Raw genomic sequence first — 144179 nt, 5'->3', positions numbered from 1 at the left:
TAGGCGTGTTTGTAGGAGCTTGAGTCTCTGGCAAACAGCTCACTGCAGCTCTAGTTTAATCAGCTCATTCTTTGGCATTTACTTGCTGCTTTCTTGCCTGAAGGGCAAACACTATCTTAATGAAGCACACAAGGACAAATGACTTTTCCAGGCTGTGATTAATTTTCACAAGCTGACTTTAATCACTGGTTAATTAATAGAAGATTTGTTGATTTACAAAAAAAGCACAGTCATTATAAACAGTATTATATCGATTTGTTTTTCATGAATTTAATGCAGTAACAAGCTTTTATTTAGAAACTAACTTAATGTGTTGAGGTTCCATAGTAGAATGAATGATAGTGTACTAGAAAAGAGTACAGAACCTATATTGCATATTGTGTTTGCCTGCTTGACTGGATCTTTTTAAAAGCAGAAACAGGTATCAATACAAATCTAGCTCAACTCTACCTGTTACCCTCTCCCCCAGCTTGACAACCAGGATTACGACTTTTTGCACTATTCACACCAATATTTTAAAAATAAATGGGTATTAGTAGTGTACAACTCATATAACAGATACAGCAAAGATCACACAGAGTTCAACATATAAATCAAACAATTCTTCCTACCATGGTGTATTTTCTACATGATGTTTTTAAATCATTATGCCAGCAGCTGGACATTGTTTAAAACCAAATTTCACTGAAAGTGTTTAACAACGTAAGTTAAACTATTTATTTCTGCATGGTACTCTGACAAAAATCATGTCAATTCTATAAAATACATGCTAACGGGTTTAGATCCGCTTGATGAGGCACCCCATCGTGACGTAGCAGGGGAAGCCATAGGAAGAATCTGTGACTAGAGACTAAAGGCAAACAAATTTAGATTAACAGCAAAATGCAAACTTTTAAGAGTTATGAGGCAATCAGTCTAGGAGATTGGATGATCTATCATTTGGGGTTTTTTTTAATAGAAAAATAATTGGCAGTCTGGAAGATTTACAAATACAACTTTGGGAACTCAATATGAGAATAATATGTGGAACATACTGGCAACATGGTCTGCCAACAGATTAGAATAAAGAAATTTCTGGTTTTCTCTGGATGTGAAATATATTAATCTTGAGGTCCACTGAAGTTGCCTGACAGGTGACAGCAGACTTTTTTGGCACACTCCAGTACCTACCATAATCAAATGAGCAATGTTTATTATACAGATGTATTTTATGATAGTTTAAATTATACTAGACTAATAATCTTCTCTTTCTTGATTCATCATATTATGTTCATCCCTTCTTTTCTGCAAAAAAAAGGAAAAAGTCCAACCGACATTGATAGAAGTCATACAGTACATATAGCACTGTGACATTTGTTCTCAAAACATAATTTTTCTTTTGCCTTTTACAAATGAATATTGCCCTTCCACTTATCCAGTGTGGGGAAATAGTATAATTATAAGATTTTTACTTACACAGTTGCTTGTGTTTTGTTTGGGATTTTTTCTCCTGTTTTTTAGTAAGTTTCAGAGAAAGATGTACAATCACTAAAATTTGGTGTATACAAGGTCTCGTTCATTTTATAACACCCTTGAAAGTGTCACATCGTATAAATTGACTACCACATATTAATGAAAAACAATTATCTAGATTCAGTGTTTGCATGCTGAAATCTGGGATTATTTGGAACAAGTCTGACTTTAGTTTTTGACTCTTCAGAGGGGATAATGCTCAGTGCCATTATACCTGTGATTTTTCTCCACAATAACACTTTTCTACCAATGGCAGCAGCAGGATGCTGAAAATGCAGTTTAACACATACTATGTGATAGCTAATTTGAATAGCCTTTGTAGAGAGGGAGCATTACACTTTAACTGTGCACTATGCACAACACCATTACATAATTAAGCATCAATTAAAATGCTATTAAAATAAAATGTTATCCTGTTGCCTTTTCAATGATGTTATCTTAGCATTTCATCTGCCTAATGTCATCAGTTAGCATACTAGACCCAGTGCCATTAAGGTTAATGTGCAACATGTTTGTACTGTAGATTAGCGTGTCATAACATATGTCAAACATGAAACCTGATCATAATGATGATGACGGATTCACAAAGGAATATACAAAGAATAAGGAAAATATGTGAACTGACTCCTACCTGAAAGATTGTTTTGGCTTTCAGTTAGGTGCTTGATGATTTCAAACATCCACAAAGAAAAAAGTAAATAAAAGTAAAAGTGGAATGAAGCTTGCGTAAGTCTGTGTAGAGATATGACCTCAGACAAATGTATTCAGGGCCTAACTTTGTCCTAGAGTCCTCAAGCACACCTCTAAAAGCCAACTGCAAATATTCTGTTACAGTCCTCCATGATAATTTACTGGAGACAGTTTTTCATCACAATGGATAGCAAAAGTGCCATCCATGTGTATTTCAGAATGTGCAATACACAGTCTAGATAACAGTAAATGCTGGGCAGGGTATATTTTTTTCCATGATCTCAAAAGTATTCTGGGCTTACTGAGCCAACAGGTTGATTCAAGTACTGTTGGAATAATAATTTAAGACCATCAGAGACAGAATTCACTTTTTTCTTTTTTTCAAGACTACTTACAACAGAGATAAAGAACTGTACTAAAAAGGTACACACAAATTTAAAGTCACTGTCACTTCTTCTATTTATGTACATGACATATTGAAAAATAACATGCTGTCTTAAAGCAAGTCAAATATATATTTTTATACATTTCTCCAACAGCTATCATCAATCAAAACATAGATTTGTAGTCAAAAGATTAACTTCTTGATACATTTGAATTTTCTCTGTTGTATTAAAATCTTTCAGTATGAAATGGATACCTCAGCATACCCTTTAGTGAAAAAAAAAGGCAAAAAACATTGTGAAAAACATCATACAGACTGCTAGCTAAAGTAATGCTTAAATACCTTAGATGCAGTAGCAATGTTTACCTAGTTAAGAGCTAAATTTATGTATTTATTTATTTTTAAATTCCTTGTGCCAGAAAAAGAGATTCTTTGCGGAAAGGAAGTTTGTGGGGGAAAACAATATTCAGTAGATAGTTACCAGAAAACAGGAGTGTCAAGTTTATTTGCCATATAGCACCATCTAAGCAAATCTGCCAAGGTTGGTTTGGGGTTTTTGGTTTGGTTTTTTTTGTTGGTTTTTTAATGAGTGACTGGAAACAATCTATTAGGGAATGATGACTAAGAAGTGTGGAGGAGATAAATTTAGATCTCACTATGACTTTCCATTTAAATGAATCTTAAAAACAAAGCTTAAAAAAACGAACAAAAATGGTCAATGTTGTATTGTCAGATCCTGCTGCCAAAGTGACAGTGGCAAAATTCCCACTAATTTTACCTGGAAATCAAAGGAAAACTTAAATGCAATGTCTGAATTCTAGTGAACTCAGTATTCTCATTGAACTGCCTGGTAGTGTTTGATGGGTTTGGGAGACATTCAGTTCCATTGCTATCCAAAGCAGCCTTTGTTTTTAATCTGTTCTTTTTGCAGGACCTAGGTTGCTGTGTCAAAACATCATGATATTGCTTATTGTGAGTCTCTAGAACCAGTGTTCCTTATAGAAGGAAATCGAACAGATGTGCAGCTTTTAGGTCACGCCGTCTTTAAAACCAGAGATAATGAATTGCTAAACAAATTTCAGGCAAGGTATTGTTAAGAGCAACATTCATTTTACCTTCCCAAACATTGAAGTAAGGAGCTTGATAGGTAATAAAAAAAGCAAAAATCCTGGCTCTACCAGTCACTAGTAAAAGTTTAAGGGGGGGTTATTCCTTTTCAAAGGTTTTACACGCAGGGATACGACTCCTCTATAGTCAATTTAGAAATTGGGAATCCAATCTAACTGTACGATCAATGAATATACGGGTTGATTTATCTCTACACTGAGACATATGAATTATGTTGTTGAAGTTTCCCTGTATTACCACCTAGGGAAACAAGACCTATGGCCAAGATGAACTTGATGTCCACATTTCATATAGCAAAGTTAGACGAATCCTACTCTTCATGTTCTGAAGAAGGTGAACTTTCACCTAAGAAACAGATTATTTTAGAATCTGAAATCTTCCACATCCTTGTTAAAATGAATGTCTTATGAGCTATTAAGAGATTTTGAATATTTTTTACCAAACAGAAATAAACTTGAATAGGAATATATTTGTAATTTTCATAACTAAAATAGCCACTGGACATTAATAAAAGGTAATGAGGTTTTGTTTCCATAAAACCATCCTGCAATTACTTTTCAGAACAGAAAATTTGTGTTTGTTGAACAGTACTACTCAGACTTTAGATCTGTTAACATGAATGAGGATACGCTGCTCAGGCTTCATTGTAGTTCAGTCAATGACTATTTGCTTTCTTCAGGAAAATGTTATGATGCAATATGGACAGCTGAGAGAACACTATCTGCTTCTAAGTTTTAACCTGCATAAAGAGATCTCTCCAGTACATAAACACCATTGCAGATATAACACAGGAAGTACAGATTTTAGGATATTGAATACTATGAAACAATACTTTAAATTAGAGTAGATGAAGAAAACCCTTGAGAAACAAATGTAAAATATAATGTAAAAATGTAAAATGTAAAAGAGAATTCTCGACCTGGCACATCACAGTTACAGTGATCAGGAACTGCCTTCAGTCCTCTGGCAAGTGGAGGAGAAAGAAAACCTCCCAAATGCTTAGGTAATTATTATTATCTTTTTTAATACATAATCATCTGGAGTGTGTGCCAGAAACGATTCATCACCCATCTGCGGCCATGCACAGAAGTCATCACAGCCTAAAAGCTGGCATAATACACTACTGGCTGTGTGACAGCTGGTTAGAAGAGAGACTGCAGAAAAATCTGTGACTAGAGGAGGGAACCTGGGCGTTTGACCTACAAACCTTTCCCAGTCTCTTATGTAAGTAGCCATGGTAGATCAATTAATTTACTTGTAAGGAACTGACTTTCCATCATAAGCGCAGCATTTTGCTAAACAGCGTAACCTCTAGGAATGTAAAGTCAAGCCTCTTGGCAAATTGATGAAATACAAGTCTAAGCATAACTTTGTTTATTTAAAGTACCATATGATTACAATTGTCATATTGATCCTATATGCTTAAAATGCATCTTTATGTAAACTATAACATACCCTACCAATTTCATTTTTACCAAAAGAGAAATTAGAACTGTGACGAATTCTGAATCCTTGCTTTGCATAAATACATCAGCAATTTCAAAGAGACATTTAGACATAGCAAGAAAATAGTCTGATCTTTTGGTGAGCCTGTTCCACATAAATGAGAGAACTTCTGTGAGAAAAAGGGAACATTCCAGACATGTCATCTTCATAGATTTTGTGATTTCAATTCAAAAAACATTGGTTACTATGTTTGATATTCATCATCACTAACTTTAGCCTAAACTAATCTCTTCCTGGACTTCTTTCATTCAGTAGAAAGACCTCCAAGACAAGACAAAGTAGCAACCGAGCTTTAGGCAATCTGAATTACGTGGGTGGTGGAACATTTTTCCTGTTGGCTGCAGAGAAAGCCAAGGGAGCTGATCGATATCTGCAAATGCTTCTTCTCCACTCTCCCTTCTCTATGTAGGTGGGTCTGAGTAGGCGCTGGTGGAGTCATGGCAGCCAGAATGAACTCACAAACTTCACTACCTGAAGCCCACCTCAGGGCGATGTCCACAGTCATAAACTGTGCTTTTGATGCCAGTTCAGATGCAGGGGTTAACACTCCCTGCAGACATAGAAACTGTAGTTCATCTGCAGGAAGGAAGTTCAAAGCAGATGGAACCAGATGGAGCAACAAAATCAAGTGAACCACACTGAAGTGAAAGGATCAAAGTGAAACAGGAGGGCAGCACAAGCTCCAGCCTCCTCCACCATTTTTCTGAAATGCTTTTCCTCATGACTTCTCACTCAGTGAGTCATGACAACAGATGCGGGGTCTCAGAGCTGTGGTGTGATCTCACCAGTGTTCACACAACACTTCTATCACAGTTTGATATTTTGAAATTCTGGTTTAAGTTGTCTAACTGGAGTTATTAAACTTAGTTAAATGGTGAGCATAGAATGTATTTCTTTGCACCACCTCAATATCCATGAGACATTTACCAACAATAAAAACATGAAAATATGTTACATTTCCCTCAAGCAGAAACAATACTTTGGGCCAACACTCCACGGAATTACTATGCAAGGCAGATGTTCCATTTGAAGTTAGGAGGATGTAAGTCAGCTCAAGATTTTTCAACTTGTCTGCACCACACCTACGAACAATGACCACTTCCATAAGGTTTTCAACTTCAGAGAACCAAAGCTCAGACAAGACTTGAAAACTGTGAACTGACACCACTGATACCACAAAGAAACCAACCTCTTTGCTAACTACCACCAGAACAATTTCCACAGAATTAGCCAAAAAGTTTCACTACTCTGATCCGAAAACAATGTGTCTTGACAATCCCTCCAGTACAGTTATTTCTCCTTCAGTTTCTTCAGTTTTTTAATCTATCACTTCTAAAGAGCTTTAGGTAAATCAGTTGTGTAATGTCTTTATTTGAAAAATGGAAACAAAAAATTCCCAAACCTATTTCTCTTTTGTTTTATGACAATTTATATCTTATGATCTCCTCTATTTTCAGAAAAATGAGGGTTTATTTATTTGAACGGATGTTCATTTTGCTGTGTATTTATAATGCTCTGTGTGTGTGTGTGTATATATATATATATATATGTATATATATAAAAAAAATTTTACTATCTAATGACCTCAACCGTCTAAGCTTATACTCCTTCTTCATAGATTTCAGACATGATCATCACAGGTAAGGGTATCTTTCTGTGTTAATTTGGAAAGGATTTTGTTTTCAGCAACATGACAATTGCCATGTCTTAACAGAAAACCAATGTTCTCTCCAAACACCAATACTGGGACTTTTTTGAACTGCAGCTGCAAAACCAGAAAGTTAGTTTGTTGTCTTATGTCTGTCAAGACATGTCTGCAGGGAGACATGTCAAGAGACAGGCAATTCACATTTCCAGCATATTGTAATATCTTTAACCTTATTACTAGTCAGAGGAAAAATTCTTTTGTTTTTTTTTTTTCCCTTTCCTTCAAAACATCTTGTATAATGATATCTTTCCATAATATATTTTCCTCCTTTTCTCATGAATGAGGGTATATAAGGATGCCTAAAAGTCTCATTTTGAACCTTCATTCTATTCTTAGCAACATTGATTAACCACTTATTTGTCTTTGAAAATTTCTATGTTTCTTCTAATGCTGTCTCCTACTTTGAGGATTGCATTCAGTTTTGGTAACCTCCTCTCAGCAAAGTGATGCTGCACCATCATTTTATAAAATCTTATGTTGTAATAAACTGAACACTTTTCCAGTATGGAAATATTTTATTTGCATTTTTTATTTTCTAATTACATATTTTTAACCCTAATTTACACCGAGATGTTATTATTTAACAATCCACAATGATTCTTAGGTTAAGTGATTACAGATAGTTTAGAATGCATCATTGTGAACTACTTTAACTCTTCATTTAGTTATAGACTCTGCCATTATGTACAATGAGTTTCATTCTTATATGTTCCACCATCTGACTTTTTCTGGGCGGAAGGACTCATCCTTTAAGATGAATCTAGAGTAACTTATGTCTAAATAAACCACATACTGTAAGATTCATGGACCTGAAATACACAAAGGAGGGATTCAGCAAAAAGATACAAACTGATGACAGAAATAGAAAAGGAATTGTTTTTTCCCATTTTTTGCATATAGATTTTCCAATTCTAAAAGAACTTGGAGATAATAAATTTAAAACTGAAAATGAAGAATTTTCACATTTATTGTGAATAGGACACAGTTTGACCCTGGAGAGGAATTTCCTACCTCTAAAATGGGCAGAAATCTAGATATAACCTTTTAAATAGATTTTTTGGAATCTCTATTAAATTAAAAAAATAAACAACCCTAAAGCAAAGTCCTTTCTGAAGAAAGAAAAAGTACAACAATAAGCATATGAAAACATGCTCATGAAAGCGTATAAGGATATGAAAATATGCCTATACACAAACTTGATTTTGTGAGATATCCACCTACTGCAATGATGCATCAGGTATAATAATTTCAAGAGATTACTGCAATATTGTAATACTTAAATAGATTAATGTAAAGATTTTACAAATTGCTGATGTCTTTGCATAATTAGAACAAAGCTGAATTACAACATGCAAAATGTAACACATGTTGGTAATAACTATTTCCAACTGTCTGGATCATTATGGATATATTGTAATTAATTATAATAATCATGATTATGATTAAATCATTAGCTTTAATAGATTATGGATAATTAAGAATAATTTCATTCTATGAGTTAGTTTTGTGTATACATACAAATGCAGCTAGAAATGAAGTTCTTTGTAGGTTCAAAGATTTCACTGTCAACCCTAATTACGTGTCAGTGGTATACTTCAAATCTTCTGAATCTAGATGGAATTAGTGTGCTTCACTAAATAATTTGTAAGACCCTTTGACTTTCCTATGAGATTTTATGACAGTATTACATATAATATGGCTCACTATAAAACAGAAGTATGTCAAATTTGAAGAATCTCTCAGCTTTGAACTTCACAACCATTTAAATATAGAATGAAAAGATGTTTTAATATGACACTTCTCCTAGACTACTTTTCTTGTCATTAGATCACAACAAAAACACATTCAGAAGTGAAATATATAAATTTTTAAAGTAGAAGAACTAATCATTTGAGAACTAAGTATTCAATTATAATTTAATTTTAATAGCTCTTCTCAACCAAAATATGTGAAATATCACTTAACACAGTAAATCTTGAAAGTGTGTGGTATATAATGGAGAACTCAGTTATACAGCATTTATCATTTAAAGAACAACACCCATCATAGCTTTCAACATTATTTTTCATTAATGGGGTAGTGTTAATGGTAAATAATACTGGTAATAGCATTCATTTAATCATGTGTACCTACTGTTCTGGTACATTTCTAAAAATACTGTGCAATATGATAGTGTTTTATCCGTTGCATGGTTTAGTTCCACTCTGCATAGAAACAGGCATTTATAACTATGGAAGATATGTTGATCTTTATAACGTTCCTTCTAAATTCCAAATTTTATTTGGAACATACTCCCCCTTATCTTGCCTCAATTTCTGAGCATCTTCTGTTTCTGTAATGATTTTCAGCAGAGAAGGACAGAAAATAAAAGTCTGTGTGCAGAGAAGCATGTATCCAATCTTTCAGGCTTCTTACAGTTGTGGTTTTTCACCCTTTCTCTGCCTATGTACATTATGAATCAGAATCAGTCCTAGCCTCTGTTGTTCACTCCAACTTAAGCCCAGGAGAAAAGCACGTATTCAGAAAATAATACAGAAGTAATGATTTTAGAACAAAATATTACAAAAGAAGACTAAAGTCAATTCATCTGAGATGCAGAGCCTTTCATCTCTCATTTGCCAGACTTAAGCCAACAAGCTCAGCAATGCCTTGCAGTCAATACTGTCTGATGAGTGTTTGGTGGCCTATGAGAAATGAATAAATAGTCTATTTTAGTTGCTTCTAGACAGAATTTCCTGTTGCAGAAAAATATACTAAAAATCCACTGGCAGCCTTCGATGGAAAGAAAAGGTGCACTAAATACTTAGAAAAAGCGATCTGCTCTGGCCCTCAGTAAACCTTCCAGGCACAGTGTGATAGATACTACCAGAGTTTGCATCAGTCTTACTTTATTTGTACTGTTGCTGGATATAAATGAAACACTTGCTCAGAGGATTTTCACAAATACTAACAGTATTCCCTTTGAAATGATATCACTTATAGGGATTACTGATTTTATTGGAGAACTGTTGAATAAATATAATGATATAAAGGTTTTTACAAAGAATTAATTAAAGTAGGCCTCATAGAAGGTGTAAGCAGATAGACTGGAAAGAATGTGCTCGCGAGGTTGAGATGACAATGTGAGAGTAATAGTCCTGGTATATGTAGAAATATATCTATACATACATATACATACATGTATGCATAAGGAGAATAAGGGAAATCTATTTGTTGGCTGCAAGGTGACCCAGTGCCCTATATGAAAGATTTAATTTTAAACAACCAGTTAGGAATGCAAGTAATTTTATAATGCTATAAAAAATGAGAGTAAAAAATGAAGTAGACTTTGAATTAGATAAGGAAGCCTGTATACCATTGTGACAATATTTTGCCATGTCCATAGAATAAGTAATCAGTAATTTTATCATTCAGTTCTCCTGTGCATTGTCATTTTCCAAAGTCACAAAATTATTAAGGAAGGATTTATTATAAAAATAATAAATTGTATTTAGATTAAGATTCTGAGAATTATCTACTAATTTTGTTGAGGAAATCAGAATTTACTAGGGAAAAAATAAGCATAATTTAGACAGGAATCTCATGTTTGTTTGAACTCCAGGCAAGGTTACATCAGACTGTTAACAAATGACTCAGTAGAGTAGCTAAGAGGATACTGGGAGAAGGAACTGAATAGTAACATGACAGGAACAAAAAAAGGCTAGGGGAAAGAGAATTCTTCAAAGAAAATTAAGGAGGCAAGAAACAAAAGAAAAAAGTGACAAAAACCCTGTTCATAAATGATTGTTGACAAAGTCATAAAAGTAACCTCACAAAAAAATATGAGTAACTCAGCAAAATATTAAAACTTTTTAATTTTTTATTGTTTATTATAAAAATATAAAAAAACCTAAAAAATTAGCATTGACTTAAAAAAAGAGGCAACTGTTCTGAAATCAATGCTCAAGATAGTACAGTTCATGTGGGTTAAGATCTAAATGATTAAAAGGATGGCACACAATGCAGCCTTCTACAATAAGAAAGGTTCAGATTTGGTTATTTTCAAGAAACCATTCTCAGTTCTGTTTCAGTCCGGGAAATTTCCTGCAATTCCTATTCCAGTCAGTAAAGCCCCGCACTCAGCTCGGGGCGGCTACCTCAGGGCGGCATCTCGCCACCTCCCCCTTCCCGCCTCCCCCTTCCCGCCGGCGAGGGCCACGCGCCGCTCCCGCTTCCGGCCGCGCGGCCCGTGCCGCCAAGACAAACGTTCCCCCCAGCGACAGCTCGGCCCGGGGGAGGGGGTTCCATGCGGCACCCGGACTGGGATAAAGACGCAAACGCGGTCGAATGCCGCCAATGAGGAAAGGTTATGGAAACGGAGTGCTCACAAGGCAAGCGCGGTGGGGAAGGGAAGGAAGGAGACCCAGCACGCGGTCGGGATGGAGTTGCCAGAGGCAGTCACTGCTACGGACACGGCGGCGTCCCGCTGGCCCGCAGCTCCCCAGCCCGTCGGTGGTGGGGCGCCCTGCACCACCGCTTGCTGCCGGATTGTGCGGTCTGCCGCAGGGCACGCGGTGACGCGGTGGGCCCGTTTCCCTGGCAGCGGCATGCGCACCACCTCGGTGCCGAGGGGTGCAGGTGGTGCGGGGTGCGCGGGCCTCGGCGGGCTGAGGCGGCTGGTGGTGCCGGCACGTGGCCCCCGAACCAAGGGGCCCGTGGTGGGGCCCAGCCAGCAGCTTGCGGCCGGTTTGGCCTGCAAGGGCTACGCTGCGGCAGGCGGTGGGCAGCCCTCTCCCAGCCCGGCGGGGCGGCGAGCAACCTCCGGTGCCAGCGCCCGCTCGCCCTGCCACCTCCGTGCCTGTAGTGGCAGGAAGGCTTTAGCAAAGGAAGGGAAGAAAACACCACAGCGACTCATAGTGTATCATACACATACATAACTGGAGTAGTCCTAACTCTGTTAGTCTTAGAAGTTTACAAAAAAACTAGGCGGTGGACAAAACTGCACTGCTCTGATAGTCTGACAAAACTGTTCCCTACTTTGATAGTCTGACAGACCTGAACCTGGCTAAGAATAAAGGGGGAGTAAAAAAAATCACCCTGCATTGATACATGCTGCAAAGTATTCCCTAGGGCCCTGTGGGACTCACGGTTCATTCCCATTGTCTTTACTATGTTCTTTATAAACAGCCTGGGAGAAACCATACATTCATTACTTTTACAGATAATGTTTCTGATTAATCAATTAATGCTTGCAAATCTATTTGATAATACAAAACGTTATTTTGTACTAGCTGCCAAACGTTACAATAATACTATGGGAGATGCTGTAAATAGGGTAACAACAACATTTAAAAAGATACTTGGAGGAATGATAAAATGTAGACTAAAACCCTGAAAATTGACGTACCTGAATTACGCATCTACAGCGTATCCGCTCAATATGATTGAGTCATGAAGCAGCAATGTACAAAAAGACCTCGAAGTAGGAGAGTACAGCAAAAGAAGGTGTCAATAGTTTATAAACAGTTGCAGATTAAGAGGTGTGTGACAGCTGCTGGGAGGGCTGAGTGGGCTGTAGTACTCCTGCTGTCTTCCTCCCCTATTAACACGACTCACTGCAGCAAATACACCTCTGAGCTCATGAGAAGTTTAGAACTGCACAGCTGTGCAGCCATCTTTCCTTCAGATAGGGCTTTTCAGTAGTAACAGTACAGGCAGGCACTAAACTCCAGGGAAGGGCAATTACTTAATTGGTTGGATATAACCATAAGAATTTTTTTTTTTAAAAAAAATATATATTTAATACTCTGTTATAATTCTATTAACTTGATTGAACAATGTATAATTCAATGTTTGAGCACTGTTTTTAACTCTTTAAGAGATGCAACACCAACATGTGACAGTAATTTCCCAAGGTAGTTCATGCAAGTATTAGTCGCTCTGTTTCTGGACGTAGGCTGAGATTCCTGATTAATTCTCCCTTTGAAAAAATGCATTCATAACTCAGTGACACATTTTTGTCACCAACACATTGATCAATATACATGCTGACAATAGCTGGGGCCCAGCTTCAACATCCTTATTAACAGAGATTCTGAACCTAAACCTGTGATCTCTACTATGAGCTCTCAGACATCAGGGTGACCACAGAAAGGAAAGCTGAAGTTCCTCAGCTTTGCAGGATGTTACTTGTTGTAACACTAGAAATTTAGAAGCCTTGTTAAAATATTGACTTTTACCTTTTGGTTGCAACATTCATACACCAGTTAGAAGATATGGACTCTAGTCTTCAATTAATGACCAAATATCAAAATACAAAATAGGAAAACACAGAGTAAAAGTAAGAGACATTCTCACCAAAATTATCTTGTTATTATAGGGTTAAAGGACTGACTTCACATGAACCCTTTTTTTTTTTTTTTTTTTTTTGCTTGGTGGAAATTAAAGACTGCAAATTAGAAAGCCAATTGGTAACACAAAATTATTTCCTGCTTTTTATTTTTAGAGTTAATTCTTACACTTTCATTTCTACTACTTTATTTCCCTTTTAAAAATCTTCAGATGGAAGCCAAATACATTGTTTCGAGTAAAAAAGTACAGCTTAATATTTTATTATAAATACATCCATGCATAAACAAACCAGTTCTCTGTATATAGAGAGAAGCTTTTCTCATCAAAACAAAGTAGATGGAAACTTCATTTCGGTTAGATTGTACCAACCCTTATGTAATTTTTCAAGTTCAGCATTCAAAACAGAAAACATATTCTTTCCCAGGCCTAACTAGGTTAAAAACAAACCCCTTTATTCTGAATGTGTTTCCATCATATTTAAGCTTGTAATTTTTTATTGTGATTAGTAGGAATCTGAATTGAAAGGTATACTTTGATGCAGTTTGTATGAGGACTGTATTTTCATGGTCCTCAAAATGACCTGAAGGTTTCATGTCAGAGAATTGGTACAAAGTCTCACTGCAGGTCTAGTTATGTATTCATATACAGTAGTAGTTTAGAGCATCAACTGGGTAATTGCACAGGGTTGTAGTACACTTCCAAGCAATTTAGTAAGACTTTTTTTTCTCTTGCTGTACCCTCTGATATGTAAATATATAGTAAACCCAAAATTCAGCTCCTCATCTACTATAACATGTCTTAGCTTAATTATAGACAACAGAGTATGGTGATTTGCAAGAACTGATTTTCTAAAATTTAATGTTACTTTAAGCAATAATACAAAATACATTACATGCAGATGGGACTAGCTGAAGTCCCTGTATCACACTGTTGTCCTGTATTAGCTACAGCCATATTACGGTATTTCACAGTTAAAGAAAGTATTCAGTTGAGTGTTGTATTTCGTCATCCATAATATATTAAAGGTTAACAGTGGGTGAAATTTCTTTTACCAGACTTCAGTGTCTAGGACTCAATTCATTTGCCATCCCCGTAAGGCCTTCAAATCTGATACAGCACCTAAAAGAGACACATAATTTTTTGAGTTGACAGCTAGAACCCATGCGGGGCACGTTACAACTTCCTAGATGGTTGTAAGCACCTCTGTTCAGACAACTCTATCAAGTTACTAGAGAGTAGGTACCAATATATGAATGAGTTGTCCATTGTCCTTAAGTGGGGTGAAAGGGATATCATTCAACTGACCTATTTTCTACATCCATGTTAAGACAAGATAAATCACATACTGCAAGCACTTACGTCTCACCACTGTCTCTAGAAAAACTGTCTGACTAGCTCAGCTGACTGTGTACTATATAGTCAGAAGTGAAGTGAAAGGAATCCCACTTATGGTTAAGTGAAAGGAATCCCACTTATCATGATTTTCTGGTATGGCTAGGTTTTTTGAAAGATCTGTTGTTCATAAACCAACCTGCATAGCTTGACACTAAAAGCTTTTTCCTGTTTTGGGAGAAATGAAATGGCAGATTCTTAATAGTAGATGGCATCAAATGTTCTATTCCAGACCATCTACTTAAAAAGGAGAATCTGGTTGATCTTCTGAAGAGCTGGCTATCATTTTCACATGCTAAATGTTAAAAATCATTCTATTTATATTAAGCAGTGGGAAATATACAATGTCAGTAGGTTTAAAACATCATGGTTTGCCAGGTGCATGGTATTGACATAAATATCCCTTCCTATAACAAACAAAGTCCCCATCAGTAGAGGGCTTTTTTATACTTTGATATCAGTCTGTGGTTATGTTGCTAATCTTCAGCAGTAACAAATATGTTTAGGTGATAGTTTCCTCAATGCCAGTGCTTCAAATAACAGTTTCAATGACAACAATATGTTTTTTCAAAAAGTGAACAGGTATAAATGAGAATGTCAGAAAAAAAAAGCATCTCAAACTGGGTTGAGTTATGAATTTGTATTTTGAAAAGTTTGACCCCATGCCATAAGGAGAAATATAGGAAATTCTGTCAAATCTCCTATCATAGTGTAAGCCTGGTGGGCAGCTAAGCACCACACAACCACTCACTCTCCTCCCTAGTGGAATAGGGGAGAGAACCTAAAGGGTAGAAGTGAGGAAACTCATGAGTTGAGATAAAGTCAGTTTTATAGGTAAAGAAAAAGCCACATGCACAAGCAAAGCAAAACAAGGAATTCACTCACTACTTCCTATCGGCAGGAATGTGCTCAGCCATCTCCAGGAAAACAGAGATCCATCACACATAATGGTTACTTGGGAATGCAAACACTGTAATTTCAAATTCCCCGTCCTTCCTTCTTTTTCTTCCTCCAGCTTTTATTGCTGAGCATGATATTGTATGGAATATCCCTCTTGTCAGGTGGGTTCAGCTGTCCTGGCTGTGTCCCCTCCCACCTTCTTGTGCACCCTGTCATGAATGAGTGGTTAGATTAAGTCACTTGAAGAATCACCACCAAAAGTGTAAGTGAAATGGTTTTAATATGAATTTGTGGGAGTGCAGTTTCACAAAGTTTGATGGCAAGGTTCACTATTACTTACCACACAGGTAAATCACACAAAGAAGAATCAAATTAAAATGAAGCTGGAATGATTAACACAGAGGTTAGATGCAAAAGGGCAAAGGAGATCCTCCTGTTGAGTCATGAGGTTCAGAGTGGACCCCCTTGCTTTCTAAACTCTTAATAGATTTTAGGTGCAGCTGGATCCAATACTAGTCTCAGACTTGGACAACTGTTCCTATCTAAAGAATGTAAGGAATAAGGGAAATCCTCCCATTGACTCACGGGTTTCAGGGTGGATCACCTTGTTTTCTGAGCTCTTGGTAGAGCTTAGGTGCAGCTAGATCCAGTCTTAGGCTCAGACTCGGATGATGGTTTATGTCTAAAGGATATAAGGAATATTCACAGTTTAAGGTTGATCATAGGATTTTAGCAGAACCTAATCACTGACTAATTTATCATTTACAAAGTGAATCAAATGGGATTTACTTAAATTATAAAAGTGGCTTAACTATGGATTCAAAATGGTAATACTTATACTAATTATGAAGTTACTAAATCCATTCACACACACATGCACACGGACACAAAGGAATAGAAGTATAAAGATATGCGTACAAAAGTATACCTGTTAAAAGCTCCCCTCAAGCTCCGTGAAATACATCAAATGCCTTTGTGTTTCTCAATGGGTGGAAGGTTGAGCCTCGAGAAACAAAATCAGCCCAGGCCCCATCTTCAGCTTTCAGCTGCAGTCCCCCTAGTATCACAAACTTGGAAGTTTGCAAGCTTTGAGAGGAAGATGCTGTTTGCAGCTCACTGCAGTCCAGGAGAGCTCAAAGAGCTTCACTTAGGATTCCTGTTTATAGGTTTGGAGGTTATTTGGTTTCATCATCAGTAATTTTCCGTCCTGACCACAATCCGAGTTGATAATTAAATGAGAGTTTTTTAAAATTTCTAGTGACGGTGGTATTGTAGCACTTGGAGTCATAGTAAAGTGTTCACAGGCTTGTTCAGGGATGATCAAGGCTGCCAGGTACTGTTATTCAGATAACGAATGTTTCTGGTACAGCCAGTGCAGTTTTCCCACCTCAGCCGTGCAAGAGTTGCCAGTATGGTCAAAGGATGCTTAACTGCCCAACTCACTACACAGAGGCTATGGCCTAATGGGGATTCATTCCTGAGACTGTGGAGAGGCCAAGGGCAGGGAACAAGATGCACCACCACACACCCCCAGCCTAGTCACTGGTGGGGTGGTGATCAACTTAAACTGTGAATATTCTTTATATCCTTCAGACATAAACCCACGTTTAGTTGCCTAAGTCTGAGCCTGAGACTGGATCTAGCAGAACGCAGAAAACTCCTTGACTTTGCATAAGCACTGCTCAGCATAGCTAAAACATCCATATGTTATCAACGCTGTTTTCATTTTAAGTCTAAAACATAGCCCTATACAAGCTACTATGAAGAAAATTAAGTCTGTACAAGCCAAAACCAGTAATTTCCTTAATATACTGAAATGTAAACTATACCTGAAATATCTCTTATTTTGCTTTTTTGGTATCTGAGCAGTATGCAGATATCCGTGTTGCCGTACGTATGATATATTGCTTAAATATTATTGCATCCAATGCATGTCATAAAAATGTTCTATTATTTTCTCATCTTTACTCCTTATTTTAATTACATCTGTGTTGTGAGCTGTGGTGGGTTGAGTCTGGCCAGCAGCAAAACACCCACACATCCACTCACTCACTTCCCCTGCAGCAGGATGGGGGAGAGAATCAGAAAAAAAAAGAAAACTGGTGGATGAAGTAAAAGATGGTTTATTAAATGAAGAAAAAAGAAAAAAAATCCAAACCAACAAGCAATGCACAATCACTCGCTACCTCCCACAAGCAGATCAATACCCAGCAAGTGTCTGAGATCAAACTCCCAGTTTTTATTGTGGAGCATGATGTCAGATGTTATAGACTATTCTTTCAGTCAGTTTGGATCAGCTGTTCAGGCTGTCTTCCCTCCCAGGCTCTTGCCCATTGCAGTGTACTCACTGAGGGCTGGGGCAGAGTAAAGAATGGCAAAAGCCTGGATGCTGTGCAAGCACTGTGTGGCAGTAGCCAAACCACTGGTGTGCTACCAACACTGTTTTTGTAACAAATCTAAACCACAGCACCATATGGGCTGCTAAGAAGAAAGTTAACTCCATCTCTGACACGCTGAGCACAGGAACACAGCACAGCAGTTTCATGCAGAATGACTTGCCATGGCAAATAATATTTAATAAATTTGTTCGTTCATTATAAAAGTTTTTCTTTTTAATTCTGTGCAGGTTTCTTCAAGACATTACTTCCTGTTACACAGTTGTGAATTATTTTTGCAAAATCTCATTCCATTTCTAATAGGAGATCCTGGTAAACATTTGGATTTCCTAAATTCTGCTGGTTTCCTGTAACTTAAGAGTGGTCACAACAGTCTCTTCCCACCCCCACCCCACCCCCTTCATTAATATGGGACACTTTTTTGTTAAGAAATGCTAAGAAGTAGCATAAACTCCCCAGAGTTGAAGTTACCTCTATATAGTCATTAGCAGGAACACTCTAGTCTAAAGATTTCTCAAGCTGTATGTCCAGGATCTACACTGGAGGCCTGGTTTGCCTGTGTTTTCCACCAGTTATGTTTACACTTAAACATGTCTCAACTTAAAGCTTCACAGAGTATGTCACAGAAGAAAAACAAAGTGGCTAGAGTGAAGATTTAAAATGCAGAAGCAAGGACATGAGGAGAATTATTTTTCCAGTTCAGTTGCTGAAGGAAAAATTAGGAGAGAGTGGAAGGAGAGAAAAAAAAACCCACAACACCACAAACCCCAGCACTTTATTTTAACACATGTTTGTTTGGGGTTTTTTTATTCTTATTGAAACAATAGTCCTAACAGGTATTGTATGGAATGAATGAAATATTTTTCTTTCAATTGTTTACAGAAAATATGGTAATGATTTTTAAAGAATACACCCAATTCTTTCAGCTGGGATATCCCCCTGCTGCCCAGCTGCCCAACATTTAAAGCATCATCCTAATGTGTCAGACCCCAGGCTGAAATGTGATAGCCTCAGTTGCCATTTTTTGCCTAATTTAAGTTATTATGTAGTCATCTTGGGAGAATTACTCTAAACCAGTTGTTCTGATACATAACTGAAAGACAAGAAATCCAAGCCTGATCTGTAGAACTTGTTTTCCATCTTTTTCAAGAGTGCTAAATTTAACAAGAAAAATATATTTTTATTTTTTACTCTTAATCACATCTGTTAGAGATATTTTTAGCACAACTTTTTTTAAGCTGGAGACAGATCATGGACATTTTCCATGGAGAAAGACTTTCACTTCAGAGATTTCTGGAACTTCCAAATTCTAGTTTATACATCAATAAGTACTTAAACATTTTAATGCAACATAGAACCCTTCACAGTTACCTCTTACCCAATATTTAAAGCACTTCTTAAGGGCAAAAGGACAGTAAATTTTGGATTCAAAACTGTTCAGCTAGAGTAGAGAACTGTATCCGTTTCAGTCTCCAGAATAAATATGTTCAGTTTGTAGATCTAGATTTAAAAAGAAACAGTGACATTTAATTCATTGATGATGATTTATTTTAGACAAAAATAATTTTGGTTAAAAACCTGATAAGGATATCACTTAGATGTGATTAGTTAAATATTTTATTCTTTGATAAATGGCTATGGCAAAGCTACAGATTTGGACATGAGATTTTAGATTGATTTGGGATAGCTGCTTACAGAGAGCTTCCTTTGAACAGAGAAAACTTCTGGAAGAATGAGTGTTTATGGCTTTTTTTTTTGACTGAATTCCCTTCTTGCACTTACGTGATTTAGTAATTTTTTCCTGTGTGAGTTATATCTATATTCAGATATATTCATATGGGAAAATGTTAAGGAATACAAAGGGCAAGAATGCACTATTTCCCTTTTTTCCAAGAGAAATAGATTTTGTTTTCTTTTTTTAATTGATTGCTTTTGGAAGGGATTTTGCTTTGGACTGAAAATGGATAAAATTTATTTCAGTGTTATTTTGGTTATTTTAGTCAGTGCTATTTTTAGTGTGTCAAACAAATATACTTGTATTTTTATCTTCATATTTATGTGTATATATATATATATGTATTTCTTCTCCGTATTCCTTATTAGAGGTGCTTTATTAGGCATTTCAATAATTTTCTACAGTCCCTTTCCTTCTACTGGAATCTTCTAACACCTTTTCTGGTTTATTTGCACCTTTTCTTTCTTTCTGCTGTAACATTCAAATTATTCCAGTAATAAAGAAACACAGGTCAGATTTTACAGGTTCACACTTTGCTAAGCTTAAGGTATGGCATGTATAAAGTTTACTTCTTTGTCATATAAATACAATTCTACCCTTAAATTAGTGGTAATATGTGGTAAACATGTCTCATTTCTTTTACATCTCAAACTGTATGAATCCAAATGTGAGTAAAACCCTAAAATTGTAGTAATAACTAGCTTCCTTACTTGCAAAAACCAATCTTATGTGACAGATATTTTCACTAATTTGTTTTGAATTGCAGAACGAAGCAATGAAGCCTATATAGGACAGCATTAGCATAGATTTAACAAGGATGAAAACAAAACAATATGGTGAATGAAAATTTGAAACCCATTAGTTCTGACACAGCAACATCTAGTTTTCCTTCCATGTTTAATTCACGAAATGTTTTTATTTTTGCCCTTTTTTACTTCCATTGGCAAGCATACTCTTCACAATGGAAGAAAAAGAAGAAGAAAGAAAAGAAGATGATTTATTACTTTCAGGCTCCCTAAATTCTTTTTTCACTGTCTTGGGATACTGTTGGATATTTTAGATCCACATCTTCTTTCTTGTGATTTTCTTTCCAGCTTCTGGTGACATGATAAAATTGGTGGTTTAGTCTTTTTCTGCATCAGTAGTTCTGTCTTTGTTAGCTAAGGCATGTTTTTCATATCTTGTCAGATAGAAAACCTTGTACCCTATTTTACAAGACAAAGCATCAGTAAAAAAAATAAAATTGCAAATTATATTCCTGTAGTTTCAGCAGCTTTTCACACTTTTTCTATAATAAAGTGCCATTATCAAGAAAGAATCAGAAGTATTTTTATCAACAGCATCAGAAAGAGAATTTTGTAGAGGCACAGCTCTCCTAGCTACAGTAAGCAGAGGAACAGTCACTGTCAGAAATGCAGAGAACTGTTCCTCTTGTGAGTGTAAATGTGCAGGCAGATATATCAGCATTTCATCCACTTCTTAAAAAGCCAGAAGATTTAGACAATGCTGCCTTTCAAAGTTACTTCACAAGGCAGGGGGGTGGAGAAAATCATTTTTCATTTCTGCATACCCCTGGATTCTGTTCTCTTCATAGTGATGATTTATTTCTGACCAAAAGAACTCTCTCTTCAAAATAAATAGTAAACTTTTAGAACTTCATACCTGTTTTGTAGAAGAGCCAAAAGAGCTTCCCATGGCATTGTTACAGGACAGCTGCCTTAATATTGACTCACTGTATAATGCCCTGGACTGGTCAAGAAAAAACCATGGATAGATGAGAAAAAAATTAAATGTGGAGACCAACCACCTGACTGATCTAAGCTCTGTTTAATTTTAGCAGACATTACTGTTGAAAACAGTTCAGTCCATCATTACAGATATGCATGTATATCTTCAGAAAAACGTTTGGTATGTGAGCCATTCCTCTCCTTTTTGCTCTTACAGTGAAGTCAGGGATCTGTTATTCCAAATTATAGCATTTCAATATACTATGAGAATGTGTGATGACTATACAAAGCACACAGAGAAGTAACTTCCTATGAACAAAATTACATGCTACATCTGTGGTATGCAGGCTCACTCTTTGCTGCTGCTGTAGAACATAATTAGGAAATCATGTATGACCAAACTCTGTAATACCTTCTGCTATATTTCCTATTCTAAACAGTATATATTCTTGTTAGACTTTCAGGAGCAAGTGAAAAACAAAGAGTTTGCAAAAAATAAAAAAAATAAATAAAGATGAGAATTACAGGATGGTTTGAAGCACAGCTGAGTATAGGAGACAAGTCTGCGTATGCTTGTTATTGTCTGAACTATAAAAGAGAGGAGTCAATACAGAAAAGATATAAGAGCAAATGAAACCTTTAGCTATATTTTCAATCATTTCTCTGCTTAATTTTTTGCTGAATAAACAGCAAAAAATACTTTTGAAAATGAACACAATTGTCCACATGTAACTGAACAATAATGGCATACGCTGTTCTTGTAGAATAATAAAGTAGACATTGTCATATTGGACACTTAGAGCTAGCTATTCAGACAAAGAAATTATCTGGATCATAAATATCTTCATTGAAATTTGTCTACCATATGATGGAAAGCTGCTGCCCAGGTAGTTTGGCTGGCTGAATCAGATATGATCAAATCAGTTCTCTAAAGACCTGCTCTAATTAAGACAAGAGGTTAGAATCAATTGAACTCTTTTTAAAACAGTTTGGCTTCTTTCAGAAGGACTTCTTAATTCAGTCACCACTACGAACTCCAAATAAGAGCATGAAAGTTTAAAAAATGTTTTAGTAAAATATAGCACATTGATATAAATGGAGCAATGAATATTTCCTTATCATCTCTGTTGTGGTTTAACCCCAACTAGTGACAAAGCTGCACGCAGCCACTCACTCCCCCCAGTGGGATGGGGGAAAGGATTGGAAGACACTCAACTGAAGTCAAAATAACCATTGATATTTTATAGCAACTGAAGTTCTAGGTCTTTACTCTGAAGAACTTTTTTTCCCTTTACCTTAAAGTACCTGCTGATTAGTTTATACTTTTCAGATACTGTAGTGGTCACTCTATTTCATACCATTTGATCCACTAGTATATTTCATAGACTTCTATCTGTAGCAGCTTTTTCCCTTAGGAAAACTTACACATATTATTCTGTGGTACTGACAGTATTTTCTGTTTCCAAAATATTGCTTTCCTTAGTCCCTTACAGGAACTACAAACAAGAACTTACTACAAAATCTATTTTCCTACATTTTTACCGTTTCTGAAAGGAAAGCAAATGTATCAATTTTATTTGGTTTACCTTAATTATTTATTTTGAGTTTCATCCTGTTAATCACTAGGTCACTGCCTTTTTAAATCTTTGTTTTTATGAAACATTGTTCTTTCAGTAAATATATGTATCTCCATTACCCTCCAGTACCTCATCTTGAAGGTCCCTTCAGATGACAGCATGACCCCCTGGTGTATCACACACTCCCCTGTTTGCTGTCACCAGCAAATTCTCAGGATACACTGCCCCATCATTCTGATCATGTTGAATAGGATTGGACCCACTATTGACACCTAGAGTACACCAGTAGTTACTGGTCTCCTACTAGACTTCATGCCACTGATCACCACCCTCTAGGCCTGGCCATTCAGGCAGTTTTCAATCGCCTTCACTGTCTGTTCATCCAGACCATACATCAAGACTGTCTCTTTGAGTGTCTTATGAGAGACTGTTGAAACCCTTACCAAAGTCTAGGACAGCAATATCAACTGCTCTTCCTTCATTTATGCAGTTATGTCATCATAGTAGTTTATCAAATTAATTCCCTCTGGGAATCCATGCTGACTTCTCCCAGTCACCTTCTTGTCTTCCATGTGCTTGGAAATCGTTTCCAGGATCAGGTGTTCCACCACTTCCCCAGGCATCAAGGTGAGGTTGATTGGCCTGTAGCTGTCTGGATCCTTCTTCTTGAAGACAGGAATGACATTTTCCTTTCTCCAGTCCTCAGGCACCTCACTCAATCACCATGATCGTTTGAAGATTGATATGGCCTCACAATGGCAACAGCCAGCTCCCCGAGCACTTGTGGGTGTATCCCATCCAGGGTCCATGCTCTTATGTATGTCTCATTTGTTTTAGTACTCTGTAACCTGATCCTTTTCCACCAAGAGTGTATCCTTATTGCTCCAGACTTTCCCCCCATCTCCAAATCCTTGGGTTCCTGAAAGCAAGTCTCACTAGTAAAAACTGAGGTGAAGGCAGCGTTCAGTACCTCAGCTTTTGCCATGTCTGTGTCACCTCGTTCAAGCAACAGGCCCACTTTTTCCCCTAGTCTTCCTTTGCTACTTACATACTTACAGAAGCCCATCTTGTCACCTTTGACACCCCTTACCAGATTCAACTCCAGGTGGGCTTTGGCTTTCCTAACCACACCTCTGCATGGTCAGTGTCTCTGTATTCCCCCAACTTATCTGTCTCTGCTTCAACCTTCTGTATACGACCTTGTTATGTTTGAATTTTGCCAGTAGCACCTTTTTCATCCATGCAAACCTCTGGACATTTTTGCCTAATTCCCTGCTTTTTGGAATGAACTGTTTGAGCTTGAATAAAGTGATCCTTCAATATCAACTAGCTTTTCTGTGCCTTTCTTCCCACTACAGCCATATTGCCTGGCATTTTTTCAAGAAGATATTTGAAGTGGCCGAAGTTTAATCAAATCCCTGACAGTAATCTTGTTTTTGATCTGCTCCCCCTTTTCATGATCCTGAACTCCACCATCTCATAGTCTTTGACCTTCGTATACCAAATGAGCCCTCCTGATTTGTAAGAGGTCCAGCCAAACTCCTCTCCTCACTGGCTTCTCTATCACTTGGGTCAGGAAGTTGTCAACAGTACTCTTCAGGAACCTCCTGTGTTGCTTATGCTGTGCTGTGTTGTCCCTCCAGCAGATGTCAGAATGATTGAAGTTCTTCATGAGGGCCAGGATCTGCAATTGTGAAGTTACTACCAGGCTGGTAGTAACCTGCCTGGTCAGGCAACCTGTAGCAGATACCTACTGCAATGTTAGTTTTATTGCTCTTCTTTTTAATCCTTACCCATAAGCTCTCTGTTGGCCAGTCATCCATCCCCAGGTACAGCTTCATGCATTCCAGCTCTTCTTTCACATAAGGGCAGCTCTACTTTCTCATCTTCCTGGCCTGCCCATCCTCCAGAGCATATAGCCCTGAGTTGCAGCATTCAAATCTCCTGAGCAATACCACCACATCTCAGTGATCCCAACAAGATTATAACCCTTCAACTCAACTGCATACGGATCTCTAGTGCTCATATATTCACCATGTAGGTATGGGAGTGTACAGGCACTTCAGAAAGACACCCGAGCACGCTGATTTTCCAGAAAACATCTGTGGGGTGTTTCCGTGTAATGTTGCCTTCCAGGTACTTCTTTATATGTAAATACTTGAGGTGGCCACACTTAAACCCTGTTATGTTGATTTTGTGCCCCCCTTCATTCACATCACTCCAGACTCTGCTTGCCAACCCTGTTATCAATGCCTCACAAGGTCGCTGGTAACTGTCTCCCTCTCTTATCTTTCCTAGTGTAATGCCCTTTGTAACCAGGTCAGCCATTCTGTTGGGAAATATACAATTGACCCACTTTGTGAGGAGGATGCCATCTCTCCTAAACAGACTGACTGATCCTCAGTGTCCCCTGGTCACAGAAGCCAAAACTACAGGTTACTGACACCAGTTCTGCAACCTGTAATTGACATGCAGTACCAGCTCCATCCTCCTCGTACCCTGTCCCCTCACCAGCAGGACAAAGCCACCTGGGTCCCCGTGCCCCTGACTATTGATCCCAGAGCTCTGTAGTCAATTTTGTGCTCTCTAGATTGCCCCTAGCAGCGTCATTGGTGCCCACACAGAAAAATGGCAGGGGGTAATAATCAGAAGGTTGGTCAAGCGTCAATAGCTTCTGCTCAGAAGCCCGCATCCAGGCCCCCCAAAAGCAGGAAACATCCCCAGATGACAAGTCTGACTGGCAGGTGGGTGCTTTTATCCCCCACAGGCAGGGAGTCACCACTGCTATCATTTGCCGTTTCCACCTGGTGCTCCTCTGTGTCTCAGCCCAGATGCTTTGCTTGAAAGCACACCCAGCTCCTGCTTGGCCTTAAGGACAATGAACCTGTTCCACAGTTGCAAACCTGAGGCAGAACAAGAGCCCTTTTGTTCTCTTGGTGCCAGAAGTGACCAGCCTTCAGCCTTTGTCTTCTTCTGAGTTTCCACTTACCATTCTGCTAGGGACACTCTGCCTTGGATCTCCGCTACACTCAAAGTAGAGAGAAACTACTGAGGCTGTAGGGTTTCTAAGCAGATCCTGTCTATCTCTCGCTCCTCTCTTCCCTCTACCCCCAAACCCCCTCTTTTTTCTCTCTGGTTCCTTGCAGACTGTTTACTTCCATAACTCCTCCATTTGGAAAGGGGACAGTGTCTCTCTCAGAGAGGGGTCACAGGCACTCCCTCCAGCCTAGGACTCACAGGACTGTACCCACAGTCTGAACCTCTGTCTGGGTTGAAACCTCTGCCGTGGCAGGGACAGCTGCTCCAGTGCCTGTTGAGCAGCATGCCCCGTGGTGTGCTGCCACCACCACACCTGAGAATGTTTATGTGGACTATGAAATGAGACGAGACCACTTCTTTGCACCCTGCTGCATGAACTGCTGCACCTGTTAACTGTGCTTTCCTAGCTATGCTGTGCCAGCTGCTCCTGGCCTAGCTTTTATATTGGCCTTGCCCTAGTACCAGCTAAGAGGGTTCTTGACCCTCTCTAATTAGCTGTCAGCTAGAACAAAGGTTGCAAACACGACTGAGTCAAAGGCAGTTGACTGAGCTCATAAGAGGCTACTGGATCTTCCTTGGGACCTTACCTCTATGGCTCCCATTGTCTTCTCCTTACATGACAGTTGTGTTCTCAATCATGCTTCTAATTTACAAAATTAACAAACACAAGGCTGGAGCAGAGATCACTTTTCCTACTGATCTTCTATTTCTAGGCAAATTACTTTTATGAAGTGGAGGAAAACATTTTGTTTTCAACCTCTCACTGCATTTCCAGTTTGGTTTGCTTCAGTGATTTCAAGCTTACTGACATAAGGACTTTCTCTGATAATCCCTGGGAAAAATGTCCTTCCTACGGTTAATTTACTAGATCGTTCTTTTTTTTTTTTTTCTTTTTCTTTTTCTTTTTTTTTCCTGTGGGAGGGACACATTTTGTCTTCCACACTTGACCAAGTGACTCATCAGTCTGTTCTGTTCTTGTATTCTTCTATTGACATCACCTCAGAAAACATGCCAGCTGAGCAGACTGATGGGTTATATTTATTTACCAACTTTCACAAGGTAGATTTACCACTGTTCACAAGTAACTCCCACTGATTTTTGCTATATAATAATAAATGAACGAGGCATGACTCTTCATCATCATCGTTTAAATGGTTGTCACATCAGAGCTGAAAGTGCTTTGTGGTTGTTGGTTTTTTTTTTAATTATTATTTTTAAAGACATCAGAGGCTAAGGGTAAAGAATACAGGCATTTAAATTCCTATTTATTCTAGCTCTGGTCACTGATGTCCAAAACTGCCATCTTCAATCACCCAGTTCAATGGCACTGAATCCTGGAGAAGTCCTTTTTTTTTTAACTCTGCAGTATTATTGATATACTTTTGGGGCATGTCAAACAGTATTTCAATTAAACATCGATAGAGCTTATTGGACCAATACCTAACTTGTTCCCAGTTTCCTCAGGAACTGCAGACTTAGCATTCTTCTATATTTTCTGAGTGTCCTATATATGTCCTATGTTTTCTGAAAGATTTAATCAAAATAGGTTCCATGGCAGTGTCACTACTTTTTTAAACTCAAGAACTAAATAGTTAGAACTCATAATTTAAATATCTTGCTTTCAAATCATTCTTCTGCTTTAATATGTTCTGTTCAGAAAGACAATGTAAGGTTTAAGTCCTGTGTATCATTAGTTTGGAAAAAGTAATAGGGAGAAACCCACAGAGCTACTGAAGCAGAAACTAAACAGAAATGTCTTCTCTTCTGAGTGACAGCTCTAATCAGTAAGCTAGAAAGTCACACATGCATATTCTCTCCCTTGCTGTCTTTCTGTCTTTGGTCCAACAATCTTTGATTATTGCATGAAAAATGGAACAGTTTCAAAAGAAAGGAGTGAGAATGCCCTTGATCTGTGTATGTGTCCCTCAGGCAGAAAAAGACATTTTAACTGTACCTCATATGAGTATTCAACTAACCACTAAGTGATAAAAATGGGAACAGATAGGTACCTTCTAAACTAAAGGAATTTTATAATGTTATAAAATATTATTTAAGTATTTAAAAGAAAAAGAGATTGTGAGTGTTGTGCTTTTGAAAGGGGTTCAGAGGTACAACTCCCATAGCAGGAAAGTACTTCTCCAGGAGACAGACCTTAGACACAGTCTGAAAGAAAGTCATATCTGTGTCCTCAGATGTGACCTCTTTGCCTTCAATGTACCACCTGCTTCTCATCATCCAATGCTTCCCAAGCATTTCTTAGGGATGGACATTAAAAGCCAAATCCAGATTATAGGCTGATCTTTAAGAATCAAAGTTAAAATGTAGGTGTTACAAAGCGTGCAATATATATTTTCACTTAAAGTTAAAATAGGTAATGGGTATGCTTTGCTGATACTTTGCCTCTGCTTCTAGCTCCCCTTGGAAAATCTTAAAGCACAGATTTAGACAAGAAATTTGGAATCTGATCAAGTGGGCTGTCAAAAACAGAATCTTAAACATAAATATTTAATCCAAGTTTTAGGTTGGTCCCATCTTAATTAGCCAGTTGTTCTAGAAGACTCCTCATTTCAGCATGCCATTATTTCTCATTTTGAACATCATACAGTATTTTATTTAGCAAGAGACATTAATAAATGATGGATCTGTTACCTTCCTGGCATTAGTTAATTTACCTTGGTGGAGGCATTTGATCTAGCACGAGTTTGGACAATTCTTTAGAACGCTTCAATGATAAATGCTAACCGAAGAGGTAGAAAATATTTCTGAAAATTAAGATATTATGCACTCTAGTGTCTGTGAAATTAGACACTAGATTGACATCAATTAATAAGCATTCAGGATAGAATTATAGAATAGTTTGGTTTGGAAGGGACCTTAAAGGTCACCTGGTTCAACCCCCCCTCCCATGGACAGAGACACCTTCCACTAGACCAGGTTGCTCCAAGCCCCATCCAGCCTGGCCTGAACACTTCCAGGGATGGGGCATCCGCAGCTGCTCTGAGCAACCTGTTCCAGTGCCTCACCACCCTCAGTAAAGAATTTCTTCCTTATACCTAATGTAAAACTACCCTTTTTCAGTTTAATTCCATTTCCCTTTGATGACATCTTCAGCACTAATTAAGACACTATCTAGTTCACAACACATTTCCATTTTTTTCCCCATCAACTATTTTTTCCTGTTTGTCTATTGACTCTGACTAGTTTCTAAAAGCACTCAAAAAATCTAAGAAAAGTGGTTAGGACAGGTTTTTTCCCCAATATTTCTAATAAAAGGTCAGAGAAGTAGTTTTCAATTTTAAGAGTCAACTGCTACAGAGAAAGCTGTGTTACAATAATACTGATTTATGAGACTCATTTAAAAGTAACTAAGTAAAACAATCATACAGTTCTTATGCGGTCTCCATAATTGTCATACTTTCAGGTTTTTACTACTTAAAGTAATATTTTTCCTTTAAGCTTGAAGGTCTTGGAATCTGCAAACTAGCTTCAAGACTTTGAGATATAGCATCAGATACTCATATTGTTCAATTCAGTTGCATCTGGCCAATGATAGTTGCACCCAGCCTCTTTGCTATAAGATAATTGACTTTGACAGCACTGAAATGAAGTGACAGGATGCTAGCAATCACTGTAATTGACATCTTCTGTCATTGCACCTGAGACAAAGGCTTGTACAGTATGTAAGAACTTGTAAGTAAATTATGAAAAAATAGAAGATTACCTTTTTTTAGGCTTGATCATAATGAGGAAAACAAAAGCATACGTCAGAATTTTTCTTTTTGTGTGGTCTGTACTTCTACTTTTTTTTTTTTTTTTTTTTTTTTTTTTTAATATGGTGTACTTTTAACATTTATCCTGTAGATTTATAAGGCAGAAACATGAAAATAATCCTGAAACAAACTTTTCCTGAATTGGCAGGCATTATCTCCATGGCATACAACTTATTCACGCATCAGAAATGCTCTCCAGGCATGCCAGAAAACAAGTCATATCACAGATGAAAAAGATGCATGTAAACATTGTAAATGGAGGTTTAAAGTCAGCAAAACTTCCTTTATTTTAGCACTGTGCCAGGATTCTTCCTTGTACTCCCTCTCAGTCTTATGCGCCACATCCACCCTCTCTTTGAATGTTTTCCTCAGCTGGTTAAAGTGATTACAAAAAAAACATTATCTGCCTTAGGATACGTGAAGTAATATTCCTTCATTTTTTGTCCACTTTAATTTTACTTTTCTTCATATGATTTCCTAAGTCAGTAACAGTTTCACTTCCTCTGTGGCAAGGAGAAGTAATTATCTGTAATTCCTGGCTGTCAATGTTTCTATCACTCCCCACACTGAAGGAATTGCTTATATCAGTTAAATGTAGTTAATAATTCCCTGATTAGCATAAATACCCACAACCAGAAATTACAGCTTTCTTTCACTGTATGGAGGGCTCTGCACTGATGTCAACGCAAGTAAACTGCTAAATCTTCCTGTTACAGTTTTTATCTTCTTATCTACCCCAGGGAACTGCGGTCCACTCTTCGAAAAGTCTGGCACAGAAGGCACTTTTCTTAGCACTGGGGTGGTTGCTCACTCTTTAGTCATCATAGAAGACTAAAAATGTTGTTAGGGTACGTGTCCAGATAGCCAACCTTGATCTGTAGCTACACCAAGATAATGGCACAACTTGTTGAAAGATGTTAATAGTAGTAGCAAAATAAGAATATAGCCTAGACAGAAAGAACCAAGATAAGAATATGAGAATATCAGAAATGAGATGTGTTATGGATAGCCAAAAGGAAGAGCACTCAACATGATTGCTGACTAAGGTAGAAACTACCAAGTTGCTGTATTACAAATGCCAAAGATTTTACAAAGTCAGGGAAAAAAAATGTCCAGCAGACCCAACGGGGAAAGAATAAACACAGGAGGTTGGTTTGTTTGAGAGGGGATGAAGATGGCAAAGGGAAAGAACCTGGCATAGGAAAAAGCATGTAAAAAGCAACACAAGTGGAAGAAAATCCTGTGATCAGTGTTGTACAGGTCCTTGCTGTCATCTTTGTGCCTGTTCGCTGCAGAAGAGCAAGCCTGCTGTTCTTACCATATGGGTACCCGATCTAGGGGAGATTTGGGGTGCTTTCTCTGATGCTAATGAGTTATTACCAAGGCAGAACGTCCTAAGTCATAAAGGTCACTCTGTGGAAGCAAATTCACAATAAAAGGGTAAAAGGGGAGAAAGATATTTCTTGTCTTAGCAAGATTCTATTGTTCAAGGTACTGACAGTCCTCCCCTGGGTGAGATAACTCTTTTCTTTCTCTTAAGCGTTTCTAATTGCTGTCCCTTGCACATCTCCGTGTTGGAAATCATGAAGAACATTCATTATAACAGGTTAATTCTACACAATGCCTTGCCAAGCTGTAGGATGTTTTGGAGCCTTGCAGAACTATTTCCCATTGACAGGGAAAAATACTCATGGATGTGGGGTATTTTAACAATTGAATTACATTTTCCTTTTATTCCAATACTTCTGTTTCATTAACGGAGGTGATAAGAAACAGTATAATAAAAAAAAACCTCTTTCCAAACTCTCAGGAAGTACCTAGTTCTCAAGAAGTGCATCTGTACTAGTAGCTGAATCCAATTAGTAAGAAGAAGGCAGAGTATAATAATGTTCTTGAGTGTAGAAGAATGAAGCTGGGTTAATTAGCATTGATAATACACAGCTGTGGGCTGGCCTCAGGGGCGGCGGGTTGGCCAAAGTAGATACGGTGCAGCTGTGGCTGGTTCTGTTAAGGGGTTGAGAGCCGATGAAGAGAGAGCTGCCGAGAAAGAAGTAGAGGGAGGAAGAAGCAAGAGGAGAGAGAGTACATGTCCTGGATGAGGTGAGGAGAAGGTAACAGAAGAACTGGTATGAGATGGTAAATAGACCTTGTTACAGCTGGTTAGTTTTGTGAGTGCTGTGACACTTGAGGACAAAAACTTCCCCAAAAATATATATATTAAGATTATGTCTAACAGCAGCCTGTGTTTATTCTCCCATAGCGACTTGAGTAAAACACAGCTGAGTTTGATAGCATGCTACCTGTCAGCCCTCAAATGAATTTGCCAGATTTTCCTTCTACCTATGCATATCCAGGCATTTGTGAGTTTCTGTTTGTGCTGATGATTCATTCAAGCTGATTGATGTGAATGTTCTGGGCTAGGTGATTTTTCTCATGGGTCTAGAGCAGCTGGGTAGCCCTACCTGACCTACATGTGGGATTCTACACTGCCGTGTGCTAGCACGGGATAGTCTGTGAATGTAGCCCAAGCTATAGTAGAAACTGTGATGCTGTTTGGGTTTGGTTTGGTTTTCCAATTGCTTGATTCTGCAGTCAAAACTGGGCTTGGGAGTGGAATAACCATATATAATCTTATCATTAAGCAAGTGCTATACCAAACACTTTTATGAATTTGCATGTAAATATTTGACTTGAAAGCTAACATTCATTTTGCACTCTTACAAATGTGAAACATCAGAGATTACTGCTCTGGAGTGTTATATTTAATACCTATTGCTTGGTTTAAGTAAAATATGACAACTTAGAAAGAGAAAGGAGGAATAGTAGAAGTCTCTGTGTTCCTTACTCTATTTCTCAAAACACTTTTTTAAAATGGCATTTTAAAATTTATTACTGATGAATATTCACAGAATTTCTCACAAACTATTTTTTGTTGACTAAAACTCACAAAATAAAAAAAAATTATAAAATTTCCAAAATTCTCTTCATTTGAGAGATGACAAAATGTTAAAAATATTTAGAAAATAATCTGAACATCTATCTTGCATAAAATGTGATGAAAGAGTAAAAAATTACATATTTCATACCTTTGTATGTATGGGCATGAGTGCATGCATGAAGGGTGGATTTGAGTAAATATAAATTAATTGTGTCAGGTAAATGGTAGGTTAAATCAGAAAACTAAATATTTGTTCTCACATTTTTGCCTTCTCATTTGTTTTATAATTGACTGTTTTTGTTATCCTTCATGAAAGTTTTAATATTTCTGGTATTTGCAAACAATTTTGTAAATTCACTACTCTGGAGTTCAGAATTAGGTCCCTTGAAGTGGTGTGAATATAAACATTTGATCTCTCTGCTGCATTCCATGGGATCTCTTCAATCTTCCTTTTTCACTGTTGTCTGGTTTTTTAATTTTTTTTTCCATCCCACAGACAGCTCACTACATTGAAGAAATCTTGAGAGGGGGATAAAGCTCTTCAGAAAGAATTCACATGGATGTTTTTTCAGGAAACCAATTTATTTTGTTTACAGCAGATTTGTTTGGAATTGTCACACCAGCACTGGCACGGCTGCAGATTGCATAGTGATGTCAGGAAAGATGACAAAAACAATGGGCTTAAAAAGTAAAATCCAATGAACGTTAGAATTTTCCCTTAGCCTAGCTGTGTTACAAATTGCTGAGGGCATTGTAAATAAAAAACCTGACAATCTATTGTGTACTGCTATTAAGAAAGTCCCTCAATCCTTGAACTTCTTTCTTCAAAAAGTTTAGAATGTGCATCTTCAATTTAATAGAACAACATTTATGAGATTAAAAAGCACAAAATTTGGAGCTGTTTATTATTATTGATTGATAGAAAGTTGCTATATGTACTAATTTTATTCATTGGAACAGGGATAATGCTTAAGTAATTCCCTGGTGGATTTTCAGTGTGTTTTATCCTATGGACGTGTTTAGTAATCAATGATCTAGGCTCTTCTGCACTGTAAAAAAAAAAAAAAAAAAAAAAATATTAGTAACTGGAAAGGGTGGCCCTGCTCTGAAGAGCTCATGGCAACCAGCCCAGCCAGATGGTCAAGTTAGACAAATGCTGTGGTGGCACACAAGGTGATTGCAAAATGGATGGATCAGGCAATAGCCTTAGCTCGCCACCTGCTTGGTCATTGTCATGCTCACTGTAATGGCTATGACCATTACGTATTAAGCTATTGCAGGGAGCTCCTGAGTTTAATGATGTTGCATCTCTGTCTTCTGAAAATGTTATAGTAATCCAAAGAGCTATCTAAAAAGTCATATCACTCATACTTACTACTGTCATTATTACTACTAATTATTATCTGTTATGGTGGAAATGAATTGAAGTTTGGAATTGCCTGCTTATATGTGGCAACATCATGTTCTAACCAGATGTGAGTTTTATCCCATATAAAGACTGACACATTCATTCTAATCCAGTTAAAAAAAAAAAAATAATTTGGTGCCATATATTTTGTTTAAACTTTTTTCTTTACCTCAGTTTAATTGTATTTATTATTAACAACAATAAAAACTCTTATTGTTTTTCTAAGCAAAATATGCTGTTTATTTAAAAAAAAATAATTTGCTTACTTAGAAATGTATATGAAACTGTCCTGGAAATTAGTGTTAGTACATTTGATTTTATTACTGGGCCAGTTTTTTCACAAGAAACTTAATTTGTTGCTTGCAGTGATATTCTTTTTACCTCATTTGCTTTGTTTTTCTTTTCAATGAAAGTTTCTTAGCTAAGTCAGATTTACAGTCACTGGGAAATGTCTCTGAGATGTAACACAGATATGCTTCTTTATTCTTACGTATCACTTTGTCATGACTGTTTTAAAACATTCTCATTTGTCTCTTCTTGGTGTTTTAGCTCAGACACCCCTATACATACCAGTGAATTGAATCTCAGAGCATCTGCCTGAGAGTAGTGTGTTACATAGGCCAGCCCAAACACTTAAATACTTCTTTATGCCTTTCCTTTATTTCCCTTCTCTCTTCTAAATACTTCTTCATGTCAGGAAGTTAAGAGTAAAGACAAAATCATTAAAAGATCAAATTATGTAAACGACAGTTAATGAAAGCTACCATTAGAAACTAGGTCTGTCCTGGCTTCCCTCCTCCCATTTATTTTTTAGGAGAAAAAGAAAAGATACTGAAGAAACAAAACCAAACAAACAATCAACAACAACAACAGCAAAAAAACCCAAACCAACAGAAAACCACACCAAAAAAAAGGAAAATATTTTTTTTTTAAATCTCATTTCATTCTTTAGGAGTTCTCAGAATCTGTGAAGCATTTCTCTTATTTCATCTAAGTATTCTTGAAGAATTAGCTATGGATAGGAAAAAAACACATTTGCATGACAGCAAATTTAAGATATGTGAGCCTATTCTCAGTGAAAAAGAATATACTAGCAAATTGGAAATATGTCTCATAGTTTGAAATTATTAAAATGAAATTAATTTTGAACACAAATTTGCATAGAAAACAGATTTTAAAATATCTAAGATATTTTTTAAATAAACTACTTAGAGTTTAATGGCATATCTGGAAATATTTTGAAACAGAGTGAAATTTGGGGTATACTCAAACCATTCACTCCTACTCCTGTTTTCCAGTTTGGGCCATGAAGGAAGAAAAAAAAAATAAATTTGAAAAGTAAAAGTATTTTGGTCAGAGAAACAATTTGTTGGATTTCACAGAAATAGATCTTAAATCAGCTATTTATATGTTTCAGCATTTTTCTTATGTGGAAAATACATTTTTTGAGCAAGATAACACCAATGGTTATTTTTCATCTTACTTAAAACTGAAAGATACTTTCTAAAAATCTGTATCATAATTTTCTGACACAGCTCTGGTTAAAAAAAAAAAACAACAAAACCAACCCTGAAAAACGTAATGACAGATCACAATGACAATTTGCTGTGTCGGAGGCTTGACCTATCCCAAGCTGGAAACGATAATGAAAATATTTAAATAGTCTTCAAGACTAAAAATGTAGAAGGTAAAATAATGTTTAGGAACATCACAGCAAACTTAGTGCAGCGTTTAAACTCCCCATGATTAGTATGGAGAGATAAAAGGTTTTAGCTGGTTTGACCTAGAACAGAGAAACTCACCCAACAGCTTCAGTGACTTTTGCAGAAAAGTGAGAGAATGATGAAGATAAAAGCACAATGCTTCCCTGTAGAGGAAAAAGAAAATTAAGAAGTTCCCTTTTAACTGTACGGTACTAGATACTGTATAAGACCAAGAGTTGTGAGGAAGGAAAGGGGTGTTGTGTGCATTCCCTGGAGGTGATACTGCATTATGCAAATGTAAGAAAGTGTTTGAGAAATGGCTGTGATGAGAATGAGCAAAAGAAATGTGACTCAGTACTTCACTGTCCTTGCTATGGAGGTAAGCCTCAGGAGTGGGGGGGGCTGCCGTCACCTCTAAGCATAAAAATTTTGAATTAAGGGCTGTGGTGGGTTTTTTTTTTCAGCAATAGCCACTGTGATCTCTTGTGAGAAACCTGTCATGCTTGACTGAGTGGAGACCACCACCTTCCCGCACAGCACCACCTCCTCTCTCCTGCACTTTCCCTTACGCCTTTTGCTGCAAACACTCTTCAGGGACCTTTAAAGGCCTTCTGCAAACTCTGCTGGTTCCTCTGCCTTCATCCACAGGATTCACGTAGCAGGACTTCCACAGGATCCCTTTTTTCTCACTAGTCTTTTCTTTTTGTGACTCTGCAGACTTCCAGAGGAGGGTGTCACTCCATGGTGGTCCTCCCTCCTCTTTTTCAGACCCACTGGCAGCCATCTCCTTGGGGCTCTGGGAAGATGAGGGTAAAGTGTTTCTTTTTCTATACAGATGTACTAATTAAAGGAACAGTGCTGTACATAGAATTCTAAGTATCTTACAAAAGTAATGTAACATGCATTAATTGTCAACATATGTAGTTTTCAATGATATTGTGAATACTGTGGATCTGTTTCCAAGTTTTAATTTATTGATGAGATGGGCTTTCAAAAATGAAGTTTGCCTTCACAACGCTTCTTTAATTTGATCCTGTGCATGCAAATCTAAATTTGCAAATTAGAAAATTGGTTATTCTAGTGAAATAAAATATGCATGATTGATGCATCTAATAGCCTGTCTTTGTATTATGCTGTATTATAGTTACCTTTCACTTCCATCATTAATTAAAATTAAGACAATAAACTAGTCCTTGAAGAAGCAACAAATCACAGTAGCATCTTGAATATCAAACTACAGCAACAGTGAAAACAAGCAGTACAATTTTGACAGCTAAGAGTTTACTTCAGAACACCCAGAGTTATTTTTCTCATGTTTTCAAACTGGGTTTTGCAGAAAAACAGTTTAGAAAGGATGAAGAAAGCTAGTCTTAATGACATTTTAATATCAGACATTCTCATTTGCTAGAGTTGTTGTTTATTACTATCTGATTCTGCAAGATGCTGAGTATCTTTGGTGATAAAGAGAGCCTCTTAATACTCAGAGAAATACAAACCAAGAAAATAGCCACTTTACGGAGCTCAGTCTGTGTTTCACAGGATCAGGTCCTAAATGAGCTTTTCAATTAATTGTTTCCACACCAGTGCATTTTTCCATTCAGCATTTATCAAGAACATTTATTCATGTTGAAAATGGTTGCACCATAGGACACCATGCAGCTATAGTAAATAGCAAATACATTGTTTAATTACTCTGTACAAGCAGAAACAACCAAGTATGGCAAACATTAAATAAGTTTTTTGTTGTACATGCTTACTTGTGAAGACTTCAACAGCATTCTAAATCCGTTAACCTTTCTTGTGGTTCCTTCTTGTTTCCAGAAAGGTTGTGTTTCTGACAAATTTGACATAAGCATGATAAATGAGTTATATTTGCAGATGTTGATTATATGACCTGTTTAACTTGCTGTCCACCTGTCCTGTCATGCTAATAGATGCCCAGTAGCATAAATAAAGACAATTCCCGTGAGTTGTTGATAATAAAGCGTATCACCTAAGATGTTCATAACCCCTGCCGCACACATCTGATGAAGAGCTGTATGACAAACATTATATCAGCTTTGAAGGAACACAAAAGAATCTTATTTTCTTTAAGGAAGAAATTTTTCAAGACAATTCCAAGTGACTGAATATACATCTGTCTTTTCTCATTGCTATGGCCAAATTCTACAGTTATAAAAATTATTTAAATGATGGTTAAATGGTGTGAAACCTAACAGTAATAACTAATAACTTTTTTTTTCTTTTTTACTCTAGTGGATCACTGTTTACATTGCTAAAATGTCCTCCTTGAGCAGTAATAAGAAGTAATGAGACATTCTGATTAGTAGGACAAGGGAAGATGAACATTTCTCTGACTGTACAAGTGTTCTTTCTAGATCAAAGCATAATCTGAAAAGCAGTTAGTCATGTAATTTCAATGGAATTATTTGGTGTCTTATATTTATTAGTTAGAGCTGCCAAACCTACAGAGGTACGTGCTCCTAAATCCCATTGGTAATTTTTTAACAAAGTATTTTGCTGATGTGTTTGGGCAGCAGTGATTGTAGAGATCTCCACTGTAAATTTTTCTGAAAACAAAAAGAATATAAACTTTACTGTCTACCAGAGAAGTCAGGTTTATATCCAAGTGCATATCAAGTAAAAATTTAAAGATAAATATGCAGTAAAAATACGCATAATAGAGGTAGGTTTCCCCTCCAGAAACTGTCCTTCTGACTAGCCAGATAAAGAGCAGAGATACAATCTGGAGGAAAGGAGCCAGATTGTGCATTATTTAATAACATAAATGGACTGTGAAAAAGACATAAAAGTGTCCCCCATAGAATCACAAACTCTTTAGCACTACCCATGAAACAGTCTTTATCATAGGGACATGGTAAGTTATGCCAGAGACAGAACATCAGTGGTGTTCACTGGGAATCCATTACCATGGGACAGGTCAGCAGCTCATGACAATCATGGAAGAAGCTAGAATTTCATAATGAAATTTCTAAGGAAAGTCTAAGGAAGATGTAGCGCAGGGGATAAATACCAATAACCATGTATATAATGACACAGTTCATCCAAATATATGTAAACAAGCACATTGCTATCTATGAAAGTTAAGCTATGTCAAGAAGACTGACCCTTTTGATATTAATTTATGTGAAGGAAAAAAAAAACACCACACAACCCAACAATAATACCTGAGAATTATTTTTAAAAAAGTCTTTAGAATTTTCTTTATATATAAGCCCTCACCAGTTTACAATAATTATTCTCCTCATTTTATTTCCTTCTTTCCCTACTCATCATCAATATAGTCCCCAGTAAGTTAGTACTGCACTGTCCTTGAAACCTCAGGAAAGGAAGGTATGACTAAATTCTCATCAGCCATTTGGAAACAAAGTAACCACACCTGATTTTAAAAGTTTGTATTAGCAGGCATTCATGCAATTTATTGAGTAATAACTGTGTTGCTTATCCTGAAGCACCATACAATAATATCTAAAGCTGGGAGGGGAAAAGGGAAGCAGTGAGAAAGAAGGAAAGGTTGGGTTCAGGAATAGGAGATGGAGAGGAAAGACAGAGAAATAAAGATAGACAACCAGTTTCCAGTTCAGCTGTCCCTTTTCAAACTGTTTACTAGTACAGGTACTCTTTGAAGTCAGGCCAGTCTCCCATGTCTTTTCTCTGCTGGTGGACAGATGATAGATTTGTCACTGTGCCCTCACACCAACTGCATCCAGCTGGTTCTTTTTCCAAATGACCTCCTAGCTGTGCCTGTTTGCTGCGTATTCCTAGTCCCTTGATGTTCCATTTATTCAGTCCTGTCATCTTCTCCTAATGTAAAGCTTGTGCTCTCCTGGCAGGGGACATCAGCATCAAAAATCTCTTTCTCTAAAGCATGACCAGTTGAATTTGTACTACCAATGCCCTTGCAGATGCAGTAAACCCATTTCATTTGTTACTCTCATTTTTTATAATCATGTGTGATTTGAGTATTATGATTAGGTATGAAATTTTGTTAAGAATATTTATAACCAACGTAGTCAATAGCTCTGTGAAATTAAATGTTCTGCTGGCTCTCATCAGAAAATCAGTGTAGGTAGCAAAGACAACCGTAATTCCCCGCTGAAGTCCTTACTATCAGACCACCTCAGGCAGGCAGCGTTTCATCTCTTTCATGCAAACTTCAGATCAGGATTTGGGGATGAAGCATTTCAGACCGTATTGTTTCAAAACCCTTTTCAAGGTACAAAAGTATAGAGCTTTAATCTGCAGTTTTAATTTAAAATCATTGCACTGTTATGTAGAAATAAACACAAATTCAGAAGAACTATAAAGACTGAAGAATGCTAAACTATGGATAAATCCATATAGACTGAAAAAAGTGTCTGATTAAAATCTTAATATGTAATGTTTATTTTTGTAACCTTAGAGGGCTCTGATTAAGCTGAAAAGTTGAATAAAAGCTTTGATAAAATTATTGCAGGATGACACAAGTAGCAAGATAAGATGATAGATGCAGAGTATCGAGCCAAAATAAATATTGAATTTACAAATGCCCAGAAAGGTACTCAACAGAAAGCAGCACTACAGAGCAATTATATTGTGGACAACAACAGAAAACATTTTTCTGCAATCATTCTGAGCAAAAAAAAAGAAATGTGTGCATAAATGAGATTATTTTCTCTGCTAACATTCCACCAGAAAAAAATATAACCAACAGAAAATAAATAAAAAAAAGACCAGATTCTGCTTAATTTCAGTGGCTTTTTGAGCAAAAAATGGTGAAAATATCCAAGAAGAAGTTAAAATTCTCCTATTCCTGAAAGGATTAGGAATGTGTTTATATGGGAGGAAAAAAAAAAAAAAAAAAGAAAAATGAAAAAGAAATCATTGGAATAGGCCCCTTGTATTTTATTTTCCCACTTTGAAAAGGTTTGGGTTTTTTTTTCTAGTCAAAAGTATTAAGATATAATATTGTAGCATATTATCCTTGTTCTGTATTTGTCCTTCAGCTCGTTGTTCTGTGGTTTTCCTTCAGCTTTGAAGAAGTATTATTTCAGAGCTAATTTGGCCAGCTCACTTCTGAATTAGTATAAACACTGTGGAGACAGAATATGACTTTAAGGTTCTGTCTACATTCTCAAAATAATTGTCAGGAATTCTTCTCTGGTCCCGAGGCTGAGTGGCAGAGAATGACGACAACCACACAGAACAGGGTGTTGTTCTCCCCTGGACCCTTTCAGGACTGTGGTTTTATGGAGTGAGCGTAACTGTGTGTGTTGTGTGTGGTTCCAATCATCTGAAAATGCCTCAATTCACCAAAATGATGTTTTCATGGCATGATACTGAAGATACTCGTTGTATGTTTTGGAGCATATCAGAAAGACACATGGATGTGTTTGAGGGACCAAAGTTTGACGGCAAAATAGATCTTTTTTTCTCTTACGTTTACTCTGTTGTCATGCCAGTTTCAAGGTTACAAGGACTTAATTATTGAAATACAAATGTTCCTATGAGTGTTCCTCCTTTTTGTTTTTTCCTGCAATTAAGCTGCTACTGTCAGAGCACATATGAAGCTAAAATCTACTTAAAGCATTTTTATTTTTAATACATCAGTATTTAATGTCCTGCTAATTTCTTCGAAGTACACACACTATATCCTAAACCACTGAAAATCTATCAGTTTATCACTATTTTACTATCACATCACATTAAAGTTGTGTCAATTTGTTGTGCAGAAGACAGTTTCTTCTGATGACCTTGTGATCACTTCTGAAGAACATAACAGAAAAACAATATTGTTTGACTCATTGTTTCCTGTTTCATTGATTTTTGTAAAAGGTGCAGTCCAATGATTTTCTACTACATCTCATTTGTCTCTAATTGCTTGGACAAATGAAAAAGACACCTTCTCTAATTGATTCTGTTATATTTCCACATTTGTTATCATTCCAGTTTCTGTGTAGAAATAATCTATCTGAATAGGCTTTACATAACTGTCATGGTGGACATTTCCTTTTGATTTTTTTGCAGAAAAGATACCATTTATATGAACATATTAGTGATCAGAACAGTTAGCCAAAGTCTGGCCTCAAGTGAATACAGAAACCTTTGACTTCATCAGTCTGTGCTTTCTTCTTCCATGTAGAATTGCTGCTACAGAAATACAATTGTACTTCAGAGAACTTTCACACTCATGCATGTTTCAGATTTGTGAACAGGGGATAGTCATTTGATAATATGTTTATTATTTTGTTTATTATAAAAAATAATTATGATAATATGAAAGAAAATATCTTTCCATGCCGCAAGCAACAAAAATGTATGACTTAACTAATTTTTATTCTATTTAAAGAGAATACCAAAACATTACTCACTAAAAAATCAGAAATTTCAGCGCACAGTCATCTTGTAGCACCTCCAAATGTTGACACTGCCTTCAGTTCATAGATAATTAATAGTGAGTGCAGAGAACAGATATCAATATGACTTCTTATTTATATTTGTTCTTTCAGCATAGTATGCACTGTCAGGGTGTGAGTTTCAGCTCCTTTATGGATTTTCATAGTTTCAGAGCAGTGCTGAGATTAAGACAACTAAAGAACAAACATCAATGCCATCATTAACATCCAGCCACTAACATCCAGCCCAGCTTTCAGCTGGCATCATGTCATGTAGCATAAGTAACACCAATCCTGTCCTAAAACTGGTATCCCCAACAGAGTAAGAGGGAATGGACTAACAGGGTACCATAGCATAACACCATACAGCACAGCGCAGCGCAGCATGGCATAGCTCAGCGTTGGACAGAACAGAATAGAAAGTTTCTGCTGGTAATTTTCAGTTGCTGTTTCACATTTGCCTCTTGTTTCTCAGGCTAACTAGAAAAAGATCCAGTTCAGAATTCACTAATACCAACCTCCTTATTACCAATTGGTGACAGCTTCTGGAAAATAAGACCCAAGGGCAAAAAGGATGAATATTACGATAGATAAAATCTTTCCTTGCAGTAATTAACTACAGCCATGTTCACAACAAATGCTTGATGAACATCTTGGAGCAAAACAAAACTGTTTCCTTTTCCCTCTAAAGACTTTTTTTCCTGCAAATACTTAGAAAATCTGTACTTAGAATTGTTATTTTAAAAACTAATGTTACAGTAACAAGCAGTAACCCTGCCGTGATGTCAGCAGCAGTTCTGTTTCTTTCTGTCAGAGGCAAAATAAATGAAATGCTTCTGTGATTAAATAAATGGAAACCACTCCAGTTCTAATAGTCCCTAATGATAAGTCTGGTGATGTGGAAAAAAGTCTGATTCAAACCACTTTCAAATAAATAAGAATATTTGGATTAGTTGAACATGTATTGGTAAGAACAATATTCTCATTGTTAAGAGAACTGCAATTGAATTTCTTCTCTAAAATGAGATAGCTTTGAGTCTGGCAGACTCTTTTTCTAGGATGACCTTTTTCCCCTTGGATCTAAAAAACACCATTCAAAAAGAAGCTGTTTAGTTCATATTCCATTTTGTCAGAGATCATGCCTGTGAAAATTTCCACACTCAACATATAATTCAATAGCTTGTTTTTCCTAATAGGAATCTTGCCAAATATTGTTTGGGTTTTTTTCCTTGAAGGGGTATTTTTTGTCCTTTAGTGGGTGCAAGGAGATTATGCACCATGTATTTTCTTGATGGATTAAGCAGCAGAATCGGGTTTGACTGGGGCTGGATCTTGACTTGACCAATATTTGTCATCAACCACTTTTTTCTTTTTTTTTTTTTTTTAAACACTGGGCATTGACTATCCACAAAGGGCTGAACCGTGACTTAGGTGGGCAAAATGCTTGAATGTATTCAGTTGATTTACATGTTTGAGTTAAAGGCTAATCTTTCTATGGAGAGGAGTAAGTTCCCTTAGAGAGAAATGGGATCTGTGACTGTGGTGTTTCAACTGTCTCATTAAACAGTGTAAGTGCAGCCAGAGATACACCTGTGCTGCTCCATACGTGAAGCACCCCAGAAGGAGGTCTGTGAGCGCCGCAAGCTCACACAACCTGGTGCCACCTCATGCAGAGCTAGGACATGGTCATATATGTGCCTGGAGGTCAGACGCAAGAGGAAGATCTGAATTCTACAGTCCGATTCACCATGAGGAAATGTTTTAAATGTAACAAATGTAAACATAACTACTGGGTTTTGGAGGGGAGAGGGGGTTTCTTTGGTTTTTGTTGTTGGGTGGTTTTTTTGTTGCTGTTGGTTGGTTGTGGGTTTGTTTTTAATGCAGAGAAAGAAATCAAAGTAGGAGGTAGGTGGACTGCTGTACATAATAACTATGGAGATACACTAGAAAAGTTTTGTTAAAAAGCATAGACAGCGTCTGAATGCTTTGTAGCTAGTTACTAAGTATTACTACAGACATCTTTTCAAGACCTTCATCTTTACTCAATATTAGTTGTTTATCTACATTTAAGAATATTAGAAAAAGTATTTCAGCAGCAAGCTATAGTCTTTAGCCATTAATTAAGCAAGATAGGATTGTATAAGCAGTTGTTTCAGCATAACAAAAGTTTGCTGAAAGATTTATAGCTCTCTACCTGCTGTATAGTTTTAAAGGCTTGCTTACAGATATCTATGCTTCTCACAATTTAAACATATTTAGTTTCCCTGTCTTAAATATATATATATATATATAAATATTATACACAGAAAACAAAAGCACAGAAAAGTTTAGACTCCTGAAAATTTATAGGCATCGATGGATCTGAAAAACTAAGCATTTCATGGGAATTAGGTAAAATCCTTTGAAATTTCACTAAGTTCATACCTGCACCATTAACTGCTTATATACCTTTAATGTGTATTAGGGTTAAAATATTTAGGTACACCTAAAAATGTCAGTGAGATGCTGTTTGTATTTTAGAATCTAATTAGTGTTAAAATATAGTCCTAAATGAAGTAAAAAAAGATAACATGAGAACTATGCAAAATTTCCCTGATGGAGAATATCGATGTAAATGCTTTTGATGTTTTTTTTTCTATCCCAAAATGTGATACTAAAAATGCTCAAGTTTAACAATAAAAGAAGATACAGAGAAAACACTATATTAACTCATAACTTGTGATGCAGTACCAGGACCGTGCTATATCTACCCTCTATAGCATCCAAGTATCACATTAAGAGCTCTAGGACAGGTGGGGGAGCCAATAAAGATTAATGCAAGGCAGAGATTATGGATGAATAAATGTTTGTGATTTAGCAGATTTTGGTAGCATCTAAAAGCCACCAGTGTAGTGATTGGATGTTATTGCTCATTGCCTGCAGTTTCTTGGATAGGTGACCTTTCAACTTAAAAGTAAAACCAGAATTTTCTAAAGTGCATGAATATGGGGGGGAAAAAAAATAGTTTTCTGTTTTACTGCCTCTTCTTTTATGGTTAGACAGTAGCAGTACTTCTTGCCCTGAGAAGTCATGTTGCTTTTCTAGGTTTCTTTCCCTGAGAGTATTACAGCCTTAGACATTTAGGGATCTGCTCTGGGAAGAAGCCTACCTGTGGTTTTGCATCAAATCTGCCACGGAGGCCTTTTTCCAAAAGAAACAATGCCATCGTTATATCTTAGGAACTGGTAGGGATCTAAGTACCCTTACTATGTCAAACTATAAAAGGTTACAATGTCACTGTGTCTACAATTACAGTGTTCACACCACTGTTATCAGGTGTAATATTAAAATCATAATTATAAAAGCATAAATGCTTTTAATTTATGATAACACTTTTAAAAGTTATAATTTTTTTACTGTTTTTCTGATATAGTGGATTTTGACACATATCTCATACCTCCGTATTTTATGTATGTCATATAACTACTCACAATTCCAATTATTTTAAAGACTAATTTCAAGATTTCTCAAATGAAGACATTTCCAATACTATGTTCTTGCATTGTAAAATATATAGATATATATACATATATATGTAGTGGTTTCAATATACTTTTAATATAATCAATGTAAATGACTGTAATGTATTACATTGTAAATCATGATTAGATGATTGTTATGTATCCAAAATAAGATTCAAATTTCAATATCATAAATGTGTTTTCCATTGGTGTCAAAATCCTATATGACACTATTTTAAAAGAAGAAAGTGCATAATTCTCTTCTAAAATTCTGCTTTGATGCATTTGCAATGTTAATAACTACTTTGTTTTCAAGATGCCAAATATTATTGATGAGAACTTAATATACAGTTATGTGGTATATTTAAGAGTATTTCTTCTGAAGATGAGTAATTTCCTGAAGATCAATACTTTGAAAATAAACTTTATTCCATGTACTGTCATCTCTGATCTCTGCCTTTCCTTGTGGCAGAGAGACTTTTCCGGTTTGGGTGAAAATTTTCATGTAACCTCATAATGAAGTTTTTACTTCCATCACAAATCTGGTTGGAAGCCATAATTCTTCATCCATTTTTTTCTAAGCAGTTGGTCATTGTAGCAGTTTATCACCCAAAATGAATACAATATATGGGAAAATATTTCTGTAGTTCATGACTTCCCCCCCCCCCCCCCCCCCCCAATAAAATTAATGCTGCTAGGACTATGCAGTCATCAGCACAAAAAGTTCATGTTTTCAAGGAGGTCATCTCTGAACTACAGGGATAGGGACTAGTTGATCTTTCCAGCTCTGTTCAAGTCCTATAATCTGTAATTATGTGGTTTCTAAATGAAATAGAAAACAGCCTAAAGAATGTTTTCTGGTCAAGCCCCTAACAAGCCCAGTTTTTATAACTGTTGAAAAGCATATAAAAAATATTAGGAAAAGGATTATTGTATGCAGATTTCAGACTTTTAATACTTTGTCAAATTGTCCTTAGCTCTCTGGCTAAGAAGTTCACACAGAAATTTCAAACATAACATTACACTGAAAGAGGTGTCAGGACTTTGTCATGTTAATCGAGTGCTTTTTCAGCTTATAGATAATTTCCTCAAAAAATCATATGAAATGGGACCAAAAAATCAGGGTGATTGATTCAAATGAAAGAAATACATGGAAGGAATAGAGGAAAGAATAAAAAGAGAAGAGGAGAAGAGTTAAATCAATGTGTCATATTTTGAAGTGTGAACATCATAGGATATAATTAAGTTTTAGTGTTTTGCCTCATGCTAAAGCATCCTTTTCAGGTTTTCACTGTGGGCTTCCTGCAGGTATCAGCTGGGATCTGAGGTGACAATTTCTAGTTTTATACTTTTTCATGATTTTGAAATACTGTTGGTGTGAGATCAGAAGAAAGAAAAGAACCTGCAAAAATTAGTGGTAATGTTACTGATAAGGTCAGATATTAAATTAAAAGTTCAGAAATCCCTGGGGTGTCATTCAGAATAAGTGAGAAATGACTGAAAAGCATTGTTCTAGTACAGTTACCTGCCAGTGAGAGGGGGAAGAAGTGATAAGTAAGTGAAGGCATTTGAAGCAGAAAATATATCTTTACAACAAACCTATCAAAAGCAAATTCTCATGACACAAGCTTAAAGTTCTTTATGATCAAGAGTCTGGTTTCAATTGACTTGGAGAAAACTGGTGATGCATAGTAGTCTCAGGAAATTCAGTTCAACAATAGATTCACATTTGTCCAGTGAATATCCTGTTATAACACCTCAGACAGCCTTAGTAGTGCTGGTTCATCAGTAAAAAAAAGCTTACATCAACTTATATGTAAACAGCATTCTCTACACTTGCCTGTGCTACAGGAGCAAAGTGGAGTGAGGCTTGTAACTTGTTCATGCCACCACAGTGCTGCGTGTTTACCTTATTGTAGGTGACATGCGCTTGGCGGTTAAATCTGACAATATGGTAGATGTCCTTGTAAATGAATAGTGTGAACAAGAATATTTTCTTTTAATCTTTTGCTTTTCTACAAATGCCGGTTTAGGTTTTGTGAATGTATGGAATGGAAATACTTCTCATAAGGGCTGCCCTCTTTTAGCCCAATTTACTGCATTACAGGGAGATGACGCGGAGGTCAAAGCAGATCAAAGCAAACCACCTTTCTTTTATGACCTTTTATTCTCAAAAACAAAATAAACCAAACAAAAGAACCGCTCCCACCCCCAAACAAAAAAAATCCCCCTACCAAACTGTCAATAACCGATAAAAGGGTGGGTTATAAACATTGATGCATCTAGCAGTACTTATGTACATGGCATATATATGCCCAAGAGTTCAAAATGTTCTTAGTGAGGTTTTATTCTGCTGTAACATTACAAATCACAATAAAATACAGAGGTTGCTGCAGCACTGAGAGCTGATCCTGGATAACTCCTGTTTCTACACAGCTTTTACCAACTTCTATAATATCTCTAAAACTCTTTTTCTCTGATCTAAAAAACTGATCTCACCCAGCAAAGCTTAAAGATATGACATCTTAAAAAATAGGAAGATAACACTGAAATTGAGAGAACAATATTGACAGCGTATGTGGACGTGATTGTTTCACAAAAGTATTTCCTTCTGTTTCAATTGACAGTATGTAAGTCTTAAGGGGCTACAGGTTAAAATTAGGTTAAGTAAGACCATTTCTGTTTTATTTAGGGTTTTAAATGTAGAGGCATATATCTGAAAAAATATTATGAAGTCTGTTTTCCTCTTACTTTTTTCGAATAGTTTAGTGCCGTATACTTTCTCCTGGTTTTCAGCATGCCACCTCGAACAGTAAACTGACAGTATGGGCTGGGTGGGTGGGGGGAAGTGTACAGATGTTTTCTCAAAGCATTTACTAGCATCCATAAGTTTGCACTTCATAGACTCAAGGACCAGAGATATCTTGTATATAATACCTCTTTTTTTCTTGCACCACTTCCTGTTCATTAAAAATCTTTTTATCAAAAGATACAGTTTTGAGGAAGTCTATACAACGGTATTTATAAAAACATTTCAAAAAATCACAAAAGTAATAATTTTCTAAAGGAGTCCATGCATCTGACTCATAGATTGCTTAGGGAAGTAACTATAGTCCTGAAACCAGTGTGGGAAATCATAAAGTTTAAGTAACTGAATTTGCATGGCTGTATGAACTGGATAACTAAAAACTGCAACGTGTATTAAGGATTGATTCTGGACAGTTCTACAGATTAAATACCTGACTGTTAAAAATGCTGTTCATTTAGGCTAATTTTGCATTTTTAAGATAAAAAAGATCTTTAAGCACTCTTGAAAAATCTGAATTACTTTAGAAAAAAAATATTATTCATCTCACCTTGCTCTTTTCCCTTGCCAGTATGTGAAAGGAGCTTACTCTACAGTCAGTATTGCAAAAAAACCCCAAAACAAAAAAACCCAAAACCAACAAAATAAAGCAAAATAATCTCAATTTAAAAGCCTCATGTGAGGTAAAAAAACCCCAAATGATGTTCTCAAGAGAAGCAGAGGGATACTTCCCTGAGGCACAAAGCAGCCATTATATACCAGACACCAGGATAATGACAAACTATGATTATGAAATTTAATACAATGCTAGCAAATACTGTCTGATTATTATGAATAGTATTTGAATATAAGCAAATGGTTTGAAAAATAGCATCACTGAATGATAGGAGTGTGCTTGCAACCAAAGCAACTCCTGCCTTCCTTTCTGTGAAATCAAAGAAAACTGTGCTTATGGATCTAACTGAATATGTTTCACCTTATATTTTTCTTCTATTGTTTACATTCTTATCAACATTTAGAAGAAATATGGAACCGGTCTGTTTAAAGTGTCTAATTTTTTCTTTATTACATATACTATTTAAGAAACAGAGTGGCTAAATATTTACGTGTTTCCTGGATTTAAAATTTTTATCAAATGTTTAAAATGGTCTAACCTTACAAAACCAAAGGGGAATGTCATAAAATAAAGTGTAACCATGCTACTAAAAGTAATTTACTACTAATGTATTAAAACTACAGCACAGTCATTTTATCACATCAGTAAGTCTGACTTGTCTCTGAACATCAAAAAAGCAAAAACTTTTCTTCTAGAACGTTTACTCTGCACAACTTAGTACGAGTCTAAAAGAAACGGCAGCGAAAGAATAAAAGTTTCTAAAAACAATTGGCTTATCTCTTCACAAACTAAACAACATCTAAAGACATCTATTCAAATTTCAGAGGACTTCACTGAGGTAGAACTGATTTGTCCAAAACCTGATGAAGTTTTAATTGATGTATTTTTTTTATCTTTGATAAAAATAAACTGTATGTCTGGATTAATTTTAAACTATTAGAATTGACATTGGACTCCTGCAACAAGTATGCCTTAAAATGACTTCATGAAGTAACCCTGCTACTGAAGTGCATCATTTTACTAATTCTTTTCTCCACTTTCATGCATGTGAAAACAATTTCCATTTTTATTATCTTCATTAAGCTGTTTTATATTATCTCAGAAAGGAGGGACCTAGACTGCAAGGATGATAGGAAGAAGATAGAGCAGGAAAATTAAGTAGCAATTTGGCTACCTTATTTACAAAGACATACCATATGACAAAAATATTGTTTAAATAAATCCAAACCAATTTAATCTAACATATAATTAGTGGAAAAAGACAAAAACTTGGAAAATAAGTCATCCCAAGACTAAAGAACTTGGGATCAATTGTCCTGTAATAGTGGGAGTAAGGAGCTAAGGAAACCAGTGTGTATTGCGCTCCTAACATATAAATGACTAAACTATGATGAATTTCTATGATGAAATTTTTCACTTAGGAAAAAAAGAGTATTAAAAGTTATATTACAGTATAGTATACAGCAAATAGTTGCTCAGGGTTTGCTTTTCTGGTCCTTCCCACTCTTTCAGGAAAGTATGTTTTAAATAAATTAAATTGTAGTTTCTAAAAGTCTTACATTTTCCTTGAGGCCACAGCAAGCGCTGCATTGATCAGAGCTGCATTCACAGTGGTCTAACTTACTGCGGTGTAAGCTCATCCTTGGTGCACTGCTGCTTTTGACTTTGGGAGGCCTCATGACACTGATTCAGCAAGGATCTGTTAGTATATTACAGATGCTTACTTCTTTGAACTGGATAATTAAGATTCTAAAAAGTCTTTGATGCTATTTGCTTACGTGGCTTAGTGAGAGCTTATGATGCCAATATAATGTTATGGCCCAAAGTAATGGTAATTGGACCAGTACCTGAGAGGATGAGTATTGTTTTCTTGTAGTTTTCTTGCCAGCTGTACTTCAGGGTACTAGGTTGGTGGGGTTTTTTTTTTTTCAATAGCAGTTGTTAGTATTGATGGAGGTGTCTACAGATCTTGGTTTACTTCTGTGTGTGAAAAACAGAAAATCTTTTTCTTAAAAAAAAACCTCTACAAAAACTGGCTGGACTTATACCATCTTCATTTTCCTCTAACAGTGGATATGAATGTTTCAAAACTCAAGAAGGAATACATGAAACTTGTACCATTTTTATAGTCTGTTTTTTAAGACCAGTTTTGTTTATACATCAATTCTGATTTATATTTTAGTCCAGTTTTGGTTCAATTACAGTTAGATCTGAATTAGGTAAAGATCAGATCTGTCATTTCCCAGATACAGACAATAAGAAAATGTTATCTCCCTTTACTGTTATGTGTGTCTTATTTTACTTTATGTCTGTATACTTCCAGAAATCCTTATTCTTTAACATTTCTGATTCAGATAATTTTAGAAAATTTCTTCTTCCCCTATTTGTAATCCATTGATTATAATGCCCATATAAAAATAAAAGAATATTGCATAAATTACAGGAATTTATTGGTTATGGAGATATTTAGAAAGGAAAAAACTGTGCTGAATATGTTTATTTGTTAAGCCCATCATGACATTACTGAATCTCAGTAGAAATTCAAATGGCATGATAAAGAAAACAAGGTTATAGCATTTTCAGCCCTGAGCAAAAAGTGAAACAAACCATCCATTCAGTATGAGTCAGCCGTTTGTGAAATATGTAATTGATTATTTAAAAGAAAAACTATATCACAATCTCAGCACAAGAGGGAAGAAAACATCAAGAACCTTTGACAAAAAGCTAAACCATAAGAAAATGCAATATCTTCAACACATACAAGAAAAAGGGGGGGGAGAGAAGGAAGGGAGGGAGGGAGGAAGGAAGGAAGGAAAAGAAAGAAAAAGAAAAAAAAGAAAGAAAGAAAGAAAGAAAGAAAAAGGAAAAAAAAAGAAAGAGAAAAAGAAAGAAAAAAAGAAAGAAAGAAAGAAAAAAGAAAGATAGAAAGATAGAAAGAAAAAGAAAAAAGAAAGAAAGAAAGGAAGGAAAGAAAGAAAGAAAGAAGGAAGGAAGGAAAGAAGGAAAGAAAGAGAAAGAATCAATCACATGAAAAGGGAAAGCAACCCTAAGGTTTGCGTTTTGGGCCCTAAGATGCGAAAGTAGAAAGAGTTCTTATGTTCTCCCTGAATTATTTCTGCCATTATCCTAGAAATGTTTATTAGAATCATGTAGCCACACATTGCGGAAATGGAAATGCATGGTTTTGGAAATATTTTTGGTAGTTAAATGCCATTATTAATATATAATAATACTATTAATATTGTCCTTTAAGGCAGTCAACCAGAAAAAAAGAGCACCTATGCTTGTATTAAAAACCTGACAAAAGAAAAGACAGCACTCAATAAATCAAATGTTAAATAACTATGGTATTCAGCACACTATAACTCACCTCAGAACAGTTCTGTATCCTGATTATGTTTATAATTCTTTTTTTTTTCCTTTTTTTTTTTTTTTTTTTTTTTTTTAACTTTCTCTGCATTCAGCTCTTACAGGAATTCCACTGAAGCATTTCACTCTTACATAATTTTTATATTTCTCCATATAACTTGTGTATTTGTGGTACTTTTCTGGAAGGTATGTGTTACCACACAGATCAAAACACTCCCAAAACCACTTAAATATTCCAACGAATAATTTCTATATCACTAACAGAATTACTAACAAGTAATTCTCACTACTAAATGTTTTATAGAGTATTTTCTTTGGGATACTACAAGCACATTCAAACACATGGAAACTTTTAGCGTATTATAGATGGACAAGGTTTTCCTTAAATACAAACATCTGCAAAAGCAGAGGAAAAGAGTAAAATATGCTTAGGTAAAAAAAAGGCCACAGAAGAAAAAGTTTGGAGAAAATAATAAAAATAAGTGGCCACAGTCAGCCAGCAGTGTGTTCCTCTGTCTGCCAGCATCTGTTGGGAATATATTACTGAAATATTGCTGCTTTTACAATGACTCCTGTAGGACAGAGCAAGAGAGAAATGAGGCTGCATTGTGCTGGGAGGGATCACATAAATGCACCGTTTGGACATGGTAGGTAGAGCAGCCTTGTTTTCAATCAAAGCTGTGACTGTAGAAAGAGATCTGCATATTAAATTTCCCTTTCTTTTTAAAGCACCATACATCCTTCAGAATCCTGACTGGATTAGGTAAGGTTTTCTTCCTTTCTCCCTCTCATTTTATTACATATCCCTGCATAAATGGCTCCAGTGCAGCTACAGCTCTGTTTGCTTAAATGTCTGTAAATGTTCCATTCCTCTCAAAACAAAAACAAACCCTAGAAAATCTACAAGTCTTGTTTTTTCATATAAATAGAAAGTACTTACAAAAATAAATTAAAAAAAAAGGCAAGGAAAAAAAAAGCTGAGTTCCTCTAAATAGATATACCCAGGAAATACCAGTTTGACAAAGCCAGCATATTTTCTAACTATGTATTTTCCCCCCTCAATTTCATCAAGGTTTAAAGAAAAAGAAAAAAAGTGATTCTGCTACAAGGCAGAGAATGCAGAATTTCAAGAACTGTTCCTTCTTTTGAAAAAATAAATAAAATTATTTGAAGTTACCAATGCAACTGACAATAGCTTCAGTTCCATTTTAAATGAAGTAGCTGCTTCTACATCCTTCAGTGCTCTGTAAACATGCTGCACTAGAAAAATTATAAAACGGGCAAACTGTGGGTTTTTTCCTAAACTTCAGAAATTAAAATTTTCGTTCTTCATGTTGATCATTGTTATTCTGTGGTTTTATATTTATATGTCAAAAAACTTATGTGTAGGAAGGTAAATGAAACCTTTTAATAACAGTAATGTGAATAAATTACATGTCTACTCTTTATTGTAATACAGATGCAATTAAATGTATGGTAGTAATTATTCCACATGTGTATTTCATTAGCTTACTAAGTAATTACTCAATTTTAAATAGTAATTAAAATACATTCAAATTTATCTTCATAAAACAGTATTGAAAAACACAAGAAAGTTGCTAAAAAGTTTAGCAACAGGTCTACTCTTTAATGTAATGTAGATATAATTAAATGTATGATAGTAATTATTCCACATGTGTATTTCATTAGCTTACCAAGTAATTACTCAATTTTAAATAGTAATTGGAATGCATTCAAATTTATCTTCATAAAACAGTCTTGAGAAACACAGGAAAGTTGCTAAAAACTTTCTTTAAATAGTATAATAAAGTAATTATTGTTTCTGGCCTAATTTTTTTTTTTAATCCTTTGAGTATATTTAATCCTGCTTTTGCAATTAGTCTTCATATCATTATATGTAATGGATGACTGAAGAAAATTACTGTGTTTTGCAAAAAAAAAAAATCTATAGGAGGTACTGTTCTCACACATATAGAAGACCAAAACAAAGAGATTTTAAAGACTCTTAGATTAATATTGATTTCATATTTGAGCTAATTAAATAAGTTTACTAGTATTTTTAATAAATCAACATAGTTTTAATAAACTGAAGCAATAAAGTAACTATAAGATTCTAAAATGATTCAAAATTTACATGCATATGTTAATAAGAAACCAAAATATTTCATGTTATTGTATTTCTAATATAGCAAACTTTAGTACATAATACTCTTATATTAGATGCAAGTAGTTTTATTACCTGAATCTTAAGGGCTGATATTGCACACAATGTAAATATGAATTAGTTCATCTTGGCTGTATATTTTAGAATAAGGTCAGAAGTTGCATGGTAAAGCCACAATAAAGAGGTTTTACCTATTCCTTTTTCTCATTTTTTTCTTCCCCTGTTTTTTCACTGATGTCCACAGAATATTATTGCTTGTTGATTTAATTATCATATGCAATATGGACATTTTTATCAGCCTGTATGAGAAAGTATATACTGTGAGTCTGGAGTGAACTATTGTGTGAAACACTTAAAGATGACTGCTGAAAAGGTCTGTATACCCAACAGATTAATAAAATTGCAAACTTAGTTTTCCATTAGCATTTTCTATTTTGGCATCTTAAAAAGAGTGGAAGTTGATTTCAGCAGAACATCCTGTGGGGAAATTAGTTCATTTTGCTAAAGTATCTTAATAATTACAGTGACATCAAGGTTAATTGCTTAATCTGTATTGCCATAGTGCAGTCCTGTAGAAATCCCAACACAATCTGTTCTATAATTAGTGCCAGAATATCCATATATAGAAAAAGCTATAACCTAAAGAAATAAGAATAATAAAAGAACTGATATGATTGGTAAATAAGATTTACCAAAGTGTGTGTGTGTTTGTGTGTTTATATGTGTGTGCAGATATATATATATATATACACATACATACATATGAAGGGATGGGGGAGATTTCAGAAAAGAGAGCTCTTACAAACATGGTGTGTTAAACCCTTGAGGAGATACAAACAGCTGAGGTAGAAAATAACTTCAAGCAAGATGTTTTTTCTCCCTATTCTTTTTCCAGCTCCAGAATGTGATTGCTAGCCAGCACTGTCAGTTTTGCATCAGGTGCCATTTTCATAATGCACTACATCACAATAGATAGTGTCTTAGTCAAAATATGCTTAGCTCCTAAATAAGATAAATGGTTTTGTCTGAAGAACATAGAAATGAAGTTATAAAAAACATTATGTAGTATATATTCAAGCTAAATGTATACACACTTTGTTTTTATTCTTCAGGGCAATTAATATTTAGGTCCTTTGTGTTTCTTCAAAATGTCAACGACTTGATTAACTCAGTAGAAAATGCAAAACTTACAGAGATGTTTGAGTTGTGCATGAAAAACCTAGTAGCGTTTAAGTATTTGTTATCTAAACTGGTACTTGAAACCAAAACTGACTTTTAATTGCCATAGTAAATGTTATTAGTTGGCATATAGTTGTCGTATATGACGCTTATGTAAATATATTGTATTGTACAATATTCTACAATATCTGCACAGTAAAGATTGTACTGTACAATACTGTATAATATAAACCTTCATAATATTATATTGAGTATCCAAAATTCTTAATGATGCTGAATGTAAAATATCATAGTTGAACTGGTTGTTTAAATTTCTGTTCTCAATATTCCTTACATATACAAAGTGAGCTTTATTTGATAGAAATAACAATGTTCCACCAAGTCAATGAAAATGGACCAATTCACAGCAATTAGTACACCCTGGCTGTTATCTTCCTTTTCAGGAATTCTGAACAAGTTCACCAAGATCAACCACGTAAATTGAAGACTTCCTCAGAAGCGATATCAGACTCATCCAGGAAAGGAACACATCACATCAAATATCTTACAGCTCTTCAACAATATTATACTGAAGGAAAAAAAAAAAAATTATTTAAAATTTTTTTAAAAAATCCACGTTTTACATTATATCATCACTCTTTTCTTCATTACTCTCTTCTTCATATTTTTTAATAGGTGTGTTATTAGTTTTGTTTCTGTCTCTTCACAGAACTGGCCAGCCCAGCATTCAGAGATTTGGTCATGAGATTATTCTTTCTTTGTCTTCATACTGAGTTTCTCCCATATGGCATTCCTGTCCCATTTAATTGCATTTTCCTCTTTCTGCACTTTATCTTTCCACATGCATTTTCTTTATATATTCCTAATTTATGTATTATTATTTTTATGTGCAAATGCTCTATTTTATTTAATATGCAGTAGTTCTTTTGTGTATTTTCTCCATAGAGCCTCCTTCTGAATGCCCTAAATGCACAGTAATTGTTTTCTTCATGCTGCTACCAGAAACTGATAGACTCACTATGCTTTTCTTGTCCCATGTCAGAAACAAGGTGGTCAGAGTTTATAAAGTAATTGTAAACATTCTTCTACTTCATATTTGGGGTTAATTTCAATAGTATTGCCTATTACTGATCATAATTACAGATTTGTATTACATTGGCACACTTTGTTAGCACACGATCCCATGTGGTTTTATTGACTGTTCAGATTCTGATATGCCATACCAAGGGGCAATGTGGTGCCCCTGATAACTCAGGGATGACACAATGGTTCCCTTCCTGCTCTCTGCTCCTTTTTGGAAACTGTGCGTTCATTTGCACATTACTGCTTCATATCAGTCATCAGTTCTTGCTGAATGCTTATTACATTTGAGGCAGAAGCTGTGTTACTCCGCATTAGCTAACATGGTTTTCAAATAACCAGTATCTGGAGATAGAAATTAGCAACTGGATCTGTAATAGTCAGCTGTATAACTGATCTTATTTTCAGAAGGTTTACAAAGAGAAGTTTTAAGGCATTCACTGAATAGGTAGCAACATACTAAAGAAATTCTGCTTTTAATGACCTTTAAAGAAAAAGAAAGTTCTGCAGGTTATATGTGCCCTATTTTTATAGAAATTGGATGACTAAATCACAGCTGGCACAAATCTCAAATATGTACCTCTGAGAAATATAGCGACAGAACAAAACACGTTGAATCATCCTTTATTGTGTTTTGTATAGCAGAACTGAAACACAGAGCCTGTATCCTTGAAAATACACAGTTCTTAAACATCTTAAGATATACTTTCCATTATCAATGTTAAGATCACTCAAATGGTGGTATCACTGTGATAAAGCCTGATGACGGTTTGATTGCTTTAATAGTACGACTTTAACTTTGAGGGAGTCGAGGAGGAAAATTAACCTTAATTTTTCAAAGGGGAGAAATCTGTCCTTACTGCTCTCAAGCACATATTCTCCAAAGTGTGATCATTAAATAGGGAAATGTCTCCAACAACACATACTTTAGATTATGCTATATTTAAATTTCCAAATATCATTGTAATCTGCCTTGTCAGCCTCTATTCAGCTATGTAACTATTTGAGTAATTTTGAAGGCGTATACCTTTAAATCATATAGATGCCACAAATAGATACAGCTAGATATGGAAGTGCATTTCAACTTGGCAACTTTTAAAATAGCCACTTTTTTAAACCAGTAATTAAGACTACCATGCACTCAAAAATAAAATGAGCACACCTTTAATTTTCCTACATTTTACTTAGATATTGCCTCTTATTCAGTTTTTAATCATCTCCAGGGAAACAGGAATCAACTCTCCCACATCTTGCAGCAGTTTTCATTTAAATGTTTTCTCAGCTAAACGCCACTTTAAATTTGAATGTTCATACTACATTGTGGGAATTTATGCAATTTACAAAACATTTACCATAGCAGTTGAGACACTGCTGTTGAGGAATTTCATAAGAATCTCTTTCAACTCAACAGAAATTCTGTTCTTTCAATTCATATTAAAAATACAGTTGCTAACTTGATAAGTTTATTTTGGCAGTCAAACTGCAATTAGTAACCTGCAGTATTATCAAAGAAAGTTGAAACTTCAGACAGCAGTGAGTCTGTACTTGCATGTAATTGCAGCTTTCTTTTTCTTTTCTGCAGAAGTCAAAACAGTAACAACTTGCCAAAGACTGAGAGTCTTGATAATGCTCTAAGCTTTTTAAAAATCATATTTTAATGTGTTTGTAGCTGAATAATAGTATTTGGTTCTCTATTTTCCTCTCCTCATCACCATAGATACTGCTTAGAAAAGTTTTATAACTTGCAAAATATCACCCCAGCTGAAATCAGGTAGCCACTAAAAGGGAAACTACTTAACTCTGTTGATTACCTACTGCAGTGTAGAGGACTGAGGGCGGTGGGTTGATCAGCATTGATAACATGCAGCTGTGGCCTCGCCTCAGAGGCAGTGGGTTGGTTGACATGGGTGATGTGCAGCTGTAGCTCGTTCCAGCTAAGTGGTTAAATAGCCCTGAGGAGTGTGGGAGAGGGGTCAGATGAAGGAGGAGCAGTGTGGTCTGACCTCTGGAGGAAGGAGTTACAGCATGGACAGAAGAATCTGACCGATGGTAAAGCCTTGTTGCAGCCTGCTAGTTTGATTGTACTGCAATCTATTAATTTTCATCCTTTATTTTAAAAGTGCATGGAGGCATTTGGTTTGTACTCTCTTGCAAACCTCTCTGGTTTTTCTTTCAAAAATATATTCAGTAGAAGCTGAGGTTAAATGAGAATTAGCTGATTTTAAAACTCTGCTAACAAACTGCCTTTTAGTTCAGTATTTCTAACTTTTGATAAATGCTTGTCATAGGCTGGTAAGTTCTCTTGAACTGTGCAGTGTTGTCTGATTTCAAGTTTTGGTAAGAAACTTAGAAGACAGAATATTTCTACTTGTTTATTTTAAAAATACTGAATATTGGATAATAAAAGATTGATTAGCCTGTGTTTATATGCACAAGTCTATGGGTTGGATGGGATCCACCTGAGGGTACTGAGGGAAGTGGTGGAAGAACTCCCCAGGCCCCTCTCCATCATTTATCAAATTCCTGGCTAACTGGGGAGATTCCAAAAGACTGGCAGTTAGCCTCTGTGATGCCCACCTACAAGAAGGGCAGGAAGGAGGATCCAGGCAACTACAGGCCTGTCAGCCTGGCCTGGGTGCTGCGGAAGGTTATGCAGATAATCCTGAGTGCCATCATGTGGCACATGCAGAACAACCAGTGATCAGGCCAGCCAGCATGGGTTTATGAAAGGCAGATGCTGCTTGATGAACCTGATCACCTTCTGCAATAAAATGACCCACCTAGTGGATGAGGGCAAGCTGTGGATGTTATCTACCTGGACACTAGTAAAGCCTCTGATGCTTTCTACACAGCATTCTCCTGGAGAAACTGGCTACTCACAGCTCAGATGGGTGTACTCTATGCTGAGCTAAAATCTGGCTGGATGGCCAAGCCCGAAGAGTGGTGGTGAATGGAGTTACATCTGGTTGGTGGCCAGTCACAAGTGGTGTTCCCCAGGGCTCTGTATTGGGGCCAGCCCTGTTTAATGTCTTTATCAATGATCTGGATGAGGGGATTGAGCGCGCCCTCAGTCAGTTTGAAGATGACACCAAACTGGGGGGAGTGTTGATCTGCTTGAGGCAGATGCTTGATGGTTCTACAGAGGGATTTGGACAGGCTGAGGCCAATTGTATGAAGTTCAACAAGGCTCAGTGCCAGGTCCTGCAGCTGGGTCACAACAACCCCATGCAGTGCTACAGGCTTGGGGAAGAGCAGCTGGAAAGCTGCCTGGTGGGAAAAGACCTGGGGGTGCTGGTGGACAACTCGCTGAATATGAGCCAGCAGTGTGCCCAGGGGGGCAAGAAGGCCAACGGCATCCTGGCTTGTATCTGAAATCCTGTGGCCAGCAGCAGTAGGGAAGTGACCGTCCATCCCCCTGCACTTGGCACTGGTGAGGCCGCATCCCGAATATTGTGCTCAGCTTTGGGCCCCTCACTACAGGACAGACATTGAGGTGCTGGAGCGTGAGAAGGGAAAGGAAGCTGGTGAAGGGTCTAGAGTGCAAGTGTTATGAGGAGTTGCTGAGGGAGCTGGGGTTGTTTAGCCTGGAGAAAAGGAGGCTCAGGGGAGACTTTATTGCTCTCTGCAGCTACCTGACAGGAGGTTGTAAGCAGGTAGTTCTCTTCTCCTAGATAACAAATGATAGGACAAGAGGAAATGACCTCAAGTTGTGCCAGGGGAGGTTTAGTTTGGACATTAAGAAAAAAAAAAAATCACTGAAATGCTGGTCAAGCATTGGAGCGGACTGACCAGGGTTGTGGTGGAATCACCATCCCTGGAAGTGTTTAAAAAGCATGTGGACATGGTTTAGTGGTTAACTTGGCAGTACTGGTTAATGATTGGACTTGACGGTCTTAAGGGACCTTTCCAACCTAAATGAATCTATGATTCTATGTTTATACATAATACAAATCCACATTCATATTTAACCAGTACTAATATTTTTTCCAGGACACTAATGTACAACATTAAACAATGTGTTTACAATGTACCTCCTGTCATTTTCACTGTGGAAGACATCTGCCATTCAGCCTTAAAAGGTCACATAGTCTTGGCTGCCCTGACTTAATCAATATGGACTACATGTCTCTGCATCAGAATAAACAGACACTGCTGCCTCTTTCCAGATGAAGTACTGTGCTATTCCTTTTCTCCTCTTGCATCTGGGTCAGTTCTTCCCCCACATTCATAGTGCATTGGGTGACAGGAATGTCTGTAATGACAAGAACACTGCAGCAATATTAATGCAGTTGTATGTAACTGATTGGATGACCTCAGCAAAAATTGATCTTCCCATCACACCTTTGAGTCCACTAATGTCATGTTCTTTTTTCAAAGAGACTTAAGCCTACTTGATAGACTTGTTCTCAGGTATTCCATTCCAATCTCAGAGGGAGTAAAGTGTGGGGTGATAAGCAAGGTCACTGGCTATTGAACTGAAATTAATTAAATGATGAATAGCCCTTCAAGATAATCATTATCATACAACTATTTCAGCACATTTCTGAAGGCCTCCTACTCAATACAGGACCATGTTCAGCTGGGTTTTTAATATCTCCAAGGATGAAGATATTACTACCTCTCTGGGCAACCTCTTCCAGTTTTTGAGTACTGGGTGTGACTGAGAAGAGTCTGGCTCTACCTTCTTTACTCTTTCCTATCAGAAATTTCTAGAAAGTTTCCTCTCTCTCTCTGACAGCCTTGCATGGGTTTTTGGAGATTTGGAGTGTGGGTTTTTTTGGTGTTTGTGTTTTTTGTTGGTTTTTTTTTATTAACTGGTTGGTTTGCTTGTGTGCATGTTCGGGATTTTGTTGGTTTGTGGTTTTTTTTTTTTCCTCTTGTATAGATTGCTCGTGTTTTAGAAAGAAAGTTTCTTCAGGTCAGAGGATAAAATCTGAGACCATAGTATAATTAATTAATTAGGTGTAATGCTAAAGAAAACATTTGAAGGCAAATTTCAGATTCATTAATCACTATGTATTCATTTTAGTTCAATGTATTACAGCTTTAAAAGCTTTAAAAACTTCAGTATGTATTGCGGATGGATTTGGGAATGTATTTTAAAAAGACTGGCATTCTTAGTGTTCTGATAATTTAAAAAATTACCTTGACTGAATAGGGAACACATTTCTTTAAAAGCATGATGAAAAGTGAAACCTATAATTTAGACCTTTTCAGGCCAATATCTAGATCTGTTGAATAATGCACAATGTCTTTTGGCATAATTGTTGGCAATATGTACAACAGCACCTGTATAAATGGAGGACACTGTAAAATATGTTTCTAAGAAGTTTCTGTAGATTTCAGATAGTAAAGAAAATTAATGAGACCTACACATATGTTTTGTTCTATCATTATTTTAAGTCCTCTAAGGCTGTAATAAGCTTCTATTTTTTTCACAGAATAACAAAATGTTTCCTTTTGCTGGACTATTATTCACAGGTCTGTTTATCCTGGATTTTTTTGTTAATCAGATATATAATAGAGCTTTGCAAACAGGAGTAGTGGCACAAACAAAAGTGTGTTTCACAGGGAAGAACATACAGTTCTGGTGTATGAAGTGGGGAATACCTGAAGTCAAAGCTATTGTCAAAGGAAAAGGAGAGAGAGAGTGTGTGTGTGTAGCTTGAGATAAGAATCTATGGGGGAGTTTAGCATAGCTATTTGGTCTTGATTTGGTGTTCTGCATTCTGGGAAAAGGGGGTGTTGAATATTGGTAGGTATAGATAGACCCACTCAAACAAAGGACTGTTTGTTTGGGGGGTGGGGGGTATGTGTGTTTATTTCTTTTAAGTGAAAAATACTGTGAATATTTGCTGTCTTGTCAGGTTTGGAATCAACTCTATTATATACAAGTAAAAGGATTTTTGCAATCTTTTATTTTCCTGAAAACTTCTTTGTTTATAATTAATGACAAACAGACAAACACAGGTTGTCATAGTCATTAAAAAAAAAAGTAAGTGAAAGAGATGTGATGGCCTAAGTTATACAGGAGGTCAGAGTAGATGATGTAATTACTTCTGTTAGTACAATTTGAAATCCATTGTTACATCTAAGAAGCCAAACGTATAAAAGACAGACAAAGAGGCAAATGCAAGAGTTTAAAGTTTTGACTAAAAGTCTCTCTAGTAGGAGAAGCAGCTTTCTAAAGCCTGCCATCTTCCCAGTATCAGGAACATACTCTCATATAGTTTCTCATTTCCTAGGTTCTAGCAGAGACAAATAGGTGTCTTATAAGTTGATTAATCACATTGAAATCACATTAATCACCTTGAAAAGGAGGTGGCACTAAACTTTGCTCTAGGCTTTGCTTTGGTTGACAGAAGTTAAATGAAAAAACTCACCTGGTTTGGGCACCTCTGTATTTTTTTCAAATTAGGTTTTAACTTTGATATATTTTTTTTCTTAGAAAATTATTACATGGTTAGGTCAAGCATGGGGTACATTTAGAGCTTCATTCTAAGGAGTTGCAATCTATTTTTGGAAGTCCGGTCCTTAGACTTCTGTATCACACAGTCTTAAATCACTACAGAAATAATAAAGGGAGAGAAGGAGGGTGTATATAGTGAAGCACTTCAGTGCTAAGAAAGGAGAAACCAATCTAATTTTTAGTGAGAATACCATGTTGTTTATAAAATTACAAAGGTTCATTTAAAGAGAAAGTAAAAATGCAATTATAGAAAATAAATGACCAACTTAGGAGTTCAGAACACATTATTCTGCTTCTCACAATAATTATAGTTGTGTCATTTGTTCAGTTATATTCAAGGTTGTAGCAGCACTTATAAACCCTATTTTTCAAGGGTTTATAACTTGGCAGTAAGAAATTTACTTAGCAGAGAAAGTTAACATGTTGTGTCAACCCCAGAACATGTTATTTTACAGTCTTATTCTTAACATATAAGTGTAAGATTAAAAAGGAGGAATATGCTAGCTGAGCCAGAGGTATGTTATATTGGCACTACAGCTGAAAATAAGAGTGGATCCCTTACCCCTTTCTTCCTAAAATCAGCACGATTATTCACTAGCAGCTATATTAAGACATTACTGTGTTGTAGTATGCAAAGTTGTGGTTCAGTACTGGAAAATAAGAAAAGTAAATGCCTTCCATGTATTCATCACCTTTGACAATAAAGGAGCCTTTTTTCCCCCCTGTAGTTTCATTTTATTTTTTGCTGTTGGCTTTTTTGGGGTTTTGGGGGGAGAGGGGTTGTTATTTTAAAAAATAAACATCTTTATGATATTGCAAGCAATTCTCAAGTCAAGTTTTCCTTCACATGTATTATCCTTTTTTCACTTCTTCCTCAAAAATCTATACCAGTTTTAGTTCCAGTCCAGAAATTTTCTTTTGTTTATTATCTGATTTTTTTCCTTTGGTTTTATTACTTCCTACACACATAGAAATACAAGTGATGTGTATGTATATATACATATAAATATGTATCTAATGTATTTATTTCTGTACAACGTATTTATATGTATATAAATAGTCAGTCTTCAGTTAACAGTTTTGATTTAGACTCTTTATAAGGAAACCCTGTAAAATTTGCACAGAAACAATGAGAATAATTATTTGTTTTCAGGTTTTCTTAAATTTGAACTGAAGTCTACAACTCAAAGAATTGCTAAAGAAGTTACTCCTGATTTCTAACAGTTTCAATCTACAGAGAAATTATTTTAGTGCAGACTGATAGTACTGTACCTCTTTAGTCAATGGTACATCGTGAGGAAGGGTCATTTAGGTTTTTAAGTATACAATTTCTTTCTTTAGGGGGCAATAAACATGTTCAAAGTAATAACACTTAAGTAGTTTCATAACTGATATACCTTAATTGTTTTCTAAAACTGATGTTTCTTTCTGACATTTTTTTTCAGCTTTTCTTGTAATTTCTGTATTTATTTTTCTGCTGAGACTAGGTCTCTGCTGAGGTTTTAATTTTTTTGGGGGGGTAATTTTTAATTATGTTTTTAACTGTTTGGCTTATTTTTAATTACTGTGAGAAATAATTAATTTCAATAGTTTAACCTGATAACTTCTGATTTCTTTCACTATAAGAGTTCGTTTGCCTTTATTTTTAATTGTGAAGTAATTCCATTACATACTTTCACCTCTTCATATGCAGGTTGCAATTGTGAAAACTCATCATCAGCACCTTCCTGCATACAAGTCAATGTCTGAGTTTTATTGTTGGACACTAAAAATTTGCTGTGCAGCACAAGTAGGCATGCACACAAATCCTTATGTTGACTGTGATTATTATACTGGTTGCCAAAAGACTGAATATGAACTCACTAAATTGGAAAGCAAACAGATATTTAATCTCTGACAAAAAGGTCTAAAAAAAAAAAAATCTATGAGCTTTTACTAGGATTTCTTTCCTAGCAGCCTTCATCTGTCCCTGGTTTAATTTTAGGCCACATTTCAGCTGTTGGTTTCATCTTCAAATGTGTTCTCTCTCCTACTTCCCCAACATGCAAATACAGTCACATATCTTAGTCAAATGTCTCACAATGTCAATAACATTATCCAGAACACAAAAAAATGGCAGAACTATGTGTTTATTTGTTGCCCTACAAATAGTTACAAACAATGCTTAAAACTAAAGAGAAGGTACAGAAAAATAGTGTCAAATATTGTGGAGATGATGAAGACTATTTTGGAAGTTTTGTCAAGCACAAATGGTGAAATTCACAATTTAGCTTTTTTTATGTCTGTGTGTTTACAAGCTTTGAGACTGCTCTTCACTTTTGCCCCCAACATTTTCCCCCAAAATAAAACCTGCACTATGTGAGCAGTTTTCTGCATAGACATACATTAAATCTAGTAAGGCAGCATGTCAGGGAAGATGTTGCTGCCTATGAAACCAGTTTCCCAACTACATCTCAGGAGTACATTTTGTGAAGTAGCCAATAAAGTTTTGACCTTCATTTCTTGTTGATGAGATGGAGCTGCATGGCTCTGCAGCCTTCTTAGACCTGGTCATCATTTTGTCCTGGCAGGTCCTATAAGCAGTCTGGAGATAATTTTAAAGTTACCACCCTTGGTGTGTGGTGTTATTACTGCACATTTCTTTTTCTTAGTATATTTAATGTTTTATGTTATAACATAACTCTTTTCACTTGTCCACACAACAGGAGGAGTGATAAAACTGTCCCGATACACTGCAAAGAAATGGTGAGTCTTAATTCCATTTTTAATGCTTGGGCCAGGGTATCTGAAAACTACATAGTGCTAAGTCATTAAAAAACCACATCCCGAGGCATCCAAGTGTGTGCTGAGTCTACATTGCCTTGTAGCAGAAGATGTGTTGAGTTACGTGTTTTCCTGTATCATATTCTAAAAGAATACAGGAAATCCACAGCATGAAAGACTTCTATGTGTGTAAAGCTAATGATCTGCTAAATGTGATATAAACCGTTAAAATATAGAGAATTGAGTCCACAGAATACCATTTGATGCCTAGAAAAAAGTTATTGTGTACCAGCTTAGAAGTGTGACTTTAAGATAATTTAAAATCAACTCTCAGAAAACATTTAAATAGTTGTTTTCTAATTAAAGAACACATACTTGAGCTTACATAAATTTGTCTGAGTTTATATAAGGTTACAGCAACCATTTAAATGAGTTGGATTATGTTTGTCCTCTGTTTAGCTGAAAATTAAATACCTAATTTAGGTATCCAGGTTGCTTAAACTTACATAACTGGTGTCATTCGAGACACCTAGGTATCCACATGCAGCTGGCAGGGACTACACAGCATGTGCTTTTCTGGAGAAAGAACTGGAGAAGAGGTAGGAACACTAGGATGCTTAATATGGCACTAGTTGCTCATGTTTTAGCAAGCGAATTGATCTCCAGGCAGAACTAATCCCATCCTATCTATTCTGGGATCTATTCTCTGCTGCCAAGTGAGCAAGTTCAGAGGACAATCATCTCCCTTTGACTATATAAGTGGGGTTTAGCTGCTGAAACATTGCTATCTATTACCTACTGAGAGTCACCAGGTCCTCAGCTTCGTCTCCGAATTTCTTAGGCCTCTGGAGCTGGTTCTGTGCTGTACCTGCAAGCCCCATGCACATCTCATGTCTGGTAAAGCACTAAGTACCTATGCTTAGGCAAAGAGCACTTAATGAAAGTGCCATAGAATCATTTAGGTTGGAAAAGACCCTTAAGATCATCAAGTCCAACAGTAAACCTAACACTGCCAAGTCCACCATAAAACCATGTCCCTAAGCACCACACCGACACATATTTTAAATACTTCCAGGGATGGTGGCTCAACCATTTTCCTGGGCAGCCTGTTCCAGTGCTTGACCAGCATTTCAGTGAAATTTTTTTCCTAAACCTCCCCTGGCACAACTTGAGGCCATTTCCTGTTGTCCTATCATTTGTTATCTAGGAGAAGAGAACTACCTGCTTACAACCTCCTGTCAGGTAGCTGCAGAGAGCAATAAAGTCTCCCATGAGTCTCCTTTTCTCCAGGCTAAACAACCCCAGGTCCCTCAGCAACTCCTCATAACACTTGCACTCTAGACCCTTCACCAGCTTCCTTTCCCTTCTCACGCTCCAGCACCTCAATGTCTGTCCTGTAGTGAGGGGCCCAAAGCTGAGCACAATATTCGGGATGCGGCCTCACCAGTGCCAAGTGCAGGGGGATGGACGGTCACTTCCCTACTGCTGCTGGCCACAGGATTTCAGATACAAGCCAGGATGCCGTTGGCCTTCTTGCCCCCCTGGGCACACTGCTGGCTCATATTCAGCGAGTTGTCCACCAGCACCCCCAGGTCTTTTCCCACCAGGCAGCTTTCCAGCTGCTCTTCCCCAAGCCTGTAGCACTGCATGGGGTTGTTGTGACCCAGCTGCAGGACCTGGCACTGAGCCTTGTTGAACTTCATACAATCGGCCTCAGCCTGTCAGTCCAGCCTGTCCAAATCCCTCTGTAGAACCATCAAGCATCTGCCTCAAGCAGTTCAACACTCCCCCCAGTTTGGTGTCATCTTCAAACTGACTGAGGGCGCGCTCAATCCCCTCATCCAGATCATTGATAAAGACATTAAACAGGGCTGGCCCCAATACAGAGCCCTGGGGAACACCACTTGTGACTGGCCACCAACCAGATGTAACTCCATTCGCCACCACTCTTTGGGCCTGGCCATGCCTCCAATTCTTTACCCAGCACAGAGTACATCCATCCAGGCCATGAGCAGCTGGTTCTCCAGGAGAATTCTCTAATGCATGGTGGAAGCAATGTTCATAAGACAGGACAAAGCAAGAACTGTTCAAATAACTTATTTGAACTTATATACATTAAGACATAACTTAATATCCTAGGGGAAAAAAAATAGAAAACAAACAACAGAACAACAACACACAGTAAAAACCCAACACAAAACTCACTACCCCTAAACCTCATAACATGGCCAAAAAAAGCAAAGGTAAAAAGAAAAAAAAAATTGAAAAAAACCCAAAAATGTTTTTGTAGACACCAATACAAAATATACTAGATTTTGTTATGTAATGCAAAACAATCTCTAGAACTGTGCTATGCAAAACAGTACTGGTGAAACCAGTATTAGAAAAATTTGAGGTAGTGTTACAACACACTTTGAATAGCAGCTGTAGGATGTGGCTGAGAAAGAATGTTGTGTGGATATAAGCAAGCCCAAACAGAATGTGTATATAATATTGCATATTCTAAACCTTTTTAATGTTTTAGGAGGTCATCCTCCTCCTGTTAAGTTAGTTCTGAATGCTGGCCCAACAGCCTCTATACTGACATAAATCTATTTAACTAAAATACTATGTACCAAACCTAGATTAAATCCAGAGTGCTACTGAGGACCAAAATTTCTGTGGTAAACTGTTCACAAGTAAATATGACTTCTGATTCCTATTGAACACCTGCTGGATTGTGTGTTGTGCATAGTGATATTCATGTGTCAAACAAAAACTCATTTGCTGCTGTGCTCGTTCAGATAGCAAATAATTTCAAAGCCACCAAACACTATTATACCACAGACTCTTGAATTCTGCTTTTAAAAGTATCAGTGACAAAAGCAAAAGTCTGTTTGAGAAATGGTTTGCTCACAAGATCAGAAGTCAACCTAATATCAGTTATGTTATGTACAAATTATCTCCCACTTAAATGGTGTTATGTATTCCAAAGGCTTAAAATTGAGTTCTAAGACAGTAATGAAGAAATTGAGTGTTCCGAGTGAGGTTCAAGGATTGCACCAGCTTTCAGAAACTGCTGTAATTGCAGCCATCCATTTCCACTAACCAAAAAAGTATTTGCAGTACTTTATTTGTAAAGTAAAATTGTTCTTTTTTTTCTTATTTTAAGGGTGCTTGACATCAAGAATGCTACTAAGTACAATACAGATCTCAAAATATTTTTAAGTTGGTCTTTTCTACTTTGAATACAACTATACAGACCCTCATCAACACCCAGCATTTTTCAAAGAATGATGTTTGCAATGCTCAATAACATGCCTGCAATACAATGTTGTCTTGATGATGCTGTATTTAAGAAGACTTCTGAAGTTCATGAAAAAATATTGCCCATAGTACTATGTATCAATGCAGCAGGGCTAAAATCAAACTTGGTCAAATGTCACTTGAGATCATCTTTTCTTCAATGTATAATTTTTCAAACAGATCTGAGATATGAACCATTCCACTCTGCTGTAGTTATAAAAAACACCCTATATTTTCTTATCTTGACACATATTACATTATGGCATCACTCAGGAGTATGGTACCATTGTAGAACTACTCAATACAGTACTCTGTATATCTTGAACTTTGCCCTGGAAAGCTGTTGCTCTATTACAGCAACAAAACAAATAAACCACCTTATAAATAGTTCAGGATTTACAGTCTCTAATCTTGTGTTACCTATCATTATGAGTACTAATGTCTTAGATTTACAACTTACAATTGCATTAAATGCTGAGAATACTACATTTGCTCAAAAACTTTGATAGAAGGTGATAAAAAGTATAAGTTTAGAAGGCGGCACATGGTTGCCTACAGATTCTAGAAAAATGAATAAAAATAAAACTTTTGATCTAAGAATTCAAATTAAACATAGTTCATGATCTTTTGACAACAAAAGCTGTAAACAAGAAAAATGAATACTATATCTGCAAAGCAGCAAACTCGGGCATGTCATGGTTCTTATTTTATATTTGCTTTTCAACTGTGGAAAAGAAACATTTTGGCCATCTCTCTGTAATGATGTGTTTTGCCTACTTCTTATTAACTTTCCCAGAATAGCTACTGTTGTATTTTAACCCCAGCTAATAATTAAGGACCACACAACCACTTGTTCACTTCCCCCTCAACCAGAGGGATGGGGAGAAGAATCGGAAGGAATGTAAAACTTGAGGGTTGAGATAAGAGAAATTTAATAATTAAAATAAATCAAAACCTGTCACAGCACTCTCCAAACTCTCACGCTGCAAAAAAGGTCTTTTACCACCACATACCAGCATAATCTTCATGCCAGTCCCTCTGCTGCCTTCTCCTCACCTCATCCAGGGCCCACTCTCTCACTCCTCTTGCTTCTTCCTTGACCGCCCAACCCCTTAACAGAACCAGCCACAGCTGCACCTTCTACTTCGGCCAGCCCACAGTTGTATATTATCAATGCTAATTAACCCAGCTTCATTCCTCTACAAAAACCAATAATAATAACAGTAGTAGTAGTAGTAATAAGAGTAATAACAATCGTTGTAGTGAAAAGAAAGGAGAAGGGGAGAGGAATGAAATCCAAAGGGAAGAGAAAAAAGAAAACAAGTGCTGCACGGGACAATCGCTCACCACCCACTGATATGCCCAGCCAGTCCCTGAACAACCATTTGCAGGCCCTGGCCAACCCCTGCCTGTTCATATACCAAGTATGACATCCCATGGTATGGAATACCTCTACAGTTACTAAGAAGAAAATTAGCTCTATCCCAGCTGGAACCAGCACAGCTACCTAATGAGAAGTCAAAGCTGACATGAACAGACTTCTGTATGAACTAGAGACTACATTTGGAAAAGCTGCAAAATGCAATGACAGTTATTTAGCACAGTTCACATAAATTTTTGTTTTCTACTTTTCTGCCCCTTCTAAACCCTACCTCTCTAAATCTTGTGTTTATATAAACATTTCAGAAAATAACTAAAAAAATAAATGTAGATTTCCCAGCTACCCTGTGCAACTGGCTGAATAGTAGTCATGTCCAAACTCTCTGATTGATCGAGCCTTAGAACATCTTACATGACTAAGTTCATTACCTATTACAGTGTCTTTATTACTCCTGAACTTTATGTTTTAGGATTTTATCTTCTCCTTTGCAGAAGATGTCAAGAAAGTGTGTGCTATAGAAAAGGTACTGAATGGCTGTCAATCTCTGGGGTTTTACCCTACATCATTATTGCAGATAGGGAAAGTTCCAGATCATGTTTTTAGTCCATCTCCTTTCCAGTGCAAACATATATTCAAAATGTAAGAAGAACATTTGATGTTTTGTGTGGAGGTGGAGTTCTCTCAAAAATACTTTCAAGAGCAGTGTCTGGGACTTGTTACAATTTCTTTAGGAACTGCCCTTGGCAAATTCACGTCAAGTCAGCATCAGCTTTCTACCCTGCTGTGTTATTTTAATAATCTGCAGCTCCAGTAAGACTGATCTTGCTTTTGTACAGTGAAGGCAGTCTAAAGTAGTCTGAAGCAGTAGGATATCTCAGCAGGTAATGTAGTGTGCACCAAAGGTATCCCTCTCTGGAAAATGCTAATGGGTATTTCCTCTTATGTAAGACCAGTTTAAAATTGAAATAAAATATCTTTTCCATTTTTTTAAGCTATATTGCTGCTTTGCAAAAGAAAAAACAGATTGTGTTTTTCTACAGATTACTATAACTACAGAAGAGATTTCAAAAGCAATGCTGTCTCAAGGACAATACATTATGCTGAGGTTCTACAGGATTACACACAGTGTAATGTGTAATTTTAATGAGTAAAAAATATTTTGATGGATGATTTGTCTGTATGCTGATAATGGGGTTGATTAAATGAGTCTGTTGGTATATAAAATTGCATGTAGATCTTGCATGTCTAAACAGGTGTTCTTCAATCTTGAATTCCTTGTGAATATGTTTTGATAGCCTGCAGATGGAGCAAATACAGCTTTGCTGTATTCAGATGGAAAATTACTTTTGTCTTCACTGATGAGCTTGTTGTTTGTTTTTTTTTACCAGAGATATTTTAGCAAAACATCACTCAACAGAATATGTTTGGTTTTTAAAAAAATTATGTAAAGAACCTTCAGCCTGGCTTTGGAGATTTCAGACATTCTTATATCCACACATTCTGAGTATTTCTCCAAGGAGAAATAAAACTTTCTCCACAGTAATTGCCTCACATTAAGTTAAAATTTTAATAAGTTTTAAAAGGAAGACAATTTAGAGATATACTGATATTAAGACTTGCTAATCTATTCTTTCTCCACTGAAGGAGATAAAGCTATGCTTACGTTATTGTTTGACAAACAGGCCCGAGACTTACCAAAGCAAGTGATTTAAGAATCCCTTCCATTTTCCATTTTCCATTTGTACTGCTATTTGCTCATCTAGTGAGCCTCATGCTTATAGAATCTACACAGTGGGGACATTCATGTTACATAGTATGTCCAAGTCAGAATGTGGAGACCATGACCTAACCTGTTTTGCTCATAATTTATTAAAATTGTAATTTTGTCTTCTTGATTCTGGACTGCAGAACCCCATGCTCCACGGGTACTTCAAATGCAGAAAAGATGTGTCTTATATTTTATGGAGTTAGTCTAGGCTAACATAAAGCTAGTTTACTTCAGCTTCCTTTATGTTGGATTCTTACACATCTTTCCACTATGGAATTTCACCCTGGCTTGCAAACACATTTGCGTTGGTCAACATATACTTCTCAACTTTGTCTGTACTCACTAAGCACTTCACAAATTGTCATGTAATTGTGGTCTCCAGCTAAAATGTGTAATTGCAAAGTTATTATAAGCCTTAGGAATTCTGTTTTCACTGGCAAAGCTGTAGATGAAAATTTGATGAACATTGACACTGCTCTGCCCCTCTTGCGAGCACTTTCAGTCATTTGATATCACCCAAATTTTACAGGATCACTCTTTTGTTTTCAGAAACTATTAGACCTTTGATTTCAGAATGATTAGGTCTGCTCCTGACAATAAAGCTTCTGTGTTGCTCTAGTTCTCTGTAGCTTTTCTCCCCATACAAGCTTATCTCAGGACCACTAAGTTTTGAAAAACTAAATTTTTGTCATATTTTGTTTCTCTTTTGCTTTTTCTTTGAGTCAAATAAATGATGTATTTCTGGGATGCAGGCTTTCTCTTTGTAAATGTTGCTTCTCAACCCTCTCCCTATAGACCAGTTCCTCTGATTATAAATCAGTGTTACTGTTTGTTGCTGAGGCATTTGTCATCCTTTTAAAATTATGTCTAGAAATATACTAGGAATTTTGTTTTGTAAACACCCTGTTTTTAGTTTTGTATTTTTTTTCATTGCTGTAAATTGATCGTTTTGACATTTCTGTGTAAATAATGGATAATGGGGTAAATGTAATCTGAATTTTTCTTGCTATCTTGAGTGACAGCACAGAAGTAAATAAGAAGTAGTTCTAGGATACAGAATCATAGCATCATAGAATATCTAGAGTTGGAAGGGACCCATAAGGATCACTGAGTCCAACTCCCTGCTTCTTGCAGAACTGCCTAACACTAAATCATATGCCTAAGAGCATTGTCCAAATGCTGCTTGAATTGTGACAGGCTTGGTGACATCACCCTTCCCTGGGGGAACCTGTTCCAGTGACCAACCATACCCATGCAGAACCTTTTCCTAATGTCTAGTTTGAACTTCCCTTGACTCGGCTTTGTTCCATTTCCTCATGTCCTGTCACTGGTCCTCAGAGAGAGGAGATCAGCACCTCCTTCTCTGCTGCTCCCCTTCAGGAAGTTGTAGGCACTCCTCCTAAGTCTTGAGACCTTTGGTTGCCCTCCTCTGGACACACTCTGGAAAGTTTGATGTACTTAAAGCGAACAAGTTACTATAGAAAGACATGCTTGCTAAAACATGTATTAGAAACTCTAACGTTCATAATTCCTTACAATTGTGTTGAAATCATGGTGATGAACTAACAGAGGTAAATGGCATTAGGCATTAATGACAGCACTTTCCCACTCTCCTGCCTGCTGTAAGAAAGATAAATAATTATCACATTTGGGTTATGAGTTACTGTCAGGACCATTGCACAGGTCTAGCTGTGCTTATAAGATGGCTCTAACATTCTATGGAGAGCCACGTGCAGAGTTTTTCACCACTTTTCCTCTTGACCTGTGAAAGCCTGAAGATGTCTATTGGGCATGTGGAAGCAGCGGCACTAGACATTGAGGAATACTAGGGAAGTACCACTGCAGCCATTTCTCAGAAGCAAGTATTTCTCCGTATCTTTCTTTCTTTCTCTGTCCCCATAATTATTTTTTTTTCCCCAGACAAAATTGCTAATGGATGATGTATCTGTCATTTATTCAAGAAAACATACATAGTGTAAAAAGCTTAAAAGACTATGAATACTCAAAACCTGTAGTGAAATGCTGAGCTTTTATAAATTCCTGTTAGTAAAGAGTATAAAAAAGTAATATGTTCAGAATCTACTGATCCTACCATTGCCTACCAAACACATTAGGTGTAAGTGAGCAAGGATGTGAGGAACTCAGAAGGGCTTACTCTGAAAATTATATGAAGGTGAGAACCAAAACATTTCAGAGTTCAGTGTGTATTTATAAACAAATGGCTAAACAATTTTAAGCCAACTACCTCAAGAAGTTTCAATAGGGGGAAAAAAAAAAAAGTAAATTAAATCCTGAAGTCCTAAACACCCCATGCTCAGGCATAAATTATAGTTGTAAGTAAATAAAGACTTCATCCACAACTATGCTATTTTTAACTATAAAATACTGCATCAGCATTAACTGCTGATGTGGAAGATGCAAAAATACTTATCATCTCCTTTCCCCATTATTGAACCTAAGGTCACTCTGATATTTATTCAGTACCTACCTGGTTTATGACTTTCACCAGAGAACAAGTGTGTTGCATCTTAGATGGGTTCCAGGTGAATGTACAACTACAGCAATCTGTAAACACAAAGGTCTTCCAGGTGTGCAGAATGTTACTTTAATGTTATCTCATGGAGGAAACGTTATCTGTCTCAATGGAAGGCTAGAGTTCAAACTCTAAATGAGGTGCAAAAAAAAAAGTGGGGAAAAAAAAAAAGTAAATATTTCTTCCCTCTATATTAGGTAGAAAGAAGGGGTTAGATTTTAAACGTAAGCTAAATTATTTGAAACAAAATGAATAACAAGCAGGAAGAACATGTTTTGTGTCTAAAAAGTCAATGCTATAATAAAATGGCAGTTTTCTGTGTCTCATGCTGGGTATTTCTTATTTCTTTGATTTAATATTAATATTTTAGTCTTCACACCGTACAAAAGGCTGTGTTAATATGGCATTGCTGGCACGTTAATATTTCATGTATGCATTGTAAAATGCTCATGCTCTGATGGAGCTCAACCTGATATAAAATCAAATGAATTTTAAATAACAGAGTTAGTGGAAAAGGAGACAATTATATAAGCCAATTAAAAAAAATCTCTCCAAAATAAAGTGTTATGCCTTCTGTTTGCCAGAAGCTTCTGATTATAAATATTATTATTAGAGCCGGGAATTACAAACGTTACTGTGTATTAATAGTGACAATTGTAATGTACAATATTCTAATTACACTTACTATTCCCCGTTTATAATTATTTTACCTTTTCTTTTTGCTTTATACTATAAGAGGGAATGCTAAATACTTTAAAAGAATCCGATATACTGATTAATAGCAGGATTTTTATGATGTATTACTTATTTCATTTTAGCTATTCCACTGAGGCAGACACTGTGTAAACATTATATGAAATAGGCATTATATGATACAAAGACCTTAAAGATTAAATTTTAAAAAATATCCAGGAATGAAGGGTGCTTCACTGTTTGAGTGTCTCATACCCTTAAGGGCACTGAAGAGAGCAACACCTTTCCAGAAAGAAGCCTCTTCAAGATGCTTTAAGTTGCTTCTTTCAAACTGAAGACATCCAGTCACTTTTGAAATTTAAATCACCCTGGGTAGTTTTCCTATTTTTTTTTTTTTTTTTTTTTTAACACAGCATTATCTGGTGCTAGTTATGATCTAATACTGTTCTTGTAAATCTTTACAGATTTTTCTGTGGTTCATTTCTGGATATTTTAAACACTTATAATTCATCTTTATATTAGCCATCACACTTCAGTATTCCCAATTCAAATTTCAGCATTAACTATGGGACAAATAACAGTGATATAACTTTACTAAGGCAGAAAACTGTGTTGTAGCCTCTACTTTCACCACCACTGTGTTAGTTCAAGTCAGACTTCCCAAAGTCTCAACTCCTCTATCAGTAAAATGAGGATAATTATATTTACTTACCTAACATAGGGCAGTGAGGCTTTGTTCAAGTTTGTGAAGAGCTTTAATATCCTCAGGTGGAAAGAATTAGGGAAATGAACATACATTCTTTGCCCATCTATAAAGACAAAGAGACATTTAAATGCTTCTAATGAGTATCATGCTTTAGAAATGGGACCTTCCCACAAGTCCCTGCAAGTTGCCATTCTGCAGTAAATTTAGACCATTAATTTAAATTTTTAAATCATATTTCAAATAATGTAGTCTCAGCAAACACCATAATAAGAAATGACACTTGACATTAAGGAGAGTGGAATAAGCTGCCTCTGCTATCGGTGCTGACGCAGACACGGGGAGTTACTGTGGCATAGCTCTGTCCTGCAACCTCCCAGCCGGTCCTGCCTTGTGCTTAGCTGTTTGCTTACCTATTTCCTTGGCAATGGTGAGGAATCCTGATTTTTGCTGCTGTTGATGATTTATCTTCGTTGCATGAGTTGTGTGTATATCTATGTGTTCGTGACAAGCTTTCCGTTACCCTTCATTTTGTGCAATCACTCGATATCAAGAAGGCCAGGCATCATGCCAGTGAAGTATAGGAAACGGGTGAAAGCTGAAGCAGCCTGTTGCACACAGCTCTCACTCTTCTGTGTCAGCGTCAATGGTTATGCACAGAGAATTAGAAGATAAGGCTTCCCTTCCCAAAAGTGCTGTGATAATCTTGTGCCACAACTCCTTGATGTTTTTACCAAACCATGGGACGTTGTCAGGGATCTGTTCTCTGATAAGAATGAGTCAACAGAACAACCTTGGAAGATGCTGCCTTATATTTAATTATTGACTGAAGAGTGCTAAAAAAATGCTTTAAAGCCATTTTAAGGGTTAAGACAAAGCTCAAAAGGCAGATTTTCATCAGAATAAACTCTACAAGAGTTAGGAACGTCTGTTTTAGCAAGTGTAATTTAGAAATTGGTTGGTTTATTCTTCTAATTCTTCATTAAAGTCCCCATTTTATTGTATAGGGATTGTCATATGCTGACAGCTGGTGTCTGAACCTATCTGAAATCATCTCAGCAATATTTTATCCCAAATAGTCTTGCATAATTGTTAGTGAAGGTGAAATTGCTCTCAGACTTTTCCTGATTATGGCTTTTCCAATCTCCTAAATGTACTTTAGGGAAGCACAGTTTGGTATCAAGTAAGTCTTTTTGTCTTATTAGTGGAGAAGATTAACCCTATGGACAACTGTATTTTTTCAAAGGTAATATTAAGAGTATAATGTAATTTATTTTCATTATTTCTCTGTGTGCTTTTCATAAATGCATTTCATAAACTGCACTATACCTTACTGAGCAATATTCTTATAGACACATTGAGGGAAAAAAAATCAATGCTTTTGATTTCGACTATTTTTTCAATTTTTTTTGTGTGTTTCAAGATAATCTGTTGAGAGATAATAAATGGCATTTATCTTATATAAAGACAGAAACATTAATTAACATAATAACAGAGCCATCCCTTAAGCTCACAAACCAAGAGTCAGAGCTTGGAGCAAGACATTGCCAATGACGATCCAGGCCTTGATAAATATAAACCCAAGGTATTATTTACTGTCTTTTGGAGGAATAGCTACAGGTTAAGCATTCTATGATACCCCACAGTTTTCACAGCTTTGAAATTCTTTAAAATATTATATATAGTAGTAACACAATTCTCATCATATTGTACGGTGGTAATGTTTTAGTCTATCACTACCATTTTGCTAAAGGCAGACAATTTCATTTTGGATGGTCTGCCTTTTATTATTAGCTAGTACTTGAAATGAAGTATTTATCTGTCAGTTAAATGCATCTGTAAAAAAATGTCTAGTGTTAAACATTTTTGGGTAACAATGTATTGGAAATTACAATATGAAAAAAGAAAGTCGTGAATGACTTCTGTTTTAAATCTACTCTTTTCTTCTGAACAAGTCAAATTAGAAATAACACAATTTAGCATACCACATGGTGGCAATGTTTCAAAATATCACTATGTGAAGGGGGATCCCCGGTCAGAATTTGCTTTATTGTGTCCTGTAATTCCTTAAACTGCATACAAACATTAAAAGAAGTGAAGAATAGGGCTTAAGGTGACTTATTATGCAGATACAAGGAATGCAACTACAGAAGTATCAGAATAATAATTCCCATAGGAGAACAGTTTTGTTAATTTCCCAGTCACTATCTGTGACTCAAACTGCAAAAGTAGTGGTAGCTGCTTCCTTAGCAGACTAGTGTAGTGCAAGGGTGTAACAATAGCAACAACAAAGTAGAAATAACATTATTCCAAAAGGGGTTTCTACAAATTAAAAAGGTGAAAGCTTGACTGAATTTAAGCCTAAATGCATGACTAGTAGTCAATGTATAATCATAGAATCATTTAGGTTTTAAAGGACCCTTAAGATCATTGAGTCCAATGTTAACCCAGCACTACCAAATGTTGACCGTCACGTCTTCTATCATTCACTGCATAGGCTTTTTACACAATGCTTAAAAGACAAACAATTTTGTTTATTACAAACTGTGATTTTAAGTTGAAAAGAAGGTTGCATATAGTGTAACAGACTTAATTTTCTTAAAATTTCCAAGCAAAAAAAAAAAGCAACTGACAGATTGCTAGAGAAATCATGTTTCTTCAGTTTTCACTGCAAACTTAACTAATAAACATAAGTGCTTCTTACTTACCTGGAAGAACACAGTCAGAGGATAATTTCTTCATGGTTCATAATAAGTGGAAAGTGGTAAATAACAGTAGTTCAGTAATAACAACATAATTTGCAATACAAATTATTTGTTGAAAGTTGCTTCATATGACTGCAATGTTGACGATGGGAGAAATGATCATTGCTTTGTTCAACAATTATTCCCATCGAAAAGCACTCAGAACAACTGTCAATGTTCCTTCAGCTGGAAGGTTTTTTTCTGAAAAAAAACCAAACCAAACCAAACCAAAACAGTAACTGAAGTTCATATGCTGAAATACAGAAGCTTAACGCCAAGCCAGTATGCTGGCTTGTGCCCAGGTAGGCACAAGGGAAATACAGAGACACCTTTTGAGGAATTAAAGAGAAGAATCATATTAACAGAAAGGGGGACCATGTGCTTGAAAGTAGAGCTATGTTTAAAACTTTTTTTACATCATGTTAGAAGACAGAAATAAACAGAAGGGAAAACAAAAGTAGCAGAAAGCTATGGTGTGAGATGGATGGTACAGAAAAAAGTACTGAGTCAGGAGATAATGAAGGAAAATATTTAGAAGAGAAAAGACAACAAAATACAAGTCCACTGTGAACTAGTTGTGCTGAGAAATATGTGTTGATTACATCCTTATTTTTTTCCCCAAGTCTCAGTTTCTGCAGTTCCATGATGCCATTGTTATGACCATTTGCCATTCTTAAAATAAAAGTTTCTTTTCAGAGAAAGCAATTTATGTGGAAAAGTAGGTTTCAAATCCATCCAAAAATTTCAAAATTAGATCCAAAATACAAGGAATACTTGTCTTAAAAATAATTAGATTTCTTCTTTTAGAGTCATCATTTTGTGAGATTTGGTACAAGGTATTTGAAGACTTGAGGTTGGAAATGTATTTGTCGCAATGCATGCCTGATGATTTGCTTACCAAAAATAACCAAAAAAGGTCTCATTTAACGTCATCCCATTTCAATAAGGTCACGTGATGGTCATCTGTGCAAAATGAAGATGGGAAGGGAAGGTCTACACAGTAACAGGGAAGTGACAAAAACAATGTCAGGGAGAGGGTGTGGAAGGACACAGGTTTTTCCAGTCTTGTACAACTTTTTTCTTTGCTGTGAGTACACTTCTGATGTTGCCTTAGTCCGAGTCTTGTAAATAACATACAATATCTCGACAGTTCCACAGCTCAAATTGCCACACTTCCTTTCTTTTGGAGACTACAACAAAACAAGGCACTGAAGATATAATTTCCATTGTGCTCCAATGATACTGTCGGAGTATTTATGTAACACATCAGTCTTCATGTGTATTGTGTTGCCATTAAGGTAAGTGAATATATTATTTTAATTGTGGTTAGAGTATAGGGAGCAGAGGAACAGCAGGAATGAACAAACTAATCAATGAACAGAGGGAAAAATGTGCAAAATATCCTGAATGTTTCTGCATAGTTTACAAAAGTGACTCTAGCAACAATTGTTTCCCCACCCTCCTAGATTTTCTTCTTAAAGCTGTCCCAACTTAGGTTTTGTTCTTACGTTCCTCTGTAAAAGCTTATGTCTGTCATGAATTTTACAGCACAGACTGAAAGAAAGAAAAAATACTTCTGAGAATCACAGAAGTCAATGAAGTGGCTTCACCCTGCAGGGTTCTAGAAGTTCTTAATTTAAACCATGAATCACTTTGCCACAACTGAAAGAGACTCCTAGAGTGGCATCCTTTGGGGGTAATTTTGCCTTTAGGTCTGCACTATATAATTCAGACTTTTGGAATAAGTTAAACATGTGAACTGCTGATGGTGGCCACTGCACTGAAAATGATTGCTGATTATTCTGTCAGACTAAAGGAAGCATGCTTTTCTACCTTAAAGTTTTCATTTTGATGGTAGATCCCCTTTAAAAGTGATTAATTCTGATGCCTTGAATTAGCAGAGTCTGGATTTTGGATAGGTTTGTTTTTTCCTCTTCTTTTCCCCCACTGTTTGCAAATGTAAATAGGAGGCAACGTTTTAAATATAAATTCCAAGTGACTTCAGAAAGGATAATTTCTATTTGTGAACTTCTTTAGACTAGCCAAGAGGGATCTTTTTAATAAAATGAGTTTTACCTTTTTCACACATGCTTTGGAGATAAAAAATGCAAACTGTAGTAACTGGGGATCTCTTATGTGTAGTTGATAACACTGGGTGTATGATTGCTAGTAATGAGTTAAATAAGGGCAGTGCAGAAGGTGATGAGAGGGTGACCTCACAGTGTGCCATTCTTCAGTAAGAGACTAATGCCTCTCAGAATGCACCAGGGCAGCAACACCAACGCTTGCCAAAGAAAGGAATTTAGGCCCTCTCAGGCTACCAGGCAGATATGTATCAGGATTCAATCTCTAGATTTGTGTCTCAGTTTCAGCTGAATTAGGGATGCAGATAGCATGAAGATTTAATATCCAGTGCTGTGTGTTTCTAGCCTTCCTTAAAAAGAGAAATTAATTATCCTGAAATTAATTTTTAATTTTCAATTTTAATTTTTATAAATACCTAACTAAATAGAGTTCATTTTAAAATTAAATTATCTGAATCTACATGTCAATGTGTGCCCATCACAGTTTCCAAACCCTCATATATCCCTGAAGGTCACAATCTCAATATTTCTTCCCTTAAGGTTATGGTTGAAAAACTAGTGGCAAAAGAGAAAATTTAGATGTATGGGCAGATTCTACATGAGAATAAAATCAGTTGGAAAGAAATACGCTTGGTTTAATTATCTTTTTCTATAAGCCCAGTGAACATTTTCTCCACTTGGTTTTTAATGTACATGTCATTATGGGAACTTTTTTATTCCCTCAAAAAGAAAAAAAAAAAAAAAAAGGCAAATGAAAAATATCAGGAAATTTAAAAATCCAATATCCATGTAGAAACCAAAGCTTAATGAATAACTTCTGTAAATAAATATTTTGACAGTACTTAAATATCATTGCCTTAGGAAATTTAAGTTTTAAACAATAATGTTTTTTTCCCTTAGTTCTCATTCCCACAAAAATATTTTACTAAATATATTAATTGCCTGTAAAAATAATGCGATTTGGCTGCACATTTCACAAACTACTTTTTCTTTTCTCAATTACAGGAAAATTTCTTTTTTCATTTTTTTCCCCCACAAGTATCATTGCAGGTGTATGATAAGTATTTTGGTTTCTCATAAATCTAGTTAGTCATTGCCACAATAACACATAATGCCCTGTCAAAATCTTTAGTAGGCATTGACTTATACAAATGCTATTATTTATTTAAAAAGAATAAATAGCCTCAACAAGAAAAAGTGTTGTCATTAAATCACTGAAACATTTGTAACAGGGTCATAAAAAGCTCTCTAATGTAAGTTTTTATGTCTTAAAGATACTATATTTCATGAAAGAACTTACATGACAGGGCTGTTTTGAATTTTCTTGTTTCCAAATGATGGAAAAAAAAAAAAGTGAAGGAAATGTTTCCCATAATAAACAGATTTCTCTGTCATACTTGCAAGAAAATGGTTTTCATTGACGAATACACTTACTCCATTCATTTAAAGATAGCTTATTTTAGAAAGATAAACACTGATATTAAAAAATGAGGTGTATTTTTGTTGGACATCACTAGACACTGTAGTGTACATTTAAGTAAGTATCTTGTAAGGTGTCATGAAGTGACAGATAAAATTAGATAAATTGTTAGCAAAGATATGCATCACAAAGTTAGCCATGTATGACTACTACAACATAAGACATAAAAAAGCATTGAATTGTTACAAGTAGGCATAATTCCCATTTTGTATTTCAGTATCTCTATTTGGAGTCCTTAAGAACAATTCTGCAGTCCAAAACTATTTATTTCTTTTTACCTGAATATAATTATGCAAAGAATTAAAATATTTATGATAATGAAACTGTTTCCCTTGTGGAATCTACTGTCTTATAACTTGACATCAGACTTGCATAATGATTGAATTTGGAAGGGTCTCTGAAGATTATCTTGTACATCACTCCTGCAAGCCTGTCTTCGCTCCAGATCTTCCATGGGGTCTCAGGGGCCTGGGACTTCTGAAGGCAAATCTTAATAGTAAAGACAAAAGTGAAGGTACAGGTGAAGATATTCAATGAGTTCATTTCCTCTGATACCAGGTCTGCTGCCCCATTCAGCAGAGTGTCCATGTTCTCCAAAGTTCCTTTTCCTGCTGATATACCTGTAGAAGCCCTTCTAACTGCCCTTCCCAACCCTTGCCAGATTCAATATCAGGTGGGCTTTAGCCCTCTAAACCTCATCCCCTCATGCTCAGACAGTGTCTCTATATTCCACCTGCTTCCATGTCTTGGGTTTTTTTTTCCTATGTTTGAGTTTAGTGAAGGAGTCTTTTTTCATCTGTGCAGGCCTCCTGCCATGTTTGCTTGATAACCTGGTCATCACGATGGACCATTCTTGATCTTCAAGTAGGTTAACCTAAGCACACACACACACAACCCCAAAACCCCCCAAACAAACCAACTGAACCAACACTCCTAGACATCTCTTCTCTCTGAGACCATGTCCTATTGAACTCTTGCAAGCAGACCCCTGAACATGCTAAAGTCTTCTCTCAAAGTCCAGCACTGTTACTTTGCTTTTACTTTTTTTTCATTCCTCTCAGGAATCTGAACTCAGGCTCTTGAAGCTGCAGAGTCGTGGAGAAGATCCAGTCAATCTCTGTAGCACCAGAGATGAGACATTCTGCTCATCTCCAGCTCCTTTATTTGGCCACACAGGTAACCCAGCAGTATGCCTGCTTCCTGTAGACAAGGACTACTCCTCCGTGCCCCAGCAAGAGGCCACAGACACTCCCTACAGCTCTAGTGATGCATAGCAGTGGCCTCCCCAAGGAACTTGGTCCATGTCAAAGCCTCATGTTACATGTTATTAATATTGCATGTTATGAGGACAGCTGCTTCAGTGGCTGCTGTGCAACACCTCATCACCGTCACTCTGCCCTCAGCAGAGCTCCTGACCCTTTGCTGCACAGAAGGCTACATGTTAGCTGTCTTCCATCAGATGTACTCAAGACCAGTCCTCATATGCCTTCCTCCCTTGCACCTGTTGCAAGGGTGTCAGACCATCCCTCACCAGGGGTGAGCTGGGACAAAAGCTGGCCCCTTTGGTCAAGGACAGCTCACGGAGCTTGTTAGAAGCTGCTAGAGCTTGGCAGTCACAGCCCACCATGGTAATCCTTCCCCATCAGCAGCAGGCACCCTGATGTTCCTCAGAGACCTTCCACCAGCCCTCCAGTGATCTTAGACAAAGTTCACAGGAGATCTAAAAGATTACGAAGCAGAGCCCAGGAACTACTACAAAAACTGTTGTGTCTGCTGGCTTTACTGCCTTAATTGCCTTAAATTTAGGATAAGGATATCTAATAATCATAGAGATAAGATATCATCCCTGGAATGGGCTGCAGAGAAGTGTCATTAATTTTAGAAAACAGTGCTGGAAACTTAGCTGATCATTTACAAGCCTTATTAGATATTTTTGGTTTTCTATCTTGTGGACCAAAACATAATTAGAAAATAACAAATATTATTATTCACATTGTGTTATTCCTGATGTTATTCATTGCTGCAACATGTAAGTATCTAACAGAAGTAAATGTCTGGTGTGAGAAGATGATTAGTTTGGGAAATTCTAATGAAATTAACATTCAAATAAACAGCAGATTTCTTATCCATTTCCTTCCTATAAAGGAGCAATATCAGATTAAACAATTAGCTCTTTAAATAGTATACAGTTCAGACCATAATCTCTAGATAGTGTTTGGAGACAACACTCAATACTATTAACCTTTAATGAGATGACACTTCAAATCTCATAACACATGGTACAGTTAGGAAAAAAGAAGCAGCACCCCCCCACACACACACAGAGGAAAGTGATGCTGGGGAACAACTGCTCTAAAAAGCTTCTAAGAGACATAGATGCATCACTTAACTGTTTAATGAAAAAGATTCACCCCCTGTAACTGGATAAATGTATTTTATTTTAATTTATTTTTAAAAATTGGGCATTATAACTACAAAGGTAGTAATAGAAATCAGGCAGGATGTAATTACTGGTGGAAAAAAAGAAGTATACTAACTGCAAGTCTGACACTCTAAAGATGGCCTGCAAGACCACACAAATCAACCAGGAAAAATAAACCATACTCTGTAATAGATGATGTTGGTATGGAAAAAGAGGGTTTAGAACAGAATATATTTAAAATAATATCTAATGTTTGTTGTTAAAATTATTGCAAAATACGCTTGGAACGACTGCCACATTCTCTGCTGACATTACTTCAGTGACTTCAAATGGAGCTAGGCCAGCAGACAATTTGCTTTTTACAATTCTTATAATGTAAGGTGAGAATTAATTCCTGCAGTTCTGATTACCGAACAGACCAGTTTTAAGCCTGGATATTACTTAAGAATACACATCCCTAAAGACCAGAAGACAGCTACTCAACACAGCTACGTAAACTTAATATGTGGAATGTAATTTTGAATGTCTAGATGTAATTCAATTGGAAGCTGAAGTACAATTAGTTAGTAGCTTTGGTAGTATTATATAAATCTGAAAGATAAATAATTTATCTCTGTTTAGGATATTACTTTTTCCAGGTGTTTCTCAATCGAATGAATCTACTAATTTAAACATATTTTGATAAGGTGTTGTTTGTTTTGTTGTTTGTTTGTTTGTATTTAACGGCATGAGTCTTTCTTTTTTTCCTTCCAGTGCAGATGCAGAATTTTTATGACAGAACTTCAAACAGTCTTATGTCTCATCAACAAAAATAACTACACCCCCTGTAAAGTACTTTTTTTAGCACAAGCCTACTAGCTCCAGAAAGGCAAATTATTCTATATGGAAAACACTGGCATAAATACTATTTAAATAATAAATTTAAAAGTATTAATTCCTGCCGTAGATATAAAAAGTCAATGGGCTCTCCCTGATCAGCGCCTCTGCTACCTAGGTACGCTTCTGATATGCCTGTGTGTTCCCTACCTGCTTCCTGCCAAAGTCTTTTCTGACTCACAGAGGCAGGGACATCCTTCCAAATCCTCAGGAGTCCTATCTGACAGCTATTGTTTAAAATCTAGCAAAGTTATCAGAATATTGATTTCACTGAAATAGAGCTGACACATTGGGCTTAATTCAGTTATATAAATATAGTAACTAGTGGCATGTGAGATCCCCTTGGTTGTCCTATCTGGCCTCTAGCTGCCATTCTAGAAGGATACAGATTTCCTGGAGGTTGTGAAATTCTGTGAACAATATGAGATGTCTCTGATGATCTCCTGCATCTCAAACGATGCTAGGTATCTATTTGTAAACAACTAAATCATGCTCATGGTGACACTGTAGTTCATGTACCTGTACATGTCATTAAACTTTGGCTCTAGTCCTGCCTTGGGCTAATCCCTTGCTACCCTATCCCCAAAACAGGCTAGTATACAATGAAGTCTCATAAATACGTGTGCTCTCTATTTCCTTTTGCTGAATGAAACACATCAAAGAAAGCCTCTCTTAGCCCTAATATTTAGAAGTGATATGAAACTGTGCATTTCTGAACTCTGAAAATGTTATGTACTTTATGTTAAGTATTTTTTTAATAGAACAGTGGAATGTTCAAAATGGCCACAGTGTCATGATATCTCTTTTGCTGCTTTTTTTGGAAGCTTAACTTGTTATCATCCTTTAGTCATGTCAATCCTTTACCTTCCTCTACCTTCTGCATTAGGTATTCACAGAGTTTATGCTGCAATGTTTCTCCCAGTACACAGAGATCTAATTTTCCTTTTCATGCAAAGACCTGTTCCCAGACAGATGTGTGGCAACCCTGATATTGGCTGCTTCTATCATATAGGCCTTTTTTTATCACCTTCAGAAGTATTTAAATCTATCAACTATAAAGATGTAGTGAGTTAACCCTGGCTGGATGCCCGGTGCCCACCAAAGCCACTCTATCACTCTCCTCCTCAGCTGGACAGGGGCAGAAATACTATGATGAAAGGCTCGTGGGTTGAGGTGAGGACAGGGAGAGATCACTCACCAATTACCATCATGGGCAAAACAGATGCATCTTGGGGAAATGAATATAATTTATTACCAATGAAATCACATTAGGGTAATAAACCCAAATCTCTCCACCTCTCCCTTCTTCCCAGGCTCATTTTCACTCCTGATGTCTCTGTCTCCTTGCGCTGAGCAGTGCAGGGGACAAGGAACATGGTCTGTTCATCACACGTTGTCTCTGCTGCTCCTTCCTCCTCGCTTTCTTCCTCTGTGCTGGCATGAGGTCCCTCCCATGGGAAGCCGTCCTTCACAAAATTCTCCAACATGGGTCGTTCCCATGGGGTGCAGTTCTTCACTAACTGCTCCAGTGTGGGGTCCTTCCATGGAGTGCAGTCATTCAAGAACAGACTGCTCCAGCGTGGGTCTACCACAGGGTCACAAGCCCTGTCTATGGGTTCACAGCCTCCTTCAGGCATCCACCTACTCTGGTGTGGGGTCCTCCATGGGCTGCAGGTGGATATCTGCTCTAAAGTTAACCTCCATGGGCTGCAGGGCAGCAGCCTGCATCACCATGGTCTTCACCATGGGCTGCAGGGGAATCTCTGCTCCGGCACCCACAGCACCTCCTGCCCCTCCCTCTGCACTGACCTGGGGGTCTGCAGGGCTGTTGCTTTCACATATTCTCACTCCTCTCTCCAGCTGCTGTTCTGCAGCATTTTTTTCCCCCATCTTAAACACATTATCACAGAAATGTTATCACCATCACTGATGGGTTTGACCTTGGCCAACAGTGGGTCCATCTTGGAGCCAGTTGGCATGGGCTCTATGGGACCCAGGGGAAGCCTCTAGAAGCTTCTCACAGAAGCCACCACTGTAGCCGCCCTGCTAACAAAACCTTGCCACACAAACCCAAGACAAAAGGGAATCTCCTTTTAACTAGGCCTCTAGTTTTGGACCGCGGTTTTGACAATGTGACTCTTGCTGTTAGAAAATTGCCTAGGAAATATTTAGCAAGGACTGTACACATGTAAGTCCAGGATCTGTGAAAGAATGTTACTTTGTAGCAGTTGACAGACATGCCAATAATTAATAATAACAGTAATAATACTACTAGTAATGATGATGATGATGATGACAATAATAATATTAATAATAATGGACCCTGAAACCTGGAATTAAGAACTCACAGCCGTATTCAGCTGTACATTCAACATTTAAGGATGTAACAGTAAATGCTTTACTCCAGGGAGGTTTCCAACCTATCTTAAAATCTACACAGTCCTTGCTTTTTGGTACTTTATTGAGGTACTGTATTCACATAATATTATGTTTGCTTCCTGCAGATAATTTTGATTGGGAAAGATCTCAAGGTATGGCTACTACCAATCTTTCTTGGGGCTTTAGACAAAAGAAAGTCTCTACCTTTTCTACCTTTTTTTTTTCCCTTCCCCATGAGGCTGAAAATGTCATCAGAACGTTGGAGTAGCAGGTTTGTTCTTTACAGAAAGTAGAGTGATAACTCAACAGGACTGAGAAAATCGACTAGTGTAAAAATCATAGTCAAAATAGCTTATAAAAAAAAGTATAATTCTTGCCCATTATTTATAGCTTTAATTAGTAAGTCAAATGCTTTAGGATTCATTGAACTAAATCTTCAGCCAAATTGTCTTTGTTGGAGGATAAGTGAGCAACCCTGACTCTCTTGATTAAATTCACGTGGAGTTTTTGTTGGCTTGTGTGTCCTATGTTTCCCCCCACCCCAGCATCAATTTATTTCTTTTGCCAGTTATGTTAAAAGAGACACTGGGGCTTCTAACTACTAAATATTCCCTGGCTGAATGGAAATAGTTACACCCCCGGGGTTTGTTGTTTGGTAGTAGAATAGTGCATTGAATTATTGTGTTTGCTAAAGTTACCACTGGTTTACCATCATCAAAAAGTTTAATATTTTTATTACTCAAGGTGTTAAATTCCACTTTGTTGTATTAATAGTGCCAGAACTCAGATTTCAGATATACTACTGTATTGAATTATTTTATATGAATCTCCACTTTTCTCTACCTAGCTATCTTACTTGTGTATTTTTTACTTACTTAATTCTTAAACGCTCTCAAAAACAAACAAACAAAAAAATCCACAACAAACCCCAAACAAAATACCCAGTTTTTTTGCAAATGAAAGCCTAAATTAGAGGGGAAAAAAACATAGCTGCTTTCCTGCAGCATGTTTATTGTCCAGCTGTGTAACAATGTGCAATCTGTTTCCATGGCCAGAAGTTCACCAGTATTCATGCTTGCATGTCTTAACAAGATTATAGAGTAAAGCTAATTACTTATAACTGTTATATTCATGGTATAAATCATATAATAATTAAAAATAAAACTTTTTTCTTTAAAAATTTTGCATTTTAATCTTTTGCTTTATAGGAACATTAGTGGTTTGGTTTTCTCTCTGCATGACCCCATGTTGCCTAAACTCCCAGATTACCAAACTCAGATTTAGCTAAACAAGAATGTGCACGAAGTTGAGGTCAAACTGACTCACCCTCTCAAATCATTAAATGACTCTCTGTCTCAAGAATCCACCATCTCAAATCGCCAAAACTGATGAGTGAAAAAACTTCTAATCAAGGGAGTCAACCTTGGAAAACAATGAATGGATAATGATAAGAAAACTGTTATGTAAATTATAGAGAAAGAAACCTCCAAGTGAGAAAGTTCTGGCTGCAAGAGGAAATAGGCTGGTAAAGTGTTGCAATCCACAGGAAATCAGTTGAAAGTAGGACAAAGGTGATGGTGGTAATGGGAGATCCCGACCTCCAACTCAAATAGCTCCCCTGAAAGGGGGCAAACCCCTGCTTGGGGAGCACGTGGAGTTGATGAAAAACTTCAGTAGTGCTATCTGAGGATGCGCACTGATCTGCTTTAGGAGACAAAAACTTGTAACCAGTCCTGTGCGCGAATGACAATAAACACGTAACATACTACGAATATGCAAGGACTCTACTGTATATGTGTACCCTCGAGCAGCTTGGGTGTGCATGTTAGGAGAAAAAATCCCCCATGTCCCCAGCACTGCAACAAGCCAATATTTGCTTTCTAAACTATCATTTGGCTTGGAGAGTTTTCCTGGTTAGCTATCCGTATCTATATCTATACCTAGACCTCTTTGAAAATCATTCCTTATTAACCAAGTATTAGTTAGGATATTCTGATTTTTAAAACAAGATATAGCACTTTTGAACTATGACTTAGAAAAAGATAATATAATTTATTCCTTTCTACGCATCTCACCAAAATAAAGGTCTCTATAACTCTCTTACTCCCAGTAAATCAATGACATTATATTGAAACATAAGTAGATGATACATAGATATTTTAGATCATACTTCTATTCCTTAACCGGAGCTTCCAAAACAAAAGAAAATTCCTTATTTGAAAAACATGTCTATAATTACATTTTTATTTCTTTAGCAGTAACTACAAGATTAAGCCTACGTAATTAATCAAAAATAAAGGTACTTTAGGGGCTACATGGAAAAAAATCTTGGTATCCATAATACAATTTCCTGTGGAGTTAAGGCACCCAAGTGCAAAAACTGAATGAAAATGATTAACTCATCCAATTTCTGCTCATGAAATTAGGTCTTTCCTAAGATCGGTTATCTGAGAGACCTGATGTCAGAAGTACTTAAGAGACCATGCATAATACTTAAGATGATCATACCCCTAAAAAAACAGTCAAGATCACTGATGTTACCAAAAGCCTGTATAATAATATACCTTGTTGCTACGCTGTTGGATTACTCTAAGCCAAAAAGTGACAGTCTCCCTGCAACAATCTTCTCTTAATCACCAGGCGACTGGTTGGAATAAGGATGTGTATTAAGGGACTTTTTCTGGAAGCCTTGATAGTGTTCAGAAAAGGGTCCAAGGCTCTGGGAGGCAAAAAAGAGATTCTGACCTGACGCTCTGTGACTCAGGGTCCAACTGAGTTCTGGATTCTGTTCTAGAAGTCAGCATGCCTGAAGGATGGGATAAGGCAACTAAAATCCTTTATTTAGTATAAAAAACATATAATCCAATAGTTTAATTCTTTATGTGTATATGAATAAAGATATATTTATTGCCAATTAAATTAGCAGAATATTACAAAAAACATTTTTGTTTACATTTAATTGACTAAATAAATTATATTTAATTGGCTGTACAGCTTAGACCTTTAGAGCAATTGCATGTGAGACAGGTGGAAAAGTTTGCTAGAGTAAAATAGCCGCGCTATTTCTGTGTGTTTGTTCAGTCCTGGAATGATCCATAACAAAATATTCCCCAACTCTTCTTTTGAGGAAATACCATCAGTTAAAGATCTTACACTTTAACATGTACTGGCAAGTCTCCTTTCTTTCAAGACTATAATTTCTCCTTGCAATCTCTAGCAAGGACTAACATGGCTGAGAAGGGGAGTTCACAGCTAATTCACAGAATGTTGCTCTGATGTGATTTTAAGAGTGTTTATGCTACATTTAAGTCACAGAAAAACAAAGCAGTATACCTGTCATGTTTGAGCGCACCCATAAACAGAATTCTGTTCTAGTAGAACTAATTGGTGCAAATGTTGTCTTGTTAGAAAACTGGTACAACATATTCTTAATCACCAAGGATTATGGAACTCAAGCATAAGAAATCATATGGAGCATCTGGGAAAAAATGATATTTATTTTTCCTCTTGTAGTTTCCTTCAAGACCTGATCACTGAATAAGATGCCACCTAAATGGTCTTAACTAATTTTTCACACTTTTCCTCATCTATTTGGGTTTCTACAGACTGGTCACTTGGTTTGCAAATCCTGGGTGACATTCCCCTTTCTGGGCTGAAATTCTCAGATCAAAGCTAACCATAAAAAAATCTATATATCTTCAGGGTAGAGAATTGTGTGTCTAAGAACCCCAACAGCCAGCTTTCTTCTGCAATATAGATTAACCATTAAGAAACACAAAAGAACATTTTGTTACCCTAAATTTTACCTTTCTTCAGAGCTCGCTGATGTAATGTTGACCTGTTGTATGTTTCTACGGCCTAATGAACAGGGAGATGTTTAAAATCATAAAGGTAAGGCAAATGCTGATACACAGTTTCCAGTGTTCATGTGTTTGCATGTTAGGGGGTTTCTACAAAATAGTGTGTGGCAGTAATTGTTCCTTTGGCTCCATGTAAAAAAATCCCCAAAAAACAGAAAAAATACCCCAGTTATCCATAAAACCCAAAAAGATAATGCTAGTATAAAGTCTCAAACTATGAATCCTAATCCTACACTCATGTCTAATTTAGGGCTGTAGAAAATATACCAATTCTCGAGATAATTTGAACAAACGCTTTTTCATAGTTTTTAAAATATTATTTTATGGTTTAGTTCTTTCTTCTGGCTGCTAGAAACTCCATTTGTATTTATTTACTTTTTTCCCCTATCGCTCTGAGCAGATAGAGCTCTTAGTCCTGATTTCTAAGTTCTAAAAGTAGTACAAACTTATGCTTTCTTTTCCAAGTTATCTCTAAATTCATGTAAGTTAATAACTAGGTGAGCAACTTGTTCCAGAATTGACTCTGAAATGTTTTTATTTGTGAGTTCTGGAAGACTTTTATCTTCTATTGAAATGTTAAAGAAAAATATAAACAATTAAGATTTTGTGAAGTAAAATCAATATGCTTAATTACGTTTTTCTTTCTTTAGCAACTCCTTACAGCCTATGAGCTGAAGTAGTATGTGCACACAATCTGAGGAAGTGTCAGCTCATTATCAGCCCATTATATGTAAATTTATCATTTTAATAGCTTTAAAAATATAATTATATGGCTATTGCTAGATATGAAACTTAATAATTTTATTAGTGATGAGTGAATTACCCCTCTCTTCTATGTATGAATAAAAGGTGTAATTCATACCAGTAATAAAATATTAATGCATTTATATTATTGAGATATCCATATCAATTTTTCAGTTGCAGAATGAATTTCACTTTGGTAACAAGGAAGAGGAAATGCATGACATAGCCATAAATAAATATAGGTAAATTGTGAGCATTTTTTAGTTAAAGATAAACAGAATGTTTAAAAATTTACATGTTCTTCTAAAATCTCACTTTTTTTGGTCTGCTTGCACAGTTCTTCAACAGATTCAGTTGTCCTCTGTATTTAGGTAGAAAGAAAAATATAGCTATTGATAATATGGCAACATAGCATAGCAGTGTATATTGCTTTATTTACACAATCAATAATGCTTTCTAGAAAAAAAATTGTGGGGGATTTGGGATGGTTTAATCATCTTTAATTTTTCATGCATAATAGAACAGAAGGAGAACAAATTTGTTCATGGAACATATATAGTATGAATTTCATGTGAATCTGTTATGATTCATTAGCTAAATTATCTTTAGAATATGAACAGAAAAGTGAGCTTGGGACATTGCTGCTACAAAGCTTGTTGTAAGAATAAATGATCACCAAAAAAAAAAAAAAAAAAAAAGAACATGATTTCAGAACTGAGATATAAGCTTCCTTCAGTCCATTAACTTAGGTGATTCAAATCCAAAATGTACTCACCCTTGAAATGTATCTCAGACTCCATTTTATTCCAAACTACAAGACTGAGAACGTTTGCAGTGCCTTAAATGCTGAGAGAAGTAATGAACAGACATTCTTTTGAGTACATATAGAGGCCTCTGTGAATATAGTATATGTTCAAAGTCACTCTTGCTGTTTCAGTATATATATGATTAAAATGTGCTTCCCAGTGTGGCTTCCCTGCTTTCCCTTCAGTGTCTTGCTGACATGCCAGAACAGAATAATCACATGAGCATCTGTGAAATATACCTGAATACCAACAGTATTTGACCATTCTAGTCTCCAGTAAAAAAAACCCAAAAAATAAACACCATAACCCCCCCCCCCCCCAAACAAACAGAAAATAAGATCTAGTTGTTGAACCTCTTCATAAAAATACCCACAATCCTTTTGCCTCCAAAAGACTCACCTCTAGTGTTAAAACTTACTCTAAGGAGGAACTCCAGTTTTCTCTCTCCCAAAGCTTGTGCTGCTTCTGAGATAAATATGAGGGAAGAACTCTCAAACGGGAAACTCTTTAAAGGAGTCTTCACAGCAAATGTTTACTACATTATATTACTTGAATTATAGGAACAAGAATCACTTACAGGAAAGACATCATTCTGTTTAGCACTGTGCCAACAAACAAACAAACAAGCAACAACAACAACAGGCCCCAAATACCCCAACAAAAAAACCCCAACCAAACGAAACTAAAACAACATATTCACAAAAAATTAAAACAAACAAAAAACACCAACAGCGCTAGCATGAGATGGATTCTTTCTAAGCAAAAAAACAAGAATAAGGAAACAAAGAGATGAGAAAATAACATGATTTACATAGGATTATACACAGGCCAATAATACAGCAAGGAATAGCTGACAAAATAATATAGCAAAGCATAGCTCACGGAAACTTCACAAAGTTCAGTGGAGAGACAACTGAAAAATCCTCCAATTTGATTTGAATAACCTGTCCAAAAATACAGGCTGGATGAAAAGCAGCCTAACACAGGGTCCTGCTGGACAGAAAACTGAACCACAGTTTTTCAGTATCTCAAAGTCATTGTCTTTCCAAAATACTGTGAGCGATGCTGGAGTAACTCCAATTTTGGAATGTTCTTTAGGTTGACAATGGAAATACCCTGCAACATACAGATACCTTCACCTCAGAACAGGCCCTTTTCACGAAATTACGAAGTCAGAACCTGTCTTGCTTTACCGTACCTCAGGGACTTTTCACACGGCTAATATTCCAACACATGTAACCTACCAAATCTCATACCCTTTTTGTGTCTCTTGCGTAAGCCTTTTGTTTGTTTTCTTCTTTTTCAGTAAACAGCTTCTTCTTTCTTTTGCTTTTATGGAAATTCCCATTTTTCAGAGAATATCTTCTGAAAAGATTATGAAGAAAAAAGTATTTATCCAGTGATAAAAATGTTTTTCGTAAGTTCTTGTTAGATAGTATCTAGTCAAGACCTAATGGAACTTGTGTACATCTATCCGGACCATGAATATGTACGTCAAATCTTTTTTTCTTGACTCTTTAACACAGAGGAGTAAACAACAGAAACACAGCAAAAAACATGCATGAGGAAAAGATGGTAGAATTTCCATCTTTTAGGCTTTTCTTGCTCACTAATAACTTGTATCAATGTATGACTATAAGGGCACATTCAACTATAGGGCAAAAAGATCTTAAAATTAAAAAACAACCAACACTTGTCACCTGTGTTGGACCCAAACAGCAAAGAATAGATAGGAAAATCAATTAAACTACTACTAAAAAAATCTATGTAAATTAAAATATTTTCTTTGTAGTATAATAAAATGCAATTAGAAACAAATTATGAAAACCAAATAAACTTTTATATAAACTATCCATACTTTTTTATTAGGTCTTATCTCATCCAAGAACATTTTGGAAGGCAAAAGTGGAAAAGCAAGTGCTTCTAAAGATCAGTAAACATGATCTATGCTCTGAGAAATGCAATATGAATCAGTCTACCTGCCAAAATTTGAGATGATGATACAAGATACTTGAAAGTGGAGAAAAAAAAAGAGTCTGTTTAAACAACAAAACAGATGACAAACCCTTTAATATTTTACCAGCACAATTGTTCATGAGTATAACTGAAGAACAGATGGAGTTCTCAGCTTTCTTGAATAGTGTATAACCTTTTTCATCATAGAAATGAAGGTATTACTGCAATGTAATGTATTAATATTTTCATTTGTTTTGTGCTGATATATGTGATCATAAAAGCTGACAATATTGTCTGCTATCTTGAACACTAGAAACAAGGAAAATCTTCCACAGGTCCAGTTCTCTCTGTTGCATCCAGATTTGGCAGCCAGTCCCTAAGCAGGGGGTTACAGACTGGCCACCTAAGGCAATCTGTGTGGACTACAGAAACATACCTTATACGTAAAGGTTGGTATTGTTAGACTTAACTAAATCATTACAGCTTATTTCTAATAATGAAAAAGCTAAAAGAAATGTTCACAAACTTGTTAGTATCTACTTTTTTTTTTCTGGTTTCATGCTTATTCTTTCCAACACTTTTTTACAACAAGTGACCAGAACCCATGGTTATTTTTTTCACTGGAAGGGAATGGTGATGTTGGCAAGGTGTCTTTCTCTTCGCTTTATGGTCTGGCCCGCCTGTGGCTAATACATTTTCTACTGTTCACAGTCTTCTTAATTCTTTGCTTCTTCTCAGTGTTGAAGTACATCAGAATGTCCTATCTATGCTACATATTAGAAATTTTGAAGATTTTTTTTCTTCCCTTTGCTCTCTAAAGCATTTGACATCCAGCATCCAAGGTTGCATTTCTTTAGACTTGGACTGATGAGTTTCTTATAGCCCCAAGGACTCCTTTATCTTCTGCTTATATTTTTAAGGTCTTATTTAAAATCTTGCAGATGAACTTGGGGGGGGGGGGGGGGGGCATGTTATAAGCCCCTGTTTGACTTCAACAGCTTCTGAGTTGTGCATTATTGTAAACTAAGGATGTTGTTACCAGAATTTAGGAAGGTCTTTAATTGTTCACTTGTGTAGTGAAACACACACATGCATATAAATACACAGACACATGGAAATGATGTTGTTGTGACCATTTGTTGACAAAATCTATGAATTATGACAATATGAGGAGCGTGCTATCAAAATCACTTTGAAACTGCTGTCCTCTTCATTATCAAGATAGAAATTTTCTTCTATAGGTTACTAGTGGTTATAAGGACAAAAAAATCTGCAACTGACTTATAGTTAGTTAATAATTACAAAGTAACACAGTAAAAAGCAGAATAAAATAATTTTAGGCACAAGCACATCACTAAGCAAATCAGTCTGGTCTTCAGTGGAGTGTTATGGTGCTAGACATGAAACTAAGATGGATGAATTATGTGCACAAGCTAAAAATCATGACAACAACTTTTGCAGGTGTTGTAACAAAAACATTCAGTGGGAGAAAGAAGGTAACGATGTACTCATTAGATTTTGTCCTTGGGACTGAACTCATTCATGCTTTTAACTGGCAAATTAAAAAAAAAAAAAAAAAAAAAAAAAAGATTAAAAAAGAAAAAGACAGTGAGCTAATGACGGGAAATTTAAATTATCATCACAGAATAGAACTGGAATATTATGGAAGAACTGAGCAGCCTTCTATATATACATAACAGACATATAAATTGCTACAGTATAAAACATAAGGTCACATATTTAGCAAGTCCTGACTAAATACTCTATTAAAGAACTTGTTTTCTTATTGACAAAGAAGAATGAGAAAAACGGATGTTTTCATTTGTCATGTTTGTGAATCACCAACATCATAAAGCCATGGAAGAGTCAAATAAAAGCTCAAGCTCAATATGTTAGGCCAAGTATCTCCCAGATGCTGCCCAAAATGCTGGAAAGGTTTCATTCACAGTCTAAGGGCTCTGCCTTTAGGTACTGACACATAGAAGCTTCCCCCACAGTTAAATGTTTAAGCTCATGTTGCAGACAGTAAGCATTGAGCTAATAGATACAGTAGAGTCCAAAGAGTAATTCAGCTCAAAATAGTCAAGGTTCAGTTGTATCTACTGATATTTGAGATGCTCTAGAAGACTTGAGACTTCCGCTAAAGACTGGCAGCTATGAATAAAGGGCTCCTGAAAGACCTAGTTCTTTCCAAAGGAGCTAAAAACAATGACTCATACTCTAGCACATGGCAAATGATGCTAATTGTTGGTTGTTGTTTGGGGGTTTTTTTGATTGATTTTTTATTTTTATTTTTTAATTGTTTAGGTAAATTATTTGTGTTTTAATAGTTTACTTTAGGTTTAGTCAATTGTAGGGTCCAGTGACTGCATTAACTATATCTTCGTTGACTGTAACAGAGCTAGATATCTAGTTTACTTTCATATAGACGCTCATATTTACATGTATGCTGGAGTAATGTAAGCAGGCAACTGATAACATTTTCAAATTAAGTTTGATTACATATGAAAGTATGTCTGGATACTGCAAGAGGTTGACCAAAATAAGTAATTTCCAGTTCCTTCTCCAGTGTGAGTGAATTGAAGATTTAAAACCTTTTTCCCACTTAAAAGATTATTCATAAGGGTTTGTTTAACCTTCACAGAAACTGACATCAGCAAACCTGCTGAGAACGTTATTATTAAGATCACTGGAGTCATTATGGCACTTGCATGTTGGAGGGCTTTGACAGGTTAAAACTTACCTGGAGAAAAACAGTCATATCTATGGCAATCTTTTTACATTGACCTGCTGTTTGAATAAAATCCTTCTGTTAGTCAAGTTTGCGTGTAATTCAGTTAACAAGTAAATTGGTTTTAAATTAGATGTTTTTAAAAACGGCTTATCACTGACTGTGCTCAGATGGTAAAACCTAACTATGAAGACAGCGCAGCTTAAACATCTGATAGTGAGATTGTTCTGATGCGTCCAATTCAATGACACTTACAGGTTAATGGTAATTCAACATTAATCACTGAAGTAACACAAGGTCATGCATTGTATGAGTGAGTTAAAATGAACAACTAGGATGCTACTCCTAGGCACTCAGCAAGTATTTGGATGTCCCTTCACTAGGTTAATGTTGCCATCTATTGCACACTATATTCTATACTGGGTTCTCTTTTATGGCATGCTTCATTATGAAATTAATTTTCTGTCTAGGTTTTTACATTAAATTTAACTGTATCTGTGAAACTGTCAGTATTTAAATCGATTACCTTTTTGTTCTATACTGAAGATAAGTTAACAATTGCAATTGGTCGGTATTTTGACCAGCTTACCCCAATGCGATTTATCAAACAACAAATGTTAGGCAAAATGAAATGTTATCAGTAAAAGTGTAGCGACTAATATGATGAATCATTAATTTGATTCTCATCATTTCAGCATTGTCTTTAAAGAAGTTGTTCAATGTGTAAAAATAAAGAATGATATTGTCTGCTTTGTAAAAATACCTAATCAAAGAACTTAGCGGTTATGCTTTAAGGATAATGAATCCTCAGGAAGGAGTGTATTTAGAGTTATTTAGGTCACAGGCCAGGACCTGGCATGGTCTTTTTATTTTGTGTTTCTGCATTGTAATGGGATCCAACTCAGTGAATATGACTTTCAGGTGTCAATTCAGTACAAATCATTAGCAACAATTATAGTAATATAATGTTATACATATTCCCTGACCACCCCAAAATACAAATTATTAGCAACAATTATAATAATATAACATGTTACACATTCTCTGCCACCCCCAGCCCCCCCAAACCCCCATTATTTTCAAAATAACTGTCTGTCCTTTACCAAATAAGCAGCACAAGCTTCTAAACTTTCTTTTAATAGGAGACCGGAATTTACCTGACTCTGTATGATGATTTTTAGAAGTCAACTGAAAAACGCTAGCTATGCTAGTTAGCGTATTAATGTACTGGAGATTGAGTGAAGTAGGTACTAAACTGTGCTCTATGAGATTAATTTGGTATTTAAAATTTATTTATTAGAATACTCATGGGAACTTCACTTCAACAGATACTTTTTTAAAATTTGAAATATGCATCCATCTGATGTAAAGAGAATAGATGAAATTGTGAAATGTAAAAATTAAAAGTTTCATGTTCTGAGGTCCAAAAGTGAGAGTTAATGGAAAGAGAACAAAACCACAGGGACAGAAAAAGCAATAGAGATAGAAAAATAATATTCTCAAATTTACATTTGCACACCACCTAAGTGTTTTCCCTTAATTTTCTATAGTTTTCTAGTTTTTTATTGGCTGCGTAATGGCCAGAATTCCTTTGCTTTTCAGTGGAGAAGCTTTCAGCCTTTTATTTTTCAGTTTTGTTCTAGATTTGCATCTTCTTTACTAGTAGAGCAATTAAAAACCTGAAAAGTGAAGTATTTACCTTTGAGGTATCTTCTTAAAGACAGATACCGAAAAAAATAAAACAAAATCTTTTGAGAGAGAAGAACATGTTTAACATTTTGTGAAAGATTATTTAGAAAGTACTTTGGAGGATTTGTCTTGCTTAATTTTATGATCTAAATTAGGAGCCTTGCATAAACTAGGCTCCTTCAACAGTTAATGGTGTTCTAATATTCTTCTTTCAATGTTTGTTACTATTTAATAGAAGGAATGAATGCCTTTTTGTGTTACTTAGAGTCAGCTTTCCCACTATGTAAAGCTCTGGGAAAAATTTGTTTATTTAAAAATGTAGATTTGCAGTAACAAGACAACACAAAATACCAAAATTCATTACTAAGGTTGTACTTAACTCTAAAGATACTGGCTGCTTTTGTGCCTGAATGAGCATTTCTTTCTATTGTTCTAGGCTAAAGAGAATTTCCATCTTGTAGCTAAAAGAAGCACTTTAATCGCTACTTCTATTTGTTTAGCATTGCTGTCACTTTCTTCTAGGAAAAGAAGGAAGGAAGCAAGGAAACTATGTTCTTTTTTCTCGGTTTCTTTCTTTTTGTTACAGCCTCTTATTTGTCAAGTTTATGTACTCGATTCATAACATACTACTGACTAAATAAGTGTTACATGAAGATTAAAAACAATGCCAGTGGAGGCAGACTTTGAAATGTGGTCCTTGCTTAAACTAGCCTGTACTATTCCTTTGGTCCTTATTATATTAAGCATTCTACCATCTTCTCCCAAAAGAAATGTTTGAATTGGCTGTTCTTAGTCACAGCCCAAGACACAAGAAAGTTAGATAAAGGCGGAGTAATCTGTCTTTATCTAGACTTTTTAAAAAGAGAGAGAATAAAAAGGTGAATGTTAACCCTCATCACCCCTTCTAACAAGGAGCTGAAGATCTTAATCTTAGATGAGAATTCTGAGTGCCAGATCTTGAATTAGCAAAGTTTGTAACTTTTATCTTTCCCTCAGATATCTAAATTCAGAGATGAATGGGATTTTAGCTATTTTGAAAATTATTACCAATTTTCTTTCCCCATTCACAATATAGGCTTTGTTTGTCCTTTCTGAGTAATTCCCCAGGACTGGGTACTGTAAGGACACATTGTGTCCTATGAGCCTGTATCCATTCTGGGATATAAGACATGAGAATATATCCATTAATTATCACATTACATTTTTTATCAAGGGACATAGTATTAGTTCAATGAGTCAAAAATCTTTCTCAAGATCATATATTAGCGCTTTCCTCTTTTCCCCCAGCATCAAACTTAAAAATGTAAATTAGATGTAATGTAAAAATTTAAAATTAAATCTAGTGTGATGTTTGGTATTATGGTGTAATTGGCTTTATGTGTGAGGAGGAGAGATAAGCTTATAACCAAGCAATATTATTTCTATTTTGCATTTGTGCTAGTAGCAGCTGCTGCTTATGTTGTAAAAAGGTGCCCTGATAAAGAAGATAATACTGTATATCTCAGTGGATTTTTTTTTTGTATGAATATGTTTAGACAGGTATATGTGAATATGCATATACATTATAATTAAATCTCAAGAAAATAAGGTTTCATTTGAAAATTTTTAAGTTTTCATAAACGGAAACTCCAGGTCTAATATTATTTTAATCATTGTAAACATTTTCAGACACTGTTTTAAGTTTAATTACAAGTGCAGCCTGAAACAATGTCATTAACACAGTTACTATCTGTGCTTTACATATCTTGACCCTAAGAAATAATGAGGAGTTATCACCAGAATTTGACAGTATTAATTACTATTAGCTAATTTATACTGCATAGCTTAAGGAAAAACAACAAATCCCCAAACATAAAGAAATCCCATGTCACAAATGTCCTCTAGGGAAGTTCAGCCATAAACTTCAGTGCTTTTGGCATTTCTAAATTATTTGGTTCATTATAACAAAGACAGTTTGACATTTGCAAAAACTACAAAATTCCCATGTCTGATTGGACCAAGTACATAAATTTACCAGAGTTTATATGTTCTTTCCAGAACTTTCAATTTTTCATGTCTAGCACCCTGTTCTAACACAGTATAGATACAGGGTTTTTTTCACTCAAGCATCACAGCCTTAGCCTTATTTTGGCCATAATGCCATCATGAGTTATGCTAAAGTAACACTAGCCAGCTTGGCTTCCATGTTGCTTTAACTAACATGTATGCATGTTCAGGTTTTTTTAAAGATTACTACATCATTACTACGTTTGGGTATGTTGGTTGATTATGACAATTATTTGACGATATTATATGTGATATTGTATTGCAATGTGAGTTCGGTTTTTTATGACTTGGAAAATGCATGTGTTTCTTCTTATACAATCATAGTAGCATAGAATCATAAAATCATTTAGAATGAAAAAGATCCTTAAGATCATCAAGTCCAACTGTAAACCTAACACTGCCAAGTCCACCATATAACCATGTCCCTAAGCATCGTACCTACAGATATTTTAAATACCTCCAGGGACAGTGACTCAACCACTTCCCTAGGCAGCCTGATGACAACCCCTTCAGTGATTTTTTTTCCCCTAAACCTTTCCTGGCACAACTTGAGGCCATTTCTTCAAATCTTGTTGTTTGCTCCTTGGGAGAAGAGTCCACCTCACTACAACCTCCTTTCAGGTAGTTGTAAAGAGTGATGAGATCTTCCTTGAGCCTCCTTTTCTCCAGGCTAAACCACCCCAGTTCCCTCAGTTGCTCCTCATAAGTCTTGCTCTGTAGACCCTTCACCAGCTTTGTTGCCCTTCTTTGCATATGGCAAAACAGTAACGTTTTTGCTATTTGTCCCCCTAACTCCACTTTTATAATATTACAAATAACATGTTTATTATCTTTAGTGAATTATGAATAATATATTTATATAAATATACGTTATTTTAAAAAATATTTATTTTAATCCTCAAGCAGATGGATAACTTTCACCAAATATTGAAATATGTTATAGTATATGAAAGTTCCTAAGGATGTTGTTACTGCTAAATATTACATGTTTTTATGACATGTAGTTTTTACCCCTAAATATTCTCTCATCTACTTAAATAAATCTTAAACCCTCCCCCAACCTTAGTCATAATCAAATAAAAACTCTTAACATCGAAAAACATTTTATAAAACATTGTAAAACAACTTACCATTGCTAAAATCTGTATTAGAGTATGCCAAAAATTATTAACAGCATAGGAAAAATGAAAACAAAAAAAGCAATGTGAAAACAGGGACATTCAGAAAAAAAAAAACTTCCTGGAACAATAACAGCAATACTGAAAAGATTTTCTAAAACTCAGTTACAATAACAAGTCTGATAATTTACACTTTTTATCTACAAGTTTTGTTTTCTTTTACTTTGTTTTGCTTTGCTTTCAGACAGGTCTTCTTTTAAGCCTTTCCAGAGGATGAACAATTTATTTTCCCTGGATATTATCTTCAACTCAAGGTCAGATTGTAAGCTTACAATCATATACACATTCATTCAACAGGTTAACCCAACAGGAATGCAACAAATAAATTTTTGGCAGTCATCTGCTGTACATTATGATATTTTGAGAACAAAACTGCTGGATAATAGATGTTCTCATAGTAGTTCATCAATGCCATTACTTGATAATGTGGGAAATTGCCATCAATCACAAAGCAGTAAAGATTATTGTACCATCGACTATTAGTGATAGTTACTTAAAAATGTTTAATACAAGAATGTTGGAGTACTCTCAGAAATTGCTTTGTTCTAAATATGCATCTCATTTCAAGGGACCAAATGACTCTGTATTTAACTAATGTGTCCAGAACACTAAACAGGCAAGCTTTTTTTTTGCTATAGAAACACTAAAATTAAAATGTTTTCTTAGGGGAGGGAGGGGGGAGGATGGAGTGAAGTTCTTTTGTTTGTTTTTTGCTTTTATTTTTAGTTTGTTTTATGGTTGGGTGTTTTGTTGTTTGCTCACTTGATTGTTGATTTTGGTTTTCCTTATTTCTTTGTATATTACATAACAATTTATGATTCTTAACGTAACGTCACAGGCTGCAGAGTCATAACTTGCAGACCTGAAGAGGCTGTGACAGTGAAGTCAACATCTCTGTATTGAAATAATGTCATTTTTTATATTAAATTGAAAAACATCACAAACAGTTTTAGACCATTGCAGTTTAAACACTGGCTGTAGAAAAGTTTTTCCATCATAAGTATGCAAGACCGTGTGGTCTTCTGCATCTTGCGCACCTAGCTTTCTTTGATGACAGTATTTTACAAGACAGGAATATCTCATAGCCCTTTGGAAACTCAGCTAGACTGTAAAAGCTCAAGTTAGTTGTCTACACTGGGATTTTATATTATAGAAAATAATTCTAAGTGTCTGGAAGCTTTGGATAGAGGAACTTAATCACTTTTATGTAGAATTTAAACATGAGATAGGAACAATAAAGAACAGTCTGGTATAATGCAGCATACCTTCACGTCCTATTGACAAATTAAAATGTTTAACACTGTTTTCTTGATTTACAATAGATAACTCTGGGGTAAGTTAAGTTAGGTGAAGGATTAGATGCCAATATTTTGATTATGGGTTTGTATTATCCAAAAGAAGGCTATATTTGACGATTATGATGGATATTTTTTGCTTGAGCTTGTCTTTTTCACTTTGACCTTAAATGAGATGGAGCCATACATTTCAAGGAGAAAGAATTCTGCTTTTCCTCAATCTTAATCAAATTTTGCCAAAAGCTGTAATTAGTATCTCCACGAGATGAGTAATCCAGTTTCTGAATAACCTGTGACTATCTATTAACATGTTTTGGTTTATATAACAACTATAAAATCTAGTATCAATGTGACAAGCATATCAACATAAGAAGCACAAAATATTCCTTTCATCACTTTCAAAAATATCTCTTTCCTGAAAAGTGTGAATATTATTTGTAATATATGTGGATACTTATATATGTCCAGAGGTATATAAATATCCTATATTCATTGATATATTTCTTCAAAATACATTTACAGATAAGAATGAAATAGCCTGGAAAAACACTGGGTTTCAAAAATTAAATCCTTTATGATTTAGGAATGCTTTAACTCATTACCAGAAAGTTCCACTGCTGTCATACTTTTTTCAAGTCCCACATAATTTTTTAAACAAGATAATTACAGCACAGGGTGCAGAGATATGATACTGTTACCATTTCCAAAGCTTCAATTAAGTTTGAGGATTATAAAGACACATTAACTGTCATCTCAGTTATTTTTTCTCTACATTTCATCTCACTGGACTGAAAAGACTCATGCTGATTCCCAGCCCCAATATTATCTATTTGTCTTGATTTTACTTTTTATGAAGTTTTCTAAAAAGGGTTGTGCTGGTTTTGAATAACAAACTTGACTGAAATGAAGTTTCTCACAGAATTGTAAAAAGATTTAGGCTGGATGTCACATCTGAAAGTTGTGCTTGAATCAGTATTAGCTTCACATTTACATCAGGTTGCTCAGGGCCTTGTCTTGTGAAATTTGGAACATCCCCAAGGATAGAGGGCACACAGACTTCCTGGGTAACCTCTTCCAGTGCTTAACCGCGCTAAATATGATGCATAATCTAGTAATATCCAGTCTTGGTATATCCTTGCTGTAACTTGTGATTGTGTACTCTTGACCTGCTGTGGATCTATCTCTGTGAAGAATCTGGCTCCACCTTCTCCATAGCCCCATTCAGGTAGCGGAAGACAGCAGTTATATCCCCTGTTAGCAGCCTTTTCTCCAGGCTAAACAAACTCAGTTCCCTCAGCATCACCTCATACATTATATATCCCAGATGGTCTCTGTTTTTTCAACATCTCTCTTCTACTGGACAGAAAAGATCCCAATCTGGACAGAGATTACCAGACCCCTGAACAGGGGAAAACCATTCACTTTCTGAACCTGCTGTCTACCTTTTTGTGAATGCAGCCTAGCGTGTGATTAGGCATCATTGCACTCCTGAGCCTGTTGCCTGCCAGGACTCTCAGTCCCCTCACTAAGTGGAAAAATGGATAGTTCGTATATGCAAAATCAAGACTTTATTGTAAATCTAGTAAATCTTAACATCAAATTGTTAGTACAGTTACAACGACACTAACTCTTCAAATAATATACAGTTAAAATAATAAATTCACAGACTGTATATTATCTACCCCTTTCTCTGATGTCATGCTCATTGGACCAGGTGATCCTTGAAGTCCCTTCCACCTTGGTATTCCATGATTCTGTAATCCTTCCACTGCCCTTCTCACACCTAATAGTGGGGTGTGGAGGTGGTGATTTCAGTCTGTGTGCATGTGGAGGTATTCAGGGGAGTCATCAGCAAGACAAGCCCTTCACTGCAGGTATGATGCTGATGGTTTCATTCTCTTCCCTTTGGATCTACTTTTCTGTGTTTACTGGCATGCTTAAAGCCTTGTTCTTTCTTCACTGCTCTGCACCTACATTTATTATGCTGTATTTCACATATGTTGTATAGTGGTTCTTCATTCTCCACATTGCCCTCTCCAAACTGGTTTTACTGAGCTTCCAAGCCTTTACTCCTTTGATGGCCAGTAACTGATCAGTTAATGATTACTTGTTTTCATGTTTCCTCTATGTTAGCCAGTACCAGTGTTTTCAAGGCTTTGAGATCATCGTACACCTTGAAACTCCTATAGTACCTTCTATCCCATGGTCACCCACAGTCCATTCTACACAAAATGAATGCACCTGTATACATAGCTATGTATACAGAATCACAGAATTGTCAGCGTTGAAAGGGACCTCTGGAGATAGCGTAATCCAATCCCCTGCTAAAGCAGATTCACCCAGAGTGGGTTGCACAGAGTCATGTCCAGGCAGGTTTTGAGCATCTCCAGAGAAGGAGACTCCACAGCCTCTCTGGGCAGCCTGTCCCAGTGCTCTGTCACCCTCAAGGCTAAGAAGTTCTTCCTCATATACAGGTGGACCTTCCCGTGTTGCAGTTTGTGCCCATTGCCCCTTGTCCTATTGCTGGACAGTACTGAAAAGAGCCTGACCCCATCCTCTTGACATTCGCCATTGAGATATTTGTAGGCTTTTATACAATCCCCTCTCAGTCTTCCCCAGGCTACACAGCCACAGCTTTGTCAACCTTTTCTCATCAGGGAGATGCTCCAGATCCCTAAAACCTTTTCGTAGTCCTCTGCTGGGCCCTCTCCAGTAGTTCCCTGTCTCTCCTGAACTGGGGAGCCCAGAACTGGACATAGCGCTCCAGGTGTGGCCTCACCAGGGCAGAGCAGAGAGGGAGGATCACCTCCCTCCACCTGCAGGCCACACTTCTCCTAATGCCTCCCCAGGATCCCATTGGCCTTCTTGGCCACGAGGACACACTGCTGGCTCATGGGCAACTCACTATCCACAAGAACTCCCATGTTCTTTTCCACAGAGCTGCCTTCCAGCAGGCTAGACCCAGCCTGTACAGGTGCATGGGGTTGTTCCTCCCCAGCTGCAGGACCTTACACTTCCCTTTATTGAACTTTATTAGGTTCTTCTCTGCCCACCTCTCCAGCCTGTCTAGGTCTTGCTGAATGGCAGCTCAGTATCCTGGTGAATTAGCTGCTCCTCCCAGTTCTGAATCATCTGCAAAACTGCTGAAGGGTGCATAGCATATGAAAGCACGGACCCCAGGTGAGATCCCACATTGCATACATAATCGCTTATCCACCCTGTTCTGCCCTGGAATATGCCTATGTGCAGCAAAGCACCTTTGCAGCCAGTTCACACTCCACTGAGCTGTTTACTCCCTCTGTACTCATCTGAGTTGCTCTCTTCCCCAGTCCTTGAGATGTGGGAAGTTTTGAGCACGTCCCTCACTAGGAGGCTTTGGGCATACCCCTCATTGCCAACAGGTGTGCACAGAATTATAGGTATGCCCCTCATTACAGACAGGTGTGGCATAATCACTCTGTAACCTGGCACCCAGACCATGAACAAAGCCTTTTCTCAGAAAAGGCCTTTACAATTCCCCCTTTTTTTGTTTGTTAAATTGGATAAGGCTAAGGCTGTGTGAATTTGAACCATCGCAGCTTGATGGATAGACCTCTGTATCATGGCTTGTATCAGGTTCATCAAACACAGTAGACATATAACAGTGTCCCAAACCCCTAGCAATATAACAAACCCACACATCAATATTTTTCATATCACATCCTACCTTGTTCGATGTGGTTAAAATCTGTGCGGTGGCAACACCAGGTGCAAGGAAAGAAGCAGCAGAAAGATGCACAGTATTCTGGCTTGTTTTCTGGCTTGTCATTGATAGGCAGTCCATGATCATTTGGTCAAACGAGCCAAGCAGGGATCCACTGAGGCCCTCAATCTATATCTTTCACATTCATTAAGTTATCCAATATCTGCACCGTAGCTTGGTCCCGGTACTCTGTTATCCAAACTGTGTACTGCATAAAGATAAGTGTCATACAACACAGCACTTTACAATCATATAGGGCCATTACATACCCTTCTGCAATGGCAGTGTACAAGTTCATGGTAAATTGCCAATTTGAGTCCAAAAACCTTTAACTGAGCAGCTGAGCTCTCTTACAGCTTCATACAGGAGCTGCTCCCACACAGCTGGTCACTACCTGGTATCAGAGGGGGAACGCAGTGAATAATTCCACATCTCCCCTTTTGCATAGCCTCCTTTCTGCAGTAATTTAAGTACACTCTCCTTCTCTTTCAGAACTGCTTCAAGCTCAAGTCTTTCTTTATCAGGTCTTTGTCAATAAAACACATAATACAATTTAAATCTACAGATCTAGCCACAGCTGTAAAACAACACAGAAAATATTCAGGTTTTTCTCTTGCTACAAATACATGAATGAAATTCATACAACCTCTACCAGACATGATATCCTACTGTTGCAAGAGGATAAACATGATTACCAAGGGAACATTTGTTTCAAAAGACTATAACCTCAGGCAACTCACCAGAATGTGATGACTCAGTTCGTTTTGCCCAAAATGCAGAATCTGTGGGTGGGGGCAATTTCAGCTGTTTCAGTCCAAACATACATATGATTTTTCTGTTCCCAGTTTTTCTTTTCCCTTAATAATTATCCCACGGTTTCCAGCCACCTACCTACCATCCTTCAGTGGTGATGAGAGCACTCATGTGTCCATCCTCACATACCCATTTTCCCTGGTTCAGCTAGGCTACACCACCATATTTTTTTTTTCTCCTTTTTCCTCAAGTCCAGGTTCAAGCACCATTTGCAGCATATGAAGGCACAGACCCCAAGTGAGATCCCCCATTGTATACATAATCACTTATCCACCCAGGTTCTGCCCTGGAATATACCTACATACAGCAAAGCACCTTTACAGCCAGTTCACACCCTATCAAACTCTTTACTCCCTCCATGCTCACCCAAGAAGACCTCTTCTTCCCCAGTACTTAAGATGTGGGAAGCTTTGGGCATGCCCCTCATTGCCACAGGTGTGAACAGAATTATGGGCACACCCCTAATAAAAGACAGGTGTGGCATAATCACTTTGCAGCCCGGCATCCAGACCATGAACAAAGCCTTTTCTCAGAAAGGGTCCTTACAAGGGTGCACTCTATCCCTTCATCCAGGTTGTTGATGAATAAGTTGGACAGGACTGGACCCAGCACTGACCCCTGGGGAACACCGCTGGCTACAGGGCTCCAGCTGGACTCTGCGCTGCTGATCACAACCTCTGAGCTCTGCCATTCAGCCAGTTCTCAGCCCACCGCACTGTCCACATGTTTAATCCACACTTCCTGTTACCTATGGGCATGTTATGGGAGACGGCGTCAAAAGTCCTGCTGAAGTCAAGGTAGACAACATCTACCACTCTCCCCTTGTCTACCCAGCCAGTCATTCCATCACAGAAGGCTATTAGGTTGGTCAGGCATGGTTTCCCCTTAGTGAATCCATGCTGATGGCTCCTGATAACCTTCTTTTCCTCCACATGCTTCAAGATGACCTCTAGGATGAGCTGCTCCATCACCTTTCCAGGGATGGAAGTGAAGCCTGTAGCTTCCCGGGTCCTTCTTCTTGCCCTTTTTGAACACTGGAGTGACACTGGCTTTCCTGCAGTCCTCAAGCACCTCCTCTGTCCTCTGTAACCTTTCAAAGATGATGGAGAGTGGCTTGCCAATAACATCTGCCAGCTCCCTCAGCACTTTGGGGGTGCATCTCATTGGGGCCCATGGATTTGTGGATGTCAGGTTTTCCTAGATGATCTCTAATGTGATCCGGTTCAACCAAGGGGAAGTCTTCCCATCTCAAGACTTTCTCTCTTGTTCCAGGGTCTGAGATTCCTGATTAGCAGTTAATACTGAAACAAAGGAGGCATTCGGTAACTGCACCTTCTCTGTATCCTTCATCGCAGGGCACCTACCTCGTTCAGCAGTGGGCCTACATTTTCCTTATTCATCCTTTTGTTACTGATGTACTTGAAGAAGCTCTTCTTGTTGTCTTTGGCATCCCTCGCCAGGTTTAATTCCAAACTGACCTTAACTTTCCTCATCTTCTCCCTGCGTGTTCTGACCACATCCATTTATTCCTCTCAAGTGGCCTATCCTTTTTCCACTTTCTGTAAACTCCCTTCTTCTGTTTGAGTTTTGCCAGAAGCTCCTTGCCCATCCATGTTGGTCTCCTGCCCTCTTTGCTTGATTTTGTACTCATAGGAATGCACCTGTCATGACCTTGGAGGAAGTGATGCTTGAATATTAGCCAACTCTCTTAGATTCCCCTATCTTCTAGGGCCCTGACCCATGGGATTCCTCCAAGGAGGTGCTTGAAGAGGCCAGAGTTTGCTCTCCTGAAGTCCAGGGTTGCAATCCTACTTATTGTCCTGCTTCCTCCATGCAGGATCCTGAACTTCACTATCTCATGGTCACTACAGCCAAGACTGCCCCCAACCTTCACATCCCCAGCCAGTCCTATGCATACATGTATATGCATGCCTAAATAAAAATTGCAATAACAAGTAGTTTTTCAGTATAAGCCTACATAAATATACATAAATATTTTTATATTTATATATTTATGCATGCGTATCCCAGTATTATATCAGTTATACCAAGACAAGCAAAACTTAAGTTAAACAATTGTCACCTGACCATTCAATGATTGATATTACAAGCTACAAAAACCTCTAAGTAGCACAAATCCAGAGTAAACGTGGGGTCTGGGACCTGCTACAAGCAGTGCCAGCATCTTACTTCCTGGGGCTGCAAGAGCACAAAAACCTACCTGCAATCTCTGTGTTTTTCATAAAGAAAAAAACTATTTTTTTTACATTTCTGGACACATAAAATTTATTATCTTCTCTTTATTTACTATGGTATCAAGTACCTTGTTTGGAACATGCCCAGATTCATAATCATAGACTTTGAAGCTATATCATTGATAGGCTGTTGTGTCTGTGACACATGAGGAGTCACTGAGGAGAAATCTGGCTGTGTTTCTGATTACCTTTTCTTCTAAAGAAAAAAAAAGATTTTTTTCCAAATCTGATTTTTTTTTCTGTCTTATTGTCAAATATAACTGACTGTGCAACATAAAGGCATATAAACATTTGTTTAGAAAGCTGAACTTCAACAGGTAAGCACTATCAGCTCTGTTGGCCAGTTTATCTGCAGTTTCCCATAACATCTGATAAATAAAAAATGGGACACAAAGTTTTAAAACTTACAAATCTAGGTGGACTTCAGTTGAAAACCCAGAAATCTGTGCTACTGAAGTGTCTCTTAGACCCAGGCAAACTACAAAGGTACCAGAAATTTCAAGCTGTGGTAGCATGCTGCTGCTGCTACTTTGCTCACTTTTATGGTTAAAGGACATCAAAGCTATAATTGAGAAAAGACTTCATCCTCATTTTAATGAGGAAGTCATCAGACTGGATAAACTGAGTGTGGATATCAGATGCGTGCACACACACAGAGATTAGAAAATTATTTTGGTTAATTTACTGTTTACATATCTTTAATTAAAATGCTATCTTTGCAAGACAAATGCTGAACATAATCCTGGGATTATGTGCTACTGATTCTTAGACTTGTCTCTTAATCCATTTCCTTTATTTATTAAAGAGAAATGTTGATCTATTACTTTGAGACCTAGTAGTTTTTTTCAGTGAGATGTTTTTGCTTCTTTAGAATCATAAAAAATAAAAAACCCTGGGTTTTTTGTCTAAAAGAAGTATAAGAGGTTGTTGTAATATATTTTGCCAGATAATAAGCCTTATGATACTTTCTTCTTCAACATTTCCATAAGCAAATAACTAAAATGCAGTCTTGATAGTTACAATAGGAGACATGCAATTAACTGAAAAACTTCTATTCAAAGTGTAAACAGCGGTTATGGGTTATGTCAGTCACATTTCTACAGAAATCAGTTTTGGGCCAAGTAAACTCAGTACTTAAATCCATAATGTGGAAGAAAGGATAACACTAAACATGGAAAGTTATAAGAACTTCAGAAGGCATGACTAGAGATTACTATTATACTGAAAACTTAAGAAATGTCTAAAATAAATAGTATTCAAATTAATAATTGATACTGCAAAATATCCAAAGAATCTAGGTTTAAAAAAATATAATTATCAATTATCAATATAAATATCCTAGCTAGGCCATTGTTCTGGAAAAATGTACATTAAAGAAAGATCTTGAAATTAAGCAGTTAAAATAAGTCCCAAATAAATGAAATAATCATCATTTATAAGTCTAAAACACATGGTGTATGAGAAAGAATGAAGGACCTAAATTAGTTTAGTCCAGAGAAGACTACAGGAATATGTGCCAGAAGTCTTTGTGTATATAAAAAGTAAAAAAAAAAAAACCAAAACCAAACCCAAAACAACCAAGGATGTTACATCTACTGAGTATAAAATAAGAAACAACGTGCTTTTGTCCAGTAAAATGGTTCTATGATGCTAACTTTTTTTTTTTAAAGACAAAAAAAAAATTGGCTATGAAGGTTTAATGATTTGAAGAAATGCTGTTTATAAATGTAGCTGCTGAAAAGGTTTTCCTCTTAGTCTACTTTTTATCAGGAAGATTTGCTTGACCAATATATCAGTATTTAATTTTCCATAACTAGAACATACTTTTGGATATCTTACAGCTGTAACTGCCTCACAAGCTGCAACAATATTCCACACACAAAAAAATAAATACAGGTTTTAAAGATTTCTCCGTGCGGATTACAGGATTTTTTTCCCCCCTGCCTTTATAAATAGAGACATCCAGAGATTCTTTCCAATCAGATGTTATATATTTTTGAAGGTTTGTTTGTTGTAGTTTTTTTTAAAATAATACTACAGCTTAAATTACATAGATATCATAATCTGATGATTTTCTATAAAATTAAAAATTTTCAAGTAAAATTTGGTATTCCTTCATTGATATATTGACTGTGTATTCATTCCTTTCACAGAATGATCTTTTGCTTACCACAAAGAAAAATATGTGGACCTGCACTTCTGTTTGTATGTATAATAGTTTGTGTGCATTTGCTGACTTACGAGAGCAGACATTGTACATGCTCAGGAAAATTGAGCTTGTAATGGCAATGCCAGCTGCGTCTTAACTTAATGCAAGATGAAAGTTTAGATTTGTTCAATAAAATTCACACTCTGGGTTAAAGATGAAAAGTACTTGAATTCCAACCAACTTTTAAAGTTACATCTAAGAAATCAGTAAGGAGGTATTTTCTCAAATATAAACATTAAATAGCAAGATGCGCAAAGGTATTGACCCTTGAGTTTTAAAATCTCCGAATAGAATGCAACCTTGACTGAATAATGCTTTTATAGCAAAGAACTGTCTTTTTCTATAAAAACTGGTTAGAACACATATTCGTAAAAAGCAGTATCTCTCTTCAAGTTAGGATGCACTTTAACGTCAGTAAACTTAACACCTACATAGTATATATTTCAAAAGAAAAAGGTTAATGTTAAACATTCATATCAAAATATCTTTTTAAGTTAATGGCATCGGGGTTTTTGTTACTATAATAGTTACATAATTAAAATATTTTATTTTCCATCTTTAAAAACAAACCTTATCTCATTAAAATATTACTGCCTACTGAATCAATACATTATTTTTTCTTTATTTACATTAAATTCAACAGATGGTATTGAGTTGATTCTATTTTTTGTCTAAGATGATGACAATTAGAATTTTTTTCAAACCTGTAATTGTAAAATTGACCTTATTAAAATTCCACTTCCTCCATAATTAAAAAAATATAATTACTTATAGTAATTGGACCAGAAATGACATTTTCAGTTCATTAATATCCAACAAATTGTTTTTGAAGATGTTCTTGCATGGTTAGTAGTCAATCTTCAGCATTTCTGTTCATTTCTTATTTGAAAGTCATGTGGAATAATGGTTTGCATTTTAATAAGACAAGTCTTTATGAATTGACTTTATTTATAAGGTTTTTAATTGCTAATTAATGTGTGAAAATATGTCTCCTGTAATATTTGTAACACATGAAGTGAAAAGTGAATGTAGTAGAACAACAATTCACACATGCTGCATCACTCTAAGTAAGCATGAAAGATACAATATTTCCCATCCATGAATTTTCATTATTCTTTCTAGAAATGTCAAACCCGAGTTTAATATGTCATGGTACTATGCACCTGAATAAAGAAGTCAATTTATCTAACATCACAAAGTAGAGGCAAATCGACATAACGATGTATGAACAATTTTATTAACCAGCACAATATAACTGAGATAATTTCAAGGTGTATACTATTTACACAATTGAATTCATGTCTTATATGCACTCTAATTCTCTTTATAGATCTTTGAAGATATGTGTCCATAATTATATCCTTCGAGTATAATTCCTCTGATGTCCCTGGAATAGTCAGAGTTCAGATGAGCTTGGTCAGAAATATTCAGAGATTTTCCTTCTGATCAGCCTGAACCATGAGCTGGAGTGACCGCTTTTAAGGGTGTCAAATTGCCAATAAAAACTGTCAGATTCAGTAAAATGTGGAGTCATTTGAAGTGGCAAGTTTGCATCAGAAGTTGGACTGAAATGATTGCGCACTTTCTTATTGTCAGGCAAAGAAACTTCATGTGATTTGGGGATTTAGATTTCCATAAGGAGATACAGATTTTGGATAACTCTGCTTCTGTTTCTTCAGATCAATATCTTCAGATATTTAAACTGTATGTATCAGCAGTGGAAATCCATCTGTGTGGGATAATGCATCTCTTTCAGGAATCTGGGTGCTTCCAAAGTCAGGTTGCATCTAAGAAAGAATTTTGAGGATGATAATATTGCACTGAAGACCATTTTTTAAATATAACCTTCAGAACCACCTCCAACCTTTTTGTTTTCACGTCTGCTTGTATTCTCAGGGAAATGGGAATATGTTTTGAATGTTTCTGTCGGGCCTTTTCAATTCCCCTTAATGCTTTGCCAGACAAAAAGTAGATAAACTCAGTAGATAAACAAAAATTTGGTTTTGATCTGGAGGAACAAATGTTGTATGGAATCTACTATTTCAATTAAAACATCATTAACAGTTAACTGAATTTTTTAGTTTAGCCTGCAGTGTCATACAAGCAGAAGCAGAGATTTGACAGCATCCAGGACTAGCCAACTGGATTTGTTCCTACTAATCTAATTCTAATCTAATAGAAAAACCTAATTCTGCAGCTGAAATGGAGGTTTAGGGCTTGGCTATTCTAGATTCTTAGTTTTCAAACCAAGATGTTTGTCAGAACTCAAACTCCAAGTGTGGTGACGTCCGGAGTACATGCACACCTTGCTAGAGGCATCCCAGTCATTCCTCAAAGCTCCTGTGCTTTCCCAAAGGAGTGTGGTATGTCCTATGCTCACAAGTCCACTCCCACAGAAGTATTTTGTGTCTGCAGATGAATCAGTTCCCAGTTTAGCAAGTTACTCCATCTGCTAGTTTACAACCAGTTGAAAAGCACCAATTTTTTTTTTTTTTTCTTAATTCAATACCAAATCAACCTTTTCCAGGAATCCGCTGTTTCACTGCAGTTTCTGACTAAAGGGGTGCTAGATTCCTGGCTGCAAATCAAGGTCAGTAGCTTCCAGTAGGATATCGGAGAATGAGATCTAAACATCAGCCTTCCACCTTTGAGATGAACATCCTGTGAAACAAAGAAGTTTCTGTTCATGCAGCCAGCATCCCCAGATTCAGGTAGGAATTCATATTTGACTGCTAAAACTGAAGTTCTCAGAAATTTCAGTATGTGACATGCACAGACCTGAATGAGAATGAAACAACTGGATAGTGACCAGACAGCCACATTTTGAAAATCTGAACATGATTTTTTTCCTTATTACATATTATGTATAAATTACTGACTTACCTATTTAACATTCTTCGTAGTTTAAAAAACTTCTTAGGTAAACAGATGCCATCACTATCTTTTCAAGGGCTTCCTTTTCTTTAAAAAAAACTGAAAATTCCTTGTTTTTCCAACCTCTGGTGTATGCACAAGTCTCCCTTCTTTATAAGCACATTAATTAGTCAGCTCGTTCTCTGCTTTAGTGAGTGAAATATCTTGGGGATATTTATTAGAATATTCAAACTGATTTGTACGCAGGTATAGTAACTTGAGGGCAGGAGGGAAAAAAAAACCAACAAGCCTCTTTAGCTCGATAGTCACATAATGGGTCTAAAATGCTAACCCTGGCATGCAACAAGAGAATTACTTCTATCACAGTTTTGAAATAATAATGATTTTTCTCACATAGTTAATTTCAATTAAATTAATGATGCTGTAGTTTATGTAGAAGTTATATACTTAAAATTTGGAACTGAATGCTATTTGAATAATATGCACAAGTAGCCTCTATATATTTTATGCATCACTTTTGTTGGCAAGAAAAAAAATATTATTCTACTGTGACCTTCATATTCTCTTAGGAAAAAGTGGATAGATTTCATAGTCTTCATATTTTAATAGTTGTATGCCATTTAGAACCACATTTACAACAGGAATATATGCTGGCATTTTGGAAAAGAAGTCTTATGATAATATAAAATCATTGGAAGACAAAACAATTAGTCAATATGTCCTAGAAACATTATTCTGTGGAACAAATATGAAAAATGTTGAACTGTGGAAATCACGATTTTCCTCCTTAATCCAATGAAATAAGAGTGGTGGGCTAAATTTTTGAAGGCTTTGAAGGCATATTGGGAAGCCAGTTCATCCCCTTATATTTTAATGAAATACTATTTTCATATATTTTCAATGATTTTATTGAAATCAGATGTTGCTGAATTTCCTGTTTGTATTAAAATATGTAAACATAGTATGTTTTACCCAAAATGCTAAGGCTTACAAGATTTCTAATGCCTGTGACCTTAAACTGCCTGAAGAGAAGCTTATTTACTATGTTTATAAAGGCTTAAAATAATAATAATAATAACAACACTAAAGGTAATGGTATGTCTGAAGGTGCCTGACATTTTACTAAGAAGCTGTAATGAAAGTTTCCCTGTGCAAACCATGTGCCAAGCAAGAATCCAATTGCCCTTCATGACTGAAGATGTGCTGCTCATTGTAGCAGACCTCAGAATGATGTCGTGTGACCTTTTTATCACTGTCCTCATTGATGTTTCTTTATGTGCTGGGTCATTCTTTCAATCCCTTCAAAAGAACTTGGTAAGTGGGTCTAGTCCATTATTTCAGATTTACTCCCACTTCTCTTTCTTGACTCTTTTTTTCGTGTGTCAAATGCAGTCATAAGCAGATTTAATTATGGTCAGTCTACTGCAACTCTTTTTAAAATTCTGCACTGTTACAGAGTAGTTGCAGCTCTACATTCTTACCCATTTCTACTTTGTCATGAGTTATTTGCTCCTTCCTCATAACACTTCTGTCCTGCAGCCCCTGGCCCCACTTCCATGTAAATATTTTCAGTAATGCCAGATAATCCCTTTGCTTTTCCTTGTGAATGTTTCCAATAACCAACAGACTGCTGACTGGAAACTTACACCTGCCAGTATCACGCTAACTTGCATGGTGGTGGTCTGCTCTGCACACAGCTTTGGAAACAGCATGCACCTCTCTGTGCTTATACCTACTGTTCTACCAGTGTGAACGTATCTTTTATGAATCCACCCCTTTTTGTTGACAGCTGATCTTCAGACCCAGCAGGAGGTCCAGCAAGATTGCCTGAAATAAAGTCTCAAATCTCCTTAGCAAATATTTTCCATTACTTGTAGTAAACTGCTTCCAAAAGTCAGGGAAGTTAAGTACAGCATACAACTGATTTAAGGAATGACAGCATATACAGTATTTTCCTCCACTACAATATAATTACAATTTACTGTATAAATTTATCTTGTTTAGGTCTTGAATTATCCAAGTTATTTGCCCATTTCTGTTAGGTTTTCCCACAAACCTCACTCTAACTACCCGAGGTACAGTACTATGAACTGCACAAACATATCTGCTTTAATAGCTTTCTCCAATAAGGAGGTCAATAGAAATAGCACATACTGACCCATAATTGAATGCAAGAGGTTTACTGAAACTGATTAAGCTTTCAGAGTCATGCACAGGCAGCTATGCTCATACATCTCAACCATGCTGTAAGTGCACATCTTCCTTAATACTGACTTGCAGATTTATCAGTCATGTCCTAGGTCAAAGAATATACTCATGATAAAGCAACCTGAAAGTGCCTGACTGAACAATAATAATTACAATTAATAGAATACTTTGCACAAGGGATGGCTGATAGCATCACCAATCTTTCAAAATATATTGTGGTTGATAATGGTTGCTTAGGTCTGCAAATCTTTTCTTCATCACTTAAATTAATACTTTAACTTAATTTAAAATGCAAAGTCAAACTCAAAGCATGGGGCCAGATCCATTATATATTGATTGACTTTACCATTTAGTAGGAAGCCCAATCACCACATGAGTATTTTAGCTTTCATATAAAGTAAACACACAAATGAATGAGAAAAGAAACTGAGTTTCTTTTTTGGAATGGGTATCTTTTTGGCCTGGGGAAAGCATGAAACATAAACTTTAAAAAAATATCAATCAGACAACATTTAAAATGTTCCAGTTTTCACTGGAGAAAAAAAATATCTGTGCTGCTTTCTACCTTGAAAAGATATATTTGAAATAATGAGAAACCATGACTACCTTTATCCTGATTCAGGTACACTGAATAGTTACCCTTTAACACCATTTAGGCAGTTAGGGTAGAATGGGATTTGTATAAACCATGGAAACCTGTAAAGTTCAAAGTATTTCAGACACCAAGGTCATATTTTTCTCTGTGATTACAATTTTTACTTCCTGTTCCTTTATGTTGTTTTTGTTGGTTTTTTTTTTTTGTTAATGGATTTGTGATACTTAACTTTAGATATCTAAAATTCTGATATCTACATATGAAGTAGTTGTTTTGTAGTTCCTTTACTTGTTGATGGAAGAAAATAGGCATTATTTCACCACACTAGTTATCTGACCTTTTTTTTAATGTCTATTTTGGGGTAAAATGAGTCATTCCTGAAACTATTGACTGAATCTTTAGTGTAGTGGGACCCTGAGGCAAGAAGGCTACATGCAAATATCCAAATATAAGTGAACATAATGCACCCATAATGATCTCCCACAGCTTTTCAGATAGGTCATAGGTCATCTACGTACTCCTTTCTTGTCCCATGTTGTAGGAGGGTGGACTCAGAAGGCATTTGCACTCCAGGGCTCTTTCCCTCTCCTTCTGTCCATACATTTGGACAGTCATAAACTTCTTTATTCACTCTTTACCTTTATTTCCTCCCCTGTAGTATCCAGTGGGAAAGCCTTGAAGATATAGACACCTTCAGGTTGCTTAAAAGGTAAAAAAAAGTTAGTCACATTGTGCTGCACTTTCATTAGACTATGTCTTAATCAACAAAAGGTCAAATGCTTATAAATAATCTAAATCTAAATCTTTTTGCATACATACAATATACTATAAACATTCTGCTAATGTAAATATTAAGAATAATTCCTCTATCTTTACACTTCGAGCAAACATTCTAGTGGAATAAACTTCCTTTCTGCAACAGACCTAAATTGCATCTTATTTCACAACATGTTTCATAAGAAAGGAATTCTGTAAAAAGTATATATAGTATTAAGAACCATTTTTATAAGCTTTTATATAGAGGTTTTCTATGCTTTTATAGGCACATATGGCATTTCAAATTGCTCAAAGCAATAGTTACAGATTTAGAAATGTTCAAACACCAGTAGCAGCATTATTACTGGCTACTTATGGGTTCTGAACTTTTCTTTCAAACGATACCTTTAAGGGGCTCTTTCCAAAACCAAACAAAACAAAACAAAAAACCCGCACAAAATTCTGAAGCTCCAGTCTCAGTTTCAGAGAATCTTTGTTTTATATCAGTTGTGTCAGAACCCTGAATAAAAGGGCTACTATTATCCAGAATAACATAATCCACATTTTTTTCTAGTAAGTAGCATACTAGCATACTTTCAGTGACAGCTTATTTTTTAATTTGACCTGTACCTAAAATTGCCAATTAAAGACATTTTGCCATTACCCAGAGCTTGAAATACATGTAGATATTATACAGGTAACATACAGAAATTTTTGAGTCAAGTATACTTTGATTTTTATAGAAATTAGGGGCAGGACTTTTGAGGATTTGGTTTCACATTCTTTGGTAACTTAATCCTATTATTAATGCAACAATACAAGAAAAAAAAAAACCTGGGGGAAAGGAAACTGATGTTTAAAACACTTAGTGGTCTAAATTCTGCTTTATAGGGAGAGCATTATAATTGCTATGTATCTTTGGTCTGAGCTCTCGATCTCTGCGTATACTGATGCCAAAACGGCACAGAGTAACTGCTCAGAGACGAATTTTGTCTTTAAGCAGCAAAGGTATTTATTTCGTGCAACGCTGGAGAGCTAGCCGATTCACACCGGACAAACTAGCTCCAAAGTTTTCAGTGAAAAGTTAGGTATTTTATATAGTTTTCGTGAGAGGTTACACAACATCTTTACATACATACTCATTTGATTTTGACACCTAATCATTCCATTCACAATAGGTGGGATCTAGGTGGAGTAGACCTTTCAATTTTCTTTGTTCAACGATTTCCTGACTTGATGGTCTCCTTATCTCCTTCAAGTGCCCACCTTATCTTTTCTAATTATTCAGAGTACATTCCTTTCTCAACACAAACAGCATCACCCAGAGCATTGTACCAAACTCATCCCGATTAATCTTTTTATTTTAAGACCTTGTTCTGTTTCAATACACAGTCCTAGGTTGTAATTCAGAGTAATTTATATTCCACTTCTGAATCAACTCCTAGAGGAAACTATCTGACTGTAAATAAGCTATAGAATGCTTATTTACTACAGGGCATTGACTTTAGAATCGCTGGAGACTATAAAGGTACCCTTGTGAATATTTTCCAACTGTTCATCTCTTTCCAACATTTGAAAATAGAGAATTATCTTCAGTCACCTGGCCAAGTCAAAAAACTTGTTTAAATACATGATAGCAGGAAGAAATTCCTCCCTACGGGGGTGGTGAGGCACTGGAACTGGTTGCCCGGAGAAACTGTGGAATCTGATTAATTTGCTTATATGTAGACAGCTTCTGCCCTTTGAGATGACCTGTCCTGGGGCACCCTGAAGGAACAGGGGACACTTCATCACCCATACCCTTCCAGTGTGGCAGCTGGAGACTATCCAGGATTCCCAAGGAAATCACAAACTGCACTAGATGCTCATGTCTGGGTTACTGAACTGAGCCTGGAAGATGGCTTAATCCCCTCTTGCTATAGCTAATTATAAGTGTTAAAGGTGAGAGGCAGCTGCCAGTTCAGACTTCTAAATGTTGGTGCCTATATATGAGTGTCCACATATGAGCTAAGTCTCTAAGCCTGCTCTGAGACAGGTCAATGTGTGCACTGAAAATAATTTTTGCTACTTTGACATGAAGTATATGGTAAATGGAATAAAATGCATACACCAACAGCAGTGTTGAATTAGCTTGCAGAGACACTTAGGTTTTTAAATCACAAAGGCAAGCAGGTCTGACCAACAGGAGACACTGGTACCCTGGTGCGGCACCTAGAGGCTGCGTGGGATGTCCTATGGAATTTCAAATGACACTAGACAGCTGAATTCTGAAAACTAAATGTTTTTCTAGTGTATGATCAGCTGAATGCCTCTCTAGACTCCAGTGACTGTAGGGAGTAGCTCTCCCTTGACAATAATGATAATGTTAGTCCAGAGAGCCTGCCTGCCACATAGATATCTTCATTTGGTTACCTGAACTTAAATGGTTTATACTTTTAATCAATTTTCATCATCCCTCCAGTGGCTGATTATATGTTTCTTCAATTTTCTTTTCTGTAAGCTAAATAAAGTAGTTCCCACAATCATAGTTCAATACCTCCATCTTCTTTAATTCCAATTTCTAAAAAAACAGGGAAGAGTTGAATCTCAATTCAAAAATTTGGAACTTCTATTTATTTAAAGTTATTTGGATCATCAGGATGGCAAATTCCCCAGTTCAGAAAGAATCAATCTAGTGAAGTCAACTAACTTTTGTTCCTCTGCTTCTGTCAGCAAATTTGCTACCAGCAGTGTTCAAACAGCACATAACCTGAAAAAAGGACAGTGAAGTAGCAAAATACATTCCAGTAGAGTGAGAGGGAACTAAAAACATTAATAGTTTGAGGGAACTAAAAACATTAATGGTTTGTGGACAGTGTGAGTTTTACATGACAAATAGCTGCACTTTGACTTTCATGTAGAAAGGATCTATTCACAGACTTTATTATTGGAAGTCCACCAATGAAGTTTCAGCATTTATATTGAGTTTTCCCTGGTCTCCTATGATTTAATCACCGTTTCATTTGGTTATCTCTGTTTGAACAGTTATATTCCAGGCGGTGTTAGAACATTTGAAGAAATACCTGCCATGTATAATAATTGTTCTGAAAAGACAATTGTTTACCTTCTCACACAGACCTGCAAAGATAATACTCTAGTGACCTCTAATAAAGTAATTCTGTCTATTAAAGCTAAATACTGTTAAATCTTAGAGTTAAATAAAGAGTGTGGTGACTTTTTTTGTGTGTTTTTTTTCGTTTGTTTGTTTTTGTTGATCATGAGTTTGGGGTTTGGGTTTCTTTGGCAGATTATCACTTACTCAACTTCTCATACTTGCCCAGTTCAAGGAAATTCTGCCTCGCCAATTTGTCATAATTATAAATATAAAATGTGTCTTACAAAGGAAAAGCTTTATCATAAAAGGTGGATCTTGTAGTTTGCTAAAAGGCAAGCAGATACTGGCCTACGGTGGCACATACCTGCAGTTGCAAAGGACTAAGAAGTATCTGTTAATGCCAGGTCCTGCCACAAGTGGCTGGATCTCCCCTGTGGCTGTGACACCGGAGTCAAAGACCCACAGGAAGTTAATATAGTTTTGAGCTCTGCTAATTCCTGGCCAGACTCCTACATTAAAAAGTCTGCTCTGCAGAGAAAGGTGCTGCAGGATGCAGTTGTCTCCCTGGCCACTTTGTTCGCAGAACACGTAGCGTAAGGCTAGAGGCGCTCTGCCTAGCTCAGGAAAGTTATGTGAGTTTACAGGTGAATGTAGAATGAGTTCCATTGCCCCTCAGGTTATCAAAAAACCCACAACCAACAACCAACACATCAACAAAAAGCCTGAAAAAATATGCACGTCCACGTAAATGAACATGTTTACTCTGACTATAGATAATTTAGAATTTAGGACTGGTTTTGCCTTGTACTAGCTTGTCTGAGTGGCATCTCAGGTTCAGTTAGACCTTCAGACCAACTTGCAATGCTGGTTTTTCTGAGTAAAAGGCCAGTGCTGCCATCTTTTCATGGAGTTAATGACACTTTCCACTTCTATTCTCCTTTAAAAGAACTGTTTTCCATTACCATGCAAAAATCTGAATGTATTTTAAAATGCATTTTGCAAAGCACTTACTTTTATTTCCTGAACTAGCTTGTTGTTAAACATAATTTTCAGATTGTTTAGTCTACTACTTATCTGGATTGCCAAAAAGTAACTTCAAACTCCTTTTCATCCATATGTGTAACTTTGATGCAAAGCCAGTAAGGCAACTATGAAATCTGTTTGTAATGACACAGAGTAGACTCCTGGGCCCTTCCTGGATCATCTACTAGTCTGAGTTACAGTAACGGTTGTGATTTATCTCAAACCACACTATTATCATGCTATTTAGAGGAATGATGGAGAACTTCAGTAAAGCAGGAAATAAAGGGAAAAAATCCTGTTATTATATCAGGTTCTTGTAAAGACCTACCTCTACAGTGACCAGGTATCTTCAGTAAACCTGAATTCTGTAGTGCTGCTCTGCCATAGAATATAAGATATCTAAAAATATTTAGTGAAGACAATTTCTCTCTCATGTAACTCATTCCATTATCTATAGTGTGTTGTGCATTTCTTTACAACATTCTACAAGTTTGCCTAAGGATCTTTTTGACCTGAGATTTTCGAAAGTAATTTATGCTTTGTGTAACCTCAGTTTTGATTTAACACCTTAAAAAGACCTGATAATTAGACACCTTTGGATGTCACCTGTTTCAACAAAACTATGTCAAAATCTTTCATTAAGCAAAAATGAACTCATCATATATTTTAAGCTAAGAATTTACTGTTAGTATTATTAATGTTTTAAGAGTCAAATAGTCCATATTAATTAATACAGGAAATCATAATGAATAATGGTAACAACCTCAACCCACCTATGGCTAAAGTGATGCCAGACCAGCGCTGACACCTTGCTCTGTCAGGTTGTTGCAGACCCTGTGGCCTTTTACAAGAAATGTCAAAGATCTTATTTACTGGGTTATATACACACAGAAATAATTCCCTTGTATTTATGTGGCACTATGCTCAGGGTAATTAAATTTATATGATTTCCATGTTTCAAGCCAATCTTTCCATGCTGTATGGTTTTAAGCCTGTAAGCACCTCTTTCTGCATGATGTAGGCATGTCCTTTTTTTGGATAACAGGCACGTGGAGTGTCCTGCTGCCTTGGAATAGAACTAATCTTTAATTAACATGAAATCTTTTACAACTACATATACATGATGCATATATATGTTATATTGTAGAGGAATTATAGAGGACTGTATGAAAAGTTTATTTGTAAAAAGTTTGTGATGATTGGTAAAAATATGAGGTATGAAACGTGAAAAAGAAAAAAGGGGGGAATTGTAGAGGATTGAAGCTGGGTTAGTTAGCATTGATAATATATGACTGTGGGCTGGCTTCAGAGGCAGTGGGTTGGCTGATGTAGATAAGGTGCAGCTGTGGCTGGTTCCACTAAGTGGTTGGGCAGCCAAGGAAGAGAGAGGAGGAGGAAGCAGAGAAAGCGCATGTGCCCTGGATGAGGAGAGACTAGGAGAAGGCAGCAGAGGGACTGTATGAAGAGTGTGCTGGTATGAGATGGTAAAAGACCTTGTTGCAGCTGGCTAGTTTGGAGAGTGCTATGACATTATATAGCTTCCAAATTTCATGCATTAATATATCAAAGCAACCTAAATTTTATCTGATTTCTATATATAGCTTCTAAATTTCAGTATTTAAAAAAAAAAAAATATATATATGCTTAATACATTATGTTTTACACCCACTTCCCCTCTTATAGTTTACTGAAGGTAAAATAACCGTCAAGAATGATTTATAATATTTACCATACAAAGGAGGTATAATATAATGGCAATGAGGAGGCTGTTGACTGTCCTTGCAGCAGTTTCTGTGCTCACATGTTAGGCATATATTAGCACTTCCATGCAGTCTCTCCACCATCATTATGGTTACATCCCACGCTCTACAATGCCAGATATTTATCACTCATTTTCTTTAAGCTGGAAGTTGTAAGGGGAAAGAAATCATATTTAATAAATAAACAAATTAACATGGGAGATTCAAATGTTTTACTGTAGCAGATCTTCCATTTCCTGGATTAGTGTTTAAAGCTCTTGTGCAGTCATGTGAAAGGTAGCTCTTCCACTCTTTTGAGAGAACTTAGCACTGACCTTTTGTTAGCAAAACAGAGACATGATCAGAACATGACAGCATGGAACTTAGACTACAGATCCATTTATATCAACCGGTAATTTCTGGCTATTAAGATATTTCCCTCTTTGCCTCTGCCTCATGCCACTTTTAGCCTTTATCATGCCTTTCCTCAAGCGGTTTTTAACATATAAGATAGCCAACAACGTAGAGTATACACATATATATTTTACCCATTTTGTATGACAAATCAACTCGCCACAGGATCTTATGAGTGCCAGAGACAACCCAAGATAGGTGAAGAAAAATGTGTATGGGGAAAGGAGAAGAAAATTAGAGAGGAATTGTTTCAGCTTGTCCTGCTGTGAAACTACAGGCTTATGCAGCATTCTGCCTAGGTTTTGAATTCCAAGGTAGAAGAGATTAATTTATTTTTCCTTTTTCCTCTTCTTCCTTTTTCTTTCCCCTTGACATAAAACTTATGGGGGACTGATAGAGTGCAGTATGCGTGTATGATTGCTCAGATTTCTAATAGCTATTTAGTTCAACCTTTTTTTTTTTTTTTTTAACCCTTTTTATTTGATATTGACAAAAAGGAATGAGGGTGTTATTTCTATGATCATAAATATCAGAGAGAGCAATTCTCAAGGATCATCTGTATTAACATGTGAAGATTTGTTAGCAGAATAAACCAGGTGCTCTGTCTTGTTTGTTATTTGTCATTCACCACTCTGCTGAAGCCTCAAGTCAATTATTCAAAGAGCAAAAATGTCATGTCACAAAAAATGCCATGACAAGTCTCAGTGCCTTGCAAGAGACTGAGTCTTTAGTGAGGCATCCATAAGTTAGATTTTGCCTGCCTAAACAGATCAAGCAATGATGCATGGCAAATACATTTATAAAAATCAAAGCCTATTTGTGAATAGAAATAAATAACTCAGTAACTGTAATAAAGAATTCAACATGCCCCAGTTTAAAGACTGAACTATACCCTCACCTTTAGAAGCAGTCCCACCACACCAGTCCTCAGGCACAATCGTACAATGGATTTGGGCAGCTTTCCCTGGTGTTGCTCCTGAGCTAGCTGATCAGCAGCAAGAAGCAGCTTTGAAGTCCTTCAGACTAACATCTTTCATGGGAACTAAAATGCACTTTAAGTATAATGTTGCTATTAATAATCTCAACTGCATAGACTCGGAGGCCAAGTTTTACTCTGTTTCGTTGATACAATCCCCTGACTTTAAAGGGGCTTTATAGATGTGAGTGAGGGCAGAATTTGTTCTATTTTTGACTTAAACTGTTTCCCTATCCACCTATGGGAGCTTGCCACTTCCACCAAGAATAAAAAGTATAATTAACTAGATTTTTCTTAAATGAGTTTCCTTCTTTTAGGAAAAACAGGAAAGCTGTGACCAATTTGAATCTCTTTTTGAAAGAGGTTTTGTAATATATATACACACACATGTATGTACAGATGTATATATGCATATATATATTTCTATGTATATATTTGTATCATATTAGTGACCTCAAAACCTACATGTAACCCATTGTTACGCTCAAAATGTTGTTATGGGTGAAGGGAGCATACCACAGGTGGAGGTAAGACTTTATCATTGGTGTAATCAACATTTTAAGAGTCTAGTAATCCAAATTATCTAATTAATACAGGAAAACCTAATTAATATTCTTAAAATTGTTATACAAAACCAACATTTCCAGCACCTACTGCTGTTCCCTGGTGCTGTGCTTACCCATTCATGTGTCTCTGGGTCATAAGCCAACAATCCTACTCACGAAATGGGGCCGGGAAGGCTTGTGACAACCTAAGGTCTTTTCTGGGAAAGTATGTTCATGGTGGTTCATGGTGAGTTCAATGTTCTTCCTCATTGGTCTAGTGGTCTGCTTTGGTGTATTTTTGAATGCTTCCTCACCTCTGACTGCTGCTTTGTCTATACTTCCAGTTCAGGTGTGAGTGTGAAATGTTTCATTTTGAAGGTGACATCGTTTACTCTGCTTCTGAGGCTGTGTTTGATGAGACAGCTCTTACAGCTGTATACTTCAATCATCCATTTCCTGCTTTCCCATCATGTTTGTGAGATTAGAAATAGGAGCCAAATGGGGAGGCGGGGAGGGAAGAATATTTCAATCCCATTGCTTCCTAATACTATCAAAATACAAAGCATGTGTATTTTGCATGGTATGGATAAAAGTTCAAAATCTGCACATTTCTATAAGACACATGTCATATTCTAAGTTCTGCATGAACATCTGGAAGAACCATATGGATCCTGGTCACATCCTAATATTTATTTATTTGAGGTCCGGCCAGAATACAAACCTGAAGGATGACACTACACAATGGAGATCACCATCTGCAGTAGGTATAGGCCTCATGGTGAGTCTGATGTTCATGGTATATGTCCAGTAGCAGAAGCTTATGGCCTTTTGTAGATTGGCATACAAAAATCTAAGGCAGAATAATACCTGCTCAAAAATTTTGAAAAATAAAGTCATTGCAACTTGGTGTCAACAGTCTAACTTCATGCATATGAGAAAAAGAAGCAAACTATTGAGAAGAAATAATGTATTCTACTAAGCTGATGGAGAAGAGGAAAAGAAATAAAACTGATTCCTATGTAGGTATTTTGACAGTTAAATATAAAAGTGGAAATAACATTGATATTTTCAAGGGTTTTGCAATTTATTGGTTGTCTTCTTCACCTCTCCTTATTGTATGTGTTTCTGCATGTAACATGGATTTGGAAAAAAATCTGATGAGAATTAGAATATTTTCTATTTTATTAATAATAGGTCAAAATATTTTAGTAGTTTTGTAATTCTATTATTATACCTGTCAGGTTCAGCACTATCAAGCTTGATTTTGGTGTGCTTGATTTGCTGTACAGCCATCTAAGTGATTTTAAGCAGTATTTTCATCTGTTTCTTATGGAGTAATTCAATACATTCCTTTCAGATACTACTTCCTGTTTAGAAAATATTGCCTCCAGTCACAATTATTGTTTAAGTGATGTAAAAATTCTACACATCTTTTCTTTGTTATACAAAGAATTTTGGAATGCTTCCTTTTTTCCACATTTTACAGTTATTTTACCTGTTCAAGCTATCTAAGCTGGGGCAAAATTCTTTCCACATGCATAAGCATGTCCCACACAAATTTCCAAAGAAAATTTTATCAGAAGATAGAGCCTGGAGAGACTTTTCTTGTAGTCCATGTTTTACTGCATAGCACATCTATGTGACCCAGTGGTTAAAATCTAATTTATTATTTTTAATTGGGATGTATCTAGTGGTGAAGACAGAGCTGATTGAATTCCTTCTCCCCTGCTGCTGAACTCTGTTAACAATATGCTCACCTTGGCTTAAGCAAATATTCCTACCATTTGGATTAATCGGATCTTTATGGACTGTCTTTACTTTACTTCAGAACTTCAGGTACATTTCCAATTTGTTTAAATGTTTTGAGTTCTTTTCTAGTCTTCAGCATAACATGCAGAAGATATATGAAGGTTATTTTGCTGTGAGTTCTGCCTGACTTCTGAGTTTTTGATACGTTATACTATTACTAATGGAAGCAAAGGAAATAATTTTTCTAGCTCCAGACAGCAATTATTCAAACTAGCTTTTCCACAACACTGGGAAATGTAATGAAAATATTTATTAACTCTTAATTTTTCTTTTTGACTCCTAAAATTTATTACAGTAGCTGTATTGGTATATTTTCTACTTTAACGTATACAGTTACAAAGCAAACAGGAAAACAAAAATTTAAAATCTCACAAAAACCAAAGCAGGATTGAAAAATAAAATTTCATGTGGGATTCTCTTTAAACTCTGATAACTAATTTTAGGTGCAGTGAGTGACTTATCTAACTATTCTTTTACCAAAACTTTCAGAAGCTCTGGTCTGTCAAGAGCTCTCCAGGTCTTCTGTGCAAACACATGCAGAAACACTTGCATGAGTGAATGCGTCTGCTCATATATATAAATGACACTTTTTCCTTAATATGAATTACAACCTGTAATAAATAATATAGTAGAATACTGTGAAAAGATTGTTGTCTTATAGTAAAATGTTTGATGGTAGATGAAGTCAGTATCAGGGAACTAGTATCAACCTATATATTGAAAACAAACCTCCTGAGCATCTTTAAAGGAATAAATTCCTAAATAGTCATTTCTCTGTCTAATGTATCTAAACATTGTTTCAGGAATCTCTTATAAATAGGAGGAATAACTAAGCACTGAATAAACCTTTTGCTGAGTTGTAGCATGCCCATCTTGCCTATCAGCCACTCCCCCCAGAGTATCACCTGCAGAGTTGCTGAGGATGCCCCCTGTCCCAGTGTCCAGGTCATTAATGGAGAGTTTAAACAGAATTGGCCTCAGTATAGGCCCCTGGGACACATGAGTATCTGGCCTTCAGATGGACTTCATGTTGCTGATCACAAGCGTTTGGGGCCATAATTCAGCCAGTTTTCAGTCTATCTTGCCAAGTAGTTAGCTCTTCCATACTTCAGCAGTACTTATTCCTCTTGAATAGCCCAAATCCAGCCTTTCTTGTTACCTTTTCTGTTCAACTGCCTGTAAAATAACATGTTCCCTGTTCAAATTTTTTTCCACAGGGGCCGTAAAAAAAACCCCAATCAAACCCAAACCCAAAAGAACAGGCTGTAAAGTGAATTTAACATCTTAGGAACTGAGTAATCACTATTGACAGGATGCAGGAAAGACTATTTATCAAGCATTTAGTTTCCACTCTGCCACCTCGCTGAAGTGAACTGCAGCTGACTTTCTCATCCTATCATTAACTTCAAAATCACAGAGCTTTTAAGCATATCTATAATGGCCATACTTAGTCATCTTGAAAATCCAGTGTGAAAATATATTATTTTATTTTAAAATTATACCTTAGAAAGTTGTTTGGGTTTTTATGTCCTTAGGAATGACGTAAGTCCCAGAAAATGCTCCACATAATACAGTGTACCAAAACAACAGAGGAAACCTGCTTAAGACAGAAGTATTTTATTGTTTAAAGATGATCTCTGTCCATAGGTGGGAAATCAGAAATACAAAAGCACAGTGTTGTACATCACATAATATATTTATTAACTCAGAAGAACAAAATTGTTATTGAAGTTATTTGTGTAAAATGAGATTTTTCCCTTTATTAATGGTGAATTACCAACAGAAAATAGAGCCCAGATATATATAAATGAGCAGAAATTTGATGTAAGAAAAACCCCTCAAAACAAACCAACACTCAAACTACCAAGAATTCAAAATGCATAATTGACTTAATAATCTGTTTCACAATGGTACCAGAAGTAGGATTTGCAGACTCAGCTTGGATTCACTGCAAAGATCAAGCTGGTTTTAGAGTCAATGTTAAAATGAATTACTAGAAAACTTAACTGTAGCAATGCAGAAGCATGATATAAAGGTAAATGATTTAATATTGTTGTGATACCATCTGAATATCTCTTTTGTCAGAGCAGCTAATACTAAAGAGCAGCATCAAGGGGTGAGCTGGGTGACAGCATCTTTTCTTCTACTTCTGTCCAGAGAAGTCAAGAAATGGCAAAATAAGCACAACTCAAGCACACTGTCTGCAGAAGTCTGGCCCTTAAAATATGAGTCACCATCTGTATGGCTGCCTGAGAAGACATGTGTCTATTACAGACACATTTCTTCATCCCAGGTGGGATCAGAAACCTCTCCTTGATCATACAGTTAATAAAGAGGACCCCAAGGATGCATTACGGTCTCCATGACTTTTGAGATTGTGCCAACTCAGCAGATCATAAAACTAAATTTTTTTAATACAGACTGAGCATGGGAAGGAATGAATACTTATAAAAAGGTAAGAACGGGTTTTATATTAATACAGAACTTCATAGACTCTGCCATGAATACCAGCTAGCATTACTTTATGAAGAAAAACATAAAAGACTCTTTAAAAAAAAAACCAAACTATTAAACTAATGAGAGTTTATTTCTAAGACTTTGGTTTGTACTTATGCAGAATCTGGGTCTATTTTTGAGTTTTGGGGAAAGAGTGTTGAGGAGAATGCAAAAGGCTTTTACTGAAAAGTATGCAAGTGGAAAACATCTTAAGAAACTGGCATTGTACCAAGAAATTCTGGACAGAATCAGGTAGCTACAAATGCAAATCTGGAGTATTTTTTCATCTGCATTCACATATAAGTGAAGAATGCAAGTTGTTGCTATTATCAATGTAATTCATACCTGCAAAGAGGCCAGTTTGCTTTTGGCTAGGTTTTGGTCACAGCTGGCATTAAATTGACAGATGTTATGTTTTCCTTTCTTTTAATTTTTGCTTTCTGTGAATCTAATACAGACAAGTAAATTATTTAATAAGCCTGATTAAATATATTGAAATATTTTTCTAAATATTAGGTTAAATTACAGTATTTTTGTTTTGTTTATTTTTATGAACTGTCCTGGACTTTCAGCTTTGTTAACTACTGCTAGCTGTTTATCTGATCTTTTCTGACTATATTAGTGCAACTAACATTGGGCAAATTGTTACCTGATTGATGTATTTTTTCACTAGACTAAGGATTTGGAACCATTATTGCAGAGTTTTGTGACTGATATGATGACTCTATGCTACCCTGAGGTCAGATCATAAGGAAAAGCAATTTGAAGTATGATGAAGGAGACAAAAAAGAAAGGAAAAGAAAGACAATTTGTGATAGCAATTCTACATGTAGTAAAAGAGGACAGAAGAAAGAGAACAAATACAAGGAACAATTATGGAAGTAGAAGGAAAGGAAGAGAGACAGGAATGTAGAAAAACTTGCAGAGAAAAAACCTATTAATAAACTATTTCTAAACACTTGAAAAGAACTGACTAAATAAAAACATTATCAAGAAATGGTTTGTGACTGTCAATTACTTAACAGAGAGAATCAAAGTACAAATTGTGTGTTTCAGTCAATTACTCTTAAGATGGTATAAAAGCATTTTAATTGTAATCAAACCCTACATTATTCAACATGGATATTAAAGGAAATAATGAGCAGTCATAAATAAAGTGACCCATTTATCTCTTTATCTGTCAGCTTACCAAACATAAGCATTAAATTCAAGCAAACTGAATCAAAAAGCAGAACCAAGTTAATTAGCTTTACTGAATTAGTAGAACATATAAACTGAAGGCTACTTCAAGGTTGTTGAAATTTCTCTTACCTTAAAGCTCATTTAGATTTGAATGTATAGAAATAGATTAAAAAAAAGTCACTCAAAATCAGAATAGAATTTTTTTTTTCCAGAAAACAATGTATGCATCCTCTAAGGATGTTGTTGAAGGCATGGGATCCTCAGCATAAGCTAAGTTTTAAGATGTGGAAATCTCACATCACAAAAACAGAGCTGAGGGACATTCCCTGTGGGATCTACAGGGTTAGTATGTTATGCTTACATTGGGTTTCATGCGGTGTCTAAAGAATATCACTACAGATAAGGCCAACAACCAAAAGCAACATTTCTCTAGCTGGAATAGATGCCTTGAAGAATTTACTTTGTTATTATAAATTATTGCATGATTATAAGAGTTACTAAGAGGCTTTACTTTAACAGAAGTTGTGGATTGGATTAGCTTATAATATCCGTTGCACAAGCATTGGTTGCTTTAATAAAATTAAAATAAGCATCTATAGAAAATGGCAGTTTTTATATAACATTACTGATTTTATATATTTCAAGTGTTAATATTTTTTCTCCCAACACTAATTTTACTTGCTTACTTTTTCATTACTCTCACTGGTTTTGTTGCTTGCCTTTGGATTTTCCTGTTTCTGGTTTTCAGTATGGTCTTGCTTATCTTTTACATAAGAAAACATACAAAGATTTTAAATAATTTTGACCATCCAGAGTGATAATAGAAGTTGTAAAAGTGCCTTCTCTTTTTCTAGGGAGTTGGTTGTATTAGAGAGGAAAATATCTTTATTCTAGCTATTGCCAGTTTGCATGAATTGTGTATATTCACAAGAGATTTCACTATGGAAGACGAAAGAACTCACCAGGTATAGAGAGACCCAAATTTTGGATCTTAACAGGAAGTTAAAGGAATTGGTGGGCTTGGGCAGATGAAACAGAAGAAAAGTGTAAGACTTCTGAGACAGTGTAGGAAACAGGGATGTAAAGGCAAGAATAAATGAGGCAAATGAAGAATAAGAAGGTACAAAAGTAGGAGCTTTGCAGACCCAGCTGTAACACTAGAGCTAAATTATCCAGTTAGTCAAATGCTAATAAAGCTAAAAAGTGGGAAGTGCTATCTATATTTCTCCATTTGTAATTATATTTATGTTATTTGTCATTTAAGACTAAGGGCGTGTTTTTTTATGCTGTGCATTATCTGGGCAAAACTGAAGAATCTTGCATATAGTAAAGTTTGGAAGGACTTTGATTTATACTTGAACAAGAAGAAAAAAGCTGACTATCATTGTTATTATTTGCTATATTGCTCATTTATATTATGTCCAGACTATATTGTTTTGTTATCTTTACTCTCACATACCTCCAAAATGAATCTTTTTTCCTTTCATTTGGAAAGGATAAATACCCTGTCGAACTTCAAGAAAAATTCTTAATGACTAATGTAAATATATTTTGGGAAGACATTACGTTGATGGATTTGTGCCATATGGCTTACTGGTGTGCTATTAGTGAGTGAAGAATTTACTAGCAATACCTCTGTAAACCTTTCTGAAACACGGAGAGGCATTTATTATCATACAGATCAAAACAAAAGAAGGTTACCACTTGCAGTCTGCAAGTGCATGTGTTCATGTATATCAGTAGGTTACATTATCTCAAGATTTCATGATGGTAATTTTTGTGCTTTTTTTCTGGTTATAGAATAGATAGGGCAGATGAGGATTTGGAGTCCTTTATCTAACACTTAGTGATCCATTTCTCAGGCCCTTATAATTAAGTAAATCCAAGCTATATGTAATGTCCAATGAAATTTGGACAAGCAGCAAAGGATACTTCAGCTTCAGAAACAGAAGAGTAATTACTAATAATTGTTCAAAATGGTTTGCAAATGCTTTCTTTTTTTGTACGACAAGAAAGTAGTTCTTTTATTTGTTAAACATGCACTACCAAACTTCATGTGTGTCATAAAGTAGTTTATCTTTTCTTCTGGCTATCTTGTTATGTTTTATCAGACACAGAAAGGTGTGCTGCTTCCTGTTTTTTTGCAACTTAAACTATTAAAAGCAAGGAACACCCTGCACTCTCCTTGTAATGGTAAAATTTCCCCTTGAGATATGATGAGACACTGAGGTATTGACTCCTTTCCCCCTTAAAGACCTGTGCAATCCTTTACAGTTCCTTGACACAGAAAGGTATCTGAAGGCCTTTTTTCTCTTTAAATAGGTGGAATAGTGTCAGAGGGCATGTACAGAAGGAGTAGGTGAATAATGTGGTTTGTTGGGGTTTTGGTTTTTTTAAAAAAAATCCTTTTCTTACCAGATTCCTTTTGCAATTCTTAATGAACTGCTGTGGGGGGGCTAAATCAGGAAAGCAAGGGACCCCAAGAGACTACCTGGGTCAGGTCTAAAGGGACCAGAAAGTATAACATGGAATAGTTAATCTATTTCTTTGTCACTCAAAGACCCATGTATCACCTTGTTCCTTCTTGCTGTACCCTCACCAACACCACTTGCTTCCCACATGAGTACTACCCCAGGACAACAGTAAAAGTAGGATCCATTTAACAGTTTTGGGATGGTTAGAAACATACAGAATTTCTGTGAGAATTATTGATGCCTGTGTAAGTAGACACAATATCCCTTCCCTTTCTCTTGATGTAACACTTAGGGATTTGCATCAGTTTGAACCTTCTTCAAAACTGATCTTTGTTTCCAGATTTTTAAGAAGTTTGTTACCAAGTGACAATTTTAGTATTACATTTCTTATTTATTTATTATTATACATAATTAGAACTGAGGGGTGGATAGATGAAAATAAAAAATAAAAACAAACTTTCAAATGTAAACAGAGGGGGCTGATATTGAATATAGGAGACTAATATATTTGATTCAGAAAAATAATCTATTTCAGACTCATTGCCTTATATTGGCAGTTTATTTTTGTTATTTAATTTTCAGATTATTTGCTCTGCTTTTGATCTAGTTTAACTGCTGACATAAATTCACCTAAAGAGAGTATCATAGTGTTGACATAAAAAAAATAATATTGATAAAGTTAATATGAACACAGTTTTTACAGAATTGATGATTGATAACTGTAGCCAACATGATAATCACAAGCATGAGATGGACAGCTAAGTAGAAACATCTCAAAGGAGCCAATAAAATAAAAATACCCAACCTGTGAAATATCAACTGGTGTAAAATGGTGTACATGCCTTCAATGATATTTTTTGTCTGTTCTTGCATTTAACTGCAAATGTACAATCAGTTTCACTTCATTTCTGTGTAATCAGTTAGATAGGCATGGCTTTTTATGTTGCTGGAAACACTCTTGAGTAGCAGTAGGAGGGCATGTATCCTAGTAATAATGAACTGGTTTAAAAAGACAGAAATTAACCCTTTTTCTTGTTAAAAATGAAAACTATATCTTACAGGGGTTTTTTATTTCATTTGTTTTAACATGATGTTTAAAATAATTTCAAGCAAGAGTGCTGTACCAAGCAGATTGCAAAACATCCTGGCCACAAACGTTTCAAAACATGACTTAGTGACTATGGTGGGATGACCTTGGTTGGGTGCCAGGTGCCCACCAAGCTGCTCTATCACTCACCTCCTTAGCAGAAGGGGGGGTGGTGGGGGGGTGGTGGGGAGAAAATAAAACAGAATAAACTCCCAACATTGTCGGTCAAAGTAAAGGCAGTTTAATGAAGCACTAGCAAAAGTCATGTGCATGGAAACAAAGGAAAAAATGCTGTTATTCTCTACTTCCCATCAGCAGGTGATGTTCGCCCACTTCCCGGGAAGCAGGGCTTCAGTGCATGTAGCGGTTGCTCTGGAAGACAAATGTGGTAAATAACGAATGCCCCCTCTTCCTCATCCTTTCTCTTAGCTTTTATGTCTGAGCAGACATCATATGGTATGGAATATCCCCCTGGTCACTTTGGGTCAGCTGTCCTGGCTGTGTCCCCTCCCAAGACCTTGCCCACCCTCAGCCTTCTGGTGAGAGGTGGGGAATGTTGCAGAGAGAGCCTGGGTGCTGTGCGAGCCCTGCTCAGCAGCAGCCAAACCCCTGGTGTGTTATCTCCACCTTTCCAGCTACCGATGCAAGCACAGCGCTGTGGGGGCTGCTGTGTAGCTCAGCCAGACCCAATACAGTGATTACTCCAGCTAATACAGCTTTATACTAAGCAATGCACAGAAATTAGTATTTTAAAATAACTTCAAAAGAAACCTGAAAAACTAAACTTTCACCAAAAAGATCATGGGGGCAGCTATCTTTGAGTATGTGGAATTGCATGGAAAATACTGATGGAATTCTACCTTTGTGGAGCTTGTTGTAAGAAAAAAGAATCATTTTTTTAAAAAAAAATTGGGTTTAGGTGCCTACAGAAGATACAGAAAACCATTTTTCTTTTTACTTTTCTCTCTCTTTCTGCTGAGTGGAGGGGAGTGAGTGAGCGGTTGAGTGGGAGCCTAGCTGTTAGCCTTGGCTAGCCCACCAAGACCATTTCAATTGTTAACCAAAACTGTAGGCTGTTATAGACATATGAAATACATCCACTGCCCCTAAAACTTTGCAATGCAGAAGAAAATCAGTTTCAACAAAGACACTAGAGCTTCAGGAAGCCTGTTCTCCATTTCTGGGTCATGGGCAACAGTCTACTTCTGTATTAGCTAAAAAAAAAAGTCAGCTTTTGTAAATCTTAGACATTAATTACTCATGTAGTCAGTATCTCATTTTAGCTCCTTTGTTCACTGCTGCTTTTTCATTCCTACAACCCATGAGAAATGTGTTCTATTGAAGGGAATTGTAATTGCTTACATGTATATAAATACAATAATTGAGGAGCACAAACTTTGTCTTTATTGGCAAGTACAAAAGGTTTGACTAAACTGGCCTACCTGAGATATTTATAAGCAGAAAGACAAATTTTAGAATGTGAAGACCTGTGTGCAAGTCGTATTAAAAAAAAAAATAATGCATTTTCTCTGTTTATAAAATAATTGATTCACTGTCTGTGAGTGTGATTTTCAATGGTACTCTGTGGAGATCTCTACTGTGTTTGTCTGGGTGAAAACTGATATGTGTGTCAATTCGTTTTCATTTTCTTTTCAGAGTTAATTAGGAAGTATTAAGTACAGAGGAGGGCAGGGGGTAAAGAATTTTATTAGGCATATGCCAAACAGTTCTGCAGCTATTCTAATTAGATTTAACTTCCAAAGGCATATAAAAAGGAACCATCAGAGGGAGTTATTAGAAGAACTGTGCTAAACAATTTAAGTCATTTGGAACCTGAAGAAATAAAGTGCATATTCTGTTTTGCCTCATTCTATTTCTGAAGAAAAGTTGACCAAATTTTGTGGAGACTGAGGAGAGATTTCTTATTTAATTTTTAGCAGACAAAATCTTTGAGATTGATAAAAGCTTACTGTCCAGTATTGGGTGTGCTTTCTTAATTCCAAGTTGTCTTGGAAAAAGTGGTTTTGAAGTTAACACCTACGTGACGTGACGCTGCAAAAGAACAAGCAGAAAAGGACAAACTAAACACAAACTCTCTACTGTGCCTTGAAGAGTGCAGAAACTCGGCTAGACTTGACCATTAGCAGTATTTGGACCAGTATACAAGATGTTTTGCAGAAGTACTGAACAAGGCACCCGCCAATTCAGTCCCTGGTTATTGCAACATTATGAATGGCAGGCGCTTGATGAAGACTGACAGAAGTATTAGATTTTTGCCAAATGTAACCAAGTGGATGCAATTATATTATATGTTTATTAACAAACAAGATAATTTTGAAAGACCACCTGTCCTGGCAGCAGGGAGAGAGGGAAGAGAACAGCTGCCTTGAGCTATTGCCAGCTGTCTCCCCATTTTAATGCTCAGATCCAGAGTCAAATGGCTGTGCAGAGCCCTAGCAGATTTGCAGAGCAACCTGCTTAGGACAGACTACTCTCAAAGTAACTTTTGTCTCACCTCAGGGCTTCCTCTTAGGAATCATTTCATGGGCCATGATGGTCAAAAGAATTGAAGCCTCATCAAATTCTGAACATCCTATAGCACTGGGATGGCAGATATACATGAAGCTATAACCCTATACTGAGACAGTAAGACAGAAGACTTGCTTCAGTTTGACCAAGCCATGACCAGAGAAAAGCAAGGTGATGCAAGGCAAGGCAAGGGAAAAGCACATGCTACTGTATGAAAAAGAAGAAAGTAGAGGGTAAGGCCTCAGTATCATAGTTTCTCCAAAGGTAAATTTATTTAACAACGTCGAATCCAGATTTGTTTTAGAATATGCAGGTGTCATGGTTTCATTCCACAAGCAGCCTCACAGAGCATGCTATTCTCATATCTAGCAGTCATACTATAATTGTGATTTCCAAGATATCAAGGTCTATAAATAATATCTAAGAAAAGAATAAAGAAAAAGCAGTGTAAAAGGTCATATATTATCCTACTAGTCCTGTGATCCTTTTTCATTGTCTATTGTGATGAGCAGCACATAAGAAGTAGTTAAGACTATCTGAAAAGGTCAAAGGCCGGTCTAGCCTTCTATCTAACCTGAGACTGTGGCATGCACTTTGTAGAACAGATAGCCAGAAATATAAACCCTCAGCTTCCAAAAAGACTTTTCTTCCATGACTTTTTTTGAACATTTTGCTTTTCAGGGAGTTCCACAGATTTTTATATCTTGTATAAAAATACACAATGTAAACCTGCTGCCTAATCCTTTACTCATCTGCCTCAGCTCTCTAGTAAAACTATGTAAAAAACATGTGTAGTCCATCTTTTTAATGCTGTCTTTGATTTTAGAAACCTGTATCTTATGGTCTTTCCGTTTTCTCTTTCCCAAGAAGAAGAGTGATGGTCTTTTAATGTCTCCTGACAGAACAACTTTTTCACATCATTGATCATTTTCTTTGCTTTCTTTCTTTTTTAGTTCTATTACATGATCTTTGAGATGAGAGGATGAGATCTGCATAAAGTGCTAAAGACGGGGGGGGGGGTGGGGGGGTGGGGTGGGGGGTGGGGCACGGGTGAGGGCTTTCCACAGTGGCATAATGGAATTGTCTGGTTTGTTCTGTATTTCTTTCTTAATAACTCCTCAAGTTCAGTTTGACTTTTTGAGCGCTGTTGTTCATATAGCTAATATTTTCAGAAAACAATCTGCAATGACTCCAACATCTTTGGACTCACTGCAGTCTATGGATAACTGAGATTATTTTCCCTATGTGAACAACAGACATTGCATTTTATTTGCTACTTTACTGTCCTTGCCCTTTCTTCTGATCTCTCAACAAACTCATAGTTCAAATGAAAATATAAATAAACAACTTCCGTCTACATAGGACTTGTACTGTTGTATCCATCTTAAATTAGTCATTGGTTTTTATTCTTGAGTAGAAGACCAGCCTAAAGGCAACCTCCTGTATCTTTCCAATGGTGCTTCTGGTTTTGGGTTTTTTTTTTTTTGTGTGTGTGTTTGGGGGGGTTGTTTTGTGTTGTTGGTTTTTTTCCTAATCAATTCCCTACACCTGTGGTAGGTCTCCTGCTCTCAGCTGTACTCAGTTTTCTCTCAATAATGAACATGTTGCCTGTGTGTTCAACACAGAGCAGTCTCAGTGCATACACTGAGCCTTTGCCCTTCCTATTTTCAAAAAGTCAGAAGATTGAGATCAGCTGTGCACTAGTTAATCAACAGCTTACCTTTTAGGCACTGCACACTGGCTATGTGGTCCATTCTGAAATGGGATTTTGGGTGGCTGGTCTACAGTTTACATTCATGCTTCCAACACAGGTTTTCCATGATCTGATGTATCATTTAAGTGTTATGTGGTAGAACAAACAGAACTTTCTGCTCTAAAATTATCTTCTTGACTGCAGCAAGGTCTACACAAGAGTCATCTTTCTGGAATTCTGCAAGGAACAAAATATCAGAAATACAAACATGAAATTATCAGTTCTGACAATGACTTGAGAGTTAAGAAGTTCACTATTATTCTTTAAAAACTGTTCTCTCTCAAGCTGACATTCTTTAAAAGTATCTGTGTGCTGCAGTACAGGTGCATAATTTTAGATTCATAGCATAGTTTTAAAATTCTTTTTTTTGTGCACAAATCATCTTCTGAGGGCGGAAAACTGAGGCAGAACTAGGAAAACACAACTGTGTGTACCTTTAGTAGACATGAAATAGCATTGTATAGGAATGAAGAACACTTTCACTTACCTTTGTCTTAGGTTTGACCATTGCTATAATTAAATGCCAAGAAGTGGAACTTTATTTTCTGTCAGCAGCATCTGTCTCCTTGGCAAATTCCTCAGACAATTATATTGGCAGCTTTGGAGTAGCCTCTAGGTCTGTCATGTAGCTACCCTTGTCCTTGCAATGCTGTTTTATAGTGATTCAATTTGTTTCTGAATAATGTCTGCAATTTTTATGCGATTAAGCTCCAACACAAATCACTTATGAGATCTCTAAGCCAATCTTTTTATGGCAATATGCAGTACTTATTAACTGTCGACATTCCCCTACCAAGCATTTATTATAATAAATAAGAATTGCAATACAAATTGTTCCTTTGCCAGCCTGGAAATATTCCAGCCTTTACATTGAGACAATCCTTTGTGAATATTCCTAGTTTCTACTTAGAGTTACACAGACATTTTTTCAGATTGTTGCACTCAAGTTTAAGCCATTATAGTCTTATTTCCTATCAGTTAATCTGTGCAATTAAAATCCCATGCAACATGCTTGATGTTACGTGAAACCAGACAACTCCGTGTAACCGGTTACATAATAGTTCGCTTTTGTATCCAGCATCAACATATTCTTGGAGATTAACCACTGAAAAGATGTCTGCAAAGATCTTGCAGCCCAGATTAAAAACGGGATGTTCACTGGTGCTAAATATGCAAAGCTCAATTTTGTACTCATTTGAGAAACTCTCATTTAAATATTAAAGCAAATTATAAGTTATTTCCTTGTGTTCATGCATAGCAATATATTTTATAAATAAAGAATAGACATGAAAGATCTAGAGTCTTACACAAAAATTTCTTGACAAACAGGATTAGAGTTCTATAAGATCACAGGACTAAGATAATTTTAAATCCCTATCTGCTACTGTACTCAACAGGTTGATTTGAAACACTTTTGGTTCTTTTAGTAAATACATTCCCAATAAAAAGAATACTTCACATGGAATATTACCACATTTAAAAAAAAAATATTTCTCCATGTAAATTAGGAAGGAGCCCTTTGTCAGCTTCAAATAATTTGATATCTCATCAAAATGCTCACTCACTGAGATCATGGAGAATTACATAATTTAATTCTCTTAGAATTTGTATCAAACAACTTCTGCATACTTTTATATATAAAAAATTACAAATAGTTATTCAGACTATAGAATATTTTTATTTTTTAAAAAAATAAGTATTAAATAAAAATCCATAATTCATAAATCATTTTTTTCCACATCAAATATACTGATGAAGTTATATTTTGTTGAAACACAGGCCACTATTTTCCATACATTAAAACATTTTTTTTAACTAAAGAGTACCTATTTTTCTATCATTAGTGCTGTTTGTATTAAGGCTCTTAAAAATAAGTTATGCATCATGTGTAAAAAGAAATCAAGCAATTTTAAAAATTGTATGGTTTATAAAAGGCAGAAGGATAACAACAGTGTAAGACCTCAAGTATAATCTGTTAGTTGCAATGTTAAAAAAGATAAATTTGTTAATTGACTGATTAGCTTGAATGGTATGCAAAAGCAAAAATTAAGGATGTCGTAGCAGAAAAATATATAAGATGTTTACAGTTTTATTTTTGTATTACAGAGTGTTGAAGTAATCATTTAAAATCAAAATAAGAGTACTCTATCAAGTAATAGAATAAAGTATACTAAACGTATCATGGAGAATACACCTTGTGAGTAATGCTTACAAACATTTAGGTGAAGTAGATGATCTTTGGGGATAGGCACAGAGATGCCTTTTACTTCCACAAGTTAAGATGCATGACGTATTTGCCTCACTCTTCGTAAGTGTGCTGAGTTTATGGTGATACATGGTAATATTTTTAAGGTATTTAAGTTGTTACAATATTAAACTGCTTTTGACAATAAAGCTATTATTATTATCATTATAATTATTTTTACCATTATTATGATTATTATCCAATTTTGAATATGTGATCGAAGGAATGAGAAAAATAATTGTCTCAATTGCCACAATCAATTGGTCACCAGTAACCTAGATCATATTTTAGGACTTGCAAATTTAAGCGTCCCAAATTCAGCCTCAGAACAAAATTTAAAAGTTGGGTTTTGTAATGGATCAGTAGTTGGAAATCAATACATTCTTCCTTAAATGCATTGCTGCATTGATTTGTGATAGGAAAGCTTAAGACTGAAATATTTAAAAATCAACTAGTTAGTGTCTAGATCCAATGCCAATGCGTTATTAGGGGTTGAATGCTGACTTGGATCTCAGTTGAGTTA

This window comes from Falco biarmicus, chromosome 5 (assembly GCF_023638135.1).
Source record: "Falco biarmicus isolate bFalBia1 chromosome 5, bFalBia1.pri, whole genome shotgun sequence".
In the NCBI taxonomy this organism is placed as follows: Eukaryota; Metazoa; Chordata; class Aves; order Falconiformes; family Falconidae; genus Falco; species Falco biarmicus.
Note: the sequence above shows the minus strand (reverse complement) of the source record.